Source organism: Nycticebus coucang, chromosome 6, assembly GCF_027406575.1.
Source record: "Nycticebus coucang isolate mNycCou1 chromosome 6, mNycCou1.pri, whole genome shotgun sequence".
NCBI lineage: Eukaryota > Metazoa > Chordata > Mammalia > Primates > Lorisidae > Nycticebus > Nycticebus coucang.
Window position 1 is genome coordinate 67,476,105 of NC_069785.1, and position 142,056 is coordinate 67,618,160.

General features: G+C 44.4%; 5 protein-coding genes, 1 non-coding gene and 1 pseudogene across 10 annotated transcripts in view; 3 read left to right on the forward strand and 4 right to left on the reverse strand.

Moving 5' to 3' along the window:
• The first annotated feature begins 221 nt into the window (after nucleotides 1-221).
• On the forward strand, nucleotides 222-50,359 carry ANKDD1A (ankyrin repeat and death domain containing 1A). 3 transcript variants are annotated; one of them, XM_053593216.1, is made up of 15 exons: nucleotides 222-300; nucleotides 5,680-5,783; nucleotides 7,065-7,163; nucleotides 15,479-15,577; nucleotides 22,973-23,077; nucleotides 23,793-23,891; nucleotides 28,360-28,458; nucleotides 28,976-29,074; nucleotides 32,068-32,166; nucleotides 36,542-36,640; nucleotides 38,753-38,851; nucleotides 40,012-40,107; nucleotides 42,399-42,594; nucleotides 45,518-45,649; nucleotides 47,221-50,359. In XM_053593216.1, exons 1-15 carry the CDS (start codon nucleotides 267-269, stop codon nucleotides 47,280-47,282), a joined length of 1,521 nt encoding a protein of 506 aa, XP_053449191.1. In that variant the 5' UTR covers nucleotides 222-266; the 3' UTR covers nucleotides 47,283-50,359. The 3 variants fall into 3 exon arrangements, with proteins under 3 accessions (XP_053449191.1, XP_053449192.1, XP_053449193.1); XM_053593217.1 differs by lacking the exons at nucleotides 38,753-38,851; nucleotides 40,012-40,107; XM_053593218.1 differs by lacking the exons at nucleotides 28,360-28,458; nucleotides 28,976-29,074.
• Nucleotides 20,763-21,555, reverse strand: LOC128587273 (charged multivesicular body protein 3-like; annotated as a pseudogene).
• A 5,821-nt stretch (nucleotides 50,360-56,180) lies between the features above and the next one.
• SPG21 (SPG21 abhydrolase domain containing, maspardin) lies at nucleotides 56,181-78,648 on the reverse strand. 2 transcript variants are annotated; one of them, XM_053593228.1, is made up of 9 exons: nucleotides 78,388-78,648; nucleotides 73,300-73,386; nucleotides 70,424-70,585; nucleotides 66,978-67,058; nucleotides 63,626-63,771; nucleotides 61,166-61,274; nucleotides 60,038-60,145; nucleotides 58,191-58,331; nucleotides 56,181-56,908 (listed from the first exon to the last, which is right to left on the reverse strand). In XM_053593228.1, the coding sequence occupies exons 2-9, from the start codon at nucleotides 73,360-73,362 to the stop codon at nucleotides 56,792-56,794; spliced, it is 927 nt and encodes a 308-aa protein (XP_053449203.1). In that variant the 5' UTR covers nucleotides 73,363-73,386; nucleotides 78,388-78,648; the 3' UTR covers nucleotides 56,181-56,791. The 2 variants fall into 2 exon arrangements, with proteins under 2 accessions (XP_053449203.1, XP_053449204.1); XM_053593229.1 differs by lacking the exon at nucleotides 78,388-78,648 and adding an exon at nucleotides 78,134-78,165.
• A 12,421-nt stretch (nucleotides 78,649-91,069) lies between these two features.
• On the reverse strand, nucleotides 91,070-116,570 carry MTFMT (mitochondrial methionyl-tRNA formyltransferase). Its single transcript, XM_053595555.1, has 11 exons — nucleotides 116,488-116,570; nucleotides 116,254-116,347; nucleotides 115,063-115,364; nucleotides 112,112-112,321; nucleotides 111,028-111,150; nucleotides 108,890-108,992; nucleotides 107,123-107,198; nucleotides 101,863-101,954; nucleotides 94,717-94,795; nucleotides 93,526-93,608; nucleotides 91,070-91,328 (listed from the first exon to the last, which is right to left on the reverse strand). The coding sequence occupies exons 1-11, from the start codon at nucleotides 116,568-116,570 to the stop codon at nucleotides 91,131-91,133; spliced, it is 1,443 nt and encodes a 480-aa protein (XP_053451530.1). The 3' UTR covers nucleotides 91,070-91,130.
• LOC128589451 (U7 small nuclear RNA) lies at nucleotides 104,130-104,191 on the forward strand. The gene has a single exon (XR_008381023.1). It is a non-coding gene; the product is annotated as a U7 small nuclear RNA (small nuclear RNA).
• An 11,176-nt stretch (nucleotides 116,571-127,746) lies between the features above and the next one.
• SLC51B (solute carrier family 51 subunit beta) lies at nucleotides 127,747-137,376 on the forward strand. The gene is made up of 4 exons (XM_053593238.1): nucleotides 127,747-128,126; nucleotides 134,617-134,800; nucleotides 135,814-135,904; nucleotides 137,005-137,376. Exons 2-4 carry the CDS (start codon nucleotides 134,704-134,706, stop codon nucleotides 137,210-137,212), a joined length of 396 nt encoding a protein of 131 aa, XP_053449213.1. The 5' UTR covers nucleotides 127,747-128,126; nucleotides 134,617-134,703; the 3' UTR covers nucleotides 137,213-137,376.
• Nucleotides 137,377-137,480: 104 nt separating this feature from the next.
• RASL12 (RAS like family 12) overlaps nucleotides 137,481-142,056 on the reverse strand; it is a 14,933-nt gene continuing 10,357 nt past the window's right edge. For both annotated transcript variants that reach the window (XM_053593231.1, XM_053593232.1), the window contains exon 5: nucleotides 137,481-139,770. In XM_053593231.1, the coding sequence (XP_053449206.1) occupies nucleotides 139,395-139,770 (376 nt within the window). In that variant the 3' untranslated portion in view covers nucleotides 137,481-139,394. The remainder of the gene's footprint in view (nucleotides 139,771-142,056) is intronic.

A 142,056-nucleotide genomic window follows, 5' to 3' on the forward strand; every position in this document is an offset into this window, starting at 1 on the left:
GCCCAGGGTCACCTGCAGAGCCAGGAGTGGCGCCGACCCAGGGAAGGTTGAGAGAGCAGGAGGACCCACCTGTAGCTGCTGGGGAGCGAGGCCTGGAGCGGCCGCTGCAGCTGCACTCCAGCCATGAGGGGGGCAAGGGGTCTAGAGTGCAGTCGCTCGCACTCTCCGGCTAAGCCATCCGCTTTCATTGGCTCCCCACCCGCGCCGGGGCGGCCGCGCGCCTCGTGCCCGGGCACCAGCGCGCGCGGGGGCAGCGCAGCGCCGGAATGGAGGAGGAGCAGGCGTTGGAGACGGATGGCTGTGAGTTCGCACCCTGCAGGGCCGGGGCTGGAGAGCGGGTGGAGGCCGAGAGGTCTCCCCCATCCGCGCGGGGGCAGCCAAGAGAGAGGATGGCGCGGTCCGCGGTCCGCATGGTCTTGGGCTCTTTTGTGGCTCCAAGGGAACGTGCACCGGGCGGAGGGGACTTTGACCACGCATCTGGGACTCGGGGGCGCCACTCGCCTGGCAAGCGGGAAGCTGCGACTGAGGAGACGGTAGCTAATATAGGTAGTAGCGACTCCTTTTTGAGCACTGTACTAGGCCTTGAAGCGGAAGAGGCAAGCCTGCAGACACATGTGTAGGACCTATTGGTATCCACGTTTTGCAGATGAGAAAGTTGAGGCACGGGTGGTTCAATGAGTTGTGCAAGGCCTCTCAGCCGTCAAGCGGTAGGATGCTGAAGAGCCCAGTTCCCCCAAAGTGTTGGGGTTGGGTAGGGAGTGCGCAGTGTATCAGATGGGGAAGCAAACCCACTGGAGAGGAGAACTGTGGCTGCTGCAGGTGGGACGGGCATCTCAGAGCCTCCCTCAAGGAGTGTGGGGGTCTCTAGGCCAAGCAGCAGCATGTGTGTGGGCTTCAGATGGGGAGGTGGGGTGGAGAGAGAGGGTCGTGGGGAGGAAGGATTGTTCCCACTGTGAGTCCTCAATTCTGCAGCCCTGGCTGAGCCCTGACAGCTGAAGCCAGGGGCTCTCCCCCAAATCCCCATGGTGCAGCCCACTGGGTTCCCATGAGACCTTATGATCTCCAAAATGCTAGGTATTGGATGTGGCCAGAAAGAGGGTGCATGGGGTAAGGCGAATGGAAGAGATGGGGTGAGGCGAATGGAAGAGATGGGGATAGGCTTGATTTCATCTTAACTCCTCGGCCTCTGGCCTGGCCCTGTGTGATAGAATCAAGTGTACCTGCCCAAATAAACTTGCCCCGCCCAGGCAGGGTCAGGTTCATGGCCCACCCAGGAAAGGTCAGACTCACATCCCTCCCAGGAAATAGGAATGCCACCAATTGCTGCCCTCCCTGACCCTTTAAATCCCCATCCACCATAACCCACGTGGTGATTCCTTTCTTGATTTCACCCCACCTGCATCCAGGTGGAAATAAAGACCACATGATTTCTATGGAATCTGCGTTCCTTTGTTTCGTGCCTTGGAATAATCTGTCTTCTTTGGTCCAGAACCTTTCACTGTGCAGCACCTGTGGGCTCCCCATTGAGACTCTTGGCTTTTTGCCAGCACAAAACAGCCCATTCCCTGTGAGCTTCAGCTGATAGAGGCCAGAGCAGAAGGGAACCATCCAGATCTTTTTCTTCATCTTCCCCCAATTTTACAACTGAAGAAACGGACCATCCCTGCACCCCCCAGTGTGACTAGTCTAGTCTAGGATCCCACTTGAGGATTAGCTTGAGCCACCGTTCCTGGCCTACCCATTTTCTTTTTCTTTCTTTCTTTTTTTTTGAGACAGAGCCTCAAGTTGTTGCCCTGGGTAGAATGCTGTGGCATCACAGCTCACAGCAACCTCCAATTCCTGGACTCAAGCGATTCTCTGCCTCTGCCTCCCAAGTAGCTGGGATTACAGGCATCCACCACAACACCCGGCTGTTTTTTGGTTGCAGCCATCATTATTGTTTGGCAGGCCTGGGCTGGATTTGAATCTGCCAGCTCAGGTGTATGTGGCTGGCACCTTAGCCGCTGAGCCACAGGCACCAAGCCAGCCCATTTTCTAAAAATAGAAAAACTAGTTGGGCATTGTGTGGGGCACTGTTATTCCCAGCTATTGGGGAGTCAAGAGCATGGCTTGAATCCAGGAATCTGAGGTTGCTGTGAGCTATGACACATCGGTACTCTACCCAGGACAACAGAGTGAGACTGTCTAAAAAAAAAACAAAGCCTGTTATGTTGAGAAGGGCCTCCTTTTCACCTGTGTGGGCTGTTGTTAGGGACCACACTCAGAAGGTGGTCTTTCTCCCAAGCTCCCTCTTCCTCTAAAGTACTGACATGAAGCTGCTTACCTCTTGGAGCCTCTTTCCTGCCATTTACCTGAGCTTCTATTTTGGTTTTCTAGGGGACTAATGACTCTTCATTTGGGCAGGATCTTAGAGTTCATAGGCTTCTGAAGAGATTTCATGAGCCGTGTATTACTCATGCATTCAACAAATACACACCAGGGCCTGAATTTGGGTATATAGTAGTTAACAAATCAAACAAAAATCCCCTGCCCTATGGGCCTACATTGGAATGGGATAAGTGGACAAGAAACCTAATAAATATGTAAATGTAGCATATTCAATAGCATATGGAAAAAAACAATGCAGGGAGGTGGGAAGGAAGTGTGTTTTCTTTTTCTTTTCTTTCTTTTTTTTGAGACAGAGTCTCACTACGTCACCCTTGGTAGAGTGCTGTGGCATCACAGCTCACAGCAACCTCAAACTCTTGGGCTTAAGTGATTCTCTTACCTCAGCCTCCCAAGTAGCTGGTACTTCAGGTGCCCACCACAACACCTGGCTATTTTTTTTGTTGTTGCAGTTGTCATTGTTGTTTTAGCTGGCCCAGACTGGGTTCGAACCCGCCAGCCTCAGTGTATGTGGCCGGCACCCTACCAACTGAGCTATGGGCGCCACCCAGAAGTGTGTTTTCCATGGCTGGGGCTTCACTGGCTCAGGGAACCCTAACGCAAAGGAAGGAGGTCCCACTATCTTCAGGTTTTTGGCCTCCAGAATTTATACTCTGACATTCTGCCTTGGAGGAATAATAGTGATGATGATGATAGTGGTGGTGGTGTGGGCACTGTGCTGGGGGCTTTTTCTATATTATTTCTCATAAGTATAATAGTACTGAGGGGCAACGCTCATCTCCATTTTGTAGATGAGGAAATAGAGGCACAGGATAATTGAGTAATCTAAGTAGCAAGGGGAAAGCCAGGAAGTAGTTCAGCCAGAGTTGAACCCAGGACCATGTGATTGCCCGAGGGCAGCAGATCTGAGGTCCCAAAAATCCTAAGACTCTCTTCCACATCTGGAAAGCTGTGTGGACTCTATCTAGAAAAACAAACTGCATGGCAAGCCTGTTACCTCAGTGCATCCCAGACTTCCCTGCTAAGACACAGGCCGTCTGTCCCTGGATGTCAAAAGGGATTGGGTCCAGACATTCACACTGGATCAAACATGCAGGATGTGGCTTTGGCAGCACTTGAGCTGTAAGATTACTTGCCCTCTCCTGGCTATGTAAAAGGCCAGGAAATACTTGTCCTCTGTGCTAGTATGTCTGAGCCCTTAATCCGGGGATATCCGTGTTACTCATAGAAGCAGAGGTTTGTGGATTCCTCCTTGTGTCCAGCCTGGGGCCTGCTGTGATCTGTGGGTAGATCAGGAAGGGTCAGGTGTGGCCAGGGCCCCAAAGGAGCGTGTAGTAAGTTAAGGAGATCAGACATGCTTACAGTCAAGAGCAGTCAGGGTGGTGGCAGCTCAGGGGTTTGGTGGGATGAACCTTATGTTGCTGGACCACAGAGTCTGTCCTCCTGTCAGCCAAGCCAATCAACAGAGAAGCAGATGAGAGATCAACAGTTCACTTTTATTTACAGAAAAGCCAGCAATTCCGGAAAGCGGCAGGGATACTTTCCCAAAGAACTGTTCTGCCCTCTTATTTCCCTTTGTTACTTTTTATTCTCCTAGTAAAAGTAAACATTAGCAATGTCGTTACTCATCACAGTATACTTTAAACAGATTCCTCCTCATAGGTTACAAACTTACACAATATCTTCCTAAGTAGTCATATTTTCAAAGCGTTTTGTTTTTTTTTTTTTTTTTTGAGATAAGAGTCTCACCCTGTCGCTCTGGGTAGAATGCCATCATAGCTCACAGTAACCTCAAACTCCTGGGCTCAGCGATCATTTTGCTTCAGCCTTCTGAGTAGCTGGGACTACAGGCGTCTGCCACGACACCTGGCTAGATTTTCCATTTTTAGTAGACATGGTCTCACTCTGGCTCAGGCTGGTCTCCAACTTTGGAGCTCAAGCAATCTACTAACCTCAGCCTCACAAAGTGCTAGGATTACAGGTATGAGCCACTACATCTGGCTTCATATCTTTTTTTTTTTTTGAGACAGAGCCTCAAGCTGTCACCCTGGGTAGAGTGCTGTAGCATCACAGCTCACAGCAACCTCCAACTCCTGGGCTCAAACGATTCTCCTCCCTTCGCCTCTCAAGTAGCTGGGACCACAGGTGCCCGCCATAACACCCGGCTACTTTTTTGGTTGCAGCTGTCATTGTTGTTTGGCGGGCCCAGGCTGGATTCAAACCCACCAGCTCAGGTGTATGTGGCTGGTGCCTTAGCTGCTTGAGCCACAGGCACCGAGCCCCTGGCTTTACATCTTAAAGGCACTTTTATTCTAGACTAAATTTATAGTCTAGATCTACACTTCACTGGATGCACAGAGTACCCTGGCTCTTTGACCATGGAGTCCAGCTCCCCAACTTATCTATGACACTAGGCCTTGGAAGTGAGTAAACAATGTCCAGATGTCGGCACATAGACTCATCCGGCCTCATTAGAGCCCGACCAGCAGTGCCCTGCATGAAATGGCCATGCAGGTTAACAGTGGCTGGTAACACTTAGACCATGTCCCCCACCCCCACCCCGCCCCGCCCAGGCCTGGGTCCTCCTGGCTCATACGCTAACCTGCAGGGAGATCCTAAGTCCACAGCTGCCCGTGGCGGGGGTTGGCAGGGGAGCTCTGAGGCTCCCTTTGGTCTAAGACTCTCTGAGATAAAGATGCAGCGATGGGGTGAGAGGAGCACAGAGAAGGCAAGTTGGGGCGGTCCTCAGAGTGGGGAGGTGAAAGGTGCTTAGGATAAGGAGAGGAGGAGGAAGAGGAGGGGCACAAGAAGGTGATGGAAGGGGCACAAGTGGAGTAAACATGCCTCTGGCCTTACCCGGGCCTGGTACAGAGTTGGTGGCTCTGTAAGTCCCGAACAGAGCTGTGGAGGAGGTAGTTGCTAACTCCACTGGGAATGAATCCTATTCCCTTCCCCAAGATCAGGTGCGTGAAAACTGGATGATGGGGGCCTGAGGGGCACACACCAGGGCTGCTATGGATGGTCTCACCCATGCTCTCCTATCCTCAGGGTTTCGCCACATCCTGACCCTGTGGATGTGGGGTGAGTTAGCAAGGAAGAGCAGCTGGGCTAGGGAGGCCCCTGACCTTGAGTGGGAGGAGAGCCATGCCCTCATCTCCACGTACCTAAGTGGAAGACCCCCGGCTGGGGAAGTGTGCAGGGGAAAAGAAGGGCTGTTCACGTCTCCCCTCTGCAGTGCCCTGTGATACAGTGTGGACACCCCCTTCTCATCCCACACTCCTTTCCTCCCCCCAGTGCTCCCTCTGGAGAGGCAGCTCCACGAGGCCGCCCGCCGGAACAACATCGGGAGGATGCAGGAGCTGATCGGGAGGAGGGTTAACATCAGGGCCAGAAGCCACGTGCGTAATGGGCTCCTCCAAATCGGGGCACCTGGAACAGTGCCATGGTAATGCCACTACACAGAGGGGACACTGCACCGAGCTGGAGACAGACACATTTGCATGTGTCAACTTGGAGGGAGGCCTAGCCTCTGTCCTCTTTGTCTGCATTGTCTGGAAGGCTCTGACGCTTAGAGTGGCTGGGGCATCACGCAAGATCAAGGTCAGGATTCCAAGCCAGGCTTGGGCAATTCCGGAGGTCACGCTTTTAACCTCTGTGACCCATCTGAAAGGTACACCCAAGGAACAGAGGTGAGAGCCAGAGGGCAGGGGGCAGAGGTCATCAGCCAGAGGCTGGCAGATGGGCAGAATTGGAGGACAGATAGTAAGCAGATCTTCTCACAAACAGTTCATTCCCCCGTGATAGGCTGTCCTAAGAGCTGTCGGGAGGGTCAGACAGGGCTTGAGGAAGCAGCATTTTCTTTTTTTTTGGCTGGGGCTGGGTTTGAACCCACCACCTCCAGCATATGGGACCGGCACCCTACTCCTTGAGCCACAGGCGCCGCCCAAGGAAGCAGCATTTTCAAGGAGTCAGGTGAAGAAGGGCAGTGACCTGGCAGAGGGAAGAGCATGGGTACAAGTCCAGAGGAAGGAAGCAAGAGCTGATCTCCAGAAAGGGGCTGTGGTTTGTCTGAGACCACATAGCAAATTAGCAAATTAGCGTCTCCTTTCCTTGTCCCCTTTACGCTGAAAATGGTGAAGGGAAGAAGTGGGCTCATGGGTCAGAGGCCAGGAGGAGCTGTCAGGGTGCTCCAAGGATGAGTCAGGTCCCTTCATCTGCTCTGAGAGAAACCAGGTACTCAGGTGTCCTTCTGGGACTAGAGAGTAATCCTAGGTCATATGTTGCTGGCTAGCAGGGAACAGCAGGAACAAAGGCTTGGAAGTGGGGAGCTGCTTGGCATTTCCGAGAAGCAGTGGTGGGCAGTGTCAGGCCATGCAGAGCCTCATAGACTCCGAGTTAGGAGTTTGTCCTAAGAACCATGGGAAGCCGTAAAAGAGTTTGAGGTGAGAGACAGATAGATCCAGTCACTCTGTTTCACTGCATTTGTTTTGGAGCTGCTGCTGTCTTGGGGAGGACCAGGGGGCCAGAGTGGGGCTGGGTCCTGAGCCAGCTGGTCACCAGAGCCAGCAAAGGCCCTTCCCATCTGCAAACCAGCTGTCCTGGCAGGGAGGGGGTGGATAATGAGCCAGGCAGCCAGGAGGCAGTGGCGCCTGACAGGTGTCCTCTCTCTCTCCCAGCAGGTAGGCAGGGTGGCCCTGCACTGGGCTGCAGGTGCAGGGCATGAGCAGGCAGTGCGGCTGCTCCTGGACCACGAGGCTGCTGTGGACGAAGAGGATATGGTAGGAAGCCCCTCACTGAGGCACATCTGTGTGTCGTGTCTGTCCGGGTCTGAGAGCCGGCTGCTGAGATTGCTGCTAGCACGTGGCTGCTCAGGTGCAGAGTAGGCAGGGAGTCACAGCCTTCAGAGAAGTGGCACTGATCCATTTTCCCTCGTGTTGTGAATAAAGAGCTCTCCACTTTTAAGGGCCTTTCAGTTCCTCAGAGAGCCTTTTTAGGTCCTCTTGACACCATATGGGCTGTGGAAAGGATAATCAGGGGGCTTGATAAAGGCCTGATTAACAAAGTCACCAGGAGGAAAGTCTCTCATGATATGCTGCAGGGCTCTGCCCTAGCTAACACTTTAACCAAAGACTAATAGTCTTTTTTTTTTTTTTTTTTTTTGAGACAGAGGTAGAGTGCTGTAGTGTCACAGCTCACAGCAACCTCAAACTCTTGGGCTTAAGCGATTCTCTTGCCTCAGCCTCCCTAGTATCTGAGAATACAGGTGTCCGCCACAACACCCAGATTTTTTTTTTTTTTTTTTTTTTTGAGACAGAGCCTCAAGCTGTCACCCTGGGTAGAGTGCTATGGCATCACAGCTCACAGCAACCTCCAACTCCTGGGCTCAAGCATTCTCCTGCCTCCACCTCCCAAATAGATGGGACTACAGGCACCTGCCACAATGCCCAGCTATTTTTTGGTTGCAGCCATCATTGTTTGGCAGGCCCAGGCTGGATTTGAACCCACCAGCTCAGGTGTATGTGGCTGGTGCCTTAGCTGCTTGAGCCACAGGTGCCAAGCCCACCCAGATTTTTTTGTTGTTGTTGCAGTTGTCATTGTTGTGTGGCTGGCCCTGGCTGGGTTCAAACCTGCTAGCCTCGGTGTATGTGGCCGGCGCCCTACCCACTGAGCTACGGGCGCTGCCCAAGATTAACTAACAGTCTTAACAAACTGGCAGGCAGCAGTTGTTAAGTGAGAACACTAGAGAATTCACAAAATTATCTCTACAGGCTTGGGAAAAGGGATGAACATGACAATGACATTTGATAGAGGGATACACTTAAGGATCTAAATTTCCTTTAATTTATTATTCATTTATTGATTTTTGAAACAGAATCTCACTTTGTTACCCTCAGTCTAGTGCTGTGGCATCATAGCTCACAGCAACCTCAAACTCTTAGGCTCAAGTGATCCCCTTGTCTCAGACTCCCGAATAGCTGGGACTACAGGCACCCACCACAATCCCTGGCCATTTTTTTTTTTTTTTTTTTAGAGATGGGGTCTTATGCTGGCTCAGACTAGTCTTAAACTCCTGAGCTCAAGCAATCTACCCGTCTCAGCCTCCCAGAGCGCTAGGATTACAGGTGTATTATTTATATTTTGAGATCAGAGTCTCACTCTGTTGCCCAGGCTATAATGCCATGGTGTCTTACTCTTGCTCAGGTTGGTTTCCAACTCCTGAGCTCAGTGGGTCCTCCCACTGTGGCCTCCCAGAGTACTAGGATTACAGGTGTGCACCACCATGCCCATGCTGGATCTAAATTTAAATTAAAAAAAAGCAAACTATCAACTTTCCTGCAGAGATTTAGTTGTCCATGAGTAGTTTGCTTTGTTCTTACTTTTTTTTTTTTCTTTTTGAGACAGAGTCTCAAGCTGTTGCTCTCTGTAGAGTGCTGTAGCATCACAGCTCACAGCAACCTCAAACTCTTGGGCTTAAGTGATTCTCTTGCCTCAGCCTCCCAAGTAGGTGGGACTACAGGTGCCCGCCACAATGCCTGGCTATTTTTTGGTTGTAGTTGTCATTGTTGCTTAGCAGGCCTGGGCTGGGTTCAAACCCACCACCCTAGGTGTATGTGGCTGCCGCCCTACCAACTGAGCCATGGGTGCCACCTGTTCTTACTTCTTTCTGCTCCCAGGCCCTTCTCCAAGTTGGGGTTGGAGTGGGACAGCAGAATCTTCTTCCCACTCCCCTGCCCCATCTCTTCCCTGTGCCTGCTTAGGCCTCATTTGGAGGTGGCTTAGTCTAGAAGAGGAACGTCTAGGATCGCTGATCTGCATTTCCTAGCGAAGCACTAGAGCCTCTTGCATCTACTCTTTGCCCAACGATACCCCCACTGTCCCTGCTGTGCTCTGTTATTTAGGGGCTGAGAAAAGAAGCTATGAGGGAGAACAGTAAGAGAGTCCTTTTGTTAATTCCATTTTTTTTTTTTGGTTAAATTTCAGATTAATTCGAGGGTACATATGATTGGGTTATGTCGTTTGCATTTGTTAGGTAAAGTTCAAGTTGTAGTTGAACCTTTCATGGTGTGTGTGTGTGTGTGTGTGTGTGTGTGCTGTATCCCCTTACACTATGCCCATTAGGTGACAGTGTAGCAATCTCCCTCCTTCCTCCCTTTCCCCTCTTGCTTCTCTCCCCACTGCTTGAATTTAATTTTGTTTTTCTCTTATGTGAGGGTGCAGTTGTTAATCTATTGGGTTCATATTAGTGTTATATACATTGGATACTTGCTTTTCCATTCTTGTGATACTTTACTAAAAAAGAATGTGCCTTAGCTCCATCTGGGTAAATGCAAAAGATATAAAGTCTCTCTCTCTTTTTTTTTTTTTTTGAGGTGGAATCTCATTATGTCACCCTTGGTAGAGTGCTGTTACGTCACAGCTCACAGCAACCTAAAACTCTTGGGCTTAACTCTTGCCTCAGCCTCCCAAGTAACTGGGACTACAGGCTCCTTCCACAACACTCAGCTATTTTTTTTGTTTGTTTGTTATTGTCGTCATTGTTGTTTAGCAAGGCCTGGACTGGGTTCCAACCCACCAGCCCCAGTGCATGTGGCCAGCTGAGCAATGGGAGCCGAGCCTAAAGTCTCTGTCTTTTTTCATGGCTGAATAAGTATTCCATGGCATACATATACCACAGTTTGTTAATCCATTTGTGAGGTGATGGGCACTTGGTGGTTGTGAATTGAGCTGCAATGAACATCCTAGTGCAAATGTCCTTATAGTAGAATTATTTCTTTTCTTCTGGGTAGATACCTAGTAATAAGATTGTGGGATCAAATGGAAGCTCTCATTTTAGTTCTTTGAGGACTCTCCATATTTCTTTCCAAAGAGGCTGTATTAGTTTGCAATCTCACCAGCGGTGTGAAAGTGTTCCTTTCTCTCCACATCCATGCCAGCATCTGTAGCTTTGGGATTTTGTGATGTGGGCTTTTCTTATTGGGGTTAGGTGATATTTCAGGGTGGTTTTGATTTGAATTTCTCTGATGATTAGGGATGATGAGCATTTTTTTTTTTTTTTTTTTTGAGACAGAGTCTCACTCTGTCACCCTGGGTAGAGTGCTATGGCATCATAGCTCAAAGCAACCTCAAACTCTTGGGCGTGAGTAATCCTCTTGCCTCAGCCTTCTACAGATGCCCTCCACTACTCCTGGCTAGTTTTTCTAGCTAGTTTTTAGTAGATAGGGTCTCTCTCTTGCTCAGGCTGGTCTTGAACTCCTGAGCTCAAGCAGTCTACCTGCCTTGGCCTCCTACAGCTAAAATTACAGGCATGAGCCACCACCATGAACATTTTTGCATGTTTGTTGTCCATTCATCTTTATTCTTCAGAGAAGGTTCTGTTCATGTCTCTTGCCTACTTATAAATGGGGTTGTTTGCTCTTGTTGATTAGTTTGAATTCTCTATAGATTTTAGTTATCAGACCTTTGTAAAATTCATAGCATGCAAATATCTTCTCCTATTCTGAAGTTGTTGGTATGGTTTAGTTGTGGTACCCTTAGCTGTACAGAAGCTTTTCAGTTTGATCATGTTCTAATCATTTATTTTTGGTGTTGTTGAAATTACTGAAGGGATCTTCTCTTAAAATCTTTTCCCAGGCCAGTAATCCTAGCACTCTGGGAGGCCAAGGAGGATGGATACCTTGAGCTCAAGCCAGTCTGAGCAATCAGACCCCCATCTCTACTAAAAATAGAAAAACTGAGGCAAGAGGATTACTTGAGCCCAAGAGTTGGAGTTTGCTGTGAGCTATGATGACATGGCACTCTACCCAGGACGACAGCTTGAGACTATTTCCAAAAGAAAAAAAAAATCTGTTCTCAGGCCAATGTTGTTAAGAGTTTTCCCTACATTTTCTTCTAGAATTTTTATTGTTTTCATGTCTTAAAGTTAAGACTCTTACTTGGCTAGAGTCAATTTTTGTAAATGGTGAGAGGTGTGGGTCCAGTTTCAGTCTTCTACATGTGGCTAACCTGTTCTCCCAGCACTACTTATTAAATAGGGATTTTTTTCTCCAGGGTATGCTTTTTTCATTTTCTTTTTTTTTTTTTTTAGAAACAGAGCTTCACTTTGTCACTCTTGGTAGAGTGTTGTGGCGTGACAGCTCACAGCAACCTCCAGCTCTTGGGCTTGCTTAGCAATTCTCTTGCCTCAGCCTCTTGAACAGCTGGGACGACAGGCGCCCGGCTATTTTTTGTTGCAGTTTGGCTGGGGCCAGGTTTGAACCCACCACCCTTGGTATATGGGGCTGGCGCCCTACCCACTGAGCCATAGGCACGGCCCTGCTTTTTCTTTGTTTTATCAAAGATTAGGTGGTGATATGTGGCTGGGTTCATCTCTAGATTATCTATTCTAATCAATGGATCTATATCTCTATTTTTGTGTAGTACCATGCTGTTTTTATCACTGTAGACTTACGGTATAATCTGAAGTCTGGTAATATGAGGCCTTCAGATTTTTTCTTCCTTTTTTTTTTTTTTAGAGACAGAGTCTCACTTTGTCGCCTTTGGTGAAGTGCCATGGCATCACAGCTCACAGAAACCTGCAGCTCTTGGACTTAGGTGATTCTCTTGCCTCAGCCTCCCGAGCTGGGACTACAGGCGCCCGCCACAATGCCCAGCTATTTTTTTGTTGTTTTTGCAGTTTGGCCCGGGGCCAGGTTTGAACCCCCCACCCTCAGTATATGGGGCCGGCACTCTGCTCACTGAGCCACAGGCACCGCCACAGATTTGTTTTTATTTCTTAGAATTGCATTGGCTATTTGGATTTTCTTTCTGGTTCTGTATGAAATGAAGTACTATTTTTTCAAAGTTCTTCAAAGTATGATATTGGTACTTTGGTGAGGATTGCATTAAATCTGTAGATCACTTTGGGTAGTATGGGCATTTTAACAATGTTGGTTTTTCCTAGCCGTGGACATGGAATGTCCTTCCATTTGTTAACATCCTCTCTTATTTCTTTTCTCAAGGTTTCTTAGTTCTCTCTCTAAAGATCCTTCATGTCCTTTGTTAGGTATATTCCCAGGTACTTCATTTTCACAGCTTGTCTGTTATTGGAGTATTGAAGGCTGCTGATTTGTGGACACTGATTTTGTATCCTGAGACAGAACTGTATTCCTTGATCACTTTTAGGAGCCTTGAGGTTGAGACCCTGGGGTTTTCTAAGTACAAGATTATATCATCAGCAAAGAGAGTTTGACCTCCTCTGTTGCCATTTGAATACCCTTGCCTGATTGCATTGATTAGAACTTCCGCTATGTGGAATAGAAGTGGTGATAGTGGACATTCTTGTTTGGTTCCAGTTCTAAGTTGAAGTGTCAAAGAAACAATTCTCTCTGTATTTTTTTTTTTTTTGTAGAGACAGAGTCTCACTGTACCTCCCTCGGGTAGAGTGCCGTGGCGTCACACGGCTCACAGCAACCTCTAACTCTTGGGCTTACGCGATTCTCTTGCCTCAGCCTCCCGAGCAGCTGGGACTACAGGCGCCCGCCACAACGCCCGGCTATTTTTTGGTTGCAGTTTGGCCGGGGCTGGGTTTGAACCCGCCACCCTCGGCATATGGGGCCGGCGCCCTACTCGCTGAGCCACAGGTGCCGCCCTCTCTCTGTATTTTTTTTTCAAACAACAATAAATAATTTTTGAAAAGTAGGATAGCCTGGGGCATGCCTACTTTAGTAACTGATGGGTAGGGAGCCATGTTGTTGGAAGGTCTCTAGTGATGTTCCACAGGGCTCTGGCCTGGACCGTTCCTAGGAACTATGCATGGGGCCCGGGGAAACTATGAAGTATACCTGGGGTCCCCAATGTCAGGAGGCTCTGGCTCCCAAAACTTTCCCTCCCGCAGTCCTGAGCCTTCACCCTTGTTATTTCCCACACTCCTGTGGACTCTCCCCTCTGGACACTGCCGATGCCCATCATTTCCTTCCTCGTCTAGCCAACCCACAGTTCTCTATAGTCTACCCGGGGCTGAGCTCTGGCCAGTGCTGGTCTCCTGGCCCCTTTGGCTCCAGGCGAGGCCAGCTCCAGACCCCATTTGAGGCTCCATTCTCAAGAGAAGCTCAAGATTTCTAGAGGAAGAACTTAAATTCTTATGGTCACTGCTGGCTGTTCCTTTCAGCTTTTTTTCAACTTTTGTCCTCTTGAAATTTTGCAGATAGTTCTTTTTTTTTTTGAGACAGAACCTCAAGCTCTCGCCCTGGGTAGAGTGCCGTGGCATCACAGCTCACAGCAACCTCCAAATCCTGGGCTCAAGCGATTCTCCTGCCTCCGCCTCCCAAGTAGCTGGGACTACAGGCACGGCCACAATGCCCAGCTATTTTTTGGTTGCAGCCGTCATTGTTGTTTGGCGGGCCTGGGCTGGATTCAAACCCACCAGCTCAGGTGTATGTGGCCGGCGCCTTTAGCTGCTTGAGCCACAGGCGCCGAGCCTCCAGATAGTTCTTTATCTTCACCCTGGTGTCAACCCTAACTGTGGTACTTCTCTGCAGTTTCCAGAGACTCCATTCATACAAGGCTTGTGGTGTGGAATGGCTTTCTAAAATGAGAAGTGGAGGGGACTTACATCACACACACAAACAACATAAAAATCATAACATTTTCTTTTTGACTTTCTGTTCTTTAAAGTCCCTTAGCCCTTTCCTTATGGTGGCCGTGGCCTCTGCTTCCCCTCCTCACGCCATGCTGTCCTTGCCTGCACCACCCTCCTCCCTGCCACTAAATCCCTGCCTCTTGCTAGAGCAGAGCAGCGAGACTCTGGGTGCTCAGAGTCTGCTGCTTAGTCAGTTCTCCTGGGGTTTCATCTTTTACCCCAAACACTCAGTTTCCTCCCTAGGAGGAATTTTGGTGCCAGCCTCTAAGACACCCTTTCTTGGTACCCCTCACAAAGACTTCTTATGGAGCTACACCCAAGGAGGGACAGCGAAAACCATCCCCAGGAGGGCTCTTGCCAGATAAATGATGCATGCCTCATTTCCATGCATCTGGGGCATGAGTTTGGAGGCCTGGGGGTGCTCTTCACAGGAAGAAAAGACTCAAGGGAGGTGGGGGCAGGGGCCACTCACGCACAGGAGCCCACCACAGCTGAGATCGGTGAAGGGGGCTCTGGTGACCCCAGAGCACCGTGCAGATGTCTTAGAGTAGGAGAGGCACTAGACATATTTTCAGTTGTTCCAGAGGACCATGGGATGGAAATTACAGGGGTGTGGATCTCAGTAGAGAGTAAGAAGCTGCTGTAGACGTAAGCTGTCTGCCTTGAAGACATTCTATTTAAATAGTCAATTCTCAAATGCCAGGCCAGGATGAGGTCCTCCCCAGTTATAGCAAATCAGGTGGCTCAAACCTGTTATTCCAGCACTTTGGGAGACTAAAGTGGGAGGATCACTTGAGGCCAGTACTTTGAGGCCAGCTTGAGCCAGAGTGACACCCCATCTCTACAAAAAATAAAAAAATTAGCCAGGCATGTCTTGACACCCATAGTGCAGTGGATGGCGGGGCCACATGTACTGAGGCTGGTGGATTCCAACTCGGCCTGGGCCAGCTAAACAATGACAACTGCAACAAAAAAATAACTGGGCATTGTGGTGGGCACCTGTAGTCCCAGCTACATGGGAGGCTGAGGCAAGAGAATCACTTAAGCCCAAGAGTTTGAGATTGCTGTGAGCTGTGATGCCACGGCACTCTACCGAGGGTGACATTGTCACAACTGCATAAATGATCAGTTTAATCCTCTATATGACATAGTGAGACTCTGTCTCAAAAGAAAAAAATTCCTCGCCTGTAGTCCCAGCTGCTTGGGAGGCTGAGGCAAGAGAATCGCGTAAGCCCAAGAGTTAGAGGTTGCCGTGAGCCGTGTGACGCCATGGCACTCTACCCGAGGGCGGTATAGTGAGACTCTGTCTCTACAAAAAAAAAAAAAAAAAAAAAATTCCTAAAGCTTGGTGCTCCAGCAACTGAGTGGCATTTACGGTCCCTTCCGGTCATATGGTTTTGCCACATGGGCATAGGGCCCAGGTGGCACAGCCATGCCTCCTCGCATCTTCTCACTCCCCTGCATCCTCTCCCCTAGTTTGGGATGAATGCGCTTCTCCTGTCTGCCTGGTTTGGCCACTTGCGGATCCTCCAGATTCTGGTCAGTTCCGGGGCCAAGATCCACTGTGAGAACAAGGTAAGGCCTCAGGGGCAGGGCAGCCTCCCACCCCCAGCCCTACCCCTCTGTTCCCCCTGCTTCAGGTGCGCAGTCTGCCCCTCTCTGCCCCGGCTTCTACTTGTCCTCTTTGCCAGCCCCCCACCTGTCCCTGATCACTTACTACACAGCTATGTTGGGACAGTCCCCAGCCCTCTGCCTGGCCCCCTTGCAAGAGAGGAATCAAAATGACTTCCTGAGAAGGTAATTGGGAAGATTAAGTGAGAGGGAGGTGGGGGCTCCTCTCCCTTCCTACTGGGCCCTGCCTCCCTTGTGGTCATTGTGGTGGGGAGGAAGGACCAAAGCACCGTTTACCAACCTTGGGACCTTGGACGAGTTACTTTATCACCCTGAGCCTCAGTTTTCCCATTTGGAAATGGGGATGCTGATACTTACCCTAGGAGCTGTAGGGGAACAAGGGCAGTGCTATGTACAGTGCCTGGCTTGGTGCCTGGTACACGTGGGAACCTGCCCCCTTTCCACTGGTGTGCAGTGTGGTTTGAGGGAAGAGAGCCCTAGTGAATCACCTGGAATCCCTCCCCCAGTGTCTCGCCCTTTAGGGTGTCTGTGGCCCTTAGGAAAATGCAAACATTTCTGGGCCAAATGCCATCAGCTAGGAGTTCCCACCAGGGTTCTTGGAGACAATTCAGGGCACCTATGAACTTGGATCAGAAAAAAGTGCATGTTTATTTTCACTAACTTCTATTTGAAAATTTAGAATTTCTTTTAATGATGATGAATATAGATAGCATTAATATCTGTAACTTTGTAACCAATAGAAAGTGTGGTTATTTTTATATCATATTAAGTCTTTGCAGTTATCTTATTAACAAAATACTCCTTACTTTCATACTTTGAAGTAATGGCAGTCATTAGACCCGTCGCCAGATCTTTTTGTTTAATGGATCAATACGGAAGCACATAATGTTACTAGATTGAAAACTAAGTTTTTAATATTTTGATAACTCTATTTTAATATAATGGGTTTCCTTTTATGGTAGATGGAATAATGGCCCCGCTAAAGATGTCTGTATCCTAATCCCTAGAACCAAAAGACATTTGGCAGATGGGATTAAGTTAAGACCTTGAGGTGGGGAGATTATTCTGGATTATTCACAAAGGCCCAGTGTAACCACGGAGTCCTTTTAGGGGACAAAGGGAGGCAGGAGGGACAGAGACGGAGGTGAGATAGAGGAAGTGGAGGTTGGAGTCACGCTGGCCGTGAGCCTCTAGAAGGCCGGCAAATGGATATGTTCCTAGAACTTCCAGAAGAAATGCAGCCCTGCCAACACATTTTAGGCTTTTGTCCTCCCGCATTGTAAGAGAATAAATTTGTGCTGTTTTAATTAAGTTCACCGTAGCTTGTTAAGAGCAGCACTAGGAAACTAATACACCATTGTAAGCCTATGTATTTGATTAAAATTTTTTCCCATATAATTTATTTTTGTATTTAAGTAAACATTGTTCTGAGAAGGGGTCCATAGGCTTTATTTATTTATTTATTATTATTATTTTTATTTAGAGACAGGGTCTCACTTTATCGCCCTCTTTAGAGTGCTGTAGCATCACAGCTCACAGCAACCTCCAACTCCTGGGCTTAGGCGATTCTCTTGCCTCATCCTCCCCAGTAGCTGGGACTACAGGCTCCCACCACAATGCCTGGCTATTTTTGTTGTTGTTGCTGCAGTTTGGCTGGGGCTGTGTTCGAACCCACCACCTTCCGTATATGGGACCAGCACCCTACCTGCTGAGCCACAGGTGTTGCCCTATTTATTTATCTTTTTGAGATAGAGCCTCAAGCTGTTGCCCTGAGTAGATCGCTGTGGCATCACAGCTCATAGCAACCTCCATCTCCTGGGCTTAAGCGATTCTCTTGCCTCAGCCTTCCAAGTAGCTGGGACTACAGGTGGCCTCCACAATGCCCGGCTATTTTTTGGTTGTAGTTGTTGTTGTTTGGCAGGCCCAGACTGGATTCGAACCTGCTAGCTCTGGTCTCTGTGGCTGGCGCCTTAGCTGCTTGAGCTACAGGTGCTGAGCCCACAGGCTTTACTAGATGTCAAAAAGGGCAGTGGCAAATAAGAATCTGCCTTGTGTCATATTAGGATTCTGCTGGCTGTGGTGATAATGCCTGACAGCTCCTAGAGAAGGCTGTCCCTACGTGATGGCTCCAAGCTGCAGTGAGGGGGTGAAGGGCCACCAGGAGGGTGCCCTGTGAAGATGCTCAGGTTCAAGCCCAGAGTCCTTCTGTCTGGTCCTACCTGCCTGGCCTGAGTGACTTTGGACCTCAGTGGCCCTGGGAAATACAGTGGCTATCTTGATGTAATTTGCTCTAAATGCAGAGCTGTGAGTGAGCTTCAGTGTTCTAGAATGAGGGAGGAGGGGTGTATACATATATATGGAGGGTGGGGGTCTGATAATGGACTCTTCTAGTTAAGCATATCCTTTCTGTATTAGCTTTCTGTTTTTGGCAACAAATCTCCTTAAAACTTAGTGATTTAGGGTGGCGCCTGTGGCTCAGTGAGTAGGGCGCCGGCCCCATATGCTGAGGGTGGCGGGTTCAATCCCAGCCCCGGCCAAGCTGCAACCAAAAAATAGCTGGGTGTTGTGGCGGGTGCCTGTAGTCCCAGCTGCTCCGGAGGCTGAGGCAAAAGAATTGCTTACGCCCAAGAGTTAGAGGTTGCTGTGAGCTGTGATGTCATAGCACTCTACCTGAGGGTGGTACAGTGAGACTCTGTCTCTACAAAAAAAAAACAAAAAAAAAACCTTAGTGATTTAAAGTAATGATGATTTATTATTTTTCACAAGTCTGTGGCAGGCTGGGCAGTTCCTCTGGCTTTGCTCGAGCTCCTCTGCCAGGCTGCAGTTGGCAGGTGGGTGGGCTAGGGCTGGCTGGCCCTGGAAGGTTTCACTCTGTAGGGAGTGTTGGAACATCTGGAATGGTGTGGCCAGTTTTTCCAGGGGGCCACTGATCTTCAGGCCAGCCTGGACTTAAGTGGCAGCAAAAGAACAAGAGGGGAACTGGCAAGGTTTCTAGAAGCCAAGGCTGGAAAGTCACCTGCTATCACTTTTGCACATTCTGTTAATTAAAGCTCATCACAGGATCAGCCTAGATTCAAGGGGAGGAGAATAATGGAGTCCTCCTCTGGATGAGAAGAGGGTAGTGCAGTCCTGTGCTATGCTTCGGGTGGGAGCAACAGTCGCAGCCATCTCTGCAAATGATAGAGTTCATTTTGGGGGGAGGTGTCAAATGGTTCTTAATTGAAATATTTTCCTTTGTACTTTTTAACTAGCTGGGCATTCCACTGCATCACTGTTGATGTCATTTATGATGTCATGAGGGTGGCAGCTGTCAACATTGTAGCCCATAGATTGGGCCATCCCCAGGATCTTTTTTTTTTTTTTTTTTTGAGACAGAGTCCCACTATGTCGCCCTTAGTAGAATGCTGTGGCATCACAGCTCACAGCAATCTCAAACTCTTGGGTTTAAGCGATTCTCTTCCCTCAGCCTCCCAAGTAGCTGGCGCCCGCCACAGTGCCTGGCTATTTTTATTGTTGTTGTTGTTGCACTGGTCATTGTTGGTTAGCTGGCCTGGGCTGGGCTTGAACGCGCCAGCCTTTGGTGCATGTGGCTAGCGCCATAACCACTGTGCTACGGGTGCCAAGCCCATCCCCAGGATTTTTTTTTTTAAATTTTTTTTATTGTTGCAGTTTGGCCAGGGTTGGGTTTGAACTCACCATCCTCAGTATATGGGGCTAGCACCCTATTCACCGAGCCACAGGCACTACACCCCCAGGATCTTTTTAATGGTTTCAGAGAATTCTCTGGTTATGGTCAGTGCTGCATCTTCCCGGCAATGTTGACAATCTCATCAAAAGTGATATTTTCGGCTGGGCACGGTGGCTCACACCTATAATCCTAGCACTCTGGAAGGCCAAGGCAGGCGGATTACTTGAGCTCAGGAGTTGGAGACCAGCCTGAGTTAAGAGCAAGACCTCATCTCTAAAAGTAGCCGGGCATTTTGGCAGGTACCTATAGTCCCAGATACTGTGAAGGCTGAGGCAGGAGAATCACTTGAGCCCAAGAGTTTGAGGTTGCTGTGGGCTATGACGCCACGGCACTCAAGCCCAGGGCAACTGAGTTAGACTTTGTCTCAAAAAAAAAAAAATTCTATTTCTGTTGTGTTTAATGTTTTTCTGTTTCTTTCTGTCTCTTGGTGGTTCCTTGAGGGCTTTGATGATGAGGGCAGAGGCAGAAGGCGCCACTCAGTCTGGGCTTGTCTGTTCTGGATGGTCAATTTCACTGTCATTCTCAGACCCTTACAGTCACCGGATGCCTTGGTGATATCATCACCAACCTTCTTCTTCTTTTTTTTTTTTTTTGAGACAAACCCAGGGGGCCAATCTTGGGGGCCAGGTCAGACGTGACACCAACTTTGCCAACAGTGCACCTCAGGTACACAACGTTGGTCAAACTTAGGTGCATGGTGGAGGTGTCAGATGAACCCGGATTCAGGTTGACTGAAGACAGTAGCACCTTGACCTCCTCCCACCCTTCCTTTCAATCTCTTATTCAAGGTATTCCTGAAGGGATTCCTTTCACCTTTAGATGCCACCGTTACAGTCTATTTCTGCTACTGCCCTGAAGCTTTCCCTTTACCCTGCTGTTTACCTATCTCTCCCTCCCCAAGCATTGGTGATATTTAAATTTTTACTGAACTATAGAGCATTTTTTTTTCAGACAGAGTCTCACTATGTCACCCTGGGTAGAGTGCTGTGGCGTCACAGCTCACAGCAACCTCAAACTCTTAGGCTTAAGCAATTCTCTTGCCTCAGCCTGCCAGGTAGCTGGGACTACAGGCGCCCGCCACAACGCCTGGCTATTTTCTTTTTTTTTTTTTTCTGTTAAAGCAGAAATTTATTAAAATCCATTTATATAGTGTTTTATAGACAAAAAAATGTAAAGTCCTCAACATTCAGGCAATTGTCTCTTTCCAGAAGTGCTTCATGAAATGATGGATTTCTTTACCCTCCCCCCAATAAGATACTTCTGTTTATGCTCCTGAAAATGATGCATATTTAATTATACCACCTTCCTAGGAAGAATCCCTTTGAGGTCCCAAAACTTCTGCAGATAATCAAGCGATACTAGCAGAGAACCTTCTCCAAAATGCAATGCCTCATGACAGAGCTGTAGTGCAAGAGGTACATGATGGTGGCTCTTCAGAGGAGTGTGTGCACACCTAGCATGTGAGCCACGAGGAAAGCTCAAGGGCCCAGCTGGCCCCCTAGCTGCAGAGCGTGGCCAGCCGGGACTGCATGGCCTCCAGAGCCTCTTCTTCCTCCTCATCCTCTGAGGCGGCCATTGCTCCTACAGGTACAGTCTCTGGAAGGGCATCAGTCACTTTATTGGGTGCCTTGCCCAACGCCTCTGCTGTACTTTCAAACAGAATTTTGTCACTTTCCATTTCTGCTGCTTCCTCCATTTCTCCTGATCATCCGTGCTTTCAAAAGTGTCCTCTAACATCTCCTGCATGATCCCAGCCTTCATCATGTCTTTGGGTAGTTCCCGCATGGTGGCCTGGATTTCTGGGATCTTCACAAGACTTCGTATAGTCTTCACCACTTCTGTGCTCTTCTGCAGGGAGCCAGCCACTCGCAGAACCGCAAGTGGATTCTTCATACCCATAAGCACCGAGTTCACGTGCGCTGTGGATGCATAGAGTTTGCTCACAGCCTTCCTTGACCTGATCATCTCCTTGGCCAAAACTACACAGACATCCTTCCGGCCCTTCTTGGCAGCATCTTTCACAGATCGTTTCACTTTTTCTTCTTCTCTTTGGCTATCTCTTATTTGCCTGTCAACAACTCTCATTTCCTTTCTTATCTTCAATGGCCATTCATTGACCAGCTCTTTGGGAGGCTTCTCCTGGGTTTTTCCAAACAGCCCCATGACGAACTAAACTCGTATGGCCCCTTCTGGCTTTCCATTCCCTGCCCTGGCTATTTTCTTGTTGCATTTGTCATTGATGTGTAGCTGGCCGGGGGCTGGGCTCGAACCTGCCAGCCTCAGTGCATGTGGCTGGCGCTGTAACCACTGTGCTATGGGCACTGAGCCTGTCTGCTGTTTTTCTCATGATTAGTTTGGGGTTATGGATTTGGGAAGAATTCCACAGAGGGAAGTGCCCATCTCATCCCTTATATCAGAGGGTATATAATAACAACACGAATGCACACATCTAAACTTTATGCTTCCTGAGATTGGGCCACTGGCAAGATACAAAACATTGTTCTATTGATTTTTTTTTTTTTTTGTAGAGACAGAGTCTCACTTTATGGCCCTCAGTAGAGTGCCGTGGCCTCACACAGCTCACAGCAACCTCCAACTCCTGGGCTTGAGCGATTCTCTTGCCTCAGCCTCCCGAGTAGCTGGGACTACAGGCGCCCGCCACAACGCCCGGCTATTTTTTGGTTGCAGTTTGGCCGGGGCCGGGTTTGAACCCGCCACCCTCGGTATATGGGGCCGGCGCCTTACCGACTGAGCCACAGGCGCCGCCCTGTTCTATTGATTTTTTTGTTGTAGTTGTATTGATTTTTGTGACCTATTGATGGGTTACAATCTGCTACTTGGAAAACAGTGCTTCATATAATCTGACCTTAATGCAAGGTGGAGGTACATACTCTGAGCTATAAACGTAGGCTTTGTAAGCCTCCCTCCTTTAGTCATTGCTTCTAAACTCAGGAAAGCTTCTTCCTGTTTACCCCACACCTCCAACCCAGGCCACCTCCCTCTAGTCCCTGCAGATCACCTCTGACCTCAGTCCTCTTTGGAAGGTTAGGAGGTTACCTCTTAGAGTATACATTGGGCACTTAGTCACCTGTGTTTATTAACCGCTGTATCAAGTGAGGCAGATAGATGCCCAAAACCTTCTGAATTTTTCTGTGGGTATGATCTAGGGACTGCTAGTGCTATATGACCTTACCTTACATGTTTGAATCTTTTTTCAGTTTATAAAATACTTTGGTTTATAAACTGGTCCTCTCAGTCACCAACTGAGATGGTCGATTGAGGATTATTATCCTAATGAGAAACATAAGTGAAAACGGAGGCTCAGCGAGGTGGAGGTGACTGGCCCACAACCATAAGCTGATGAGTGCCAGAGCTGGGATTTGAACTCTGGCATCCCGACTCCCATCAGCCCCTCTGAAGCAGAGTGTGCACCAAAGTCGGTTATCCTGGGGACCCATTCATCACTGACAGCGTTGTTTTTATGGCAAGCTGTTCTCTGGCTCCCAAACACTTGCCACCTGGAAGACAGGCAGTGTGTGAGAAGGGCTTCCCTTCACAGATTGCAGGAACCATCCTGGGCTTGTTTGCAGGATGGCCTGACCTTACTGCACTGTGCAGCCCAAAAAGGCCACGTGCCAGTGTTGGAGTTCATAATGGAGGACCTGGAGGATGTGAACCTGGACCACACAGACAAGGTGAGAGTGCCTCGGGGCTACTTGTCCTTCTCTGGGCCGGGGTCTCCTTGGGCCAGTCTGGCCCACTGGCTTGCCACGCTCCTTGAGAGCATCCTTTGATCTGTGGACAGAGAGTTCCTGCCTGGGTCCGCTGGTCTGGAAGAAGTGTGGGGCTACAGATGAGCAGAATGTAAGCGTAACTCCTTGCCTCAGAGAGGCCCTTAAATGGGTTAGAGAAGGGAGCCACTGCTTTTTGCTTCCTGGAGGGTGGCAGTTGGTGAATGAATTGGATTTGTGGGTAAGATTGGATATCAGGAGTGGGCGACCAAATGGAGCAGAGAGCCTTTCTAGAGCCTTTCTAGAGCTTTAGAAGTGGAGAAGGTCTCTAGTGTGAGTGCTGGTGGACCAGAATCTTGGGTGGGAAAGCCTGGAGGTTCCTGGGGGGCCATCTCAGGATCCTGAGCCCCAGCCTTGGGAATTTGTTTTTTAGTGGGCAGCAGGAAGGCACCTAAGGATCTGAGTGGGGAGGAACCTCCCAACAAATGACTCTTGTTGGAAAATTGGGTCTGGCCTTCCAGGCAGGTTGTATGGGGCAAGGGAAAGAGAGAAAAGAATCTCCGGGGAAGGAGGGGCCACTGCAATGCCAGAGTGGCAGGTGAAACAAAGGCAGGTGGACAGAGCGGGGGTGCCCACTGACTGGGGAAGGAAGGCTCACGCTCCTTCTCCTCCCTGCCAGCTGGGAAGGACTGCATTTCACAGGGCAGCTGAGCATGGGCAGCTGGATGCTCTGGACTTCCTCATGGGCTCTGGCTGTGACCACAGTGTCAAAGACAAGGTACTGTCCCCTGAGACCTGGGCTCCTGACCAGGGTACAACAAATCCCTACTACCTTCCAGGCTCTGGGTCCTCACCTGTGCCTACTTCTGACTCCCATGGTGCTGGAGGGGCAGAGGCCCAAAGATCAGAGTGTGTCTTACGTCCATCTGGTAGGCCTTTTACCAGCACATGTTATGGGCCTGCCCTGTGCTGTGTATGGGTTGGTGGCATAAAGATGCCCAAGACATAGTTTCTCACTACAGGAACTCAGCACCACAGTCCTAGTTGAGAGCTGTGATCCAGGATGGCAGATCTGGTTGGTTGGTGGTGCTGCCTGGTGTGGGTTGGACAGGACTGTGGTCCACTGGGGTCTTCTGTTGTTAGAGGAAGGTAGCCACATATCCACTGGTCATTTGCCTTCTTTGTGATTCAGTGATCCGCTGTGTATATGGTGAAAGTAGGATGGGAACACCGAGGAGGAAGCTGGCTATTCGGGGTGGAGAGCTTGTGAGCAGGATTTTGCCAATCTGAGAAAGAATGAGAGTTCAGAAGAGACCCTGCAAATGACTCTTATAAATAGACTGTTGTAAATGATCAGGCAAAATATGTTATAGCAAATTGTAAATGATGCTTCCAACAAAGGGATGAGCTCCATATTAATCTGTTGAGCAAGGTGCTTGGCCTGGGTAAGGGAGTTCTGTTTATATTGTTGACACAGAGAGCTCATGGACAAGGATCCTAGAAGGAGTCTTTATCAAAGTCCAGTTCAACCTTCTTATTTTGCAGCTATAGAAACTGAGGCCCAGAGAGGGGGATGCTGTAGCCAGGGTCACACAGCAAGACAAAGGTAGACCTGGGTTTGAAACCAGCATCCTGATGCGTAACCCTGTGCCTTCTCTCCTCAGCAGGTTGCCTCCCGGGGCACTGACCTCTGTGGGGTCTGGTTGAGTCTGTCCACACTCATCCTTTTGTGATGAAAAGGCTGTATCAGGGCCTAAGACTCAGGTCAGGTTGGGCTTCTTTCATTCAGGAAACATGGGCTGAGTAGGTCCTGCCCTGTGCCAGGCATTGGGTGTTCAGAGAGGGGAAAGGACAACCCCCCAGGACAGGCTTATGCAGGAGGCAAAAATGGCCTAAAGGCCAAGAGAGCAGGAGCACCAAAAGCAGAGAAGGAGAAAATCTGGCTTCGATGAATTTGTCCAGAACTTTGCAACTAGAAATTGTGCAGAGAAGATTTTAAAATGGCATTACCTGGCTGGGTGCAGTGGCTCACACCTGTAATCCTAGCACTCTGGGAGGCCGAGGCAGGAGGATCCCTTGAGCTCAGGAGTTCAAGACCAGCCTGAGCAAGAGCGAGGCTCCATCTCTACTAAAAATAGAAAAACTAGCCGGGCATTGTGGTGGGCACCTGTAGTTCTAGGTTCTGAGGAGGTTGAGGCAGGAGGATTGCTTGAGGCCAGGAATTTGAGGCTTCTGTGCTTTATGACACCATGGTACTCTACCTAGGGTGACAGAGTAAGACTCTGTCTCAGAAAAAAAAATTTTTATCCCTGTTAAGTTTTGTGTTTTGGGGTTAGCAGTGTTTTCTTTCTTTTTTTTTTTTTTTCTTTGGCCGGGGCTGGGCCTGAACCCACCACCTCCGGCATATGGGACCGGCGCCCTACTCCTTAAGCCACAGGCGCCGCCCTTTTTTTTTTTCTTTTCTTTTTTTTTATTAAATCATAGCTGTGTACATTAATGTGATCATGGGGCACCATACCCTGGTTTCATAGACCGTTTGACACATTTTCATCACACTGGTTAACATAGCCTTCCTGGCATTTTCTTAGTTACTGTGTTAAGACATTTACATTTCACATTTACTAAGTTTCACATACACCCTTGTAAGATGCACCGCAGGTTTAATCCCACCAATGCCCCTCCCTCTACTCCCCTCCCCCCTCCCTCCCCTTCCTTTCCCCCTTCCCCCTATTCTTAGGTTATAACTGGGTTATAGCTTTCATGTGAAAACCCTAAATTAGTTTCATAGTAGGGCTGAGTACATTGGGTACTTTTTCTTCCATTCTTGAGATACTTTACTAAGAAGAATATGTTCCAGCTCCATCCATGAGCAGTGTTTTCATTTTGAATTTCGTCTGGGCACAGTAAGTTTTCAAGGCCTGCTAGGGAAGACAGACCTGTCAGAGCCAATGACAAGATGGGTATCTCACGCGCGCTGTAATGAACCGAAGGGAGGTATTGAGAGCCCCGAGAAAGTCATTAATCCCACTTGGAAAGGTGACCGTTGCTGTCAAGGCCTCACAGAGGTAGAGATGTTGGGCATCCCCATGGGTAGAGGGGAGATGGCACCAGGTCCAAGACCAAGGCTGCTTTCTTCCCAGCTCTCCTGTCTCTGAGCCCCCTGCCCTGCCCCAGGAAAGTGTGTTAGGTGTCTCTGCTTGCCACCTGCAGCTTCAAATGGCAGGATGTGCATATTCATAACCCAGTAGAAGAAGAAAGCCCCACAGCTGGCTGGTCTTTATGCCTTGCTAACGGCGGGGGCACATGTCAGAAATCCTTCACACAATCCTCCCAGTTCACGCTCCCTTGTGTCTCTTTGAACACAAAGACTTCACACCATGGCTGCTTTTCCCACACTGAGCTTGCTGAGCCTTGCTAGGCTGCTGCCTGTCAGCAGAGAGGGTTGGGGAGGAGTAGAACAAACAAAACTGTATGTATTAATATACCAGTGTCATGCTCGTATAGGAAATTTAAGTGTTTCATCTCTGGTGCCTCGCGATAGTGCTAGCTGCTTTATTTATGTGTAGGTTGGTGATTGAGGGTGGGCGTGTTTCTAACTACTCTAAACATTGCTTTGGCTTTAACATGTGTTCACATCTTCACAGAACTCTAAAGATCTGTGCTCAATGTGATTGTCTTGATCCTCTCCTTTATTTTTTATTGTTTATTTATATTTAGAGACAGTCTCATTCTGTCACTCAGGCTGGAGTGCAGGGGCACGATCATAGCTCACTGCAGCCTTGAACTCCTAGGCTTGGGCCATCCTCCTGCCTCAGCCTCCCGAGTATCTGAGAGTACAGACACATACCACCGCTCCTGGCTATTTTAAAATTTTTTGTAGAGATATAGTCTCTCTGTGATGCTTTAAGCTGGTCTCAATCTCTTGGCCTCAGATGATCTTCCTGCCTTGGCCTCCCAAAGTGCTGGGATTACAGGTGGGAGCCACTGCACCTGGCCTGATCCTTACCTTAAGAAGGTATTGAGACAGGCCAGGGTGAAGGGAAGAGCTTGAATCATGCATCATTCAGCTGGACTATGTCCCAGGTGTCTTCTGGTGAGATGAATAGCCAAAGCTGGATCTTTCCTTCTGGATGCTTTTGTGGGTTCTGGAGGTGCTTGCCCTGGCCTCCATCTGTGCTGCTTCTTTAGGGACATACCTTTCTTTGGCCACTTCCAGCTGCCTTCCCTTTCCCTTCTAGGGACTGCCTTGACGCGGTCTGCAGTGAGACCCCTTTGAAGGAAAACCCCAAGCAGGCTCTCCTCAGCAGGGGCAAATTCTAATACAAAGAACAGGGTGCTCTCCCCAGTGCAGCCACTTCTCTTGGCCCTGTCACTGTCACCTTTAGACTTTCCAAGCATGAGGCACCTACCCGTCCTCTGGCTTCCAAGGGACACAGGTCAAGCTCTTCACACAATCCTTAGTTATTGTGTTAAGACATTCACATTTCATACTTGTCATATTATTGACTCCCTGGACCAGTATCTACTGAGTGTCTTCCATGTGCCCCAGACCCTATTCTAGGAACTTGGGGAGACTTCAGAGAACAGAATAGATGGACAGCTCTGCCCTGGTGGCACTTACACTCTAGCAAGAGGAGTCAGATACAAAAACCAGCACAGCGTACACTCAGGGGTGGAGAGTGTTAGCAGATGGCCAGTGGGGAAGGGAAGGAAAAGCAGGGCAGGAGAAAGGGCTCCAGAAGACAGGGATGTGCTCAGGGAAGGTCACCCCTTTTTATGAAAAGCCAGGAGACTTGAAGCTGGCAGGTGACTGAGGCAACTGCTGCCTGGAAACAGCCTGAGCTCCGAGGAGCCTCTGGAGCCCTGAGCAGCAAGTGGGGATCAGCCTGGGGGCCCCAGGCAGGGCTGGCTTTAGATGGGTGCATGTAAAATGGTTTTGTTTTATTTTTAAGCAATGTGTCTGCCTTGAAGTGTTGGGGAAAACAGACCAGGGTTTGCCCTTGAACGTGCCCCTGGGTGTTGCTGTGGCACAGGTCTCTGGGACAGGGTGACATTGACCCAGCATGCAGGGCTTCAGCTTGTCACAGACTTGCTCTGTGGCCTTGGACACGTCACTTTCCCTCTCTGGGCCTCAGCTTCTCTGTCTATAAAATAAAGGGCAGCTCCAATGGGCCTTCAGCGACTGTGAGGGTCTGATTCTGGGGCTCTGGGACCTGCTGGCCCTTCAGGAGACCTTCTCCCTGCAGGAGGGGAACACAGCTCTTCACCTGGCTGCTGGCCGGGGCCACGTGGCTGTGCTGCAGCAACTGGTGGACATCGGGCTGGAGCTGGAGGAGCAGAATGCAGTGAGTCGCCATCTGGGGAATGCAGAGATGAGCAACACTCTTGCCCCCTGCCTTCGAGGAAGCCTTAGCCCCCGGTACAAGGTGACGCCAGGAAACTATGCTCGGACTGACAGCCCACTGTCAGAAGGATGAGCAGTGGCACAGCACTACAGGCTTAGTGGGGCGCTAGGCACAATGGAGCAGCAAGAAGGGGGACCCGGAGTGTGTGTTCAAAGAGGGGAGGCGTTGCCACGGCCAGGGTAGTCAGGGAAGCATGCTGGCGTAGGAAGGAATAGACGGGGAGGGCCGAGATGGCCTGACAGAGACAGGGAGCAGGGAGTGACTGTACGTATATGCATACCACAAAGCAAGGACGTCAGGGGACCACAGCCAGGCAGGTTTCTTGTCCTCTGTAGCAGGGCAGTGGAGAGTTCAAGAAGCCCTGACGCCATGGCATACAGGGTGTCCTCTCACTGTGGGGCGGGGGTCACCTCACTCAGCCTCCCGCCATCCTCAGACCTCTCCCTGTGTGTTGCAGGAAGGCCTGACCGCCCTCCACGCGGCTGCTGAAGGGACCCACCTTGACTGTGTTCAGCTCCTCCTCAGGGCTGGGAGCGACGTGAATGCCCTCACCCAGGTAGCCAGGCCTCCCGGACTGCAGTCTACCCTAGGCTGCTTAGCCATGACTGTGCCAACAGCAACGGCCATAGTCATTCCTGACTTTGAGGCAGCAGGCCAGGTCCTGATCTTGGCTTCTCCGCTGCTGGTCTGTGACCTTAGGCAAGTTACTTAACCTCTCTGTGCCTTGTTTTCTGACTATAAAATGGGATGATAGGTGATTACTTCCTTATATTTCTGTGAGAATCAAATACCTAGCATAGTACTCTCCTATTGTTGGGCTCCTCATAATTCACAAAGCCCCTTTGTAACTATTACCTCAGAAAAATGTTGCCCATTTTATAGATTAGAAAACTGAAGCTGAGAGAGAGGATTTTCTCAGGGTCACAAGCTAGTAAGAAGCAAAGCTTGTGACTCAAAAGCCTATTCCCCTGACTCTAGAGCTCCTGCCCCACCATGGGCTTGTCCTCTGACCTGGAGGCCCAGCTTTGTGTGGCCACACAGCCTGCAGAGCGGGGGCCTGGGCGTGCTTTACTTCTGCCAGTGGAAATTCTTTTCCATGACCTAGAAAGGGGTGTGTGGCCTTTCTTTAGGTAAACAGATGGCATTTTTGTTTTGCTTTTTATTTTTAAATCAGTGACAAATAACTTTTTTTTTGGCTGGTTGAATGGTCTGGAATTCTCTCTTTTTTCCAAATGTTAATAATATAGCAAAAAAAATATTAATAATAAATAATGAAATATAAGTAATAATAGCAAAAATATATGTGTAGTTAATAAACAGAGGAATTACAATGGTGTGCTAAAACATACTTATTTTGCTTCAGCTGGGAATGTCTCAAAGGATCTAGTTCTCATGAATTCTCCCAGGAGCTGCTGCTCTTCCCCTTCCCAGAGTAGCCTGAGCCGATGTCTGAAAATGGTTTGCTATTCTCTTGATCAAGAAAATCCCACAAAATCATTTAGACCAAGAGGTCTAAATCTTTGTGCTTGCTTTAGGAACACTGTGAAACTGTGAAACTGGATATGCTATGCATATCCAAAAAGCCACCAAGTATCTGAAAGATGTCACTTTACCAAAGTGATGTGTGCCATTCTGTCCATATCGTGGTAGAGATGGTAGGTGTGCTCAGGCCAAACAGTGGGGCTGGACACGGGGTCAGTGGCCCAAAAAGAATACTGATTTTTTTATTAATATATAATAATTGTACATATTTATGGGGTCCATATAATATTTTATGTACACATACAATGTATTGATCAAATCAGAGTAATTAAGACATCATCACCTCAAACATTTATCATTTCTTCATGTTGGGAATATTCCAAGTCTTGTCTTCTGGCTACTTGGAAATACACACTGTAATCACCCTACTGTGCCATTGAACACTAGAACTTAGTCTTTCTACTTAACTGTGCTTTCGTACCTATAAATCAACCTCTCTTCGTCCCTCTCAACCCGCTCCACCAAGAGTGCTGAATTTTCACTACACATGCTTAGAAATGTAGGGAGTAATCCTGAATATAGGGTTTTGATGCAGATTATCAGGTCACTGAGCACATTGTGGTGAACAAGGCACCCCAGATGCCTCACACAGCTAGCTCATGGAGAGATGAACCCAGACATGAGCCCCCCACTCTCCATGGATGTGGTCCTTACTGAATAGGAATTGTACCTACACAGGAAAGGAGGTTGCACAGAAGAAAATGATACCCTGGAAGAGATAGAGGAAACAAAAACTGATGGTCCCAGAACAAACTCAGTTATAAAATAAATGCAGATAAAGGTAAAAATAATTATTTAATGTAAAAGAAGGTACTCAGTGAGAGACAGAAGACTAAAAAAGAGATGTACAGAAAATAAATAGCAAAATGGCAAATGTAAATTCAATAATAATATCAATGTTAAATGGGAATGATGCTTTATAACCACCAAAGACTTAATTTGTAGAACTCTCCTGAGGAGTATGGGAGCTACTACCCCTGGAGAGTGGAGGGACAGGGAGGTCCAGAGAGAGGGCCCAGCCAGTGTCCTACCATTGGCATGGTGTTGCACTTTGGTCACCAAGCCCTTTCTCTGTGCCCGGCACAGTGCTGCATTCTGAAAGGGAGGGCAAAAGAAGTAAGATGACATGGCCATCTCCCCCCCAGTAGCAGTTAGGAATCCAGAGACTGGGGAAGCTTAGTCCAGCTGGATGGCCACTGGGGGCATTGGCTTGAGGTTTCTGGAAGAGGCCACCTTCTGTTCCCATATTCCCACCCACCCCTCCCAGAATGTCAGGTGGCAGTTCTCTGAGGAGGGGACAAGCCCACAGTGATCACATTTCCCACAGGGAGGTGGACTGAGTCTCACTCCCCCCATGCCCTTGTTTAGTGGGGACTTTGGTAGAGTGGCCAGCTTGGCCTGGTCTGCTCCATACTGTCCTGACTTTGAAGCTAAAAATTCAAGGCCCCAGGGACACTTCAGTCCTGGGCAGACTAGGACAGCTGGTCACCCTCGTGGGGCCTGCCTGGGATACATCCTCTGTGCAGTGATGGTTGAGCCAGGCCAGGCTCTGAATAAGGAGTGCACTTTGCAGGCCACCCGAGATCAGCTCCATTCCTGCCCTGCCAGGCTCCTGCTTGGCAGTGCTGAGACCAGCCTGTGCCAGGCAGTGCATGCCAGGTGGGGTTTGTCCTGTATTGGCAAATCTTATTTGCCTTCCTCTTTGTAAACCATCTCCTCGGAGTCTGTAATCTGCATGTCTTTACCAGCCTAGGAATTTGGCAGGTTTTGGTCCACATTCTGGAGTTTGTGATGAAGGTGAGGAAGAGGCAGAGACCATACTGAGTTCCTTTCACTAATTACCAGGCTTGAGCAGGCTGTTGATTTCTCTAGCTTCAGCGTTTAATGGGGGATAATAATGGTCCCAGGGGGGTTGTGAAACTCAAATGGGAAAATGATCCCAAAGTGCTTTGTAAATGACACTAGGAGGGTCTTTGTGACCTCAAATTGCTGCCTGTTTCTCTCTAGAAAAAGCTGAGCTGTCTCCACTATGCGGTCCTCGGTGGCTCTGAGGACCTGTGTCGGGCCCTCATCCTCGCAGGCGGCTGCACCAACGTGGCGAATCATGTAAGTGTGGGGCCCTGATTGAAGGGCATCCCTACTGCAAAATCAAAGCACTTGGGGGTAGGGCAACAGGAACTTCCAGCCCTTCATGTCGGCTAGGGGCCAGGACCAGGGGAGCAGGCCAGGAGATGAGTGGATATTATCAATGTCCACATCGTGGTGCAATATTGTACTGTTGTTTTCGTTATGGAATCACCACTGGGAAAATTGGGTAAAGGATACAGTAGGTCTCTCTAGTGTAAATAAATAAAATTATTTTATTATTTATTTATTTATGACAGAGTCTTGCTCCGTTGCCCCAGCTAGTGTGCAATAGTGACATCATAGCTCATTGTAACTTCAAACTCCTAGACTCAAGTGATCTTCCTGCCTCAACCTCCTGAGTAGCTGGGACTGTATAGGTGGGCATCAACACACCCAGCTAGTTTTTGTCTTTTTTTTTTTTTTTTTCTGTAGAGACAGAGTCTCACTGTACCGCCCTCGGGTAGAGGGACATGATGTCACATGGCTCACAGCAACCTCTAACTCTTGGGCTTAAGCGATTCTCTTGTCTCAGCCTCCTGAGTAGCTGGGACTACAGGTGCCCATCACGCCTGTGGCTCAGTGAGTAGGGCGCTGGCCCCATATACTGAGGGTGGCGGGTTCAAACCCAGCCCCAGCCCAACTACAACAAAAAAAAATGTTTTTGTCTTTTTGGTCTCATCTTTGGCTCAGGCTGATCTGGAACTCCTGACCTCAAGCTATTCACCCACGTTGGCCTCATGGAGTGCTAGGATTACAGGTGTGAGCCACCGTGCCCAGCCTAGATCTCTCAATTATTTCTTAACTTCAGGTGAATCTATAATTATCTCAAAATAAAAATTTAAATTAAAAAAGGTCTTGCTGGTATATACATTACAAAACCTCTGGAAGGGCGCACATAGGCAGTAGCAGTGGCTGGGGAGTGGGGAGAAGAGAGCAGATGGGTGAGAGGAGAGAAGATGACGTTTCACTAGGTACCTTTGGTTTTCTTGGTTCCTTTGGTTTTTATACATAAAATTTAAAACACTTAAAAGCAATACTTGCTCTCTTACCATTTCCCTTTCCCACCACATTCTCCCAAACCTCTAGGAAGACTGAGGTCACATCCAGCATATTTGGCTATTATGTCTCCACAGCTGCTGCTTCCTGGAAAGCTGCCATTATTGCCCTTGGGGGTCTCAAGGGTCATCAGCCTGATGCACTGAGCCCGATTCCCCACCTCAGCCTAGTCACTGTCATAGCCAGCCTTCCCTTGGCCTGATGTTATTTATTTATTTATTTTTTGGCCGGGGCTGGGTCTGAACCCGCCACCTCCAGCACATGGGGCCGGCAGCCTACCCCTTTGAGCCACAGGTGCCACCTGAAGAGGGGTTCTTTTTCTTTCTTTCTTTTTTTTTTTTTTTTTGGCTGGGGCCAGGTTTGAACCTGCCACCTCCGATATATGGGGCCGGGGCTCCTTTGAGCCACAGGTGCTGCCCCCCTTGGCCTGATTTTGATCTCACATTTATCTGGCACTGATCTGAGGACACTGATAAAATTCTATGGCAGTTTTACCTGGGTTTTAAAGTTATTTCTAGAAATGTTTCCAAAAACTTTTGGGCATTTATTTGGCATTTCGTTTTGGGGTCTCATTAAGGATGTAAATAACAGAAAATGGTTATCTTTATACAGGGAGTCCCCAGGTTATGAATGAGATAGGCTCTGAAGGTTTGTTCTTTAAGTTGAATTTGTTTGTAAGTTGGAACAGGTGCACTTACCTATTACATGTAATAACCTCTGTTCATAAGTGCCGGTCATCTATTAGTCAGATGTTTATAACTTGGGAATTTACTATAATAGCCCCCATTCATAAATGTAAATTGTATGTTAAGTTGGATGCTTGTAACTTGGGGACTGCCTGTAATATTTGATCATTTCACTAGGAACATGATGTCTTGCCATTTCTTCATGTTTTTTTTTTTTTTTTTTTTTTTGAGACAGAGCCTCAAGCTGTCACCCTGGGTAGAGTGCTGTGGCATCATAACTCACAGCAACCTTGAACTCCTGGGCTCAAGCGATTCTCCTACCTCAGCCTTCCAAGTAGCTGGGACTACAGGCGCCCGCCACAATGCCCGGCTATTTTTTGGTTACAGCTGTCATTGTTTGGCGGGCCTGGGCTGGATTTGAACCCGCCAGCTCAGGTGTATGTGGCTGGTGCCTTAGTGGCTTGAGCCACAGGCGCCGAGCCATATGTGTTTTTTTATATCCCTCAGTGATGTTATACAGCTTTTGTTTTGCCTTTGATCCATTTCTAGTTATACTTTTTGGATATACTGTTTATTTTTTGGCTGTCATTGTGATTAGAATATATATTTAAAATTATATGTCATGGCTGGGCATGGTGGTATATGCCTGTAGTCTGACCTACTTGGGAGGCTGAGATAGGAGGATCACTTGAGCCTTGGAGTTTGAGGCTGCAGTGAGCTATGTCATGCCGCTACACTACAGCCTGGGTGACAGAATGAGACTCTGTCTCAAAAAAAAAAAAAATGGCTAGTCACAGTGGCTCACATTTGTAATCTCAGCACTTTGGGAAGCTGAGGTAAGAAGATGGCTTGAGGCCAGGAGTTCAAGACTAGCCTGGGCAAGAGTGAGACCCCCCGTCTCTACAAAAAATAGGAAAATTTGCCAGACTGTGATGATGCCACTCCACTCTAGCCCAGATAACAGAGCAAGACCCTGTCTCAAAAAAAAAAAAACAAAAAATTATGGGCAGCGCCTGTGGCTCAGTGAGTAGGGCGCCAGCCCTGTATACTGAGGGTGGCGGGTTCATACCTGGCGCTGGCTAAAACTGCAACAAAAAGCTAGCCAGGCGTTGTGGTGGGTGCCTGTAGTCCCAGCTACTTGGGAGGGTGAGGCAAGAGAATCGCCTAAGCCCAAGAGCTGGAGGTTGCTGTGAGCTGTGATGTCACAGCACTCTACTGAGTGCGACAAAGTGAGACTCTGTCTCTGAAAAAAAAAAATTAAATGTCATTTCTTGTAGGCATTCTATATAGGAATGCTACTTTTATCTTCTATATGACTTTCTTTTACTAGGGTTTTTTGTGGGGCAGGATGTCTTAGTCATTATGTGTTGCTATAACTTAATGCTACAGGTTGGGTAATTTATAAAGAATAGATATTTATTTATTCTGGAGGCTGTGAAGTCCAAGAGCATGGCACCAGCATCTGGTGAGGGCCTTCCTTTTATACCTCAATATGTGAGTGTGTTTTTCCACAATAAGCATTGAGCTCTCCCATTTCATTATTGGCTTGGTACTGATCCACAGATGATATATGTGTGTCACTATATCATCTAGAGAGGGGAATGCTGTGCCAGTATCTCCACTTTGTCATTTAGTCCAAGGGCCACAGAAGAACATTGGGGATAGTGTCTTCCATCCTTGAGAGGGAGTTAGACTGGGAGTGGGATCTCTTTTCTGATCTCATCTGGCTCTCTCATTCATTCATTTCCTATGTAGGTATCAGAGGTGGGAAGGTATAGAGTGAATAGTAAGTCTAAAAGGACACAGTTCCTATTAGTTATGTGTCCTTGGGCAGGTTGCTTTTCTGAACCTCAGTGTTTCTGTTGGTAAGATGAAGATACTAATCAGAATACCAGGGCCAGGTGTGGTGGCTCATGCCTTTAATCCTGGCACTCTGGGAGCCCAAGGTGGGTAGATTGCTTAAGCTCAGGAGTTGAAGACCAGCCTGAGCAAGAATGAGACCTCATCTTTACTAAAAAAAAAAAAAAAAAATTGTAAAAAACAAACAAACAAAAAACTAGCCAGGCACCTATAGTCCCAGCTACTCAGGAGATAAGGCAAAAGGATTACTTAAGCCCAAGAGTTGAGGTTGCTGTGAGCGATGACACCATGGCACTCTAGCCAGGGTGACAGTGAGACTCTATCCCCACCCCCACCCCCCAAAAAGAATACTAACCTATATACTTCCTAGGTTGAGGTATGTGGATTAAATGAGAAAGCAGGGAATCTAAGGTGTTGGTGCTAGAAGGGAACTTGGCAAACATCACTTGCTAAATGAAGAGTAGCGGAGGAAGGGAAATGACTTGCCCAAGGCCACACAGAGTGAGCTCCTGACATAGCAGGGTTTCACACTTGGGTCTTAAGACCTCCAGCCACTTTCAGGATCAGTTTTGGGCTCCAGGAATTCAGGCTTTGGGACTGTAAATGAACCAAACCCATCCATGTTGTCCAAGAAGCTAGAAAAGCCAAACCCAGAAGCACTCTACCCCTCCCTGGTCCCAGCCCCCAGCAGAGCCTGCAGTGGGGTAGTTCTGGGAGGGACCTATCAGTTGATCTTGTGTCTCCCCTCACAGCAGGGCACTTCTCCTCTGCACCTTGCTGTGAGGCACAACTTTCCTGCCTTGGTCCAGCTCTTCATCAATGCCCGCAGTGACTTGGATGCCACTGACAATGTAAGTGGCTGCAGAAATCTTCTGGGCCCCAGGGAGCCTCTGGGCACCCTCCCAGGCTGGCAGGGTTTGTCTGTGGTCCTCTCAGCATGGCCTAGAGTCAAGGAAAAGCTTTTTTAGCCTTAAAAAAAATTTTTTTTGAATATTTGTTGAAGGTAACATCCTTTTAATAGCTTTACTCAAATAAATTTTATTTTGAACTTTATTCAAAACAAATGTTCATTTTGAACTTTATCCAAAACATTTTGAACATTTTGGTTGTTCCCAAGGTTTTGCCGTGATATATATATATAACACTGCAGTGAACATTTTCCTATGTTCATCCTTTTCATTGCTTTTTTCCTTTAAGGAAAATTCCCAGGGCAAGAGTGACTGGGGCAGTCTTGTGTAATAGGAGTGCTCCGAGTCCTGAAACTGATCAATAAGGAGCTCTTTTAACACATTAACTGCTATGTGAGCTGTATATAACTAGCTGGTTTTGAGCCCAGGGCCTTGTGAAGCATATATAATTCACAAGTCTCTTGACCTATCTTAACCTAATAGAACACTGTGGCCCCAAGGAAAAAGACTTTTTTCTAGTGTAGTAGTCAGTTATTAAATTTCATTTCCATAATCTACCCCCAACCACGTAATACCCAGTGCTGGGTAAAGGCATGGCACGTTCAACTGCTGGAAGTGGAAAGCAATTTGGCAGATTCTATCGTATGCCTTCAAAATGGTCGGCGGTTGCGTGTCTGGGAACTAAGAAATGCATCAGGTAGGGCGGCGCCTGTGGCTCAGTCAGTAGGGTGCCAGCCCCATATTCCGAGGGTGGCAGGTTCAAACCAGGCCCCGGCCAAACCATAGCAAAAAGAAAAAATAGGGGGGCGTTGTGGCAGACGCCTGTGGTCCCAGCTACTTGGGAGCTGAGGCAAGAGAATAGCCTAAGCCCAGGAGCTGGAAGTTGCTGTGAGTTGTGATGCTACAGCACTCTACTGAGGGCGACAAAGTGAGGCTCTGTCTCAAAAAAAAAAAAAAAGAAAGAAAAAAGAAATACATCCGTCCAGGCTTGGTGGCTCACACCTCTAATCCCAGCACTTTGGGAGATTGAAGCCCGAAGATCACTTGAGGCCAGGAGTTTAAGAACAGCCTGGGCAATATAGTGAGACCTATACAAATACAAAATAAGGCTGGGCGTGGTGGCTCACACCTGTAATCCTAACACTCTGGGAGGCTGAGGTGGGTGGATTGCCTGAATTCAGGAGTTTGAGACCAGTCTAAACAAGAGTGAGACCCCATCTCTGTTAAAAAATAGAAAAATTAGCCAGGTGTAGTGGCACACACCTGTAGTCCCAGCTACTTGAGAGGCTGAGACAAGAGAATTGCTTGAGCCCACGAGTTTTGAGGTTGCTGTGAGCTATGACACCACAATACTGTACTGAGGGTGACAGAGTACGATTTTGTCTAAAAAAAAAGTAAACAAATAATAAAAAATAGCCGGGCATGGTGGCACATGCCTGTAGTCTCAGGTACTTGGGAGTCTGAGGTGGGAGGCTCACCAGAATCCAGGAGTTCAAGCTTTCAGTGAGCTGTCATCAGACCACTGAACCCAGCCTGGGCGACAGAGTGAGATAGTCTCTAAAATAAAACAAAAATAAAATAAAATAAAGGAAGGAAGAAAGAAATATAGTAAAAGCTCAGAGATATTCCTGATAGCATTGTTTATCAGTCCTCAATTTGATAATGACTCAAATACTCAATAATAGGGAGGGGTTAGGTAAATTATGGTCCAGACCCAAATAGGCTGTAAGGGATTTATTAAAAATGGTGTTTATCAGAGTTGATCATATGTGAAAAGTGTTTAGAAAAATAAGATGAAAAAGTCATGTGTCGGATGATCTAAAATATGTCAAGCCAACAAACTAAAAACATTCTCCATCAGAAGAAATATACTAGGATTGTAACGGGGGTTGATTTAGGGTGGCGGGCTAGTGAATTTTTTTTTTCTTCTTTCCATTTTTTGTTTTTACCAAGTTTTCTCTGGTGAGTACTGTATTTATGACTAAACCCTGGCTTTGAGCTGTGAGCCACCCCTACCTGCTTTTCTGCTCACTGTCCCCTTGGCTTCTTCCCCAGAGGCAGCAGACACCCCTTCACTTGGCCGCCGAGCATGCCTGGCAGGACATAGCAGAGATGCTGCTTGTGGCCGGGGTGGATTTAACCCTGAGGGATAAGGTACCTCTGCTAGCAACCAACCTCCCTTCATCCCTCCAGAGACCCTGCTATGAAAGTCTCCGCCCAGCCCCTTCTCAGGGTGTTCAAGGACTCTCATCCTTTATATAACAGTTCAAATGCAGCCTCCAGGAAGCCTCCTGGCCTTCTACCACCTCCCCCCACTCTACTGAGGACCCTCAGCGGTGGCCTGCCCCTCTCTTGGCTTAGGCCTGTGATTTGGTTTCTCTGTTTCACGGCCCTCATCAGACTGTGAGCTGCTTGAGTCTCCTAGTGGCAGTGAGGGGAAGTAGGAGAACTACTGTTGAACCACATGGTTGCCCAACAACCCCCCACACGTGGGACAAGGTTTGGGAAGCTTCTCAGCTGATTGTCCCTCTAGACCTTAGGTGCTAGAGATCTCAGAAGAGCCAAATGCTCAGTGTGAGGCTGGGAGGCCACAGGCTCACGAGGGGAGGAGAACTTGCACACAGTCCTCAGCAAGGCTGGCCTGGGATGGGGGTGGGGGGAGCTGGAGGCCAGAATCAGGCCCTGAGGCTGGATCATGGATGGGAGGGAGGCCCTGATTTGAGCTGGATCTCAGGCAGCTGGCCAGCCTTGAACAGGAGGTTCTCATCTCACTGTAGGTCCCTGGAGGTGACCATCTGGGAGGCCTGGAGCGAGCCAGGCAACTGGAACATGATGAGCCCAGGCCCCCTTCTCTGGGCTCTAGTTTCTTCTGAAAACTGGGGTGGAACCTCTATCTCATGGGTGATGTGGAAGAGTTAACAATGATGGCTGAGGGTGGTGCCTGTGGCTCAAGGAATAGGGCACTGGCCCTATATACTGGGAGTGGCAGGTTCAAGCACAGTCCCAGCCAAAACTACCAAAAAAACCAAAACCAAAAACAAAAAACCAATGAAGGCTGAGTTTCACAAGGTCCAAAGCTTTCTGAATTCTAAAGAAACACAAGAGGTAGTTGTTAGTATTAAGTATTATTTATTTTACCTATGACTTTTTCCATATCACCGGCATGCCCAGAAAACCAGAAGACCTTTCTGTTCTCCTGTGTAGACTGCTAGAAACTGCTTCCTTTGGGCAGGAGGGTTTATACTCAGTGCTAGAGGCCACCCTGCAGCCCTCCTGTAGAAACTCTGGCTTCATTTCTTGCCTCTTAATTGCAGCAAGGAAAAAGTGTCCTGGCAGTGGCCGCCCGCAGCAACCATGTCAGCCTGGTGGACATGATCATAAAAGCTGACCGTTTCTACAGGTGGGAGAAGGTATGGAGGCCCCATGCTTGGTCTGTCCATGTTAGAAGACTTGGCTTCAAGTGTGGCTGGGTTTGAACTCCAGCTCTGACCAATTCTGGGGCCTCTCAGTTTCTAGTGGGTGATAATCCTCACCTTGTCTACCACCAGGGTTGTTCTGTGAGGATTTGGAGGTGGATAAGCAGCCAGACACTCTGAAACAAGGCAGACTGAGGTCCATGCCAGTGTGGAGAGGCTATTGGACACTGCTGTAGCTCCCAGCATAGATGTGCGTGTACATGAATGCATGGATGCATACGTGAATAAAGAGATGGCATTTGGTCACATCTCACTGCCATCTCCGGGTGATTAGAACTGTTGCTTGGGGCGTTGTGTTCAGGCAACTTTCTGAACTCAGATAGGTGTGATGGGATTGATTAGCCATGTCTGCTGTGGACTTGGCGAGGGAAAGCAGCAGGCAGCATGTCAGGCATTTGCTTTTCTAGTCAGCAAATGGTGGTGGGGAGTTTTTTGGTGTCCTTGAGAGTTGTTTGTATATACAAAAAAGAATTTTTATACTTATTTCAATTTTCTTTTTTTTTTTTCTTTGAGACAGTCTTACTGTCACCTACGGTAAAGTACTGTGGCATCACAGCTCACAGCAACCTCCAGCTCTTGGGCTTACACGATTCTCCTGCCTCAGCCTCCCGAGTAGCTGGGACTACAGGTGCCCGCCACAATGCCCGGCTGTTTTTTTGTTGTTGTTGTTGCAGTTTGGCCGGGGCCGGGCCTGAAACCGCCACCCTCGGTATATGGGACCAGTGCCCTACTCACTGAGCCACAGGCGCCACCCAATATAATTTTATTTATTTATTTATTTTTTTGTAGACACAGAGTCTCACTTTATGGCCCTCGGTAGAGTGCGGTGGCCTCCCACAGCTCACAGCAACCTCCAACTCCTGGGCTTAAGCGATTCTCTTGCCTCAGCCTCCCAAGTAGCTGGGACTACAGGCGCCCGCCACAACGCCCGGCTATTTTTTTTTTTTTTTTTTTTTGTGGTTGCAGTTTTGGCCGGGGCCGGGTTTGAACCCGCCACCCTCGGTATATGGGGCCGGCGCCTTACCGACTGAGCCACAGGCGCCACCCTATAATTTTATTTTTTATTAAGGCAAAGTTTATTGAGGAAGAGAAAGGTTTGTGGAGTAAGAGCAAGATACAGTCACCATAGACAGTGAATGGGTCTCCATAGCTAGGGCAAGTAGGTAAAAAGACAAAGAGGCCATCCATTCCCCTTAGAGGGGCTTAGGCTTTTGTGGGTTGAATTTATACTGTTACATAATTCTTTTGTAACCTCTAATTTTAGCACCTGCCTCACATAGAAAGAATTCTGTCATCTCATCCTTTACTACTTGTTGGGACTCAGCAAACTTGATTCTGTCTGGTTTTGTCCAAAGCTCTGGAGTCATTCTGCTGATACCAGTGCTGTAAGAACACAGAGAAAGAGGCCGGGCATGGTGGCTCACACCTGTAATCCCAGCACTCTGGGAGGTTGAGGCCGGTGGATTGCTTTGAGCTCATGAGTTTGAGACCAGCCTGAGGCATAGCCAGAGTGAGACCTTGTCTCTAAAAAAAATAGCCAGGCGTGTGGTGGGTGCCTGTAGTCCCAGCTACTTGGGAGGCTGAGGCAAGAGGATCACTTGAGCCCAAGAGTTTGAGGTTGCTGTGAGCTATGATGCCCCAGTACTCTACCAAGTGTGACAGAATGAGACCCTGTCTCAAAAGAGCTAACGAACAAACAAAAAAGAACACAGAGAAAGGCAAAACGACCAGATAGATGAATTTGGAAAGGCTTCCTGGAAAACATGGCATATGTGTTATTATTCACATTTTGATTATGAAAATGAAGTTGGGGCGGTGCCTGTGGCTCAAGGAGTAGGGCGCCGGTCCCATATGCCGGAGGTGGCAGGTTCAAACCTAGCCCCGGCCAAAAAGAAAAAAAAAAATGCAGTTGAAGGGCTGGGAGGTGAGAAAAGCCATTCTAGGAGGAAGAACAGTGGGAGCAACCTGGGTTCCAGAGAGCAAGGCACAGCCTGGAGTCAGAAATCAGAACAGTGGCCCTTAGTTGTATACATAGTATACAATTACATATGTTTAATTGTAAACATAGGAAGTCCACAGGAATCAACCCAAGCCCGTGCTGACTCCAGTCCCCAGGCTCCCCAGAGGTGGGTGTAGGGTCACAGGGGCCTTGGCCCCCTCATTATCCTTGTCCAAGACCATGAACGTAAATGAGAGCACCTGTTCTTCTGGGATCTGCTCCACAGGACCACCTTTCATGCAGGGACCCCTCTGGGAAGAGCTTGACCTTTAAGCAGGACCATCGGCAGGAAACACAGCACCTCCGCTCTGTGCTGTGGCAACTGGCCTCCAACTATCTGCGGCCCCATGAATGGAAGAAGCTCGCGTATTACTGGGAGTTCACTGAGACCCATGTTTATGCCATTGAGCAACAGTGGACAGGTACTGACTTGTGTCTCCCCACTCCAGAGCAACCCAGAGGGCAGAGGAGTGGGGCACTTGGGGTGTATTCAGTTTTCTACGCTTCTGGGAAAGAGGCCATGTAACCCACAGGCCATGTAACCCACAGCCCCACCACACAGTTTCCCTGTGCTCTGTCACTCCACCAGGTCTTTGCACAGGCTGGATGCTCTGCCTCTCCTGCCCCCTTGCCCTGTGAATTTCATATTCTTCCATAAATCAGCCTGAATGAATCCAACATTTGCATAACTAAAGCTATTATGTAAATTAAAACCATTTCCAGTAAAAAGAACAGGGCCCACTGTCACCACTATTATTTAACATCTATTTGAACATTTGGGCTCTGGCACTAAGGCCAGAAATTGAAATGATGAGTGTGAAAAATAGGAAGAGAGAGAATTATTAATTTTATTAATTAATTAATTTATTTTTTGAGACAGAGCCTCAAGCTGTCTCCCTGGGTAGAGTGCCGTGGCATCACAGCTCACAGCAACCTCCAACTCCTGGGCTCAGGCGATTATCTTGCCTCAGCCTCCCAAATAGCTGGGACTACAGGCACCTGCCACAATGCCTGGCTATTTTTTGGTTGCAGCCATCGTCGTTTGGCGGGCCTGGGCTGGATTCGAACCTGACAGCTCAGGTGTATGTGGCTGGTGCCTTAGCCGCTTGAGCGGCTATTAATTTTAGATGCTATAAGTTTACACATAGGAAGTCCAGAGGAATCAACTGAAAAACTCTTAGGCTTAATAAAATAATTCAATGAAGTGGCTAGATATATGATAAAATATGACCCAGAGATAAATGGACAAAAAAATTTAGAATCTTTTAGAAGAGATTCCATTTACAACAGTGTATATATGTTTCATCTGGAAATCATTAAAGAGAAATATGAATAACACATATGAATAAAACAATAAATAGTTGAGTTATTAAAGCCAAATTGGATAAATGGAATGACATTGTTTATTTCTGGCAAAAAAAAGTATAGCTATCATTTTTTCCCAATTATAAACATTTCATCCAGGCTCAGAGCCCATAGCACAGTGGTTACGGCAGCAGCCACATACACCGAAGTTGGTGGGTTCAAACCCAGCTGAGGCCAGCCAAACAACAATGACAACTGCAACAACAACAACAACAACAAAAATAGCCGGGCGTTGTGGCGGGCACCTGTAGTCCCAGCTACTTGGGAGGCGGAGGCAAGAGAATCACTTGAGCTCAAGAGTTTGAGGTTGCTGTGAGCTGTGATGCCATGGCACTCTACCAAGGGCGACATAGTGAGACTCTGTATCAAAAACAAACAAAAAAAGCTTTGATCCAGTTTTAATCAAATCAAAATACATTTTTGATGACTGAAGGATCCTATAGTTTTTCTGAAAGAATAAATAGAAGATATATAAAGGAATATCCTGGGGGGAAAAAATAAAGAGGATCTAACTCAGCCAGACTCAAACTTTTATGAAGCTAAATTAGCATAGATATCTGACACAAAAATACACAAACTGATCAGTGGACTACAGCAGAGGGTCCAAAAGTAAACCATAACCAACAAGAACTCTCAAATATGATAAGGAGCTCTTGTATTTAATAAATGGCCTTATGGTGGTGCCTGTAGCTCAAGCAGCTAAGGCGCCAGCCACATACACCACAGCTGGCGGGTTTGAATCCAGCCCGGGCCTGCCAAACAACAATGACAACTGCAACCAAAAAATAGCCGAGTGTTGTGGCGGGCACCTGTAGTCCCAGCTACTTGGGAGGCTGAGGCAAGGGAATCGCTTAAACCCAGGAGTTGGAGGTTGCTATGAGCTGTGATGCCAGCTCTGTCTCTATTTTATTTAAAATAAAATAAAATAAATAAATGGTCTTACGTCAAATGAAACTGCCACTATGTGGCAGCACGATGAGGAAGTGCCTGCTGAGGGCCCAGAAAAGACACAGAAAGTCAGAGGCGGTGAGCACACTGACCTGGACCTGGTGGTTGTGGCAGAGCATCTATCTGTGTCCCCAGCAGGGAGAGCCAACCTATTCACGGGGTTTAATAACACCTTAACTCCCATTGCAGGGCACTGATTAGTGTGGGCCAGGCGTCCTCAAACTTTTTAAACAGGGGGCCAATTCACTGTCCCTCAGACCGTTGGAGGGCCAGACTATAGTTTAAAACAAAAAACTATGAACGAATTCCTATGCACACTGCACATATCTTATTTTGAAATAAAAAACAAAACGGGAACAAATACAATTCACACTGCTTCACGTGGCCCGCAGGCCGCAGTTTGAGGACACCTGGTGTGGGCAGTTATTTTCCAATCATGGTTGTATGTTGAAATCACCTAGAAAGCTTTAAAACTGTTAAATGCCTAGGCCACACTCAAACCCAAGTCCATCAGACTCTGTGGGGGTGGGGGGCTCCATGTGTCAGTATTTTCTAACACTTTCCAGGTATTTCCAATGAGCAGCAACGCTGAGAACCACTGGTGCTGGGAGAGAGCACGTGCAGCTCTGTCTCTGACTGAGCTGGGTTCTCATCTGTGATAGGGCCACTAGCACCCAGGTGTAGGCCATAGTGAGCAGCCCAAGAGATGAAGTGCACAGCGTGTGCATCCTGGAACTGCAACAACGGGTGTCAGTTCTTTCTCTCTGCAGAGTGTATGGGGGATGCTTAGGAGAAAGCGTGGGGCTGCGGAGGTGCCAGGGATGGAGATGCGGCCCCTCCCGTCTGGGAGCCTGCCTCTTTGCCCCCGCTCCTCACATCTGGGCTGAACTTCACTGGAGTACAGAAGACCTGAGATGCCCTGGGCCTCTTTTCCACCTGGATGTGTTCAGGAGGTGGACAGGTGGCATAGACATGTGTTCTGGTAAGGCGCCCCAGTTGGCTCTTTTCCCTCTCTCCCTTCATGGCTCTCAGGCACCCGGAGCTACCAGGAGCATGGCCACCGGATGCTACTCATTTGGCTGCACGGTGTGGCCACAGCTGGGGAGAACCCCAGCAAAGCGCTGTTCGAGGGCCTAGTGACCATTGGCAGAAGGGACCTGGCTGGTAAGAGCTCTGTGGGGCTCCTGCTCAGGAGCTACATGACCCTCTCTGGAATGCAGCAGGGCCCTCCTGGGCCAGTATCTCAGAACAGGCTGCTGGGACACTGGCCCAGGAACTACCAGATTCTTAGTCCTTGCCCTTCCTTCTTCATCCATGCAGAGACTTGGGCAAACCGTAATGCCTCAGTTTCCCCATCAGTACAATAAGGATTTGGGCCCAAGTGAACCCTATGACCTTCACAGCCCCCAACCCACTGAAGCTATCTATATTCTCTTCCATGCCAGCCCTCTATACCTTTATTTTCTTTTTTCTAGTTAATAGAAATATTAACTTAATATGAGTTGAAGGAGTCAGATCTGGCCAAATAAGCCATCACACCTATTTGAGTATGCCAGTCCCAAAAGCCTGGTTTAGGATGCAGGGCACCTTGGGGCAAGCAGGATAAAAGGGTCTAGCACTCATCCCTCATTAAAAACATAATCAACTCACAACAAAAAAACCCTAACCATGGTAATGTCCATTGACACGGCACATTATGGAGCAACCATGGAGGGATATTAGGCAGTCACAGACAGTTATGAAGCTTCGTTAGTGATGAGGCAATGAGGAAACTTGTTTCTAGTGCATTATGGAGGAAAAGGAAAGCCCAGCATGGCGGCCAGTCCACAGCAGCTGCAGGCAAGATGGGAAGGCAGAGAGTCGTTTGGGAGTGAAGGAACTAGTGATGCCTAAACTGTTTTTTTTTTTTATTTTAAAATCTCACTCTGTCACCCTGGGTAGAGTGCCATAGTGTCAGCTTAGCTCACCAGCAACCTCAAACTTGTGGGCTCAAGCAATCCTTACCTCTTCCTCCTGAGTAGCTGGGACTACAGGTGCTCACCATAATGCCTGAGTAATTTTTCTATTTTTAGTGGAATTGGGGCCTCACTCTTGTTCAGTCTGGACTTGAACTCCTGAGTTCAAGGGATCCTCCTGCCTTGATCTTCCAGAGTGCTAGGATTACAGGCATGAGCCACCGCACCTGGCCTGTTCTTAAATATATTTGTTACATCTTTTTTTTTTTTGTAGAGACAGAGTCTCACTTTACCGCCTTCAGTAGAGTGCCGTGACGTCACAGGACTCACAGCAACCTCTAGCTCTTGGGCTTCCGCCATTCTCCTGCCTCAGCCTCCTGAGCAGCTGGGACTACAGACGCCCGCCACAATGCCCAGCTATTTTTTGGTTGCAGTTCAGCCGGGGCTGGGTTTGAACCAGCCACCCTCAGTATATGGGGCCGGCGCCCTACTCACTGAGCCACAGGCGCCACCCTATTTGTTACATCTTTTAATACAAACTCTGGCAGGCAATTAAAACATAACCAGCCCTCTGCTAGGAGCAGTGAGTGGCACAGGCCTGTAGTCCCAGCGACTCAGGAGGCTGAGACAGGAGGATTATTTGAGCTCAGGAGTCCAGCCTGGGTAACATAATGAGATCTGCCTCTAAACAAACAAACAAAAAGAAGCCCCCCCAAAAAACTTAGCCCTGTGAGGCAGCAGTTACGCAACATGAAGCAATATTATTCCTGTCTTTTGCAGAGAGCATCAGGAAGAAAGTAAATGCGGAGCCAGCTGCCCCCAGGAGGTGCACAGCCATGTGACTGGAAAAGTCTAGACCTTCAGGCATATGGGACCTTGGAGTCAGGGACATCCTGGACAGAAGATGACCACCATTTAAGGGCTTTAAAAAAAAATCACTGTTAACTAACTAACTCTGCGTAGTCATGCAGAGACCAGTAGGCAAATATTTGCACAGTAATCTTCTCTACAAGGACTAGTCCAGGGCCTGTTGTGGGTTTTGTGGGTAACCTCACTTCACTTTCACCTCCATCATCTTGAGCCTCATAGCCATCCCTGGAAGCAAGGGGCATCTTTACAGGTAGGACACTCAGGCTCAGGGAGGAGAAGCAGCTTGTCCAGGTTGAACTGCTAATTGGGTGGCGGGGTCAGGTGCTATAGTCAGCATTCCTCCCACTATGATCTGAGGAGTGGGCTCTGTGCATCACTTACAAGGGGACTGCCCTTAACCCACCCACTGGATTTAAAGAATTCGATGCTTGGGGCGGCACCTGTGACTCAAAGGAGTAGGGCACTGGGCCCATATACCGGAGGTGGTGGGTTCAAACCCAGCCCCGGCCAAAAAAAAAAAAAAAAAACCTGCAAAAAAAAAAAATAATAATTCCATGCTTACTCCATAAACCTTTTATTTACAAGCTTATCTGTACACTTTGACAGTTCCAGGAGGTACACACTCTCATTTTTCCCTTGTTTTATAATTTTTAAGTTAAACTTTTTATTTTGAAATCATTTCAGACATACAAAAAAATTGCAGCAACATCACGAAGCATTTTCAAACATGTAGTACTCTTCACATAGCTTCCCTAAATATTAACATCTTATGTAACTAAAGTATAAGTTATTTATTTTTTTTGAGTCAGGGTCTTACTCTGTCATTCTGGGTAGAGTGCTATGACATCATAGCTCACAGCAACCTCAAACGCTTGGGCTCAAGTGATATTCTTGCCTCAGTCTCCCAAGTAGCTGAGACTATAGGTGCCCAGCACAACCCCCAGCCAGTTTTTTATTTTTAGTAAAGGTAGGGTCTCGATCTTGCTGAGGCTAGTCTTGAACTCCTGAGCTCAAGCAATCCACCCAGCTTGCCCTCCCAGAGTGCTAGGATTACAGGCCACCTAGCATATAATTATATGATCCTACATATAATTTTCAAACCCAGGAAATTGTCCTACTGATACCATTAACTAATCTTCAGATCTTATTCAAATTTTATCACTTGAGCTATCCATGTCCTTTTTTTAGAACCAGATCCAGTCCAAGATCAAAATTGCGTCTATTGTCATGTTTCTCTTTCTTGTTTTTTTTTGAGACAGAGTCTTACTGGATAGAGTACTGTGGCATCATTGTAGCTCACAGTATCCACAAACTCCTGGGCTTAAGCCATCCTTCTACCTCAGCCTCCCGAGTAGCTGAGATTATAGGCACCTAACACAACACCTGGTTAATTTTTCTACTTTTAGTAGAGACAGGGTCTTGCTATTGCTCAGTCTGGTTTTGAACTCCTGAGCTCAAGTGATTCACTGGCTCCAGCCTCTCAGAGTGCTAGGATAACAGGCATGAGCCACCGTGTGGGCCACTGTGTCCGGCCCATTTTTCTCATTTTCAAAAGCCCTGTACGAAGGGACACCTCTCTGGAGCAGCACCATCCCATAGAGCTCGCTGTACCAGTGGGAGCTTTCCATTTTCTGCACTGTCCAGTAGAGTAGCCATTAGCCACCTACAGCTAGTGAGCATTTGAAATGTGGCTAGAGGGACTGAGAAACTAAAATTTAATTTTATTAAATCTTATTTTAAATTTCAGTTGGCATCTGTGGCAAGTGGCAATTGCATTGGATGGCGCTTGGCTTTTAGTGCCAGGCAAGCACAGCTTATTGTGGGGCTCGTCCATATTAGCAGGAGGCTGTATTTCCAGGGAAATGTGACTCTGGAAGCTTCATGGTTTCCCAGAATGTGGGGAATGTACTGGAGATGCAGGATAGCCTAGAAGTTCTGTCTGGACACTTTCTAAATTGAGCTTTCCTGCATGTGGCCCATTTAGGAGCCCACATCTTAGAAAAGCTCCCCTCAAAGCTCTCCACTGGGCCTGAGACTAGAATTCCTGAGGTGGAATTAAAACTGTAAGAGAGGGCTGGGCATAGTGGCTCACACCTGTAATCCCAGCTCTAAAAAATAGCCAAGTGTTGTGGGTGCCTGTAGTCCCAGCTACTTGGGAGGCTGAGGCAAGAGGATCACTTGAGCCCAAGAGTTTGAGGTTGCTGTGAGCTATGACACCATAGCACTCTACCAAGGGCAAGAAAGTGAGACTTCCTTGGCAAAAAAAATACCAATCAAACCAATAAATTAAAAAAAAAAAAAAACTGTTAGAGCTCTATGGGGCTTTGGCTGTTGTACATGGCTGATGGGGTTCACAGTGGTACAGTCTTTGAAAGGCAGTCTGAAATTATCTATCCAAATTACAAATATCTTTACCATGGTCAATCAATCTCACTTTTAGAAATTTATCCTACAGATAAACCTGTGCATGTACAAAATGACAGATATGTGAGGTTATTATTATCACATTATTTGAAAAAACAAACGATAGGAAAAGATTATAAGTAAACAAAGTGACCATCTACAAAGGACTGGTGAGATATAGTCCATCCATACTGCAGTGAAAAAAAGAAGGAAGGTTCTTTCTACGTATCGTTATGGAAAGAGCTCCAGGATAAAATAAGTATCAAAAAAATCAAGATATTGATCAATATATGTGGTATGCTATTAATTGTGTAAGAAGAAAAGGAAATAAGATCTATATTTGCCTATATTTGTATAAATAAAGCTCGATAAAGGCCAAAAAGCTAAGTGGTTTCCCTGGGTAAGGAGGATAGTGGGGAGCAGTTGGACTGGATGGGGCAGGGAGAGAGTTCTTAGTAGGACGTTTTTTTTTTTGTTTTTTTTTAATTTTGGAGACAGTCTCACTTTTTCACTCTTAGTAGAGTGCCGTGGCCTCATAGCTCACAGCAACCTCAAACTTCTTAGGCTCAAGCAATCCTCTTGTCTCAGCCTCCTGAGTAGCTGGGACCACAGGCACTTGCTACAACGCTTGGCTATTTTTTCTATTTTTTTTTTTTTTTTTTTTTTTGTAGAGACAGAGTTTCACTTTATGGCCCTTGGTAGAGTGCCATGGCATCATACAGTTCACAGCAACCTCCAACTCCTAGGCCCAAGTGATTCTCCTGCCTCAGCCTCCCGAGTAGCTGGGACTACAGGCGCCCACCACAATGCCCGGCTATTTTTTGGCTGCAGTTCAGTCGGGGCCGGGTTTGAACCCGCCACCCTCGGTATATGGGGCCGGCACCTTACCGACTGAGCCACAGGCGCCACCCTAGTTTTTCTATTTTTAGTAGCGACAGGGTTTCCCTCTTGCTTAGGCTCAGGTCTCAACTCCTGTGCTCAAACCACTCCACCTGCCTTGGCCTCCCAGAGTGCTAGGATTACAGGTGTGAGCCACTGCACCTGGCCTTATGGGGTTTGATGTGTCAATATTGTTTCATCAGTTATCAAGTGTATCACACTGATGTAAGATATTAATAATAGTGGAAAGGGGTACATGGGAACTCTCTGCTCAATTTTCCCCTAAACCGAAAACTGTTCTAAAAAAATAAAGTATTTGGCCAGGTGTGGTGGCTCATGCCTGTAATCCTAGCACTCTGGGAGGCCGAGGCAGAAGGATCTCTTGAGTTCAGGAGTAGAGTCCAGCCTGAGCAAGAATGAGACCTTGTCTCTACTAAAAATATAAAAATTAGCCAGGCATTGTGGTGGATGCCTGTAGTCTCAGCTACTCAGGAGGCTGAAGCAAGAAGATTGCTTGAGCCCAATAATTTGAGGTTGCTATGAACTATGATGCCATGGCACCCTATCCAGGGTGATAGAGTCAGACTCTGTCTGAAAAAAAGAAAAAAAAATATATATATATATAAACTATTAGAAAACTAAAAGTAAAGTTAAAAAAGAAATTGAGGAAAAAACTTTAAAATAAACCCACCCATTCCATTTGGAAGAGATAATTTTCTACTACATGAAACTTAAATCACTTATTTGGATGAATTTTACAAAATAAATTTTGCATTATTTTTCCTGAGACGAAAAAGCAAGTCCTTAAATATAATAAAATTGAAATTTTGAAATATATCTCTCAAATTCAGCACAATTTCTTTTGAGAAATCTAGGGCAAAAAATGGTCAAGTTAGACATGTTGTGGATTGGTTCTGTGTAAACACAACTGCTCAGCTCACCAGTGAATATTTATTGTTCTGCGTTAGGTGGTCTGCTGAGAGTGGGCACAGATGAGAGCTCACAGTTCCTGCCTGTGGAAGCTGAGGGTCTAGTAGGGGACACGGGCTCTGACAACACCGTAACAAAGCACAGTCAGGGCAAAAAACTGTGGGAATCGTCCTTCCTTGGGGAAGGCAGGGGGAAGAAGGGTCCGAGAGGCTCACAGAAGTGGGGAAAGGACAGTCCAAGCAAAAAGCATAGTCTGTGTGAGGAGGTGGAGGGGTGGAGATCGGTCTTCTCAGGGAATGGTGGGGTTGGCACACAGGGAGAGTGAAAGGAAGGGACAGACAAGCTGTGAGGCAGGAAGGGTATGAGGGGTATAGAGGGGGGACTAGAAATCATTCCTCACCCTGTTACCAATTTTTTTTTTTTTTTTTTGGTGAGACAGGGTCTTGGCTCTGTCACTCAAGTTGCAGTGCAGTGGTGTCATTGTTACTCTCTGTAACCTCCACTCCCAAGGCTCAAGCAATCCTCCTCCCTCAGCCTCCCATGTAGCTGGGACTATAGGTACATGCCACCATGCCTGGCTAATTCTTCTTATTAAATACATACATACATATATTTTTTCTTTTTCTTTTTTTTTTGGTAGAGATAAGTCTCACCATGTAGGCCAGCGTGGTCTTGAACTCCTGGCCTTTAGTGATCCTCCCACCTTGGCTTCTCAAAATGCGGAGATTACAGGTGAGTGCCACCACATGTGGCCAAAAGTTGGATGTGTTGTAAGGTAAAAGCTGAACAGGATAGATTCCCTCTTTGGAGATGTACATCCACCTCTCCTTTCGGAGAGGACTTTGCCTTGCTAGTTATGGTTTTTCCCCCATTTTCTTTTCTTTTTTTTTTTTTTTTTGTAGAGACAGAGTCTCACTTTATGGCCCTTGGTAGAGTGCCGTGGCCTCACACAGCTCACAGCAACCTCCAACTCCTGGGCTTAAGCGATTCTCTTGCCTCAGCCGCCCGAGTAGCTGGGACTACAGGCGCCCGCCACAGCACCCAGCTATTTTTTGGTTGCAGTTCAGCCGAGGCCGGGTTTGAACCCGCCACCCTCGGTATATGGGGCCGGCGCCTTACCGACTGAGCCACAGGCGCCGCCCCATCCATTTTCTTAATTTTCTTTTTTTTTCATCCCCAAAGGTTGAAAATCCTCAATCCCCTTGTTTTTAAAATGTATATTTAAATCTCTTTTCCAACGTGTATTTGTTTACTGTTGCTCCCTTCCTTCAAGATATGTGAGGAAAATATATCTGAAAATCTTGAACTCATCCTAGAAAAAGTGCTATATACCTCATTGCAGAATATCACTATGGTCACCTTCAAAGTACTCCCCTTGGCCACCTGGTGACCATGGTGATATTCAGCAATGAGGTATGTAGCACTTTTTCTAGGGTAAGTGACAAACATAATAGTCTCACCTCATACTACACTTATTAAAACCTATTCAAACCATGGTATAGTTTATGTACTTATAAGGTCTTTTCTTGTGGATCCCAGGATGATTTGTTGAAGGGGGACAGAACCTAGGTCACATCACATTTCATAATGAACCCATGAAATTCATGTGTTAAGAACTGAGGTTAGAGGACCAGGCGCAATGGCTCAAACCTATAACCCTAGCACTCTGGGAGGCCAAGGTTGGTGGATTGCTCAAGGTCAGGAGTTCAAGACTAGCCTGAGCAAGAGTGAAACACCATCTCTAAAAATAGTTGAGTATTGTGGTGGGCATTTGTTGGCGGGTTCAAATCCAGCCAGGTCCTGCCAAACAACAATGATGATTACAACCCAAAAAATGGCCAGGCATTGTGGCGGGCGCCTGTGGTCCCAGCTACTTGGGAGGCTGAGGCAAGAGAATCGCTTAAGCCCGAGAGTATGAGGTTGCTGTGAGCAGTGATGCCACGGCACTCTACCCAGGGCGACAGCTTGAGACTGTCTCAAAACAAAACAAAAAACAAAAACTGGGGTGAAGGACTCACTGTTCCTCTGTCTAGAGTAGGGGTTCTCAACCTTCCTAATGCTGCAGCCCTATAATACAGTTCCTGTGGGTTGCAACCCACGGGTTGAGAACCGCTGGTCTAGAGGGTGTTCCCCTCATTTCTTCCTGTGCACAGATCTTTAGTGGTAAAAGCTTTATTTAAGACTTTCTGAGACTGTGGTCTCATTTCCACAGTGGAGGCTCCTAAGTGTTCATAACTGGCAAGTGACAAGATTACACCTACAAGTGGACAACATGGAGGCTGGATGGGCTAGGGTGGAGGTGGCTGGTGGAGCCAGTAAGGAGCCACTTCAATAGACTGGGCAGGAGACACCAAAGCCTGTGCAGGAAGGGTCAAGTTTGGAGGAAAGTTGCCTCACCTCTGAGAATCAGGTGACATAGGGTGTGCTGCTCAGACCCTTTTCTTGCTAGGCAGCTGCAGGAATGTAGAGTGGACAGCCTCCAGTTGTCAGCCTTTCCGGGTTTGTGCCTGCAGAAAGCTGCCTCACCAGCAGGCGGCCTTCCCCAGGGGAGCCTACATCTGGGTACAGAACAAGGGAGTGGAGCACAAAGGCAAAGCGATTTTGGCCCTCCCTGAGAATGTTCCAGAGGGGCACCACTAGCTCCAGTGCTCCCTGCCTGTTGGTGGGTGCAGTGGTAAGGCCTGCATTGCAGTTCAATTTCTCCCTCAGCCAATCCCTCTTCCCCTCACAGAAGCTGATCCTTAATAAACATCCTGCATCCAGGGTTTCATCTCAGGATCTACTTTGGCTAGAGACATGGGAGTGAGTGGGGGCCTAAGATGGCTGCGTTTCTCACTGGGAAATCTGAGGAACAGTGATGCCAGGAACTGAGATGTGTGCCTAGGAGAGGAGAGACAGATTTGGGCAGTAGGGCATGGCATGGTTTTTGCCAAGTAGTCTGAAGAGCTGGTAGAAGGCTGGCCTAGTAGCAAGGCCCGAGTAGGCATTCAAAGCCAGTACTCAAAATTGGCCAGGGCTGGAAATGGCAACTTGCAGTCATGAGGGTGTAGAGTCAGGGTGTAGTTATACCTGTTAAGAGGCTGGAGGGTCCCCCAGGGAGAATCTGACAAGCAGAGGGCAGTCCTATAGTTCATTCCTGTGGTGGGATGCAGAGGCTGCTGAAGATGTCCAGGGTGGCCATGCCCATGGGAGCTCCCTGTTTGGTTGGGAAGCCAAGATACACACAGCCTCAAGGAAGCCTCCAATGCTACCAATTAAAACATTTGAGCCCTGCCTTTATAGCTACCCAAGTGCTTCCATAACTTACAGTTGTCCAGGCACAAGAAGTGAGAGAAGATACCATGACCTTTGTGGAAAGGTGGAAAGATCACTGGCTTTAGGACAATCAGACTCAAGCTGGCATCCCAGCTCACCCTTGCTGTGTGACCTTGAGCGAGTCTCTTGATCTGACCTGTAAAGTCAAAATAACCAGGGCTATGGTGGCGATGAAATCGGAGCTTTTTGAAACCTGGCAAATAAAGAGAAGGAAGCACCTACGCTTATTTTTCTGTCTACATTTGTACCTCAGAGAAACCACCAAGTAGTTAAGGAAACAAAGTTTGTTTTTCTAAATTAGTATGTTCCAGCTAAAAAATACAAAAGAAATGATAAAAATTAGAGTAGCATTGTGGTCTTGCAACTCCTAATGAAATGAAACATTTAGGCAATGATGAGCAGTGGCAGCGAAACCAGATGGGGGAACTTTCTCTTGATTGGATCAGGCTGACAATGTCAGAAACCACTCAGCAATCCTAACACCCCAAGACACGACCAGATGTTATGAGGTGACACAACGGGAAGCACACAGCCTCTCCTCCCCCCCCCCCCACCCCGGTGAAGTATTCCTGCCAAAAAGATTGAACTTGACCTGATCAAGTCTATTAATGTAACCACAGGGAAGTAAGCTGAAGGCTGTAGTAAGCCAAATACAGACTGGAGCAACTACAGGGAAAATGAACCTATTTCTTCACAGAATACACATGGAAGAAAAAATAGAGGTAGGAGGAACTTGTAGTTTAAAAGTGATTTAGGATATTTCAATCAAATGCAGACTTTGTATGGAATCTAATTAGAACAAGTCAACTGTATAAAACATTTGTGAAATAATGGTGAATGCGAACATTGACTGGATATGAGATAATATGAAGGGATTAGTGGTAAATTTTTAAGTGTGATAATGGTATTAAGGCTATTTTATGTCTTGATGGTATACATAGAAATAATTTACAGACGAAATGATAAGACACGAGAAATAGCTTTAAAATAATCCAGCGATAGAAGTATATGTAGAAGAAGTGAGGGTGGGCTAAAAGATGAAACTAGATTCTGTGAGTTGATAATTTTTGATGTTGGGTGATAGGCACATATTTTCTTTACGTATGTGTGTTTAAAAATTTCCACTCAGGAGGAAAGTAAGAAGGTATGAAAAGTACCTGGCACCTAAGTAGCATCTCAGTAAATGATTGTTACTGTTATTTTATGATGAACAAACTGTACTTTAGGGAAATCAAGTAACTTCCCCAAAGTCACAGAGAATTGGCAGAAACCATGACCTGTTTCTTAGGAAGTCGAATGTGAAGCTCAACTGGGTAGCAACAATAATCACAAAAGCAACTTACTGAAATTGAATTTTTATTCCAAATAACTGTAATATCTAGAAACTAGACAAGCACTAACACTTAAAACAATCTGCTTAATTGGAAATTAAAAGTAGTTGATTTATGGGAGAGCAAACAGTGGGGTGCTAGCTGTGGCACTCTGATAATAGTTATGCCCAAGAAAGCATAAAAATAACCAGTGTCCTCGGTATATACAATCTGGATATGCAGCATTTACAGCAAATAACATACAAAGAAAGGAGGAAGAAAGGAAAAGGAAAGAAAAGAGGGGGAAAAAACCACCACAAAATCCCAAACCTCAGAAATTAATGTTCAATTGAGAACACAGCAGTGAAGACTTTTGGTAGCAAAAGTTGCACAGTTCTTAAAATGGGAGTCTTCAAAAGTACTTATTCAAATCCAAAAGCTAAAAAAAAAAACGGAAGAGAGAACAGTCATATTGGCTTACAGGGGCTGTCGCCTGTCATGAAGAGGACCAAAGTCCTGCTTCCAAAACACAGTGAGAACCGGTGAGCCTGACGAATCTGAAGGCAGAGGCCACTGGCAGGCACTGACATCACTGATTATATAAGAACGCACTGGGATCAACTCATCATGGACAGCGAAAACCACTACTGCTCCTCCTGGCTGACGCTGAGGGTGCCTTTCTGTACCTCAAGCTCCTCGGCACTGACCATTGATGGGTCAATAGCTGCGTATTTGGTTCCATGGAATTGCAGCAAATGTATCTGTTGAAATGCAGAATCATTATTTTAAATGGCTGTACCACAAAATAAAAGGAGCATTGCCTTATATAAAAAGCTTGGAAGGAAAACGCCACCATAAGTAGATAAATGTTTTGAACTTCTCCAAGTTCCGACAAAGTCTCTTCATGACATCTTTGGCAGCACACTGCCCGACAAGCAGATGCTTACCCTTCCTTTCTGTTGCTGTTAGGTCCTTCTAATCTTCTGCTACTAGGACTAATGCTGTGATGAGTATCTCCAAGCATCAAGTTTCTATGTTTAGGATCCTGTCTTTAGGATTTCTTTCTTTTTTTTTTTTTTATTTTTGGCCGGGGCTGGGCTTGAACCCGCCACCTCCGGCATATGGGACCGGCGCCCTACCCGTTGAGCCACAGGCGCCGCCCTTTAGGATTTATTTCTACAAGTGGGTGACCGGATCAAAGGATATGACTGTTTTTTTAAGGCTTTTGATACTTCTTGACAAACCACTAAGGCAGTCACTTCTCACTGCTGTCCTATTACCCACTTGGGTAAAGTATGAAAAGGTGGGGTGATAAGGAGTGTTTTGGGTTGGCTTTTTCTTTTTTTTTGAGTCTTACTCAGTTGCCCAGGCTATAATGCTGTAGTGTCAGCCTAGCTCATAGCAACCTCAAACTCCTGGATTCAAGCAATCTTCCTGCCTCAGCCTCCTAAGTAGCTGGGACTAAAGGCGCCTGCCACAATGCCTAGCTAATTTTTCTATTTTCAGTGGAGACAGGGTCTCACTCTTGTTCAGACTGGTCCGGAATTCCTGAACTCAAGCAATACTCCCACCTGGGCCTCCCAGACTGCTAGGATTACAGGTATGAGCCACTGCAGGTAGCCTGTTTTTTTTTTTTTTAATGCATTAAAATTAGATGGAGAAGTCACTTCATAAGACTCAAACTGAGCACATTTAGGCCTGGTGTCTTAGCTTTGGCTAAATTACTGTTTAGGAGGTAGATCACATGACACCAGCAGCTACCTCAGTGTGTGGGAATAGGCCTGCTCTTCTTGGAAAAGGGATGATGGACAGGGAGTCACCCTGGGATCTGCAACACATCTGTTCGAATTCTCCTACGAATATGGACACTCTGTACATGTAAAAAAATTATATATGTAGTCCAGTTGTATACTTTTGTCAAGCCAATGCCTCATTCCTACAATGAATTCTGTAGTTCCTTTATTTCCTTGCCCTACTTTAAAAATATTTTTAAAAGCTTTATGTTTAGGTTCCAAGTGCTCTGAGCTCCAAGCTGGGACTTACCTGAACATAAAGATTCACTTCCGCACTTCTGCACAGGTATGGGAAATTGCCTCCGGTTTTAAGGTGAGCTCTTCGGGCATTGGGATACAGCTTGTACATTTCTTCTTTAGCTTCAGTTGAAAGTGCACTCTGGTCAAACACCTTTTAAAATACCACAAAGCTGAAATTTCCTGATATTTAGTATGTTTTTATCACCTTATGGAAAGTGTTAGCCCAAGCATTTCTTTCTTATGAAAACACAATGCTGAGGCCTCAGCAGCCTAAGCCACCTCCTTGTGCTGATCCTTGGTGACGTCTAACTCCAACCTAAGACATAAGCTATAGATTTTGCGGCCAAGTGTCTCTTGCATTTTTTTTTTTGGGGGGGAGGAGTCAACCTTTTCCCTCAAATATAGCCAACTAAATGAGCAGAGTATTAATAGTAACAAACCATTGAAAATGCCAATTAATTTCAAAAAGATCATGAAACCCCAAAATAACTTTTTCCTTTACTATCAGTTACAAACAATTATGTTGTATATGCTCAGTGAAGTATTCTCTCCAAATTTAAAAAGTATAAGCTAAAAAGTCCATATCCTTTCTTGTGGGAGTCACAGTTGGCAGCTTAGAGAGGATGATTCTAGACATCTTTCAAGTCTCACACAAACACGTTTTTAAAACACATGCAAAATTTTTTTTCAAAAAGTAATTTAAAAGAAGCAAATATATAAAGATGCCCAAAAAAAGTATACACATTTATTTATTTATTTTGAGACAGTGTCTCACTGTGTCACCCTCAGTAGAGTGCCATGGTGTCAGAGCTCACAGCAACCTCAAACTCTTGGTCTTAAGTGATTCTCTTGCCTCAGCCTCCCAAGTAGCTGGGACTACAGGCACCCGCCACAACACCTGGCTATTTTTTTTGTTGTAGTTGTCATTGTTGTTTGGCTGGCCTGGGCTGGGTTCAAACCTGCCAGCTCCTATGTATGTGGCTGGTGCCCTAGCCTGTATATACATTTTAAGAAAAGAAAAAACTGTATTAAAATTGTAATACTTAATACATACTACTAATAAAAGATGAATACAAGTCACGTTGAGCACCTCTTGTAATTGCAGAAGTCAAACAGGACTTCAGTATTACAAATTTATGCTTAAATGCATTGCCAACTAAAACCTGTAGACAGTTTTCACTAAGAACTCAGGTGGTGAGCACAGCTTTGAAAGGGCAGGCAGAACAAATACCCTGGGAAGACCATTGAAAGGCTTGCTCTGTCATGGCAAATGTCAAAATGTAGCAATTACGTAATAAACGAGAATAATAAATTATTTACTTGATTGTGATGGATAATTCTCTGAAGAAAATCAATTCATAAAAATACCATATTATTTGAATTTAGGAACAAATCCATTTATGAGGCAAAATAGTCATATGATTAAAATAAAACCACAGTGAGATACCACTTTACATCCATTAGGATATTAACAAAAACAACAAAAAACCCAGAAAAAAACAAGTTTGTCCAGTATGTGGACCTTGTGAAATTCTTGATTCTCTGCCCTCACGAGGGAGCTTCTTTTTGCTGCCTAGATAAGTAATAGTTAAGGTGCAATATCTATTGATGGGAATAGCAAAAATATTCCAAAATGGGTAAAAATTCCAATGTCTGTTTAAATTTACTTTGACTCCAATGGTGTTATTCTCAACAGGAAACAAGTCCAAGATAAGCAATAAACAGACTTTTGGAATTGAGAAAGCTGGAGGGTAAAAACAAAAGTGAAGGCAACATTTGAAGAAGCACACTGAAAATTATAAAATAATTATAATATATAGAGGATGACATAAACATTTTACTAAAAAGGAAGCTTACATCCATAATGGTTACAGGGATGTCCCGGATTTTATGAGGTTCCACATAAGAATTTTGACAATTCAGGGTAAGTCTCGAAGCCAGTTCACTCTGACCCAAACTTTCCAACTGCAGGAAGAAATGCAAGTAATTTTGGGAATAATTTTTTTTCACATTTACATTAAATCCACAGAAAACATCTATGCCTTTACAGATGGTATCATGTGCAGTAGAGACAGAAAGTCACCAATGAGGAAACACAATTTATTTGAAAGACTGTGAACTATGCCTCTCAGGAAGGGGTGGCATTTTTCTATTCTGGGAACCCGGGTAAGGTTCCACAAATTAAACCCAGACTTGTGCAGCTCTCAACCTAAACTGCTTGTTTCAACCAGGTGCTTGTGGGCAGCAAGTCAATTCCTGTAGCTCAAGGGTGACAGATAAACCTTTAAGGGATATTAGAGCTGAAAGAGACTTCAGCAATCATCTAGCCCACCAGCAGTTACTAATACAAGCCTTGTTCATCAGACTTGGTTCATCAGATTTACCTGGGGGTGGGGGAGGAGGATACATTTTTTTTTTTTTTTGTAGAGACAGAGTCTCACTTTATAGCCCTTGGTAGAGTGCGATGGCATCACACAGCTCACAGCAAACTCCAACTCCTGGGCTTAGGCGATTCTCTTGCCTCAGCTTCCCGAGTAGCTGGGACTATAGGTGCCCACCACAACGCCCGGTTATTTTTTGTTGCAGTATGGCCAGGGCCGGGTTTGAACCCGCCACCCTCGGGATATGGGGCCGGTACCCTACCACTGAGCCACAGGTGCCGCCCATGGGAGGAAGATAAATTAAAAGTACAGATTCCCAGATCCTATACCTGGGGAAGGATTCTAGATGGATGGTCTGGTTGAGGCTTTGGAGATTATATTTTTGAAAACTCTCCCAAGTGATTTTGATGAATAGGTGGTGGGGAACACTAATATAGCAAGCCCTTACCAGCAATAGATCTGTTCAGATGTATTAGAGTTAGTATGGAAGACTGCCCAACAATACCTATAATACATATTCGACGAGACAGATGTATCTTCTGTACCAAGTAGATGTGAAAATTCCCACTACAATGTGTCCCCACCCCAGTGCCACAATCCTTACCCTGTCCACCATGAAATCAATGGCATCAGCCATTACAGGATCCACTGGGCCAGATGAGAAGTTTCCAAGAACTATTTTTTTGAGCATAAATGCTGGCATTAGCCAAAAGCTATAAAACAAAAGACAAACATCTGATAATTTAAACTTCCAAGACTGCATATAAATAGCAAATGTTCATTCAACATTGAAACTTTGCATTAGGTAGGTACTTGGGAACTAGAGATAAAAAGTCCATCACCTCCTTCAAAGAAGTGGCATCTAGTTTTTTTTTTTTTTTCTTACTATGTTGCTCTCGGTAGAGTGCCGTGGCATCACAGTTCACAGCAACCTCAAACTCTTGGGCTTAAGTGATTCTCTTGCATTAGCCTCCCAAGTAGCTGGGACTACAGGCGCCTGCCACAACACCTGGCTATTTTTTTGTTGTAGTTGTCATTGTGGTTTGGCTGTCCTGGGTCAGGTTCAAACCCACTAGCCTCAGTGTATATGGCTGGCACCGTAACCACTGTGCTATGGGCGCCCAGCCGGCATCTAGTTTTTTTACATACTTTTCCAAGATTTCAAAGAGTTATGGTTTACTATAATTAAACCCTTATTGGAGGATTTAGGATACTTATAAGTAATACTGCAAAATACCTTTACTGAAGCAGTCTGATGATTCTAAGATTTTATTTTTTTCTAATTGGCCTTATTTTCAATGATTAAACTATTTCCTTTAGAAAACATTAAGAGAAATACTCTTTCCTTCTAGTTGATACCACTTTTTAACTGACTGATATTTCTTTTTTTTTTGGTAGAGACAGAGTCTCACTGTACCGCCCTCGGGTAGAGTGCCGTGGCATCACACGGCTCACAGCAACCTCTAACTCTCGGGCTTACGTGATTCTCCTGCCTCAGCCTCCCGAGCAGCTGGGACTACAGGCGCCCGCCACAACGCCCGGCTATTTTTTTGTTGCCGTTTGGCCGGGGCTGGGCCTGAACCCGCCACCCTCGGCATATGGGGCCGGCGCCCTACTCACTGAGCCACAGGCACTGCCCAACTGACTGATATTTCAAAAGATTTCAAGATACCAATATGAAAATGATTGCTTCTCCCCAAATTTGATAGTTAGGGATTTTTATATGTGATTTGTAGTTAATATTTATTCCATTGACTTTAACTGCTGAGAGTCATCATGGAAGATAAACACTAGCGTCTCCAAACCTATGCTGAAAATTAGTCACGAAAGGTGAAGGCCACATTCTGATGCTGTCGTTGCAACAGCCTTGTTGGAAATGGAGCGTCCCTCAGAAGGACCACTCAGCCACCTTTCAGTTGACTGTCAAAGTTCTCTCCCACCCCCACCACTTCCTCATCTTTTAAAGGTAATGATGTCTAAGTATGCTCTGTTGGGGTAAACCTGTTGGCTTTCCATACTCCTATGTCCACAGTGTGTGGCATGTAGTGCTAACTCAGATATTGATAAAAAATAGTTGATAGGCAACAGCACAAACTGAACAGGGGAAATCTTGGCATTCTGGCCAAGATTAGAATAATTATTAAAAATCACCGGAAGTACTAAATGTGCTTTAGTGCATCATCTGGATGGGAAGTATTTGTTATGGAGCTAATGTATGCAAGAAATTATTACATGAATGCTGAGAAAACTATTGAGATAACATCAGGAAAAGTTCTAGAAAATAACAGTATAATCTTAAGATAATGTGAAAATCATGAAAACAATCTATAACATGGTTTAAAAACTAACCTGCTAATACAGATGTTTAGTAACCAGGCTGTTTTTTCTTTTAGGGTAGAGCCCACCCTTGCTAGCAATGAAAAAAGTGCATAGTAAACCAGCTAATTAATCTGATAAAACTAATTAAAATGATAAAATCAATAAAAGGATGGCTCTGAATAAATAGGTATCCCATTGGTTGCTCCCAAAGCATTTTCACCACTTCCATCTTTCTGAAAAGCAAAGTAATGTCAGGTGTCACGATGTTGATGGAATAAATGTTCTAGTCCTTCCACTTAGGGAACATATCTCAAAGAAATAAGCCAGAAAGGGAAAGAACTGTACGAAGACACACTGTAGAACATAACAAAGAATAAGAAAAAGGCAAATGCCCAATAAAACTGTCAGTCACTGCACAGAGGCATTCACACAAAATAATAAGTAGGACAAGCAGAACACAACATCAGTTACACAGACACACTGAAGAGAAACAGTCAAAGTGTATGAAAAAGTGTATGAATGCACATTAAACAAAATTAAGTAGTAATTTAGAGAAATGGAAACAGCCAAAACTTAGTTTATTCAATCCTTTCCATTTGCAAGGATAATTGTTTATAATTTTAACAGCCAAGGAAGTTGCCGAAGATAGTAGATATAAGCCTTCTCTCCTGCACCCAAAACCCCCAAAGCCAACATTTTCAAAACTTCAGTGAACAAAAACAAAATGAATGTTTTATGTTCTTACCTGTTTGCAGTCCAAGTTTGGTTAAAGATAGAAGTATCACTGAAGGAATTGCAGAGGATGAGGGAATGAACTCTAGGAGATTTGTGAGTGTATTCTGCAAATTTCTGGGCCAAAAAGCCTCCCAAAGAAGCCCCAAAAAGATGAACCTAATTATAAACAAACATAAGGCAGATCCTAAAACACTGATCTATCCCGAACATTAGTGTCTAAATGTTGCTTCAATGATCACTAATCATATAATGTCATCACAAGGCAATAGATGGAAATATCTATAGCACTTAGAAAGTACTGTATTTAAATGCAATGTATACTCTGTATCAAGAAAACAATATAACTGTTTGAATTCCAAATCATAGAAGTAAAAAAAAAAAAAAATCAGATTGAGGTGGGTAGGGAGTGGAGGAGATGGGTAAATTCACACCTAACAGGTACACCACACAATATCTGGGTGAAGGGTGCACTTGTAACCTTGACTTAAAATATACAAATGCAAACCATGAGGTATGACAATTAAGTCTGCAAACTAATCTAGAAAAAGTGCTATATACCTCATTGCTAAATATCACTATGATCACCTTTGAAGTACTCCCCTTAGGAAGCTGTGCATTGATGCCAGCGCCTAATCTACACTTCAAAGCAACTCTGGAACTCTTTACAGAATGACCATTAGAGATGTCACCATATGAGGCCCGACAATTAAGTTTGAAAACTTGTCATGTGTCCTTATGTTGGCAGGACTGTGCAAACACCTTGGTTATGAAAGGGCAGATCAGTGTCTTTGAAAGGTTATGAAAGGTATGTCAGTGTCTAACAGCTGTGTTTGTGTCAATGTGCGGCAGTGTCTTGCTGAGTATTGTTCATTATTGTTGTATGTTTTTGTGTGCCAGACAGGTCATTCCAGGAAAAGAGTTCCAAAATTGTTTTGAAGAGTGGAGCAGGGGCTGGCGTCAGTGCATAGCTTCCCAAGGGGAGTGCTTCAAAGGTGACCATAGTGATGTTCAGCAATGAGTTTTCTAGGATGAGTTTACAAACTTGTCAGACCTCATATACTACCAAAATATGTATACCCTCATAATAGTCTGATCAAAAATTAGATTGCATTATAAAATGAAATCATTTCTTTTTTTTTTGTAGAGACAGAGTCTCACTTCATGGCCCTCGGTAGAGTGCCGTGGCGTCACACAGCTCACAGCAACCTCCAACTCCTGGGCTTAAGCGATTCTCTTGCCTCAGCCTCCCGAGTAGCTGGGACTACAGGCGCCCGCCACAACACCTGGCTATTTTTTGGTTGCAGTTCAGCCGGGGCTGGGTTTGAACCCGCCACCCTCGGTATATGGGGCCGGAGCCTTACGACTGAGCCACAGGCGCCGCCCAAAATTAAATCATTTCTATAGTTTATGTTTAAGAAAACTGTGGGCCAGGTGTGGTGGTTCACCCCTGTAATTCTAGCACTCTGGGAATCCAAAGCAGGTGGATTGCTTGAGCTCATGAGTTTGAGAACAGCCTGAACAAAAGTGAGATCCCGTCTCTACTAAAATTAAAAAAAAAAAAAAAAATTTGAGGCAAGAGAATTGCTTGAGCCCAGGAGTTGGAGGTTGCTGTGAGCAAAGATGTTATGGCACTCTACCCAAGGCAATGGCTTGAGACTCTGTCTCAAAAAAAAAAAAGGAAAGAAAGAAAGAAAAGAAAACTATGATTCAGTAATTCCACTCCTATGTATATACCTAAGAGAACTGAAAATATATTTCAACACAAAAACTTATATACAAACATTCACAGCAGTGTTATTCATGATAGCCAAAAAGTAGAAATAACCCAAATATGCATCAACTCATGAATGGATAAACAGAATATGGTATATGCCTACAAATATTATTTAGCCATAAAGAGAAGTACCAACTCATGCCTCAACATGAATGAACCTTAACACAGTGCTAAGTGAAAAAAGGCAGTCACAGAAGAATACATATCACAAGATGCCATCTATGTGAAATACTCAGAGTAGGCAAACCCACAAAAAGTAGATTGAGTTGCAGGGGGAGATGGAGAGAAGATGGGGAATAAGTGAATGAAAATGGGGTTTTGAGGTTGAAGAAATGTCTTGGCTGGGCGTAGTGGCTCATGCCTGTAATCCTAGCACTCTGAGAGGCCAAGGCAGGAGGATCCCTTGATGTCAGGAGTTTAATACCAGCCTGAGCAAGAGCAAGATCCCGTCTCTACTAAAAATAGAAAAATTAGCTGGGTGTTGTGGTGTCTGTAGTCCCAGCTAATTGAGAGGCTGAGGCAGGATCACTTGAGCCCAAGAGTTTGAGGTTGCTGCTCAAGTGCCATCCCATCAGCCATGGCACTCGAGCCTGGGCAACAGAGCAAGACTCTGTCACAAAAAATAAAATAAAAATAAATAAAATGTCCTAAAATTGACTGTGGTCATGCTTGCATCTACCTGTGAATATTCTAAAAAGCACGGAATTGTATAGTTTAAAAGGGTAAATTACATGTAGGCCTTGTGAATTATACCACAATAAAGCTGTTAATAAAAAAATAAAAAATTTCTGTGTGCGTTGACTCATACCTATAATACTATCACTTCAGGAGGCCAATGCAGGAGGATAGCTTGAAGACAGGAATTTGAGACCAGCCTGAGCAACACAGCAAGATCCTGTCTCTCGGGCAGCGCCTGTGGCTCAAGGAATAGGGCTCCAGCCCCATATACCAGAGGTGGTGGGTTTAAACCTGGCCCCGGCCAAAAACTGCAAAAAAAAAAAAAAAAAAAAAAAAGATCCTGTCGCTATACAAAATATGAAAAATTAGGCGGCGCTTGTAGCACAGGGTTATGGTGCCGACCACATGTACCAAGGGTGGTGGGTTCAAAATCTGGCCCGGGCCAGCTAAACATCAATGACAACTCCAACAAAAAAATGGCTGAGTGTTGTGGCAGGGGCCTGTGATCCCAGCTAGTTGGGAGGCTGAGGCAAGAGAATCTCTTAAGCCCAAAAGAGTTTGAGGTTGCTGTGAGCTGTGATGCCACAGCACTCTACTGAGGGTGACATAGTAAGACTCTGTCTTAAAAAAAAAAAAAAGAAAGAAAAATTAGCCAGGCATGTGGGTACACACCTATACCCCCAGCTACTAAGGAGGCTGAGGCAGGAGGATTGTCGCGCCCAGGTGTGGAGGATGCAGTGCAGTCAGTTATGATTAGGCCCCTAGACTCCAGCCTAGGTGACAGAGCAAGATCCTGTCTCTAATAAAGAAGATAAATAAATAAAAATACATAAAAACCTGAGAATATCAGGCTTTATAATATAAATTGACATTAAAATCACATGATTGTAATTAGTTTCAGGATACTCACTTTATCCAATTGTAAATGATCTAAAAGTTTTCTGAATCCATCACAGAATTCAAGATGGTCCCAGTAAACTGGATACTGCAACTGAAATAATAGTAGTAAGTTTAAATTTATTTTAAAAATCATAAAGGTAAAAATGCAACTCATATATTTGAAAATTTAGGATTCACATAGCAGCATTTCTCATTTGCCCAAGCTCTATTCCTTCAAAATATGTGGAAATAAGCTCTTACTTTCTACTTAACCTTCTGAACAGACCAAAACCACACTGTAGTGATACGATGGTAATAAAAACTTCAATTCACATCAATTTCCTTTCAAAACAGCTGAAAAAGTCTGACCTTCCCTCTGTCCCTCCCTCTCTTCCTCTTTTTTCTCCCTTCCTTCCTTCCTCCCTTTCCTTTCTTTTTTCATTTAGACAGCATCTTGCTCTGTCATCCAGGCTGGAGTGCAGTGGCATCACCACAGCTCACTGCAACCTCTAACTCCTGGGACTCAAGCAATTCAGGTTTTCTTATACACTTAGGCTTAGTTTGCAAAACTCACCTGGTAGGCTTATTATTTAAGCACTTAGATTCATTTTGTCAATGACAAATCATTAGGATACTGCCATGTGAATTATGGGATAATTTTAGATTTTATATACATATACAACACTTTATTATTAAAATTCTATTTGTGGGTAAGACCTCCACCATTCTGAGAAAAAATGTAGAACATTCTCCTTAGTAGAAAATTTGAGAATTTGAGCCAGATGATAGCCTAAAAGAAAGGAAATGGTATTTTTATAAAGTCTTTTTTTTTTTTTTTTGGTTTTTGGCCAGGGCTAGGTTTGAACCCGCCACCTCCAGCATATGGGACCGGCACCCTACTCCTTGAGCCACAGGCACCACCCTTATAAAGTCTTTAATTTAAAAATATCCAGGCCCTACACAGGTGATAAAATTGCATACAACTTAATACACACAATTGATTACAAACAGAACTGGGGAATCTGAATAAGATTAGTGTGATATGGTACTACAGTTTTGCAAAAGGTTATTATTGGGAGAAACTGGGGTATAGGAGTAAAAGGAATATTTCTCTATATGATTTCTTACAATTGCATGTAAGTCTACAATTATCACAATAAAAATTTAAATTAAAAAGATCATGCAGGCTCGGTGCCTGTGGCTCAACGGCTATAAGGCACCAGCCACATACAACTGAGCTGGCGGGTTCAAATCTAGCCCGGGCCCGCCAAACAGCAATGACAGCTACAACCAAAAATAGCCAGGCGTTGTGGCCAGTGCCTGTAGTCCCAGCTACTTGGGAGGTGGAGGCAGGAGACTCGCTTGAGCCCAGGAGTTGGAGGTTGCTGTGAGTGGTGATGCCACAGTACTCTACCTAGGGGGACAGCTTGAGGCTGTCTCAAAAGAAAAAAAAAAAATCACGCATTTAACTGTCAGATATCTAATAAGTTCCAAAACCCCATGGTGTTGAGCATTCTGATCAAATCTTGAGGACAAAGTAATTGTGCAGACACTGTTGGCCTTTTCTTGACTCTTTATCTAGCTAATGAAGCAGAGAAGCCCACATCCAGAACACTGAGGGCAAAGAAGAAATATCCAGCTAGAAACCCAGGCTATCCTGATCTGCCAGTCTAGAGCGACAAATGCATACCCCGTATTTGACAGCTGTCCCAAATAGGACAGACACCTGAGGGCTGCTCAGTTAACCTCCTCTCTGGTGATAAACCGCAGCCACCAAAAATGGTATTGTCATGACTTAGGCTGCAGAGGACTAGGATGAGAGCAGTTACACCCAGTTACTCGAATGCTAGAGGGAGCACTGAAAACCCAGAACAAGGGAAGACTGTGTAGCAGAGATTCAAACCTGCCCGTCTGAGGAATGATTACAGAAACTGGAAAAACTGAGCCAGAGAAGACCAGGGAGGAAGGCAGCAGGGGTGCTGAGGATAACTCTGTTCTCAATTAAGAGAAGGGCTGTCAGAAGGAAGAGGAATTGATTTGTTTTGTGTGGCCCCAGAGGGTGGTAACCCCAGTAGAATTTTCAGTTAACTTCCGAGAGAAGAGACCCACTTTTTCATTTCTTTAAACAGTAAATAAAATGTGTAATAACAGCAGTACCCACAGGGTGTACTATTTACATGCTAATATCCTAGGTTCCAGAAACAACTGCGAGTTCCAAAGCTAGAGACTCCTCACTATAAGATCAAGCTCCCAACCATCTGTGTTACACAAGCAAGGCATGTGCCTTTACCAGAGAAGATTCTTTCACAGAAGATTCAAGAACGATCAGTGAGAAACCAGATTTAGTCCAAACTTGGCTATGAAATAATTAGAAAGAAAAATATCCTTAACCAAATGCTAAAAACGTGAGTTAATTAATGAACCCTGCCTCAAATGTCAAAGATTTACTTTAACACATTGCTGACCTGTTATGAGTTACCTGGTAACAGTTTCTGCGTAAAATTGCTGGTTAACAATGTAACAGCTGTTCCCTGATCATTTCTCCCAGTCTCAATTCCCAGTTGTCCCAAATTCAGCCTATTTTATTCTTTTTGCCCTCCTCAGCTCTCAGCTGCTTATAATATATAATCACTTAGCCCCTCTAACATTGTTGACCTGCAATTTTATACAGAAACTACCATGTTACCAGGTAACTCCTGACCAGTCAGCAGTGTGTTAAAAGCAGGCTTCTCAGTCACCTGCATGTTAGCAGGTCTGTCTGTTGTCTAATATCAATGCCTGGCTTCCCCTGGAAGCGTGTGTGAAACAGTTAAGTGGAAATGGAGGCTCGGCACCTGTAGCTCAGCAGCTAGGGCGCCAGCCACATATACCAGGGTCTGCCAAACAACCATGACAACTACAATAATAAAAATCAGCTGGGTGTTGTGGCGGGTGCCTGTAGTCCCAGTTACCTGGGAGGCTAAGGCAAGAAAATACTTAAGCCCGAGAGTTGGAGGTTGCTGTGAGCTGTGACGCCATGCACTCTACCGAGGGCAACATAGTGAGACTCTGCCTCAAATGAATAAACAAACAAACAAATAAGTGGAAATGGAGTTAGAAGACTGAGTTGGTTCCTCCCTCCACTGCTTACTGGTTGTGTGACCAGGGCAATCACTAAAGTGCCCTGCACTAGAACCTCAGTTTCCTTATCTATAAACGAAGACAAAGGTTCCTTCCACTGAGTTGTGAGAAGAGTGTCAGGAGAGAATGTGCATAAAAGCCAGGTAGAGAGGATGCCAACACAGACTCTACGGAGTCTCCACATGGTTGTGCACAAACGCCAGCTTCCTTCAAAAGGCTTCATCCTATAGTTTAAAACAGGAAGACAGTGTCTCACCTCAATTAAAGAATACTGTCCATTACTATAGTTGATCAGAAACAGATGCACAAAAAATAAAACGTGGACCTGATTTTAAATACTGAATCAATAATACTTACAGCTATAACACGGTAGCCCCATCCAGTCAAGGCCAAAATCTGCCGGAAAAATACATCTGCAGTTCCACTGACAGGGGGGAGAAATATGAGGGGACACCTGATGCTTCTGGGGCCCGCATCATACAGCGACCATATCTTACTGTCATCATCATCTACGATAATCTGGAGGGGAAGTCATAAGAAGAAAATGGAAAATCTCGTGAATGTGTTTTTTTATGTTGTTATTTCACACTATAATTTCACTACAAATTTAATCTGATTGCCTTGTTTGTTATGAGGTAAACTGGATATCACGCCAGATTAGCAGTGAGTCCCAAACTGCTCTGGTCTCCTTTGCTTTCTTCAGTGCTAACGTATTCCACAAAACTGCTTTATAATCTTCCAAAGAGCTGCTTTTTCTCTCAGTTTTTAATTTTCCTCTCCATCCACAACAATAGGAAGAAATCTATTTTGTCATTAAACAGTGACCTCTGTACAAACCATCTCATTTCTTCCCCACACTTCCAATTGTGTGTGTGTGTTGTGTGTGTGCATGCACACGTGTCTACAAGCAGGGCAGTCTGGCCCGGGGGCTGGCTGGGATCAGCAGGGTCAGAGTATGAACAGGAGTATGAACAGGGAGACATAAGACTTTGGGTCTAGAAGAAGCTTGGGGCAGTGCCTATGGCTCAGTGGGTAGGGTGCCAGCCCCATATACTGAGGGTGGCGGGTTCAAACCCAGCCCCGGCCAAACGGCAACAAAAAAATAGCCGGGCGTTGTGGCGGGCGCCTGTAGTCCCAGCTGCTCAGGAGGCTGAGGCAGGAGAATCACCTAAGCCCTGGAGTTGGAGGTTGCTGTGAGCTGTGTGACACCACAGCACTCTACCGTGGGCGATAAAGGGAAACACTGTCTCTACAAAAAAAAGCTTGGGTGAGGGTGGAGATGGCACCAGCTTAGGAGATGCTTCAAGAACCTGACCTAAGCCAAGCCTCTGCTACAGAGGAGTCATGAGGCAAGTGAGTGTGTTTCTGTTCTGGGAGAATGCTTCAAACCAGTCAGTAGGAGGTGGGAAGTGGACACAGGGAGAAACCAGCTTTCGGGGGAAACGTGGGCAGGGAGGAGGAAGTCATCAGAAACCTTCCTGATTTCGTAGTTCTTGACCCAACATGGGAAAAAGATGAGCATAAATGAGCTGAGGCAAGTCAAGGCTTAGCATACAGCTTGGCACATGTTAAGTATCCAGCAAATGTAAGCTATTATTACTATTCACTGCATGATAGTTTAATTTGTTTTCCTTGGTTGACTTTTGGTGGTTTTTAGAAATGTCCATAATGGAGAAGCATGAATCCTATGTACTCAATCTTGATATGAGGACAATTAATGACAATTAAGGTTATGGGGGGGGAAGCAGAAAGAGGGATGGAGGGAGGAGGGTGTGGCCTTAGTGTGTGTCACATTTTATGGGGGCAAGACACGATTGCAAGAGGGACTTTACCTAACAATTGCAATCAGTGTAACTGGCTTATTGTACCCTCAATGAATCCCCAACAATAAAAAAAAAAAAAAAAAAAAAAAAAAAAAAAAAAAAAGAAATGTCCATTAACTGTTTGAATGCTTGCCCATGCAAATCAATATACATTCTAATTTTATATTAAAAAACTCATAGCCTCCAGGTTCTTTCTTTTGAGAACTCCTTGCTGGCAGGGCTGTGGACTCCATAGTGTCCACTCTGTGGATGGCAGTGCACTAAACTAACTGTGGTCATTGGTGTCAGCAGGAACAGACACACATGGGGTGAGGCAAAATCTAAAGGGGCCTAACAATTTTCTTTGGATTTACCCAGGTCACAGATAGTGACGACATATCTCGCACTCATGTTTATGCCCTGTGTATTTTGTCACTCAAGTTTTTGCTTTTCATGTTTCTTTTGCCGTGATTGCGGTAAAAACAAACAAACAAAAAAAAAACCTCTTAATGACCTTTGACAGTATACACAACAAATCCCAATCTTACAGTAATGAGATAAGATCCTCAAATCTCTAATATTTTCTAGTAAAAATTATTTCAATGATCCAAATTGGAAGAAAATACAAAAAGAACGTTCTGAAAAGTAACACAGAAAAATGTTCTGACTGTAAGCCATAAATACTTAAATGTGTTTAAAACATGTTGTACAACAGTGCCAGGTATGCAACAGGTATCCCGTCTATGCCTAGAGAATTGTATCTTAAATTTCTATATGAATAATAATTTTGTGATTAGTTCAAAATTGCATGATACTCTCACAAAATGGAGACACAGAAGATTCAAGGCCCCAGTACTGTAGTACTTCTGCAGGGCAATCAGTAAAGATTTTACTCTCTGGTTTGAATAGCCTTTGTCTAGTGTGAACCCCAAACATTGGGATTAATTTGGGACACAGAGCCAATACTCAAATTCAATGTAAGTTTTCATGGTTTTCAAACATTCCAAGTAAATAAAGCTTCCAGAAGATGACTGTAACAGATATGTCATTGTGAACAGAGTCTCCATAATGTGGCCCATTGTAAATCTTAAATTTGAGAAACAGAAATAAAACATGACTGTACTTCCCGTCCATGCTGTTGCTGGAAGCTTTCCAACTAAACTACTCAGAGAACACACATACTGCTGCTTGCTTGAGTGTGTAAAAGGAATCACACAAGAGGAGCATGGTTATACCTGCCTTTTCTCTTCCATGAATCTCAAAAGTTGACTGTATGTGACAGAGATGGGGTGAATTTTATGATTTGCAACCCTGAATCATGATACTTGGCAATAATTTTACTCTCAAACACTACTAAGGCTTAGTATCTAAATCACACATAAAAACAATACAAGATTTTGCAAATAAGAGGTGTAGTAAAGCCATACATACCTTTTTAAGGGGAACTGTACTTCTAAACCAGTTATAATCAGGAGAGACTTTAATCTCTCCCATGATTAGCTGAAATGGAGGTTAACCCTGAAATAAAAGCATGTGATGTTTCATGTCAAGAAATCATGTTTACATCAGAACTAAATGTAGAGTCTGGTCTACCTATACCAAGAATACTTAAAAGTAAAAACGAAGGAATGGGCTATTTTACCTTCTCAGTATATACTTAAACTACAGAAAACAAGGCTTGGCACCTGTAGCTCAAGCGGCTAAGGTACCAGCCACATACACCAGAGCTAGTGGGTTCGAATCCAGCCTGGTCTATCAAACAACAATGACAACTACAACCAAAAAATAGCCGGGCGTTGTGGCGGGTGCCTGTAGTCCCAGCTACTTGGGAGGTTGAGGCAAGAGAATCGCTTAAACCCAGGAGTTGGGAAGCTGCTGTGAGCTGTGACGCCACGTCATTCTGCCCAGGGCAACAGCTTGAGGCTCTGTCTCAAAAACAAAACAAAACAAAAAAAAACTACAGAAAACAATTTGGTGAAATGCTACAATCATAGAGTCAGAAGGGCCCTTAGAGATAGTTATGCTAACCCCTTAGTTTCTCCAGAAGAATTTGGTCTAGAAAGCTTAAATGCCCTACCCAAGATCACATGTCTATTGCAGAGCTAGGACAAGATGCAGGACAGTCATCTCTGACACCATACTGCCTGTCATAGTTAAATGATCCCCACTGCAGTACCAGCACCCATCTTTTGTAAGTATCTTAAGAAACCTATTTTACATTCCTAGAATGTCATACATTTTAAACTTTAAAATTTTATTTATTTATTTTAAAGAAACTGGGTCTTGGCCAGGCATGGTGGCTCATGCCTGTAATCCTAGCACTCTGGGAGGCCAACGCAGGTGTATTGCTTGAGCTCAGGAGTTTGAGACCAGCCTGAGCAAGAGGGAGACCCCATCTCTACTAAAAATAGAAAAATTAGCTGGGCCTTGTGGCAGGCACCTGTAAATCCCAGTTATTCAGGAGGCTAAGGCAAGAGGATTGCATAAGCTTAGGAGTTTGAGGTTGCTGTGAGCTATGATGCCATGGCACTCTACCCAGGGCATAAGAGTGAGACTCTCTCTCAGAAAGAAAAGAAAGAAACAGGGTCTTGCTCTGTCACCTAGGCTAGAACGCAGTGGTGCAACCATAGTGTGCTATAGCCTTCAATTCCTGAACTTGAACAATCCTCTTGCCTCAGCTTCTCCAGTAGGTAGGACTACAGGCTCATGCCACAACACCTGGCTAAATTATTTATTTGTAGAGATAGGGTCTTGCTATGTTGCCCATACTAGTCTTAAACTCCTGGCCTCAAGTTATTCTCCCTTCTCAGTCTTCAAAGTGCTAGGATTACAGGTATGAACCACCATGCCCAGCCAAGAATCCATTTTAATAAAGATGTTCCTTTCTGATTATAGGGAATAGAATTATAAGGGAACAATCCATGCTAGAGAAGAAAGAAGTTTAAAGAAAGGCTGTTTCCTGATAAATTCATAATACATCATAAATCTAACTCTAAAGGAACATAACTTCAGAAATTCTTAATAGAAAATAAAGGCAAATTTGCCATTTATATTGATGTGAATAAAAGTTACACAATGCCCTCTGAAAGATCTATGATACAAACTTGAAGGCACCATAGAAATGAAACAAAATACTGGCCTATAGAAAAAAATGTGTGGCTTTTTGTTATAAGCTTAGTGACTTCCAGTTTTTATAGCTCTGTGACCTTAGATAAGACATGACCCTTTGGGGGTTTGTTTTCTCATCTCTGACTGCTTCACAACCACATCTCCAAAGTCTAGAGCAGTGGTTGGCACACAGCAGGCATTATCTGTTGACCTAAATGAACGACTACATCCTAAGGAGAATGAACTAGACCATTCTAGAGTCCCTTCTAACTCTAGCAGCTGTGAGCTTTGGACTGGCCAGCCATCTTTAATTTAAGGCTCTTTGCTTAAGGATTTGTGCTCTGTCAAAACAGGAAACTGCAATTATAGTTCCCTGTTGCAGATTCTTACTGAAGCAGGGAACTTCCATCCATCAGTTTGGAAGGATTCAAACACTTGCTTTGAACCATGCCATCTATCTCAAGAGCAAGCCTAGATTCCTAGTACAGCTAAGTTTGAGACTCTAGGACCTAACTCTTGGGCTGACTTTGAAGTGTCATTTTAGAGGATGTTCTTTAGACTAACAAGGAGCAGGGGATACTAAACTCTTCCTTGTTGGCCCCTGAGATCTGCTTCCACAGAGCCCTCAGCAGACTCACTTGTTACTTAGTCACTAAACTGAACCTCAAGGAAACAGTAAACTTAGTCATTGCAATATCAAACTTCATTCACAACCCTGACATTGTAATAATGGTCTCTTCTCTCAAAATTAAGATGATATTTTAAAAAAAATGATACTTTTATGAAAGATAATTAAAATTTAAAGTACCAAGAAAATCATCAGCTAGTTTTATGCTGAAAATCAGTATACACAGATGTATTTATACAGCCAGAAAGAAAATTATATTTTGCATATCCATTTTATCTTAAATATTAACATGTTAAAAAATCTAAGCTATCTTAACTTTAGCCCTTCTCTAAGCTGTTTATTGCTTTTAATTGAAAGCCACTGGAACATATAGTTAATTCTGGAATATTTTCTTTTTTTTGCAGTTTTCTGGCTGGGGCTGGGTTTGGACCCGCCACCTCTGGCATGTGGGGCCAGTGCCCTATCACTTTGAGCCACAGGCACCGCCCAATTCTGAAATATTTTCTACCTGAATAGACTTGAAATACTCCCATTTCATCTAAAATGATGAAAGTGCCTTCACTAGTGGAGGCACTTCCTAGTACTGCATTACTAGAAACAATTATGCTACAGGAAGATTATCAAAAACATGTTTAACAAATAAAGTCTACTTAACAGATTTATGAAATTAAATTACCTTAGCCAATTAAGATAGAGTCACCAGACTTGAGATAAAATAAATTATTCACAGTTTTGGAATCAGCTGTAATGCACAAACCAAACTACCATACAAATACACAGGCACAGAAATTCAATCAGTCATCCACTTATTTCCCATGGCAATAATAGAAAGGTGCTCCTTACCAAACAGTCCTCAGTATTAGTTCACGACCACCTCAGTATTATGCTATAACTAATCTTGCTTGATGGAAAGGTTCCACCCAGCTGTGTCTAAATTTTTGTAGAGACAAGTGATTTTAACACTTGTGCTAGTTTGGCAGTACATGAAAGATAAAATGGATACCAAATGTTGCATTTGACCAACTGACGTTTAAGTGAAGAAAAGCTCACTGCTGCAAAGGGAAAGCAGCTGTGAAAGTTATGAAAGGAAAGTTTGTTCTAGCTTTCTTTCACTCACTAAAGAGGTATACTTTTCCAAGTTACAAGAGGAACATGGCAAAGAAGGTTAACTGAGATTGTGACCAAACTGGTCAGTACTAAGTAAGAAAGAATGTGAACCATGAGCTCAATGCTGATTTGATCTCTCAAGATTTAGTACACAAAAACAAAAGAACCTGTTCATGCGGGTGGGAAAAGGGCCACAGAGATTAGTCTTAATCTTGCCTGAGGAAACCTCTTAGAGGGGACTGTGGTCCTCTATGGCTCCTGTGCTTCTGGACAATAAAAACTGCCAGTTGTGAGAGTGTGCCTATCTCTCAGGCACAGAATCTGCCGGTTTAAAGTCAATAAAACGATTTGTACAGTTGTTTTTTTTTTTTTTTTTTCAGACAAGAGTCACACTTTGTCAACCTTGGTGGAGAGCCGGGGCATCAAAGCACACAGCAACCTCAAACGCTTGGGCTCAAGTACTTCTCTTGCCTCAGCCTCTTCAGTAGCTCGGGCTACAGACCCCCCCCCACAACACTTGGCTATTTTTAGAGACCTGGTCTTGCTATGGCTTAGGCTGGTCTAGAACTCCAGTAGTCAAGCAATCCACCCACCTTGGCCTTCCATAGTGCTAGGATTAGAGGAGTGAGCCACTGTGCCTGGCCTGTACAAATGTTTTAAGTCACACAACCAGCTTAACTAGTCAGAAGTTTCTGTTTCTTTATCTCAATCTGTAATTGACCTAAATATAGTTGATCCATCATTATTATTAATACCAGCAATAACAAAATATTAGAACCTGTGAGACTCTAGGCAATTCAAGTGGCTTTTTAATGCACGTCTCTATCCCTCACTACACCTTGCACTACATATAGCTATCCTTTTTTAGATCTCCTATGCCACAGGACCTATGGGAAGAGTTATCTCTCTTTTCTTCAGTAACCTATTCCAATATTTCTAAATCTCATGAGAGGAAAAGATACCTACTTTGACATCTCTTCTGTGATAACTCTTCTCATAATCTTAGTATAAAAAGCTTTTAGAATTTGAACATAGCTATTAAGTTTCTTCCGAATCTGCTGAGTCTCAGTACCAACGGGAGCCGGACTATTGTAGGTGGAGACAAAGATGCAGCATAAATGTCTAACTTATAACCCTCCAGGCAAATGAGAAAAGGAAAAGTGAGATTCTGACCCTGCTACTTTCCTCATTCCCCATCCACATCTGGCCTATACTCAGCAATAACAAAGATATTTGTCGCTTTCAGGCTAAAGTGCGAAATAACTAGCCTCTGCTCCTAAAAGTTTACTGAAAAGAAAAAAAAAATGTTCCCGGGCTGCATTCTTGTGGCCCCAGAATGACCCCATTATCATTTGTGAAAGGATGCTCTGCTTAAGCCTTCTGCTGTGCTCCCCCTCCCCGTAGACCCACACAGCTTCTCACCGGCCCGACTGGTGACAGACACACAAAGGCAGAGTCACAGGCACACCGACCGCCCCCACGAGCCCAAGCTCAGCCTCAAGACACACTCACGGGTATGCTATCACGTGCACGGTCACATGGGCCAGCCCACTCAGAGCCACACTCATAAAGTCACACCGAGGCAGCCTCGCACGCTAAGTACACACCCACCTACACCCCCCCCCCAAACACACACACCCACACACCCGCTTCCCAGGGCCTCGCCCACCCCTCACCTGCAGTGGCCGCCCCCGCGTCCCTTTCCCTCCTCCCCCAGGCAGCTCTTCCCTCCAGCACAGACGAGGGCCGTAGTGGAGGCGGCTGGGCCGGGGTGGGGCGGCGGCCGGAGCGCTCGGGACCCGCCGGCACCGCCGGCAGAGGGTGGCGCGCCGGAGGCCGGCCTCTGAGGGGCGGGGCGCGCGGCGGAGCGAGCCGGGGACACCGCGCTCCCTCCTCCGGAACCGTCCGCTCAGCTGGAGCTAGCCTCCCGCTTCCGGGTTCGGAGGGGGCGGGGCCACGCCGCGGGAAGGGGCGGGGCTGCGTGGCTCCGGGTCACTATGACGACGGGGAGGTTGGGAGCCCCGGGGACCGTCGGCTTGGAGAGTAGGTCGGAGTTTCCTTAGGTTTACCTGTCTGACTGGGCACCCAGGAGGAAGTTGTGAGAGTGTTAGAAGAGGGTGCCTGGACCCTTGGGACCCGTTTCTGCCTTCAATTCGCTTCCTCTCCGTTGTGTAGAGCATAAAGAGACATCTTTGGGTTCCAGGCTTCGATGAACAGGGCTTGGTATACTCTTTTCTTGGCAAGATCGTTTTCCCTTTGGCACAACTAAAGCCCTCACCTCCCGTTCCAGCCTTGCTGACGTTCTGGGGATTTCTGGGAACTTACTCCCACCCAGCCTTCTCATTCCTTCATTGTTTCTCCCTTAAAGGCGTAGAGAATATTAATGCACTTATGATCATTATTCTTAAGCAAAATGTTGCAGACATCATGACTCCTTTTTTTCGGTAAAATAATTGCAGGTGTAGGCCAGGCGCGGTGGCTCACGCTTGTAATCCTAGCTCCCTAAGAGGCCAAGGTGGTGGATCGCCTGAGCTCACAGGTTTGAGACCAGCCTGAGCAAGAGCGAGACCCCATCTCTAAAAAAGCCCGGCATTGTGGCGGGCGCCTGTAGTCCAGCTACTTGGGAGGCTGAGGCAAGAGTATCTCTTAAGCCCAAGAGTATGAGGTTGCTGTGAGCTGTGATGCCATGGCACTCTGCCCAGGGCGACAAAGTGAGACAAAATGATAATTACAGGTGTGCACTGAAGTAACATAAAATTGAATAACATGTAAATCTCCTTGTTTGAAGGTTTTTTAGGGATCCTGTAACAAGATCCTGTCCAAAGTGCCTCTCTGTAATGTTTTAGGGAATGCTTGTACCTTGTTTATGGATCCGTGGACTTTGTCTTTGCCTAGGAAACTATTTATCGGATCAAGGTGAGGGCAGATTCCAATTAAATTGTATCTTTAGTCATGACTTCTGCCCTCTGGCTTAGTCTAGAGTATTTGGACGAATTCCAGACCCATTTCCCCAGAGTAACGTAACACACCTATTTTTTTTTTCCAAATCACCTCTTTTGGAGTCGCAATCAACCACAGGAAGTGACCTTTTATTGTAAGCACTACATAGGTGTACATGTTTTCACAGAAAATTTTCAACCTTGGAAGTCTATTCTCAAAAACTTAGAATTGTATAATGAGTGGAATAACTGGCAAACCCCTGGTTGTATGTAAAATCCATTATGGGCACTTATTACATTAGTTATCTCTTCTCCCAGGTAGACTGGGAGCTTCAATCTACAGCAAAGGGAACAGTAATTCAACCAGTGCCTCGGCACATGCTCTGGCCCATAAATAATATGTACAAAATATGGATTCCTAAAATTATATTCCTTAGACCCCACATCCATAGTGAGGTCATAATGTGACCTAATCTATGGATATATTTGTATATGTTAGAAGTTCTTGTTCTGTGAGTGTGGCAAATCTTTAACTTGACTGTTGATAACAAACATCACAATGGAGATATATTTTGTTACATATTTTTATTGCATTGTGAAAAATCAAACCAAAAATAATGAATGTTTTTACTGTTTCCCTTACAAAAGGACACCATGGTCATGTTTGTATCCTCAGTTGTTCCATAACACATGGCAATCAAATTGTCCATTTCCTAATCCCAACAAAGAACATTTAATATCTGTGAATTCCAGCTGAGCTGTAACACACAGCTGCAAGCAGCAAACTTTTGACCCAGGCAGGCCACAGTGCAGGCAGACCTGGTGGACATGGCTGTAAGGATTTGCAGCTGTTGTGGCTGGGGTCTGCCAGATGGTTCCCACAGCACCAATCCATCTGTGAGAATCTCACTGAAAAACTGGAATGTTCACAAAATATGCTATAAACACCAAGCAAAGTAAACAGATGGCCAGCTGGCTGTCAAACTGCCCAAACTCAAACTCTCTCCCTCCTGATCTTTTGATAGGATAACATTTGTTTTAAAATACATTAACAGAACAATCCTAGATATATCTGTGTGCATGTATAATGTACTTTTGTAAATGTTGAGGAGGACACAAATATATATGTCAAACAGTACAGTGGTATACTGAAGTTGGAGGGAGAAGTGAAAAAGAACTTTGATTTAGTATTTCAGGTTATATGAAAATGTACTCATATATTATTTATATGATCAAAATAACTGAAAGCAGCTATATTTGTGTGATTTCCCTGCTCTAAATCTTTCAGTAGCTCCCCATTTCCTTCAAGCTAAAGTTCAAAGTGTGGCTTGAATGTGTAGTTCCAGCTACTCAGGAGACTGAGGTGGGAGGATCACTTAGGCCAGGAATCCAAGACCAGCCTGGGCAAGGTAGCAAGATATTCTCCCTAATAAAGAAAAAAACAAAAAAGCTCAAGATGTGCAGACTAGAGCAGGTCTGGCTCTTTTTTTGTTTTGTTTTTTTGAGACAGAATCTCATTATGTTGCCCTTAGTAGAGTGCTGTACCATCACAGCTCACAGCAACCTCAAACTCTTGGGCTTAAGAGATTCTCTTGCCTCAGCCTCCCAAGTAGCTGGGACTATAGGCACCCACCACAACGCCTGGCTATTTTTTTGTTGCAGTTGTCATTGTTGTTTTTAACTTGCCCTGGTAGTGTTCAAACCAGCTAGCCTTGGTGTATGTGGCTGGCGCCCTACCCACTGAGCTTTGGGCACCACCTACGTCTGGCTCTTGACTCTTTGTGGGACTAACAAAGTGCTCCAGCTCTACCAACTGCTTGAAGGGCTCTAAATGCCCCATGATATCTCAGGCCTCTGGGCTTTTGTGTATGCTCCTCCCTCCTCTGGACCCATTAGAGTGAATACTGTTTTACCCCAAGAAACTATAGATGTGTAAAAAAGCAAAAGAGAAACAAAACACTTGATTTTTCAGACTAATAGCAATTCTTGGAATACTATCCCATTAAAGCTTTCCAGGGTACAACTGACTACAGCACTATGTACCAAATAATGCTGACACCTAAGATTGAGAATGAATGCTGTTTTCTCATTGCCAGACCATGTCTGTGTCAAATACACACTGCACTGGATTACAGGATTCAGGCAGACTGGGTATTCAGGAACTGCCTGAGAAAGATGCTGACATGACTATTTTATAGCTTGCTGCCTAAAGACCTTGTCAAACAGAAGTTACATACAGTTATTTGTAATTAATAATTTATTAGTTGTCATGTGGAGTTAAACCTGAGTCTTATCCTTGGGCAAAACATTTCCTCTTTCTGGGTCTGGTTTCTTTCTCTGTAAAATAAGCCAAGGTTGAACTAAATGATCTGTAAGTTCTTTCCAGTTCTAAGATTTTATTTATTTATTTATTTATTTTTAGACAGAATCTCACTTTGTTGCCCTCAGTAGAGTGCTGTGTCACAGCTCTCAGCAGCCTCAAACTCTTGGGCTTAAGAGATTCTCTTGCCTCAGCCTCCCAAGTAGCTGGGACTGCAGGCACCCACCATAACTCCCAGCTATTTTTTGGTTGTAGTTGTTGTTTGGCAGGCCTGGGCTGGATTCAAACCTGCCAGCTCCAGTGTAGGTGACTGGAGACCTAGCCGCTGAGCTATAGGCGCCAAGCCCAGTTCTAAGATTTTAGATTCTATAAATTTATAAGAGATATTTTAAAGAATCTTTACAGCAGCCTTTCCTTAAAGCTTCTCTTGTCTGATAATACTCTCCATTCTTCTTGCTTTCAACCACACTTGAAGTAGACTGCACACAAAAATGCCTGTTTAGTGAAAATGGCATTTTAATTTCTTGGAAAAGTTAATGTTTGTTCATTATTAACTTTTTTTTTGGAGACAGAGTCTCACTCTGCCCTGGGTACAGTGCTAAGATGTCACTGTAGCTCACAGCAACCTCAAACTCCTGGGCGCAAGCAATCCTCCAGTCTCAGTTTTTCTATTTTTAGTAAGGACAGGGTCTTGCTCTTGCTCAGGCTGGTCTCAAACTCCTGGACTCAGGTGATCCTCTTGCGTCAGTCTCCTAAGTAGCTGGGACTACAGTGCCTGCCACAACACCCAGCTAGTTTTTCTATTATTATTATTATTATTTTTTAAAGTGAGGTGGGTTTTGTTTGTTTGTTTTTTGCAGCTTTTGGGTGGGGCCGGGTTTGAACCCGCCACCTCTGGTATATGGGGCCAGGGCCCTACTCCTCTGAGTCACAGGCACCACCCAATTGTTCTATTTTTAGTAGAGACAAAATCTCACTCTTGCTCAGGCTGGTCTCGAACTCCTGAGCTCAAATAATCCACCCACCTCGGCCTCCCAGAGTGTTAGGATTATAGGGAACACTCAATTAACATGTGCTCCCATTTCTTCATTTCTGAGCACCACAACCTAACACATTAAATTCCCTAATCCAGCATAAAAACATCTGCAGATAGAGGCAGGGTAGTAGGCTGGTTAGGCCCATAGTCATATTATTGGAACATGAATTCCAGCTCCACCACTTACTACCTATTGAAAACTTTGGAAAAATGAGGGTCAATAACAGTGCCTGCTCTACAGGGTTATTGTGAAGATAAAATGAGACAGTTTAGGTCAAGTCCTTACACACTTGGCTGGGACTGAACACATTTTAGCTAATAATAATAGTATTGGGAACCTACTGTGTGTTCCAGGAACTGTGCTAGGTATGTTTTATATATTATTTCTATTCCTCATGACAACCCTTGCAAAGTAGGGAAATTTTTCTTTTCTTTTTTTGGTTTTTGGTCAGGGCTAGGTTTGAACCTACCACCTCTGGCATATGGGACCAGTGCCCTACTCCTTGAGCCACAGGCGCCATCCAAGTAGGTAAATTTTTCATTTCATGGATAGGGAAGCAGGTACAGAGAGACTAAGAAACCGGCGTAGGCTTACAGTCAGTAGCAGGGCCAGGGCTCATGCTCTGCCTCTCAAAATTGTATATTTTCACCTTGAAATTGTTTGATAAAGAAAGATGATAGAAATAGGTTGTACTGACTTTATTTTATTTTTTTATTTTTTTTTGTGGAGACAGAGTCTCACTTTATTGCCCTCGGTAGAATGCCGTGGCCTCACACAGCTCACAGCAACCTCCAACTCCTGGGCTTAAGCGATTCTCTTGCCTCAGCCTCCCGAGTAGCTGGGACTACAGGAGCCCGCCACAACGCCCAGCTATTTTTTGGTTGCAGTTCAGCCGGGGCCGGGTTTGAACCCACCACCCTCGGTATATGGGGCCAGTGCCTTACCGACTGAGCCACAGGCGCCGCCCAGGTTGTATTGACTTTAATACAAAGTATAAAAACATTCTTTAGGCAATTATCCTCAAGAATTCAATTTTATGTTTAGAATCATTTCTTATGTTTCCCAAACAAAAAGTAAAATCATTTTTTGTTCCCCAACAAAATCTAGTCTTCAGCTCCTGGCCACTAGCTAGCTGTTGCTGGACCCATTTTATCATTTCTTTTTTTTTTTTTTTTTTTTCAGTTTTTGGCTAGGGCTGGGTTTGAACCCTCCACCTCTGGTATGTGGGGCTGGTGCCCTACTCCTTTGAGCCACGGGCGCCTCCCCCATTTTATCATTTCTAAAATGAAATTTGGAGTTACCTAGATCCTTTCTTATTCTAAAATTCTTTTCTTCCTGTCGGTCTAAAGCATCTCCAACAGTATGGAGGGTTCTCAAGAAACAAAATATAGAACTATCATATGATCCAGCAATCCCACCCCTGGTCATTTATCCAAAGACAAGGAAATCAATATATCAAAGGGATATCTGTGCTCCCATGTTCCTTGCAGTATTAATCATAATAGCTAAGATATGAAATAAACCTGTGTCAAACAATAGATAAATTAGTAAAGAAAATGTGATATATCTACACAATGGAACACTGTTCAGCCATAGAAAGAATGATATCCCATCATTCGAAGAAACATGAATGAGGCCAGGTGTGGTGGCTCACGCCTGTAACGCTAGAACTCTGGGAGGCCAAGGTGGGTGGATTGCCTGAGCTCATGTATTCGTGACCAGCTTGAACAAGTGTGAACCCCATCTCTAAAATATAGCCAGGCATTGTGGTGGGCACCTGTAGTCCCAGCTACTTGGGAGACTGCGATGAGAATTGCAAGCCCAAGAGTTTGAGTTTGCTGTGAGCTATGACGCCATGGCACTTTACCAAGAGTGACAAAGTAAAACTGTCTCAAAAAAACAAAAAAAAAAGCAACATGACTGAGGCAAGAGAATCGCTTAAGCCCAGGAGTTGGAGGTTGCTGTGAGCTGTGTGAGGCCACGGCACTCTACCGAGGGCCATAAAGTGAGACTCTGTCTCTACAAAAAAAAAAAAAGCAACATGAACGGAAGACATTATGTTAAATGCAATAAGCCAGAAACAGAAAGTTAAATACCACATGTTCTCACTCATATGCAGAATAATGATTTCATAGAAGTAAAAAGCAGAATGGAGTTTACTAGAAGATGTAAGGACAGGGATAGGAGAGATTTGTTAAAAGTTACAAAATTACAGCTAGGTAGGAAGAACAAGTGCTAGTGTTTACAGCACTGAGGGATAATGATAGTTAACAATATATTTTTAAATAACTAGAATGTTCCCAATACAAAGAAATGATAAATGTTTGAGATAATAGATATGCTAATCACCCTAATTCGATCACTACACCTTATAAGTATTATATATAAGTATATAGTGCTTGTAAGTATTAAAGCATCACTATGTGCCCTGTAAATATGTACAATTTTATGTATCATTAAAAATTTTGAAAATAGGCCAGGCATGGTGGCTTACACCTATAATCCTAGCAGTCTGGGAGGCTAAGGTGAGTGGATTGCCTGAGCTCAGGAGTTCAAGACCAGCCTGAGCAAGTGCAAGACCCCATCTCTAAAAAATAGCCAGGCGCTGTGGCGGGTCCCTGTGGTCCCAGCTACTCAGGAGGCTGAGGCAAAAGAATTGCCTGAGCCTAAGAGATTGAGGTTGCTGTGAGCTGTGATGCTACAGCACTCTACCCAGGGCAACAAAGTGAGACTCTGTCTCAAAAAAATAATAAATTAATTAGTTAAAAAATAAAGACATCTGTATAATCTGTTGCTGCCATGCAGAGGAGAAAATATTGTTGCAGGCCCCAAGGAAGGATTATAGTGGTATTAGACTCTGGTGATATATTAGTCAGGGCTCTCCAGAGAAGCAGAACCATTAAGATGTATGTATACATAGAGAAATTATTATAAGGAATTAGCTCATGTGATTATGGAGGCTAAGTCCCAAAAATCTGCAGTTGGCAAGCTGGAGACCCAGGGGAGCTGATGGCATAGTTCTAGTCAAAGGCAGCAGGCTTGAGACTTGAGAAGTCAGGAAGAACACATGTTCCAGTTCAAGTCTGAAGGCAGAAATCAACAACCAAAAGCTGATGTCCCAGCCAGGAGGCATGAGGAGAGTTCCCTCTTACTCAGTCTTTTGTTCTATTTAGGTCTTCAGTTGACTAGATGAGGTTTACCTATCTTAGGAGAGCCATCTGTTTTACCAAGTCTACTAATTCAAATGTTAATCTCATCAGGAAACATCCTCCCACACATACCCAGAAGGTTTGACCAAATATCTGGGTACTATGGCCCAGTCTTTGACATATAATATAAACCACAGTTGACAATGATACACTACCATTTATCAAGTGTCTACTATGCACCAGGGACTTACCTGGGCATTTTTTTTTTTTTTTGAGACGGAGTTTCACTCTGTCGCCCTGGATAGAGTGCCATGGTGTCATCATAGCTCAAGCAATCCTCTTGTCTCAGCCTCCCAAGTAGCTGGGACTATAGGTACCTGCCTCAATGCCTGGCTAGTTCTTCTATTTTAGTAGAGATGGGGTCTCACTCATGCTCAGGGTGGTCTCAAACTCATGAGCTCAAGCAATCTACTCTCCTTGGCCTTCTAGAGTACCAGGATTATAAGTGTGAATCAACACACCCAGCCCCCTGAGCATTTTCTATATATAGTCCTATTCTTTTAGGCAGAGTTTACCCAGGTTTTTAAACAGAGAAATCAGAGTTTGAAAAATGTTCAGTTACTTGTCCTGACTCACTTAGCTAGTAACTAGCAACAGAATTTGGTTTTGAGTCTGACACAAAGCATTTTTTTTCCCAGCAAAAATAGAAGCATTTTGCAAAAGGAAGCAGTATGTTTGCAAATCCATCCTTTCAACCAGAGCATAGGGTAGGCTGTGTTCCACCTTCCTGGGAGGACTCTGGACTCTCAGCCAACATGTAGCTTTGATTCATAGGCATCTCTTTAGTAAAAACTATAAATGCATAAAGATTATTTTAGATGTGGTGGCTCAAGGCTGTAATCCCAGCACTTTGGGAGGCTGAAGCAGGAGGATCACTTGATGCCAGGAGTTTGAGACCAGGCTGGGCAACACAGCAGAAACCCTATCTACAAAAAAATTTTAAAACATAGCTAGGCATGGTGGCATGTGCCTGTAGACCCAGATACTCAGGAGGCTAAGGCTGGAGGATCTCTTGAGCCCAGGAATTTGAGGCTGCAGTGAGCTATGATCGTGCCATTGCAATCCAGTCTGGGTAACAAAGCCAGTCCCTAAAAAAAAAAAAAAAAAAAAAGTAGAGCTGTGCCTGTGGCTCAAAGGAGTAGGGCACCAGACCCATATACCAGAGGTGGTGGGTTCAAACCCAGCCCCGGCCAAAAACTGCAAAAAAAAAAACATTATTAGACATGTGTGATGAAAGGCAGCATCTCATATCCAGAGATTCTGATTCAATGTCTGGAATAGAGCCCCAGAATTGACTCCAGTGATTTGGTTTTGGATGAGAAACCCCATTCATTCACACTGGATTTCTTCAGGGGCCTGAAAAAACAGTGGGTCCTATGTTTTCTGAAGCCTGTGTGGGATATGCATCATTTACCTTCTCAAAGAATAGGCTGCCAACTTGAAGATGGCATTCCTATACCTGGTGTTTATCCTCCAGTCCCCAGGATAGGCCTGAGGCTCCCCAGATGGGAAACTGCATACCATTATGATGGGCCTTGCACTCTTTATCTCAAGATTTCATGTTTGAAAAGTATTTCACATAGTCCTAATTATACCAACCATGCCGATTATCATAGCCAACTCTACTCAGCACTGAAGTGTTTTTTTTATGCAGGCTGAAATTGCTGGACTGGTGTGGGCCTTGACTCACAGTCTGGCCAAGGACTAGAGGTCTGGCACAAAAGCTGGTCTAGCAAGGGCAGTAGTAATTGACTAAACAATCAGGCTCCACCTGGAATATGGGGTGGCAGACCTGAGTCCACTAACCAGTAGGTAGTAAGAGATCAACACTGCTAAGCAGACAGTGTGCACAGGCCATCAGGGAAACTATGGGGAACAAAAGGGTAGAGAGACCGGGTATCAAAGGCAAACCTCAGAGGGGTCTTGCTCCAAATGCTTTCCAGTACTTGCCTGCTCATAGTTCTACAATACACCACCCTTTCTTTCCTTTTTTTTTTGTAGAGACAGAGTCTCACTTTACTGCCCTCGGTAGAGTGCCATTATGTCACAGGACTCACAGCAACCTCCAGCTCTTGGGCTTCTGCGATTCTCCTGTCTCAGCCTCCCGAGCAGAGCAGCTGGGACTACAGGCGCCCACCACAACGCCCGCCTTTTTTGGTTGCAGTTCAACCAGGACTGGGTTTGAACCCACTACCCTCAATATATAAGGCCGGCGCCCTACTCACTAAACCACAGGCGCCGCCCTCCACCCCCCCTTTCTTAAAGGTGTTTCAAGTTATGTTCTTTGCAACCAAGAGCCTAATTTCACACATCAAGATTCTGGTTTCACCAAAGTAAAGGTCTAAAAGGATCTCCTTTGTGATTCCTTCTATTGTTCAAGAGACACTCCCCTTGCCCAGGCTGTTAACCTATTTGAGGGGATAGAAGGGACAGAAAGTTCCTTAGGTGTTGCAGCTTTTTCCTGGGTCACAACTCTGGCAGTGACCTGTGCCTGCTCACTAAGGTTTTCCCCACAACCTGTGGCAGGGTCTGAGTGGGCACTTCCTTAGATTCCCTGCAGAAAACAGCTCCCAAAGGACAATGACCTTTATTCTTTCTGAACTCGCTAACGTGAGCGTAGTCCCCAGAGGGGAGTAAGTGCTCAATTTGTACCAAATGAAAGACAACAAAGCACTTTCATATAGTCTCTCATTGATTCTCAAAACTATTCTCAAAACATTCCACATTTGAGGAAATAAAATTTCAGTGATATTAAGTGACTTGTCAGAGATAAAGACTGCTAGGCAGTGGCAGGGCCAAAATTCTCCATAAGGATACAATACACAAGTGATGACCCAAGTTCTCTCACTGCCATGTCAAAAACCTTTAAATCATTTTCTCCCATCCCAACAGCTCATGTAGTTCAGATTTTCACATTTCTAAGCTCCCAACAAATCTTCCTGCCTAGGTTTTATTACCTTCTATCTGCTACACCACTACCAAAGTTAACTTTCCCAATGGAATTCTAGTCATGTCACACACCAATTAAGTCATATAAGACCTAACTCTCATGATTTCCAAAGTCCTCCATGATCTGGCCTCAGCCTGCTCTTCCGGTCTCATCTCCATCAAAGTATTCCATTCATACTGATTCTTGCAGTTTCTTCAAAAAACTGTGCTCTTTTTTTCCATATTTAAATACCATTTGTTTCTCTTCTATGGTCCCAGCTTCATCCCAGCCAGCTATATATACATACATAATAAAACTAGCTCATACATACAAGAGTGTGCACAAAAAATTTATGGTTTAAATAATAATAAAAGAGCAATCACACACTCAGCTAAAGAATCACATTACCATATCCCCATGCATGATAATGTTCTTTTAGGCCTCCATACCCTCAGCAAGCTAGAGTGCCCTCCCAGGCCTTGGTCTGCATGGTGAAGACATCCTTGGAACCTCAGATTCAGTTTCCCTTTTCTGGGAAGCCTCCATTGATGCCCTGAGGGACACTTAATGGTACCATAATTCCTCCATTATGGCATTTATAACTGTATGATAACTTGTTTACATGTTTGCCTCCCTAGTAGACTGAATTTGCCAAATATTATTTAATCTCAGAATCTCTACCAACCAGCATAAAAGCGAGTTACACAGCCAAGCACTCAATAAATAGGATGGTCATACCACTCAGTTTGCGTAGGAGAGTCCTGGTTTATGTCTGCTGTCCTGGAATAATTATTATAAGTGCTTTCTGTTACTCATAGAAATGTTCTAATCTAGATGACCAATTATATGATGACTCTATCAATAAATGTTGTTGAATGAAGAGATTAATTAATGAAGATTTTAACATAAAATCTAGGCAGGAAAAGGCGATTTTGTAAAGATTCAACAGCTGGCCACTGCACCTCCTTCTCCAGAAGTGCTTGACTATCCTGAAACAGACAGGGTGAGTTTGCGCAGACCAGACGCTCAATGTTCCTTTCCTGCACAAGAAGAAAAATGTCAGCATATTCCTTCTTCAAGAAAATTTATATGTAAAATATGAATTTATAGTATAGATAGCTGGTAAAGAAATTTAAAGAATCGACTTCTTATTGAAAATTAGAAATCTAGATCAAATACTCCTAAGATAACAGTCAATAGGGACATGTGATTTTAAAAATTCAACATACATACTGTTTTTTTAAAAAAATGCTCTTCAAGGGCAGCGCCTGTGGCTCAATGGAGTAGGGTGCCGGCCCCATATGCTGGAGGTGGCGGGTTCAAACCCAGCCCCGGCCAAGAACTGCAAAAAAAAACAAAACAAAACAAAACAAAAAAACCAACCAAACAAAAAAAAAACCCCAAATGCTCTTCAGTATATACATGCATACCACTTAGTTGCCTTTGCTCTTAGGGAAAGATATAATCTCTTTAAGTTTGATATTATAAATACAAATCTTATTTTTTAAACTTCTTTTGTTATTTAAATAGAAAAAGCTCTGTTTAACTACTGTTACAAAAAAAATGGAAAATGAGACAATCCATCTTTTAGACAACAATCTTCTCTTTTTCCAACAGTGTCATCTTCTTTGAAAGTCAAGGTAGGGCGGCGCCTGTCGCTCAGTTGGTAAGGCGCCAGCCCCATATACCGAGGGTGGCGGGTTCAAGCCCGGCCCCGGCTGAACTGCAACCAAAAGATAGCTGGGCGTTGTGGCGGGCGCCTGTAGTCCCAGCTGCTCGGGAGGCTGAGGCAAGAGGATCGCTTAAGCCCGGGAGTTGGAGGTTGCTGTGAGCTGTGTGATGCCATGGCACTCTACCTGAGGGCCATAAAGTGAGAGTCTGTCTCTACAAAAAAAAAAAAAAAAAAAAAAGAAAGTCAAGGTAATTCCTTGTAAATAAGGCTTTTAATAAATTACAAATATGTAATAGGTCCTTCTGCTTCCTAACTACTTAATGCACTGTTGCATAGCAACAATTTTTTTTTCCTGCTTCTTCTTCGTTGGATGCCTGAGAGTCTGAAATCTCCATTGGCTTGGTTGAGCTGGGGAATTTTTTTGGAACCAGGGGTGCAAATATCCATTGTAGAAATCAGTAGCTGTCAGTGTTTTCTTAAGCATCACTGATCGAACACCAATCCAGCCATCCTTAAAGACAAAAGACAAACAGTAAATAAGAAGTGGTGGCAATACTGAAAAACCAACTAAATTTTAGTTTTCATAATAAAATTTTTATATGGAAACAAATAAACCAATAAACTTTTACTAAATGCCTCGCTGCAACTGGCACGGTACTAAGAAACATATGCAATTCCTTGACTCTTAAAGTTTATTATCAAGGAAAGATAACAAACACACAAGAGCTGCATACACCTATTTAATCATGAAGGGAGTGGAGTAAAAAGTTTTGTCTATATTTGCATGGTACTTTACAGTTTTCAGAGTATGTCTATATATCTTACTGTGATTGATCATCAGAACATAACAAATCTAAAAGGCAGGCAGATCCAAAATCATGTCCATTTAGTTTAGTTTTGAGATGAGGTCTTGCATTGGAACTCCTGGGCTTAAGGGACCTCCTGCCTCAGCCTCCTGAGTAACTGGGACTACAGGTCCCACATCCCACTATCATCCGCATTTTAGAAGATAAAATCACCCAGAGAGGGTGGGTGATTTGTTTGAAGTAACACAACTAATGAGACTCAAATTCACAAGAATTGAGTGAATTCTTCACTGCTTCTTTCTATGAGAGCAAACCGCAGACAAGCAACCCATATACATACAGACCCAGATAAGGACAGCAAGATGTGCAAACCCAACCCTGTTCCAGAATAAATCTGCAGGAGATGAAGAGAGGCTGATGGAGGAATTCTGTATTTACAGTCTGTGTAGGTCAGATCAGTTTATCACACATTATTTTATTTTTTTTCACCTCATTTCATCTCATTTTATTTTGATACAGCATCTCATGCTGTTGCTTAGGCTCGAGTGCTATGGCATCAGCCTAGCTCACAACAACCTCAAACTCCTGGGTTCAAGTGATCCTCCTGCCTCAGCCTCCCAAGTAGTTGAGACTATAGGTGTGCACCACCACACCCAGTTAACTTTTCTATTTTTAGTAGAGATGGGGTCTTGCTCTTACTCAGGCTGATCTTGAACTCCTGAGCTCAAGTAATCCAACCACCTCAGCCTGCTAGAGTGCTAGCATTACAGGCACGAGCCACCTCGCCCAGACTATCACACATTTTTCAGACAACACGTCTTGAGCATGAAGCATCTCACCTAAACACCATGTGATGGAAAATGCCAGGAAATAGAAGGAATGTGGAATACTTCTCAGAACACACTATGGTTTTTATGAAACAATAATAGTCCCAAAGTCATTTTAAACAGTTCAGAAATCTCTTAATTACTGTTGAGCAGTAAAAGAAAGTAGGGTACATGCCCTAAAGTAGTTCAGCCAAACACTTTGATATGACTAGTTTTACGTTACCACGCACAGGAGCTTGTTAATTAAATTGGATTACTGCAAATATACAAGTTTTCTTTTCTTTCTTTTTTTTTTTTTTGAGACAGAGCCTCAAGCTGTCGCCCTGGGTAGAGTGCTGTCGCATCACAGCTCACAGCAACCTCCAATTCCTGGGCTCAAGCGATTTTCCTGCCTCTGCCTCCCAAGTAGCTGGCATTACAGGCACCCACCACAACGCCCAGCTATTTTTTGGTTGCAGCCATCATCGTTGTTTGGCGGGCCTGGGCTGGATTCGAACCCACCAGCTCAGGTGTATGTGGCTGGCGCCGTAGCCACTTGAGCCACAAGCCCCGAGCCCACAAGTTTTCTTTTAAGAAGGCACTCAAGTTACTGAATCTTCTTTCACTAACAATAATGCCTTGGAAAAACTTCATCACTTTAAAAAAATGATGCTAAAGATCACACTATTTCTTTTTTTTTTTTGAGACAGAGTCTCACTATGTCGCCCTCAGTAGAGTACCATGGTGTCACAGCTCACAGCATCCTCCAACTCCTAGGCTTAAGTGATTCTCTTGCCTCAGCCTCCCAAGTAGTTGGGACTATAGGCGCCCGCCACGACTCCAATTTTTGTTGCAATCGTCATTGTTTAGCTGGCCCAGGTCAGGTTTGAACGCGCCAGCCTTGGTGCATGTGGCTGGTGCCGTAACCACTGTGCTACATGCGCTAAATCTACACTATTTCTTAAGAAAATTAAACTGCCTTTTGGCCCAATTTGATAGACACAAAGTTAAGTGAAGTGAACTCAAAATAATAAGTGATACAAACGAAAAATTCAGTAAAACAAGTGTGATAATTTGAAACTAAAGGAAAATGTACCTTGCAATAAACCAGCAGGATTTGTGATTGCTTGTGGTATATAACTGATCCTGGAATAATAGCCTCTCTTATTAATATCTGATCTGAAGAATGGAGAAAAAAAAGATATGAGAGAGAGAAATAAATTATGCAACTTTATGGTATTTCTGAAAAACCAAAAAAGCAGTACTGATACTGGAGAGGACACATCTTGCTGATGCTCTGAATTTATGATCCCAAACTTACAACGAAGACATGGTGCTCTGTGTACATCACTAATCCACAGGAAAGCTTTCCATACACAGAAGAAGCTACAATTCCTTTACCTAGTCTCCCAGGGATTACCTAAAATTCTAAACTGGAAGTTGTATGTTACTATTTTAGAAAAATAACTACTAACCAGTGGAGAAATATATAGGATGCTTAGGATTTAAGCTGGCCCTTTCATCTCTGCCCAAACAAGTCCCAATTTCTAGGTTCCTGGGAAGCTCCAACTACCTCTAGGATAGGTCAGCTCCCTCTGTGGCTCACATTTCCTTCTGTCGACCAAACTGGGAGGGCACTGACGAGCCTTAGAATGGACCTGTGGCATGAAATGCTGGGCTAGATTCTCACCGAGCTGCCCAGATATTTTCATTATATTACCATAATAAAATTAACCAAGTCACTTTTACACTCCCTGTCTCTTTGAGACAGAATCTCACTACGTTGCCCTCGGTAGAATGCTGTGGTGTCACAGCTTGCAGCAACCTCCAACTCTTGGGCTTAAGTGATTCTCTTGCCTCAGCCTCCCAAGTTGCTGGGACTACAGGCGCCCACAACATCGTGGCTATTTTTTTGTTGCAGTTGTTGTTTAGCAGGCCCAGACCAGGCTCAAACCTGCCAGCTTTGGTATATGTGGCCGGCGCCCTACCCACTGAACTATGGGTGCTGAGCCTGAAAATCTTAAAGTAGGAAATCAGTTTAAAATGGGATAGGAACACTGCTCTGTCTACTTCCCAGGTTCTTAGAATGATTAAATGAGAAAATAAATGTGAGCAGACACTGCAAGGAATAAGACAGTAAGTGAAAGTGAAGTATTATCATTATTGAACTGAAACAATCTAAAAGAATCCTTACTTTTAGTAAATGTTACCTATGGTAAAAAGAGATACAGTTTCATGTAGACTATACTGAAAACATCTTCCATTTCAACTATTCAAATGTTATTACCAGCAAGGACTGGGCTGTCAACTTCTACCAAATCCAGAAGTTTAATGGTATTCTCCATCCAGAGTGTCTGCAATGGAATCTGCAAATAAGATTAAGAAGGTATGATAAAGGGATACACTCAATCCTCAAATCCTTTTCTTTTCTTTTTTTTTATTGAGATAGAGTCTTACTACCTCACCATTGGTAGAGTACTGTGTCGTCACAGCTCACAGCAACCTCCAACTCTCGGGCTTAAGCGATTCTCTTGCCTCAGCCTCCCAAGTAGCTGGGACTACAGATGCTTGCCACAACAACTGGCTATTTTTTTTGTTTTTAGCAGGCCAGGGATGGGTTTGAACCCACCAACCCTGGTGCATGTGGCTGGTGCTCTACCCACTGAGCTACAGGTACCACCCCTTCAAACCCCTTTCAACTACTATTTTGTGTTAATCTGGTCTTTTTTCCTAATTAGAGGAATTAGGAACTCACTCACTAAATTTTATGGAACAGAACATGTGACCCTCTATATCAGTCTTTACGGGATTTGTAAGATCCTAAACATTAAAAAATCAATATATATATATTTTTTAATATTTCTTTTTTTTTTTTTTTTTTGTAGAGACAGAGTCTCACTGTACCGCCCTCGGGTAGAGTGCCGTGGCGTCACACGGCTCACAGCAACCTCTAACTCTTGGGCTTACGCGATTCTCTTGCCTCAGCCTCCCGAGCAGCTGGGACTACAGGCGCCCGCCACAACGCCCAGCTATTTATTTTTTAATATTTCTAATTAAAATTTTATACCCATTATAAAAATCCAAATATTACAGCATTTATGTAAGAAAAAAATGTTAGAAAGAGATAGCATTTTGTAGCTCTGTTCCTAGAGGTAGCCAGTAATAGTTTGATGTATATTTTCTCCCACAAATATTATTATAAAAATCTAAAACATATTGTTTTATAAGAAACTTTTGTTACTTAACCAGAAGCCATGGACAACTTTTCATCAGTACACACTTTCCTACTTTACTCTTATCTGTTGCACAGTATCCTATTTTATGAATGTATCATAATTTATGCAACTAATACCTTCATGATGGATATTTCAATTACTTTCAATTTCTTACTATTCTAAAATGTGGTAGCAAACAGATTTGTAGATATATTTTGAGCACTTATATATTTCTGGAAAATAGGTTTTTTTGTTTTTTTTTTTTAAAGTGGAATGCCTAGGTTAAAGAGCATCATTTTATTGTTAAACTGCCTTGATAAGAGAGAAAAAATGGCAATATATTGCTGTTTTTTATGATTGAGGCTGAGGAACTTTCCATGTATTTACTTGTACTTTTTATTTCTCTATAAGCTGCCTATTTATGCCCTTGGCCCATATTTTTAAAAACTGAGATGTTCATCTCAATGTACAAAAATATTTTCTATATTTAAGAAATCAGCCTTTTTTAGGACAGGCGTGGTGGCTCATGCCTGTAATCTTAGCACTCTGGGAGGCTGAGGCCGGTGGATTGCTTGAGCTCAGGAGTTTAAGACCAACCTGAGCAAGAATGAGACCCCATCTCTAAAAAATCAGGCACTGTGGTGGGTGCCTACAGTCCCAGCTACTTGGGAGGCTGAGGCAAGAGAATTGCTTGAGCCCAAGAGTTTGAGGTTGCTGTGAGCTGTGATGCCACAGTACTCTACTGGGGGCAACAAAGTGAGACTCTGTCAAAAAAAAAAAAAATAAAAGATCCTAGAACTTGATTTAAATAGACTAATAAAAATTAATACAAGAAATAAATTCTCTCAAATTTATGAATTAAATACATTTATTTTCAGATTATAGCTCATTCCTTTATTTCATAGATGGAGAAAGTGAGGCTCAGAGAAATGCAGCTATTTTCTCAAGGCTGACACAGCTAGTTAGTGGTAGAGCCAGGGTTGGACTGTTTTCTGATTCTTAGCTTGGTGATCTTTTTATGACATCCTTTAAAGAGCAGGTTTAACTTTCAGAAGAATTAGTAATAACTTGAACATTAAATCAAAGAATTAAACAAATTTGAAGAAAAACTTCATAGGTATTCATAATCTTACATACAGTATGTCATTATTTTAGTATAGTATCTTCTTCTATATCCTGATGGCTCATTTTTCTTTTATCTGCTCTTAAAAGTTATGAAAAATTTTCATGTGTGATTTTTTTCTTCTAAGAACTCAAAATATATATATATATTTTTTGTAGAGACAGAGTCTCACTTTATGGCCCTCGGTAGAGTGCCATGGCATCACACAGCTCACATCAACCTCTAACTCCTGGCTTAAGCGATTCTCTTGCCTCAGCCTCCCGAGTAGCTGGGACTACAGGCGCCCGCCACAACGCCCGGCTATTTTTTTTGTTGTTGCAGTTCGGCCAGGGCTGGGTTTGAACCTGCCACCCTTGGCATATGGGGCCGGCGCCCTACCTGCTGAGCCACAGGCGCCGCCCAGAACTCAAAATATTTTTGAAACAAGCTTACTGACTAAAGATTTATATTTACCAAGGGTGATAAACTTGCTGGGTATACACTCAGAATACACAATTTTGTTCTTGAGGAGGAAAGCTCACCTACCATTAGAACATAACAGAAAGTAAAGGGATGGTAAGGATATAATCACTTCAGTGTCCACCATCATTACTGTCAAAATCACATATTTTCATAGATTTAGATACACATAGTTTTTTTCCCCTTTGATCTTGACAGTTGTGTACATTGTCGTTAACCACATTTTAAGGGTAAAAAGCAGACACTCAGAGAACGGGCAGGTCTTGCTTTGGGTTAGTAAAGGGCTGCTCTAGGAATCAAACCTCACCTTCTGGCTCCAAGATAGCACAAAGCTTTTCTCCATGGAGGAAAGGTTGGATTTGCAGAAGATAAAGATTGTCGTGTAGTAAGTCAGAGATGTTAAGAGATTTCAAGTTACTGGCCTAAATTTCATCTTAGGAAGTTGTCTACTTGGCTCAACTTCTCAAACTTAACATGGCTATAAAAGAACTATTTATTTCCTCCTTAAATTTGCTCCTCCCTAGACATCCTTACCTCAATTAAATTGTACCACCATTCACCTAGCTGCTGAAGGCAAAACTCTATGAATGATGCTAATTTCTTTCTCTTTAGTTTCCCATATTCCACCAGCAAATTCCACTGACTCCACCTCCAAAGCATAGACTGGACATTCTCTTCTTTTGCTTTTTAGAGACAGGCTCTTCCCATGCTGCCCAGGCTGGCCTTGAACTCCTGATCCCACCTCAGCCTCCTGAGTAGGGGGGACTTCAGGGTTATGCTTTGACCTCCTGCATGGATGTCCACTTCTTTCCACTCACTATCACCATTGTCCAAATTGCCATCATCTATCACCTGGGCTACAGTCCAGCTTCTTGACTGACCTCCGGTCCATTTTCCAGCAGCAGCCAGAGTGACCTTCTAACAGCATGCACTTAAACCCATTACTCCCTGCTCAGGCCCTCCAGGGACTTCCCACTACACATCAGTCCTATTCAAGCTTGCCTCTGACCTCCTCTTATGCTACTCTCCACCTTGCTGGTTACATTCCAGCCACATCAGCCTCATTTCTGTCTCTCAAACATGTCCAGTTCTTTCCCACCTTGGATCTTTTATTTGTTTTGACAGTTTATTGAGATATAACTCACATACCATAAAATTCACCCTTTTAAAGCATACAAATCAGTATTTTTTAGATTTACAGAGCAGTTCAACCAATACCATTATTTTTCTTCTTGCCGAATTTTAGAACATTTTCATCACCCTCCTCCCTGCAAAAGCCTCACACCTATTACCAGAAAGTCCCCATTACCTTTTCTCCCCAGCCTATGGATTTGCTTCTTCTGGACATTTCATATAAATGTAATTATATAACACGTGGCCGTGACTGCCTTCCTTCACTTAGGATAGTGTTTTCAAGGTTCACAGTGTCGTAGCATGTGATTATGATTATGGCTGCGGCATAGTCTATTTATGGATATACCACATTTTATTTATCCACTATTAGCTGATGGACATTTGGGTTGTTCTACTTTTTGACTATTTTGAATAATGCTGCTATAAACATTCAGGTACAAATTTTGTGTGTGAATATTTTAAATTCCCTTGAGTATAAACCTGGGAGTGGAAAAGCTGGGTCATATAGTAATTCTGTGTTTAACTTTTTGAAGAACTGCCAAACTGTTTATCACACTGGTTGCACCATTTTACATTCCTGTTAGCAATGTATGAGGATTCCAAATTTCTCCACATTCTTGTCAACACTATTGGTTTTTTTTTGTAGAGACAGAGCCTCACTGTACTGCCCTTGGGTAGAGTGCCATGACGTCACACGGCTCACAGCAACCTCTAACTCTTGGGCTTAAGCGATTCTCTTGCCTCAGCCTCCTGAGCAGCTGGGACTACAGGCGCCTGCCACAACGCCCGGCTATTTTTTTGTTGCAGTTTGGTGGGGGCTGGGTTTGAACCCGCCACCCTCGGCATATGGGGCTGGCGGCCCTACTCACTGAGCCACAGGCGCCGCCCAACACTATTGTTTTTTAATGATAGCCATCCTAATGAACGTGAAATTATATCTCATAATGGTTCTGATTTGCATATCCCTAAACGCTAATGAAATGAATCATCTTTTCATGTGCTTATTTGCCATCTGTAGATCTTCTGAGGAGAAATGTCTAATCAGATTCTTTGGCCATTTTCCATTTGGGTTATTTGTCTTTTTACTGCAGAGTTATAAAGTTCTTTATATGTTCTGGATACTATACCCTTATCAGATATATAAATTTGCAAGTATTTTCTCCCTTTTTTTTTTTTAAGGCAGAGTCTTAAGCTGTCGCCCTGGGTAGAGTGCCATGGCTTCACAGCTCACAGCAACCTCAAAATCTTGGGCTTGAGCGATTCTCTTGCCTCAGCCTCCCAAGTAGCTGGGACTACAGGTGCCCGCCACAATGCCCAGCTATTTTTTTTGTTGTTGCAGTTATCATTGTTGTTTTAGCTGGTCCGGGCCAGGTTCAAACCCGCCAGCCTTGGTGTATGTGCTGATGCCCTACCCACTGAGCTACAGGCGCCATCGTCTCCCATTCTTTTAATTTTTTTATTTTCTTGATAATGTCCTCTGAAGCACCAAAGGTTTTAATTTTGATGCAGTCCAATTTCTCTATTTCCAGTTTGGCTGCTTATGCTTTATGGCATCATAAAGCCACAGACTCTTAATTCTACTGTATTGTGTTATAGCCAGTACCACACTATTTTGATTATTATAGCTTCGCAGTAAGTTTTGAAATTGGGATATGCAAGTCTTCCAATTTTGCTATTTTTCAAGATTGTTTTGGCTTTTCTGGGCCCTTTGCAATTCCACATCAATTTTAGGGGCAGCTTGTCTATTTCTGTAATACCAACTTTTTTTTTTTTCCGAGACAAGAGTCTTTCTCTTGTTTTGTACTTTCCCAGGTTAGAGTGCCATGGCATCAGCCTAGCTCGCAGCAACCTTAAACTCCTGGGTTAAGCAATCCTCCTGCCTCAACCTCCTAAGTAGCTGTAACTAGAGATACTTGCTATAATACCTGGCTAATTTTTCTATTTTTTAGTAGAGATGGGTCTCACTCTTGCTCAGGCTGGACTTGGACCCCAAAGCTCAAGCAATCCACCTGTCTACACCTCCCAGAGTCCTAGAATTACAGAAGTGAGCCACCATACCAGGCCCCAGACCTCAGTTTAAATGTCAGCTCAGAGAGGTCTTCCCTATCTACCCAATCTAAAATAACCCCCAGTTATTCTATCACATGATCCTATTTTAACTTTCATCAAGGAACTTATCAGGGAACTATTTGCTTATTTGTTGTCTATCCTCCCACACTATTACCTTGCACACTGCTTGACACACTTGACATATAATAAGCCTTCAATAAATAGTTTGTTTAACGAATGAATAATAGCAGCTGTTATTTAATGAGTACCTAGTATATGTCAGATACTGTAAAATAAAAGACACACACACATACACACACACAAATATCAGCCCCGGGTAGCACCTGTGGCTCAAGGAGTAGGGCGCCAGCCCCATATACCAGGAGTGGTGGGTTCAAACCCAGCCCCAGCCAAAAACTGCAAAAAAAAAAAGAAAAAAGAAAAAAATCAGCCCTAATCTTCTGATGAACAAACTAAAGCTCAGAGGTTAAATAACTTTCCCAAGTCTACGAGTTAAGAAGTAGCAGCCATAAGATGGAACTCAGATCTAACTGGCTCTAAAGTCCACGTTCACACAGGTGCCATTCTAAGGCAGAAGAAAAAGTATAGGATTGAAGTTAGACAGATTTCACTCAAAACCTGACTTTGACTCTCATTAACCAGCAATATGACATTGGAAACACTCAATAATAATTTATTGGGCATCTACTTTAAGCCTCTATTCAACTTTAAAATGGCATGCTACAGACATCCAGTGGTAGTTCCCCATTTTACTCATCATTAGTAACAGAGGTGGTCCATTAAAAACTACATACTTGGTAGGCCCAGAGTTCGAATAACATAAGTAACTATCAAAATGAAGAAACCCCCCCACAAATTTATCAAGGAATTGAAATTTAACTCAGATATTTTAACAAGCTATAACATTACAACTTCATTTTATATACAATATAAAGAAATCAATGATTTAAGAATTTATAAAAATTTGATCAGAGACAGATATAGGAAAAAGCACTGGATTAGAGGTTAGAAGATTTAGGTCCTTTATTTAGTCACTGGGCTCCCCTAAGTTAGTCATTTCATTTTCTTTCTTTTTTTTGCAGTTTTTGGCGGGGGCTGGGTTTGAACCCGCCATTTCCGGTATATGGGGCCAGTGCCCTACTCCTTTGAGCCACAGGCACTGCCCTAGTCATCTCATTTTCATTCCTCTCACCTATGAAATGAAGTAATAAAAACTTGGTTATGATAAACTACAAAATACACGTATTTGAAAATGCTTTGTTAATTCTAAGGCCTCTACAGAAACTTAAAGTTTAAAGAATACCTTAAAAACAAATTTTCAGATTTCCTAAGTATAGTTTATGAGATCCATTCCTAAATAAAAATATTGAGAAAGCAAATTACACACAAAAATACCAATTAGGTAAAATTGCACCCTAACTTCCCAACTTACTATATCTCCAATGGCACGATGAAGTCTGAATATTTGCTCTGAAGTTTGTTCCTCCCACTTTATACAGCTGGTACCAGCAGAAATCTTAGGGGCTACAAGATAAAGCCAAGAGCAAAAATGAATGTCAGGTTCTATATTCATGAATTGATAAATTATTAATGCTGAGTTACAGATACAAAATAATTCATTATAATAGTCTCTCAACTGGCTTGGCGCCTGTAGCTCAGTGAGTAGGGTGCCAACCACATACACCGGGGAGAGTTAGAGCCCACCCCGGACCTGCTAAAACGACAATGACAACTCCAACCAAAAAAAAGCTGGGCATTGTGGCAGGAGCCTGTAGTCCCAGCTACTTGGGAGGCTGAGGCAAGAGAATCGCTTAAGCCCAAGAGTTTGAGGTTGTTATGAGCTGTGACGCCACGGCACTCTACCAAGGGCAACATAGTGAGACTCTGCCTCAAAAAAAAAGTCTCAATTTTTCTGTATGTTCAAAAATACTAACAGAAAACATGGGTGAACTTCTTTATAACGTGGGAGTAGAAAACGCCCTTCTAATTATCACTCAAAGTCCAGAAGCAATTAAAAATGGATAAATGAGACTACATAAAAATAAACTTTTTTTTTTTTTTTAAATAAGAGACAGGGTCATGTTCTGTTTCCTGATTGGAGCACAATGTTACAATCATAGCTCACTGCAGGCTCAAACTCCTGGGCTCAAGTGATCCTCCTGCCTTAGCCTCTCAAATGGCTAAGACCACAGACATACACACCATCATGCTATGATAATTTTTTTTTGGTAGAAATAAGAGTGTCTCTATGTTGCCCAGGCTGGTCTCGAAACTCCTGACCTTAAGCAATACCCCTGCCTTGGCCTCCCAAAGTACTGGGATTACATAGGCATGAACCACTGTGCCTGGCCAAAAATAAACATCTTTTATATGCCCCAAGTTAAAACAAACAAACAAAAAAAATGAAAAACTAAAACAATTTGCCATTTATATCACAGAGGACTAATTTCTTTATTATATAAAGTATTCCTGAAATAAGAGAAGAAAAAGACATGATAGAGGCCAAGGAGGGAAGATCCCTTGAATTCAGAAGTTCAAGACCATCCTGAGCAAGAATGAGACTCCATCTCTACTAGAAATAGAAAAAGTAGCTGAGTGTCATGGTGGGTACCTGTAGTCTCACCTACTTGGGAGGCTAAGGCAGGAGGATCACTGAAACCCAGGAGTTTGAGGTTACTGTGAGCTAGGCTGATGACACCATGGCAGTATAGCCTGGGGAACAGAGTGGGACTCTGTTTTCACAAAAAAGAAAAGAAAAGAAAAAAAAAAAAGACCTGATACAAAAATGGGCAAAAGATATGACACTTCTCAGCAAAAGAAATACAAATAGTCCTTAAATATATGAAAAGATCATCAACATCACTCACAGGAATAATTTGCATTAAAACTACTCCAAGATACTATATATATATATATATATATATATATATTTTTTTTTTTTTTTTTTTTTTTTTTTTTTTTTTGTAGAGACAGAGTCTCACTTTATCACCCTTGGTGCTGTGGCGTCACACAGCTCACAGCAACCTCCAACTCCTGGGCTTAGGCGATTCTCTTGCCTCAGCCTCCTGAGTAGCTGGGACTACAGGCGCCTGCCACATCACCTGGCTATTTTTTTTGTTGCAGTTTGGCCAGGGATGGGTTTGACCCCGCCACCCTAGGTATATGGGGCTGGTGCCCTACTCACTGAGCCACAGGTACTGCCCAAGATACAATTTCTTATATATTATATTAGGAAGTAACATGTGCTTAAAGTTATTCACAGCAGTATTACTTGAAATAGCAAAAGACTGGAAACAACCCAAATGCCTATCAATAAAGGGATCTGTTGTATAAATTATGATATATACACGCAATGAGAACTAAGCCACCACAAAAAAGGAGGAAAATCTCTTCTTCCTAATAGGAAGTGGTCTCCAAGATATACTGCTAAGTGAAAAAAGAGCAGTGTAGAAGAGTGTATATTTTATGCTACCTTTTGTGAAAGAAAAAAGGAAAAATAATATGTGTGAAAAAACCCCAATATATCTGTGTTTGCTTATTTTTGGCAAAATAACTAGAAGGCTAAATCAGAAGCTAATAAAGTTAGCTATAGAAGGAGGAACATAGAATTGGATGAGATAGGGATAGAAGAAGGACTTCTGTGAGTATACTTTTTAAAATTATTTTAACTTTCACCACATATTTTGTGTTAAAAAAAATAGGTGTTATAGCTCTTTTAGAAGTTGTCTAGCAGGTTTTCTAGTCCTCACTGGAAGACCCCTTCCCTCACCAAAAAATAAATTAATAAATTTAATCGTAAAGGAAAATAAAGCGACCCTTAAAATCAAAAATAAACGGAAACAAATCTAACTATAAATCAAAATAGGTAACAAAACTACAAGAAAAATATTATCTCCAGTAACTTTTGGATATACTAATCTGACTATATACCTTTAGTAGAACATATTTTTTTTTTTTTTTTTTTTGTAGAGACAGAGTCTCACTTTATGGCCCTTGGTAGAGTGCCGTGGCCTCACACAGCTCACAGCAACCTCCAACTCCTGGGCTTAAGCGATTCTCTTGCCTCAGCCTCCCGAGTAGCTGGGACTACAGGCGCCCGCCACGACGCCCGGCTATTTTTTGGTTGCAGTTTGGCCGGGGCCGGGTTTGAACCCGTCACCCTCGGTATATGGGGCCGGCGCCCTACCGACTGAGCCACAGGCGCCGCCCAGTAGAACATATTTTAAAGAGAAAAAAAAAAAACACTGGAAAGAAATCTTAACTCTTATTTAATAGTTCTCTTAGTAGTAATATTGGTATAATATTGCAACTATTTTATGCATAGCAAATAAATAGGTTGAAATGAATAAAAAAGAAGATAGTATAAGATAAAATATAAAGAAAACCCCATAATGTTAAATTTGAATCATAAAACAATATGAACTTGAGTATTTTTAAAAAACGTAATTCCTAGTTTTCTCCATCATCAACACCCTATTTTGGGACACACTGTTGTATCAGAAGGTTTCTAAATACCAACCCCATGAAAATGATCAGTGCCTCCTTGGAGAAACGGCTGATTCCAACACATACCAGAGAATTTACAAGGGGACCTGGGACATACTGCAGTAGAAACCAAGTGAGCACGCAAAACTGGGAGCGTCAAAAAGGATGCAGGAGCCCCAACTTTATGGGGTCCACTGGGCAAATTTGGGAAATCTGAGCAGCACAAAGTATTATATTACACTGTAAAAGCCAATAATGAAAATCTATGAGTCAGATGATATTAAAAAGAATTCATATCAGTGTAACTGGCTTATTGTACCCTCAATGAATCCCCAACAATAAAAAAAAAAAAAGAATTCATTTGCCACTATAATTGAAGGTGATTACAGTACCAAGTCCTAAAAACTAGGTGATTACAGTACCAAGGTGATTACAGTACCAAGTCTAAAAACTGACAAGGAAGTGAAAAAAATTAAGCTTTTATCCCCATTTTAGGATGAACTAAAATTCATCCCCAATTATTGGGAAAAACTCTTATTTCTAGAACAATACCAACTATTAAATGTAAAAGGAATTGAAAAATTTCCATTTCATAATCCCTAACTAAGTAATTTATTCATGTAAGGAATACCAATCTGTGCTAAAACCATTACGTGAAAGGCTGTTAGGGAGCAGGGTATTCACACAGTGCTGAAGTATTATCCTATAGATTAATTGGTAATTGCAAGAGAGAAAACACATCTTTACACTGGAAAGATCTGGTGGTCACTATTTCAACCAAGTGACCAAACTTGGCTTCACTAGCTTTGGTGCAACCTGATAGCCTGGCTAACTGAAGTGTTACCTAAGACTGGAGGGGACAAAATTAAGACTGTATCTTTTATTTTATTTTATTTTTTTGTAGAGACAGAGTCTCACTTTACTGCCCTCGGTAGAGTGCTGTGGCGTCACACAGCTCACAGCAACCTCCAGCTCTTGGGCTTATGTGATTCTCTTGCCTCAGCCCCCCGAGCTGCTGGGACTACAGGCGCCTTTTTTTTTATTTTTGAGACAGACCCTCAAGCTGTCGCCCTGGTAGAGTGCTGTGGCATCACAGCTGACAGCAACCTCCAACTCCTGGGCTTAAGCGATTCTCTTGCCTCGGCCTCCCAAGTGTCTGGGACTATAGGCGCCCACCACAATGCCTGGCTATTTTTTGGTTGTAGTTGTCGTTTGGCAGGCACAGGCTGGATTCTAACCCACAAGCTCTGGTGTATGTGGCTGGTGCCTTAGCTGCTTGAGCTACAGGTGCCGAGCCATCCAGTATATTTTTTAAAATAGTTTTAACTTTTGACTCAAGTATATGCTTTACACATTCAAAAAACAGAATTAAATCATATAAAACTCTCTAAAATTAAAAACAAATGGAAATAAATTTTACTAAAACATAGTATCATGTATGAAATACTCTTCCTACAAACTTTTAGCCTGAATCTAGTCAAACCTTTAGAACTTCTAATTTATAGGAAATACAGGAAGAGAAGACAAGTTAAACAACAGTGGAATGAAACAAACAAATCAGGTAACTGCCCTGGTCTCTTCAAAAAGTCAATGACAGAGAGAGGGTAAAATAGTGGAGGAATTCTTTTAGACTACAGAGACTAAAGAGTTATAATAATGAATTACAACTAGATCCTAGTTTGACAAGTATAATAGCTATAAAATACATTTTAGATGATTAGGATCATTAAATACATGGATGGATACTGGATGTTATTAAGGAATTATTCATTTTTCTTAGGAAATGCATGCAAAAGTACTCGGAGATGAAAGGTCATAATTCATTCTTCCAAATGAATAAGTGTAATTTAAAATATACCTGTATATATACTAAACACACAGAAAGAAAATATGGCCAAACATTAATAATTGTTGACTCTGGAGTAAACTGGTGTTCATTATACTGTTTTTCGATTTACGTGTTTAAAACTTCCAAAATAAGAAGGTGGGGTGTGGGGTGCGGGGTGTGGGCGTCTAATCCTTCATAAGGCTACACGTTAAGAGGTAGAGAGCTTACCAACCATTTTTTCAGAAAAGGACATACAAGTTGACACTCAATATTTAGTCAAAATTAAGGGAAAAGTTCAGTGAAGAAGTCAGAGTGCTCGGATGCCATCATGACAACAAAGCCTCTTGAAGACATGAGAGGGTCTGCAGGCTTCACTCACCATATGTCACCCCCTCTGTTGGCTGCTGCCTTCCACTGTTCAGGCTCTCAGGCAAATTTTTCAAAACTGAAATAAGCTACAGAAAAAAAAGAGAGTGATATATTAACAGAAACATACTACCAATTAAGTACCATGAAATGATCTGTAACTTTAAAAGAGCTGTGTAGCAGGGTAAGGCAACAAATTGGAGCAAGTTATGAGGTTATATGTCCACTTGATGGACTCAAAGTAAAGATGTCACTCTCTGGAGAGCACAGGTCATCGATTCACTTCTAGAGAAGGCTGGGCTTTGCCTGGTTGGGTAAGCTTTTAGTCTCAGAACAGCCTGTGCCTGGCTATCCACTCTCACCTCCCAGGAAGGTGGAGCCTCACAGAAAGAGAATGTACTCTGGACTCAAAGATTCTGGGTTTAAACCCCAGTTCCACTGCCTACTAGCTGTCTCACTGTGGAAAAGTTATTTGTCTATGTCCTTCAGTGTTGTCATTATCTGTGAAATGACTGACAACAACAACCTCAAAGTTTTCCTGGTTAAAAAAATTCCATTATCAGGGGGGCGCCTGTGGCTCAGAGGAGTAGGGTGCAGGCCTCATATGCTGGAGGTGGGTTCAAACCCAGCCCCGGCCAAAAACTGCTAAAAAAAAAAAAATTCCATAGCACATCTAGAACTTGGCACACAAGCCAATGCTGGCAGCCACTATTTTAAGATCATTTTGGAGGTAAGTGCCTAGAAAAGACAGTGCCATCAATACAGCTGTGAAAAAATTTCCTCTTTATAAAATTATTATTTTTTCTCTGTGTAAATTAACTATTTAATATGAAAACACAAATTTAATCATTAAACATTTACCCAACTCCTCCTACAGGCAGATTCAATGAGCTCAAGGAGCAATACAAAGCCACAGAGAGGAAAGATCATCTGTGGTAGGGTGGTCTGCAAAAATCCCAGTGTATGTGGATGCAAATGACTGGCACCCAGGCACAGAAGTGGGAGGAAAGAGAAGAATCACTTAGGAAATTGCTGTTAGTTTAGTCTGACAGATATGCAAGGTATATTATATACATGAGAGTAAAAGTGGGAAGAATAGGCCACACTGTGAAATGTAGTGGACCATATAAGATCATCTGTTTCTGTGTGTGTCACACTTTATGGGGGCAAGACATGATTGCAAGAGGGACTTTACCTAACAATTGCAATCAGTGTAACCTGGTTTATTGTACCCTCAATGAATCCCCAACAATAAAAATAAATAAATAAAAAAAAAAGATCATCTGTTTCACTTGAAAGATTTTATAAAGTATCCAATCTGTGTAAATTCTCAAAGATTTATATGAGATCACAAACCCCATGCTAACGTTTAGAAAGCAAGAGGCAGGGGCGGCGCCTGTGGCTCAGTGAGTAGGGCGCTGGCCCCATATACCAAGTGTGGTGGGTTCAAACCCGGCCCTGGCCAAACTGCAACAAAAAATAGCCAGATGTTGTGGTGGGTACCTGTGGTCCCAGCTATTTGGAAGGCTGAGGCAAGAGAATCACCTAAGCTCAAGAGCTGGAGGTTGCTGTGAGCTATGTCGCTACGGCACTCTACTGAGGGCAACAAAGTGAGACTCTGTCTCTAAAAAAATAAAATAAAATAAAGTAAGAGGCAGAAATCACTCCTTAAAAAAAAAAAAAAGCTTAAAATTACATGTCATAACGTTGTTCTTTTCATCATAATTACTTAGGAAACCACTAAATCAGTCAAAAGCAGTAAGATATTGGAGAACTGTACCATGTTAGCGCCCAGTCTTGACAACACTGCTTCTAATTCCTTTGTAGTACTCTTGGGTGGCACTGGAATGGTTTCTTGTTTGAGAATTGGGCCTACATCAAATCTAGCAAAAAGTCAAAAGCAAAGAGTATCATTATTTTTTAAGATCAATATGTTTATCTACATATCAAAAAGATAATTTATTGTTGGCTACTAATTTGGCTGTTAGCCATTAGCAAGGGACATATGTCAGTTTGGAAAGAAGGGAGAGGAAAATCTGGACTATATTTTTTTCTGAAGGAAAAAAAGTAGCCAGGAGCAGTGGTGCATGACTGTAGTCCCAGCTACTCAGGAGGCTGAGGCAGCAAGATTATTTGAGCCTAGAAGTTCAAGGCCAGCCCAGGCAACATAGCAAGACTCTGTCTCTCAAAAAAAAAGTATACAGTTTCATATCAGGAATTTCATCTCAATAACAAATAATTCTATCATCAGTAATAAATAGTACAAAAAAATCTATTGGCACATAAAAAGCATAAGGCAAAGAATTTATTTTCCAAGGAAGCACAATTAGGAAATTCATTATTATTTCTTTTTTTTTTTTTTTTTGGTTCTTGGCCGGGGCTGGGTTTGAACCTGCCACCTCTGGCATATGGGACCGACGCCCTACTCCTTAAGCCACAGGCGCCGCCCTCATTATTATTTCTTTATTTCCTTCCTCAAAGGAGTTGAGTTTTGCCTGGATTATCATCATTGGTGATTATAAATAAATGCAAACACATTTGCATTCCCATAGTCTTACATTTTACATCAAGCTCTGTAAACACTGGCCATGGGCTTTCATTAGACATATGCTTTATTGGCTCGGCGCCTGTGGCTCAAGCAGCTAAGGCGCCAGCCACATACACCTGAGCTGGCAGGTTGGAATCCAGCCCAGGCCCGCCAAACAACAATGACAGGTACAACCAAAAAATAGCTGGGCCTTGTGGCAGGCGCCTGTAGTCCCAGCTACTTGGGAGGCGGAAGCAGGAGAATTGCTTGAGCCCAGGAGTTAGAGGTTGCCATGAGCTGTGATGCCAGAGTACTCTAGCCAGGCGACAGCTTGAGGCTCTGTCTCAAAAAAAAAAAAAAAAGAAATATGCTTTATCTAAAACTTTTAACTTTGTGCTTCTGTTAATGATATTCCTAACCTAGGAACTACAATAAAATGTTTATTATGGAAAATTACAAATATGCACAAAAATAGGCTGGGTGCCTGTAGCTCAGTGGTTAGGACACCAGTCACATTCTCCAGAGCTGGTGGGGGCTGGTGGGTTTGAACCCAGCCTGGGCCTGCTAAACAAACAAATAAAAATAGCTGGACCTTGTGAAGGGCGCCTGTAGTCCCAGCTTCTAGGGAGGCTGAAGCTAGAGAACTGCTTGAGCTTGAGAGTTGGAGGTTGCTGTGAGCTATGATGCCACGGCATTCTACCGAGGGTGACGAAATGAGACTCTGTCTCAATTAAAAAAAAAAATGCACAAAAATAGAATGAATAGTCAAATGAATCATCATATATATCACCCAAATTTTAGAATTATCAAAGTTTTGCTACTCTTGTTTCATGTCCTCTCTCCCTTTTCTTCTGCAGTAAGTCAAAGCAAATCCCAGATACCACGTTGTTCCTGTGCATTTATAAATTTTTTTTTCCTATGAGGAAGTTAGGTGGTAACAGGCTGCAGCTTAATAAATACCTTAAGTAATTTTTAAATACTTTTTTCTAAAGTGTAGGTACCGTAGAAAAAAATGTTTAAGACAATTATATTACATGTTGAAATACAACATATTCTTACTTTAGGTTTCAAAAGTTTTTTGACCATAGGTCAGGAACCAAGATTCAAAATAATTAACATACAAAAATCCATCTCATTTACATAATTTCTTTTACAGAAATCCAGGTATTAATAATACATTTCAATTAACAAATTAAAAATTTCATAAGTACTTTAAAGAGACAATGCATAAATACCAAAAGATACACGACTTTTATGCTAAAAACCAGAAAAAGCAGAAAGGATATAATACAGAAATCAGTCAACACCATCCATTTATCTTACTCCCTCTTCCCAAACTCATATTAACATTTAAAATCACAAAAATCTGAAGCAAAGTGAATATATTCTACCTTTTAGGTCTAATTTGCATAATTGTTACTCCAGCAACAGAATCTCCGTGAAGCACTGTGTGGATTATAGGGGCTGGACCACGCCACCTCGGGAGGCAACTGGGATGGACATTCAATATGCCACTGAATTAGAAAATGCCAAAATTAGTATGTCATCAGGCTTTACCATTTAGTTATTACTACCTAAACTAGTATGCTATTTTCATTATTAAACTTTCCCAGAAATATTGACAGTTAAATCTAGTCTGTATCACTTCAAAGGAAATAGTCAAAGGTAAATTCATATGAAACTTCATTAAAAAACAGAGACTTTATTCCAAAGATGTTCTGTAACAGCTCATGATGTCTGGGAGTTTTTAAGTAAAATTTTAAATGTATTTATTATTATATGAGAAGAACCATTCAAACCCTATTATGCACCTCATGAACAATTTGAATTATATTTCTAGTTTAGTCATATAACGACTCTCACTTTGTTTACTTATAGAATACCTAAAATCATCCTCTTGATCCCCACCAGATGATCCATTCACCTTTCCTGTTTATCCCAATATACCCTCTCATCCACCAATGAGAAATTTAAATACTTCATTCATCTGTAAAATATTTCAATATATATATTTAAATGAGGGTGAAAAAAAGCTCATAGGGAGTAATACGGAGTTAAATGCGTTTTGACAGTTCATGCCACAAATAAAAGTTCTTAAAAATACTAAAGAAGGGCGGTGCCTGTGGCTTAGTGAGCAGGGCATCGGCCCCATATACCGAGGGTGGTGGGTTCAAACCCAGCGCCGGCCAAACTGCAACAAAAAAATAGCCAGGCGTTGTGGCGGGCGCCTGTACTCCCAGCTACTCGGGAGGCTGAGGCAGGAGAATCACCTAAGCCCAGGAGTTGGAGGTTGCTGTGAGCTGTGTGACGCCACGGCACTCTACCGAGGGCAATAAAATGAAACTCTGTCTCTACAAAAAAAAAAAAAAAATACTAAAGAAGGCATTAAGTAGCATTCACGTTACATTTTAGATACCAGGTCCATCAATAAAGACCAAGGTTTCTATATTGTATTTCCTTATAAATAAAACTTACTAGGGAAATTTAACAATAAGAGCCTCACTCAAAAGACGGCCAAATGAAGCCACTACTCCAACATCATATTCTCCAGATCCCATGTCTGGCCACTCGTACACTGGAAGCTGAGACTGCACAGCATATTGCTTCACTGGCAATCCTTTTGGTGATGGGGAAGGCACTGTGACCACCTCCAATTTGTCGATTAACTCTTCTTCTTTGTTTTCCCTAAGTTAGAAAGATTGGAGGAAAAATGTGACAGTGTTAAGATAATGACTCAAAGCTAAACTACTTCATATACCACTAAGGTATTTCGATGATTAAACTCACGAAGTATTTAAGGCTATGTGATTAAAACTAATGTGATTGAGACACTGAGGGGTTGTTTATATTTAACTTTAATTATTTTAAATTTAAAGACCCATATGTAGCTAATGGCCACTGTTTGGACAGTATCATTCCAGAGATTCCATGTGCATACAGAAACATAAACAGCAAAGATATTTTACTCAATTGGGATCTTACCTGTACTGTTTTGCATTTTGTTTTTTTTCTCTTAACAATGCTATATGTACTATTGAGTGCTTTTAAAAAATTGGTTAAATATACATACGCTTGTATATGCACTTAACATTTCTTTTTTAAAATTGTTTCTGGAGACAGAGACTCACTCTGTTATCCACACTAGAGTGCCATGTTTGACATTCTAGTGTTCAGCCTAGGTCATGTTAACCTCAAACTCCTGGGTTTAAGCAGGAGTTTGAACTCCTGGGTTTAAGCAGGAGTTTGAACTCCTCCTGCCTCAACCTCCCAGAAGCTGGGACTACAGGTGCCCACCAGAAGGCCAGGCTAACTTTTCTATTTTTAGTAGAGACAGAGTCTTGATCAAGTTGGTCTGAACTATTCCCCACCTTGGCCTCCCAGAGTGCTAGGATTACAGGCATGAGCCACGGCAACCAGCAGACCCTTAACATTTCAAGAAAAAATAGGACAGTGCCTGTCTCTGGACAGAGGAACTGGGAAACAGGTGGAAGGAAATGACTTTTCACTGTATATCCTTCGAATCTGTGATATTTTGTACCATAACTACGTTATCATTCAAACAATAGTTTAAGAAAAAAACAAACAAAAATATATGCCTTGGGCATCATTCCATGGCAGTACAGGTAGGACTACCTCATTCTTTTTATCTGCTGCATGTTATTCCCGTGCCCAGGGGTGGTACGTTCTTTTTTTTTTTTTTGAGACAGAGCCTCAAGCTGTTGCCCTAGGTAGAGAGCTGTGGCATCATAGCTCAGAGCAACCTCCAACTCCTGGGCTCAAGTGATTCTCCTGCCTCCCCCTCCCAAGTAGCTGGGACTACAGGTGCTCTCCACAAGCCCAGCTATTTTTTTGGTTGCAGCCGTCATTGTTGTTTTAGGGGCCTGGGCTGGATTCGAACCCACCAGCTCAGGTGTATGTGACTGGGGCCTTAGCCACTTGAGCCACAGGCGCAAGTTGGTACATTCACTTTTTAAGAGGTATTGCATGCACATGTTGAGGAGTCCATGTCAAGAAAAGGGACTATGTACCAGGGCAGTAAAAAGAAAGCATAGGAGTAATGGAGCTGCTAAGTGAAGCATCATTAGAAGTGTTGGGGTGCATGCAGTGAGAGATGCATGTAGCAATATAAGAAATAACAGTGTTTGGAGGGCATGCAAATGGAACATGGAGTAAAGGGCATTTCTTCCAGATATGTGTACAGAAGAGTGTCCCGGGGGAGGAATGCTGTATATGGGATTGATGAAAGATTTTATATATGAGGGACTGCTGTGAAATATCTGTAGGGCTGTGGCTCAGTGAGTAGGGCGCCAGCCCCATATGCTGAGGGTGGCAGGTTCAAACCCAGCCCCGGCCAAACTGCAACAAAAAAAAAAATAGCCGGGCGTTGTGGCGGGCGCCTGTAGTCCCAGCTGCTCGGGAGGCTGAGGCAAGAGAATCGCCTAAGCCCAAGAGTTAGAGGTTGCTGTGAGCCGTGTGATGCCATGGCACTCTACCCGAGGGCGGTACAGTGAGACTCTGTCTCTACAAAAAAAAAAAAAGAAGTATCTGTAGGGAAGAGGAGGTGGAGATGACAAAAATGAGTGGAGGGAGAGAATACATCAGAAAAAAAAAAAAAGGAATGGGGAAATAACCTAAGTTGAGGGAAAGGGGGAAAGAAACACAACAGGTATTGCCACCACATTCCTGGATTTTTAAGGCAGGCTAGATTTTAAACAATTTTTTTCCCCAGTAAATAACATTTGATAAATTTTATAAATAGCAAACGTATACATATACCTAAGAGTTCTGATCTGTAAGTTTTTTCTTTTGAAATCAATGTCCTCTTTTCAGCCCACCCCCATCAACTGGGCCCCTAAATATACCAGGAGAGCAAGGGGAGCAAAGCAGCGAGACGTGGGTGTGCAGAAGGGTGATGAGCCTGATAAGAACCAGCTAAAAGTCTGGAGGGTACACATTAGATGGATGGGAGGCTGCAGGAGGGAGTGGAAAGAAGCGAACTTTAAAGCCAGACCCGGTTTTAGTCCCAACCAGCTCAGCTGATGACTTTGGGCAATCGCATAACCTCTCTGAGCTTCGGTTTCCTCACACGCAAAATGGGCAGGAGGCGGTGGGACCAGACGTAGGTGATGTAGGCAGTGCCCGGCACCGGTTTAGTACCCCGGGGGCTCCATGGAGGCCCTGTGGAGCTTGGAGAACCGACAGACAGGGCCGGGAGTGGAAGGCACAGAATGGACGGGATGGACGCCCAAAGGCTGACCGGCGGTGTTGAGCACCTTCCGGGCGCCAGGAGAAGCGGAGATCTGGGCCCACACCTCTCCAGAGCCGCTGCTTTCCGAGACCAGGAGTCCAAAACCCTCGGGGGAGGCCCCACAGGCGCGGCACCGGCGCCTTCAGCAGCCGAGCCCCACAACCCCTGGCCTGGGTACCTGGCGGCGTGCAGAGCCCGCAGAGTCTCTTGGGCGAAACGGTCCGTGCCGAAGAAGAGAACCCTCCAGGGCGGCTTCTCGCGCACTCGGACGTCTGAGCCGTCCTCCCAGCCTACAGACCCGCCGAGGCCGGCCAGCGCTCGCCACTGGGGGCTCTGCCTCCTGCCCAACGAGCCACGGACCAGACCGGGGCCCCAATACCGCGGTACCAACATCCTAATGGCCTCGGCGGCCCGCGGCCCACTTTGCGCAGGCGCGCGCGGCGGAGGGCGCAGGCAAAGGGATGATCGGCCCGGACAAACCTGAGGGGCGGGGCCGCAAGAGATTGGGCGGGGCTTTCCTGGCTGGAGGCGTGGCACGCTGTAGCTGAGGCGAAGGTCGTATTTGCCCGGTCAAGCGTCACTTGGTTAGGTTTATTTTCACTCTTTAGGCAAACCTCCAGAAGAACTCTTTTGGTAACAAATCGTGTTTTTTTCAGACAATGAAACCTCATTTATGTAGTGCGGTGTCATTTTCTCAGCCATTGTTACTGAGTACTTATGTACCACGCGCTGTTTAAGCATTTTATATAAATTATTCAAGTTAACCCTCACATCAACTATATGAGGTCAGCATTATTACAGCCATGTTACCGAAGGGAACCTGAAATCAGTGACCGTAAGGGCTTATCAGAGCATAAGTCCACATCTAGTAAATAGGAAAGTGGTAGTGGGACTCTTGTCCATATAATTCCAAGGCCTGGGATCCTAACCACTGGGCCTTTGCAGAAATCCCATTTATGAGGTTAGTGAGAGGTCAAGGACTGAAAATGAAAGATCATTCCGAAACGTGAACAAAAGGAAATCGAAGTCCAGGTTCTGTGTGGGTAACATGGCCTTTATTTCCACTCAGGTGAGCTGAGTCTGAGAAAGAAGTCAGCGCATGGGTTAAGGTGGATGGAATTTAAAGGGTTGGAGGAGTTGAGATTGTGGGACATTCATGCACTCATTTCTTCTTGGGCTGGATGGTTCTGTGTGGGCAGGTCCCTACATTTGACTCTATCAGTAAGTTAATTGGCCCCATTTTGCTCCTGAGGAAACTGAGGCTCAGTTACTTGCCTGTAGTCACCTTCATGAATTGAAGGCTTCATTCTTGCCCGTATCCTGTGCTTTTCTACCATTGTGGAGATTTCTAGGGAAAATAGGCACAGACCCCTGGCAGAGGTGCAGCAGCGGCATGAGGAGGAAGATCGTCAAAGCACTGGTTGGTAAGGTGGCCAGTGCCCATATCCACTCCTGCTGGTGGCCTAGGAGGCAATGCCACATGTGGCCAGGGGAAGGTCTGCTACACACAGGTATGGGCCCAGTAATGGGGGAAGGAACTAAACTCAGGGGTGCAGCCCGTTGAAGCCTTTTGGGATCAGTTCCTTGGTCTGCTGCTCTGTACACTGCCATCTCCTCCCTGTGGTTGCACCCGAAGTCCACGAGGAGGTGCTGCTCACTAGCCTTTCTCTTGTGGTGGCAGGTCATGTGCTCCAGCGGATCTGAAGCTGCCAATTCTGCTCTCCCTGTAGCTGTCTTGTGTGGTTTCAGTAAATGTCATTCCCTATCTGTTATGGAAAACACAGGGAGGTTTCAGTTTAGGTCTACCTGCTCATCGCACAAAGATCCAATTGTTGGGTGTCTTGCTTGTTGGGAGAACAGGGGAAACTGCCTCAAATTCATCTGTTCAACTAAGAGAGATCGTAGACTTTTTTAAGGAGAGGCCACGTGCCTTGGGGCAGGTTGTGGTGCAATTAACAAGGGACTTAGTGCTTTGGCAGCAGGTTGGGGGAGGAAGGTTGGTCTTGGCCTCAGGAGGTTGGCCCAGGAGCCTTCAGAATCTCAACTCCTTTGTCTTGCAGAAAAGTCACCATTTCTGGGGAACAAGTCAAAAGGTCAAGAAGTAGTTCAGAGAGAAGTTGATAAAACATATATAGGGGTATTTGAAATTTGTTCAGATTCAGTTACAAGTCCAGCTGCTCTATAAATCAGGGCTGGAGGTAGAAAGCCACACTCAGCAGGTTACATTACATCTAAGGCAGCAGTCCCCAACTTTTTGACACCAGGGACCGGTTTCATGGAAGACAATTTTTCCATGGACTGAGGTAGGGGTGGGAGTGATGATTTCGGGGTGATTTAAGCACATTATGTTTATTGTGCGCTTTATTTCTATTTTTAGTACATTGTAATACATAATGAAATAATTATATAATTCCCCAGAATGCAGAATCAGTGGGAGCCTAGAGGTTCTTTTCCTGAAGCTAGATGGTCCCATTTTGGGGTGATGGGAAGTAATGATGCCTGAATGTTGCTTAATCCTCAGCTCCACCTCAGATCATCAGGCACTGGATTCTTATAACTAGCACGCAGATCCCTCACCTGCACAGTTTAAGGTAGGGCTAACACTCCTATGAGAATCTAATGCCCCTGCCCCAATCTGACAGGTGGCGGAGCTCAGGCAGTGAAGTGAGCAATGGGAAGTGACTGTAAATACAGATAAAGGTTTGCTGGCTTGCTGCACACCTCCTGCTGTATGGCCTGGTTCCTAACAGGCCATGGACCATGCAGCCCTTGTATTGGGAACCATGGATTTAAGGGACATTAGGAGACCCAGGGAGAGAAGTCACAGGTAAGAGAAATAGCCTAAGGAAATGGAATTTTCCCTGTTGCTGATGCAAGTCTACCCAGTAAACTCAGGGAATATCTCAAAATAGTCTTAAAGAGATCAAATCTTCAAATCTTTAGTTTGTTCCCCAATGCCCCCCAAGTAAAAATGCTGCACAATGTTAACAAAGCTGTATGTTGTCAATGAAGGGGAAGAGTAGTTAATAAAATAGCTAAAGTTGCAGTCATTTCTTTTTTTTTTTTTCTTTTTTTGAGACAGAGCCTCACTATGTCACCCTTGGTAGAGCGCTGTGGCATCACAGCTCACAGCAACCTCCAGCTCCTAGGCTTAGGCAATTCTCTTGCCTCAGCCTCCCAAGTAGCTGGGACTACAGGCACCCACCACAACACTTAGCTATTTTTTTTGTTGTAGTTGTCATAATTGTTTTGGCAGGCACGGGCTGAGTTTGAACCCGCCAGCCCAGATGTACATGGCTAGCGCCCTAACCAAGGAGCTATAGGCACCAAGCCCGCAGTCATTTCTTTATTCTCAGACACATGCGTTCTTACCTAAAAACATTTTGTTTGTTTGTTTTAGGATAGAGGCTCCCTCTGTCTCCCTGTATAGAATGCCATGGCATAACTGTAGTTCACAGCAACCTCAAATTCTCAAATTCCTGGGCTAAAGCAATCCTCTCACCTTAGCCTCCTGAGTAGCTGGGACTACAAGTGCCCACCATACCTGGTTAACTTTTTTCTGTTTTTTTTTTTTTTTTTTTATTTCGTCACCCTCAGTAGAGTGCTATGGCACCATAGTTCACAGCAACATCAAACGCTTGGGCTCAAGTGATCCTCTTGCTTCAGCTTCCCAAGTAGTTGGGACTACAGGTGCCCACCACAACGCCTGGCTATGTTTTTTTTTTTAGAACAGAGGTCTTGCTCTTGCTCAGGTGGTTGCCAGCTCCCGAGCTCAGGTGATCCACCTCGGCCTCCCAGATTACAGGCATGAGCCACTGTGCCTGACCCACCTTTTTCTATTTTTAGTTAAAACAGGGTGTTACTCTTGCTCAGGCTGCTCTCAAACTCCAGAACTCAAGAGATCCTCCTGCCTTACCTCCCAGAGTGCCAGGAATATAGGCGTGAGCATGTGACCTGAAAGCACTTCTTGATGCTGAAATCAGGTTTGCACATACGGAGTGATAAAGTAGATACATATCTTTTTATACTCAAACCACCTAGCTACTTCCTAGGCAGCCACTAGCTAGCACTACAGCTTTGTTCTCTCACCTTTTACCCTCACATGGCATTCACACAGAAGAGGCGTGCTAGAAATGACTGCATGTAACTGATGTATTCCATAGTTTTTAACCAGCTGCTCAATAGGAAGCTTCCTTATTCATCAGCCCGAGAATTTGGGAAAAGCTGGTGAATCAAAAAGAGAAATTTGAGCTACCCTAAGTTAGTGTTATGTAAGCAAAGTGCTACTGTGAATCTAATATTATATACCCTCTGTAGTATATTTTTGCCCATATCTAAGGACTGTCAATAAAATTACTTCTAGGGAGGCACCTGTGGCTCAAAGGAGTAGGGCGCCGGCCACATATGCCGGAGGTGGAGGGTTCAAACCTAGCCCCGGCCAAAAACTGCAAAAAAATAAGTAAATAAATAATAAATTAAATAAAAGTTGATATTAAAAATAAATAAATAATTTTAAAAATTACTTCTAAGAAGATTTTCCCTAGAATTATAATAATTTTTTTTTATTGTTGAGAATTATAATAATTTTGTTAGTTGGAGGTGTCTGGGGTATCCACCTTATATTTTACCAGGCAGATTATAAAACCCCAGAGATTCCTTCCCTCTGTGGATAATGATCATCTAAGTCTGTGTGTAAGAGCTTTGGAAAGGCTCGTTTGCTTATGTTCTACTCTCCTTCGGGGAATGCCAATTGCCTCCACTCTGATATAGTTGACTCCGTAATAAATTAAAGCAGAGCTACCCAGTCTTGTCATCAACACGTGATTTCTGCTCTCTCCTCACATTTGTTCAGAGGTCCTTGTATATAAATCAGATATTATGGCTTCGGGAAAAAATATCAAAAGAAAACTTTACAGCCTTGATGGTAAGGATTGTACCAGGTACTCTTTTTTTAAAAACAGTTTTATTGAGATATAATTCTCGTACCATATGATCCACCCATTTAAAGTATACTAGTCAATGGATTTTAGTATATTCACGGACCTGTGCATCAATCACCACAATTTTAGGACATTTGCATTACTCCCCAAATAAATAAATCCCACCCCTCTTTGGCACTCCCCCCCACTCCCCCATTCCCCTTAGCCCTAGGCAACCACTAATTTACATTCTGTTTCTAATCTACAATTACACTTGCTTATTCTGGACATTTCATATAAATAGAACTATACCATATGCGGTCTTTTGTCACTGGCTTCTTTCATTTATATAATAGGATTTTTTTAAATTTTTTTTTTTTTGACAGGATTCTGCTCCATGATCTAGGCTGGAGTGCAGTTATGAAATCCATCATAGCTCACTGTAGCCTCATCTTCCCAAGCTCAAGGGATCCTCTCCATCCTCTCACTTCAGCCTCCTGAGTAGCTGGAACTACGGGAGTGTGCCACCACACCCAGCTAATTTTCTTTATTATTTTGTGGAGATAGGGGTGGGTGGGTTGAGGAGGTCTCACTATTTTCCCCAGGCTGGTCTCAAACTCCTGGCCTCAAGTGATCCTCCTACCTCAACCTCTCAAGGTGCTGAGATGACAGGTGTGAACCACCCACGTCCAGCCTCTAATTACCTTTTTTTTTTTTGTACAGAGTTTCACTTTATTGCCCTCAGTAGAGTGCTGTGGCGTCACACGGCTCACAGCAACCTCCAACTCCTGGGCTTAGGCAATTCTCCTGCCTCAGCCTCCCGAGTAGCTGGGACTACAGGCGACCGCCACAGCGCCCGGCTATTTTTTCGTTGCAGTTCAGCTTGGGCTGGGTTTGAACCCGCCACCCTAGGTATATGGGGCCGGCGCCCTGCTCACTGAGCCACAGGCGCCGCCCAACCATTTATCAAATATTCTTAATTAAAAAAATCTCTTCTAACAAGGATTGACCATTCATCAAAAGTGAATTTCTAACTGAAACTACTGTAAAGTCTTTCCCCTTACAGCAAGGCTGTAATAAAACTTTGATTGAATAATGATAACTAAACTTTCTGAAATGTTTTGATCAACACTGGGGCCAACCATATCCCACTTAAGTACCCCAGAAGAATGCTCACTTGCCTGTGAAAGGTGAGAGCAAGGCAATGGAGACAAATTAACACCCGGTGGCTACTTGCCATTCTGACTTTCCTCAAACACATTATTGAGTGATTCATCTTCAAAATGAAACTACTCAGACTGCTGTATATGAGAACCATTAAACTTTAAGTACCTCACATAGTGAAAAGGAAAGCCTGATAGACTTTGATTTTTATTCTACTCTTGGACTCAGATTTGACAGGGGACTGAAGGGGAGCTTTGGTTGTACTATAACCAGAGGGAAGAGGTCAAAGATGTAGAAAGAATTAAAGATTATAAATAAAGGTCAACAACCTAGAAAGTCTAAAATGCTATAGATAAGACTAAAGGGAGGAAGGTGGTGGTTGCAAATTGTTTTTACTTGGAGACACTATATAGTGTACTTTGTTTCATTGTTTCATACTGGTTTCTGCCTGAATGTCCTATACTTTGCAAATATTCTGAAATGCTTCCAGCAAAATTTGTGTCTATCGAAAAAGCATTTGAGGGCGGAGCCTGTGGTTCAAGGAGTAGGGCGCCGGTCCCATATGCTGGAGGTGGCGAGTTCAAACCCAGCCCCAGCCAAAAACCACAAAAAAAAAAAAAAAAAAGAAAAGAAAAGAAAAAGCATTTGATCACTGAGATTATCTTTCTTCAGCATAAATATGGCTTCCCTTTGGACACCCAAAGCTCGTCTCAGCCTCCCTGTTACAGATGAAAGCATCAAGTCAGTGCTTAAACAGCAAAAATTCTGAACTCAATTGCTCTTACTAATTTCACTATTGGTTTTTCCTTCTTTGGGTTTAACATAAAAATTAGCCCCTAGAGGCCCAGCGTGGTGGCTCATACCTATCATTCTGGCACTCTGGGAGGATGAGGCAGGTGGATCGCCTGAGCTCAGGAGCTCAAGACCAACCTAAGCAAGAGTGACACCCCGTCTCTATTAAAAATACAAAAACTTGGCAGGCGTGGTGGTGCACACCTGTAGTCCCAACTACTTGGGAGACTGAGGCAAGGGGATTATTGCTAGAGCCCAGGAGTTCGAGGTTGCTATGAGCTATGATACCATGGGACTCTACCCAGGGTGACAGATGGGAAGCTGAGGCAAAAGGATTGGTTGAGCCCAACAGTTTGAGGTTGCTGTGAGCTCTGATGATGCTACAGCAGTCTACCCAGGGCTACAGAGTTAGACTCTGTCTCAGACAAACCAATAAACAAAAAATTAGCCCCTAGAAGAAATGTGTAGCTCTGTTAGTACTGTCATTTAACCATTCCTCTGATCCTTGATATTTAGAGTTTTTAAAAAAAAACTATTTTAAGACCTACTATGAAACTAATTTAGGGTTTGCACATGAAAGCTATAACCCAGTTACAACCTAAGAATAGGGGGAAAGGGAGGGGAGGGAGGGGGGAGGTGGGTAGAGGGAAGAGGATTGGTGGGATTAAACCAGTGGTGCATCTTACAAGGGTATATGTGAAACTTGGTAAACGGTCTGTAAAGCTAGTGAATGATGCCCCATGATCATATCAATGTACACAGCTATGATTTAATAAAAAAAAAAAAAGAACAAAAAAACTATTTTAAACAATGTTGTTGTGAACATTCTTATACCTACATCTCTGCTCCTGTATGTCATCATTTCCTTACATCATCACATTCAGGTTTCATTTTATTTACCATGAAGTTTTCTCTACTGAGAAGACAATGTGTTGCTATTGGAGACTTGGAAGGACAATTATTCAAACTGAATAATATTAAACTGGCTTCTAAGTGGCAGTGATGCTTGTGAGAATGAGGTTAAGAACAGACTGCTAGCCAAGGGCCTGTCCACCTGGCGTCAGCTGACAAGGGATGGCCACTCCAAAGAGCAGAAGGGCCTGCCTGGAAATACAAAGCAATTTCTACTACCTCGACGCCTTTGCTGACTGTCATCTTCAGAGTGTGGAGGCAAGAGGCTCAGAAGCAGGAAGATGCTTGCTGCCCTTAGGCCCTGGAGCCCAGAGGCAAGACCCTACTTCCTGCATCTTAATCCTGGGCTGAGAGTCAAGTCTCCCTGACCCTCCACCTGTGGGGTCAGATCCCCGGACAGCTCAGCAGGTATTCTCTACTCTCCCCTGTCCATCATTCTTTACAAAAAGTGTTCTCCTTCATTCTGGTGTTTTATCCTACCTAATAGAAGCTAACTTATTGGCTCCAGGGAAAAGTCTCACAAGTTCAAAGGAATTGGGCTTTGTAATTCATTACACAGCTGGTCTCTCCTGACAATTTTTCTTTCTTCCTCTCTCTCTCTTTCTCTTTTTCGCTTTCTCTCTCTCTTTGTTTCCTTCTTTCTTTTTTTTCTTTCTTTCATGGGGTCTCACTCTTTCACCTTAGCTAGAGTGCCGTGTTCATAGCTCACTATAACTGCTAACTTCTGGGTTCAAGCAATCTGCATCTCAGCCTCCCAAGTACTTGAGACTAAGGCATGTGCCATCATGTTTAGCTAATTTTTTTTGAGATAGAGTCTCACTTTGTTGCCCCTGGTAGAGTGCTGTGGTGTCACAGCTCACAGCAACCTCTAACTCTTGGGCTTAAGCAATTCTCTTGTTGGGCAGTGCCTGTGGCTCAAGGAGTAGGGTGCCGGTCCCATATGCCGGAGGTGGTGGGTTCAAACCCAGCCCCGGCCAAAAACCACAAAAAAAACACAAAAAAAACCCAAAAAGCAATTCTCTTGCCTCAGCCTCCCAAGTAGCTGGAACTACAGGCGCCCGCCACAACACCCTACTATTTTTAGAGACACGGTCCCCCTCTTGCTCAGGCAGGTCTCGAACTCCTGAGCTCAAGCAATGCACCCCTCCCAGAGTGCTAAGATTACAGGCGTGAGCACTGTGAGCCACTGTGCCTGGTCTGAGGATTCCCCTTTCAAAAGGAAGAAGAGAAGAGTGTATTCTGGAAAGAAATTAGGAGGCTGTGCTACAGTCTAGCCACAGCCACCAGTCTACGACAGTTACCCAATCCTGTGGGTCATGACCTGTGAAGATCGCCAGCTTGGCAATAGAGTAAGTTGTCTGGTTAGCCCACCTGGCTGCTCCCGCTATGGCTCTGTGAGAATAATTCCCTTGTCCATAATTGTCCAAGTTGTCTAGATTTACTCTCTGGCAGGCTCTTTGTCCATTATACTGCATGGCCATATATTTTAGGCTTTTTTCCCTTTTTCCTTTTTTCAGTCTGGAACTTATACACAGTGGCAGGAGCAGCCACCAGCCATCTTGGGACCATGAAGGAATCTCAGACACCTCAGCCCTGATTTCCTCGATCTTATGACATCAATGACTGGCTACTTCTGAAATTCTTGAGAAAATAAACTGTTATGTGTTTAAACCACTGGGATTGGGTCTTTGTTACCCAAAGCCAAACACAATTTTTTTTTTTGAGACAGTCTCAAGCTGTCGCCCTGGGTAGAGTACCGTGATGTCATAGCTCACAGCAACTTTTATCTCTGGCTCAAGCGATCCTCTTGCCTCAGTTTTCTATTTTTAGTAGAGACAAGGGTCTCGATTTTTGCTCAGGCTGGTCTTGAACTCAAGCAATCCACCTGCCTTGGCTCTCAGATTGCAGACATGAGCCACTGCACCTGGCCCCAAAACACAATTCTTAATGACACAGAAAGCTTCCCTGAGAAGATGATGTTCAAGCTGGGACTAGAAGGATTATGAAGTGGTAGATATTAGAATAGCTGGAGAAAGCCAAAAGCCCTTTCCACTCCACTTCCCTGCGGATGGCCTCCCATCTTCAAAGCAAGGAGATAAGGGACAGGAGAAGTCAGGAAGGGAGATTTCAAGGGAGGATTGATTAGTCCAGAAGTGACATTTGTTTGTTTGATTTTTAGAGGCAGAGTTCTCTGTTACTCAGCCTGGAATACAGTGGTGTGAAGCTCACTGCAGCCTCAACCTCCTAGGCTCATGCAATCTTCCTGTCTCAGTCCCCCAAGCAGCTTAGACTACAGACACGAGACATGATACCTGACTAATTTTTTAAATTTTCTGTAGAGAGGAGTTGTGCTATGTTGTCCAGGTTGGTCTTGAACTCCTGGCCTCAAGAAATTCTCCCGCCTTGTCCTCCCTGGGATTATAGGTGTAAGCTACTGCACCTGACCCAGAAGCGATATTTGAAGCTATAAGGAAGGGAGGACTTGGCGATGTGCTCTCATCTCTATGTGTATATTTCCTTCATGGTACTTGTCACCCAGAAGTTGTAATGACATGATCCTTGGTATGAAAACCTGTCTGTTTCCCCACCAGACTGCAATCTAGCATAATGCCTGGTACAGAGCAACCATGGAATAATAGTTACTAGATAGGCTATTGCAGAGAGAGAGAGAGTAGGAGGAAAAGCAAAGAAACAGAGGCAGAAGAATGGAAAACGTGGAGTAGGGCAGGCTCCTTCCTTATAAAGGGGACACAATCCCACTTGAGCCCCACAATACTTCTCTAAGGCAGACAAGGAGGACTATGATCAAGTGGTAGCTTCAGAGACACCCTTTAGAGTGGCTGTCCAGTTCACAGCCTTTCTTTCTTGGCTGCCCAGTGGACATGAGATTTCATTTGGCCAACCATGGTATCTTCCTCCCAACCCCCAGCCATGACAATTGATCCAAAACTTGGGTATAGCATCCAGGTTAGGACAATTAAAGTCCTTTCTCCAGGAATTTTCAAACCTGAGGCAAGAAAAGAAACTCCTTCCCTTCCAGCTGTAAGAGTGTGAGCCTGAGTTTCCTACAGCCTGATCCAGCTTCCTGGAGATGGCCAGCTTGGGTGATGAGCCTGCTACCCAGAGAGAAGCAATGAGAGAAACAGAAAGCACCATGGATCTTCAAATCCCTGGTTCCAGCCATCCCTAAGGTCAGCTCCACCCTGCCCTTCCTAGTTATATGAGCCAATAAATTCCTTTCATGTAGAAGAGAGTTAGTGTTGAGTTCCGCCCCCCAATGGATCAGCTACCTTCCTCTCCAACATTCACCCTGAACTGAGCACTTCTCACTATCTCCACTGCCACAGCCTGGCACAAACCACTAGTATCTCTTGCCTGGATGAATGTAACAGCTTCCCCACGGTCTCCTGCCTCTCTCCACCCCCAGTCCAAGTGATCTTAAACAAATGTCAATGAGATCACGTCACTTCCCTGCCTAAAATCTTCCAGCGGCTTCTCATCACGTTTAGGGGAAAATACAAAGTACTCATTCTGTTTTACAAGGCCCTCCATGGCCTGCTCCTGCCTACTTTCCAATTGCATCCCACACCACTTCCCCTCTTCCCAATGCTTCAGTGGCCTCGGCCTCATCTGTGTTCCCAAACACACGGAGCTTCTTGTTTCTTCAGTGACTTTGCACCTGACGCTCCAAGTCTTTGCATGGTCAACCCCTCATTACTCAGTTGTTAGCATAGTGACATAGAAATCATGGCTCCACAGCCCCTCCTTTTCTGTATCATTATGTTGTTTAAATTATTCATAGAAATTATTACTAGTTGTAATTATCTGAACTATGTTTTTGTTTACTGTTTTGTTGGCTGTCTATCTTCCTTGGAGTTTGAGCTTCAGGAGTAGGGTACTCAGCTAGCTTTTTTTTTTTTTTTGACACAGGGTCTCACTCTGTCACCCTGGTTAGAACGCCATGGCGTAATAGCTCACAGCAACCTCAAACTCTTGCCTCAGCCTCCTGAGTAGCTAAGACTACCGGCACCTTCAACAACTGGCTAGTTTTGGTTAGTTTTTCTATTTTTGGTAGAGATGGGGGTTTCACTCTTGCTTAGGCTGATCTCAAACTCCTGAGCTCAGGCAATCTACCTGCTTTGGCCTTTCAGAGTGCAAGGATTACAGGTGTGAGCCATTATTTTTGGTCCCCTCAGCTGTCTTGTTTACTATGAATGAATGAATGCATTACAAAATGAGAAAGGGCTTGAGTTACAGGCAGTCCCTCGATTCCCTATTGCTCTCCTCTCCTCTGCACCACACTGTTGACCCGTGCTTAACTCGCAGAGGAACTTGGACTTGACATGCAACCTTACTTAGCCTGTCTCTTCATTTGTGAAATGGAAACATCAGGCCAGGTACAGTGGTTCATGCCTGTAATCCTAGCACTCTTGGAGACCCAGGCAGGTGGATTGCTTGAGCTCATGAGTTCAAGACCATTTTGAGCAAGAGTGAGACCCGTCTCTACAAAAGTAGAAAAACTAGGCATTGTGGCGAGTAGTCACCTACTTGTAAAACTGAGGCAACAGGATCTCTTGAGCCCAAGAGCTTGAGCTTGCTGTGAGCTGTGACACCATAGTACTCTACTGAGGGTGACAAAGTGAGACTCTGTCTCAAACAACTACAAAAATGAGAACACCATTCTTTACTGAGCCAAGAGCGACAGTTTGAGATGTAAGGAGGGAGGGAGTGGAAAAGTCCACAGACTATCAGAATTGAATGGGGCTGGCCTGGTTGGGGAAGCACCTCGATCTGGCCTGCTTCCTTCTCTCTGGGTCACTGGTGCTCATGCTCACACAGTGTCCCTACCCCCACTTTCACAGGCCTTATTTTATAGCTCCTGTGAAAACCTTGCATGACGCCATGACCTTCACTATAAGAAAGCATGGGCTATAAAAGGCCATCCTTGGCTCCCTACTCTGTAGTTAAATATTGATAATATTGTGAAATAGAGGTCTGGAGTCACACCATACATCCCTCCTGCCCCCACAGTGGTGGGACTCTCAGACCTCTCCAAGCACATCTCCCTGTCCATCCAAAGGATCTGACTTTTCTCTCTCCTTGATACCAGCACATAAGAAGGAAACCACTGGGCTCCTGGTTCTTGCAGTTTGTGAAAGTCAGGTGGAACCTATTTGCCCTCTGAGGCCACTCATTCAAGAGGTCAGTCACCTGGGAGAGGCAGAGAAGGCTCCGGGCCTGGGCGTGTGCTAAGACAGAGCTGCGGGATGGGCTGAGCTGCCACCGGCTCAGCAGGCACTGCCCCCTCACTGATGCTGATAGCTGTGCCAGCTGAGGACAGCTCAGGTGCAAAGACCATCCTGTGTGGCTGTGAGGAAGAGGAAGAGGAAGACACAGAAATCAGTGCTGCTCCCAACAGCAGATCAAGGCAGCCCCTGGGAACCCCAGATCCAGGGTGAGTGTCCTAAACCTGCCAAGGGGATGAGTGGCCCAGAGTAGCCCATGGCAGATGGTTAAGCCCTGTTTAAAATGCAGGGATTTCCCAAAGGGGCTTAAGGAGACAAGCCAACTAAATGCAATATGAAGTCTTAAGTGGGAACAGGAAAAGGACACTAACAGAAAAACAAATGAAAGCCAAATAAAGCATAAAATTTAATAATAAAATGGGGCTGGGTGCAGTGGCTTATACCTGTAATCTGAGCACTCTAGAAGGCTGAGAAGGAAGGATCACTGGAACTCAGGAGTTCAAGACCAGCCTGAGCAAGAGTGAGACCCTGTCTCTACTAAAATATAGTAAAGTCTAGCCAGGCATTGTGGTGGGTGCCTGTAATTCCAGCTACTTGGGAAGCTGAGGCAAGAGGCTCCCTTGAGCCCAAGAGTTTGAGGTTTCTATGAGCTGTGACATTACATCATGCTAGCCAGGGTAACAGAGTGAGACTCTGTCTCAAAAAATATTCTGATAATAAAATAAAAATGCCAATATGATGTTCACTCCACAAGCAAACTCAATAAGTACTTTGATAAAGTGTGTTCTTTGTTTCTGTGGTCGCTAACACAGTTGGGGAGAGCTGATCTCAGTTCTGGATTTGTATCTGTCTTGTGATTTTGGGTTTTTGTTGGTTGGTGTATGCTTATTATAACAATATTATACATATTAAAACACATTCCACTGTATACACATATCTGATTAGTTCCATTAATTAAATATCCAGAATTAGAATTGTATTATTTACTGATTTTGAGAAAAGGTATAATTAAAATTAATACATATATTTTTAAATGCACATAAATATACAAAATATACATTTAAAACAAATGTAAGATATACATGTATTAAATAACGTAATTACATGTAGCATTTTCAGGAAGGTAGTGTGTATTCACAAGAAACTGTACAATGGGGCAGTGCCTGTGGCCCCATACTCCAGAGGTGGCGATTCAAACCCAGCCCTGGCCAAAAACCGCAAAAAAAAAAGAAACTGTACAATGCAGAAGTGTTCAAGGTGAATGCTCCAGCGCACTCCCCAGAGGCAGACAGAATTAGGTGTCTTGACCTCCACACTCTCTCCTCTGTAGGTACAGGGGAGCCTATCTAGGGAACAGGTGACTCTTACATTTGAGATTAGACAGAATGTCACAATCCTTCTTAGCACAGTGCTCCAGAGAGTCAAATGGAGCTGGAACACAAGATCATGTCTGTTAGTCATTCCTGTAACTCTGTCTTTTCATTGTTTTGTAGACAGATATAGATAGAAAGCTCCTTCAAATGAGGAAGTAGGTAGTGTGCATCTGAGTCCGTAAAAGTCTTAAAAGGGGTCTTTCTTTCTCCTGATTTCCATCTTGATGTATGAAAAGATTAAGTCAGTATTCTATTTATATCAAAATATTTTCCCTTAAAATCTAGCAGTGTTTTTTCAGAGCATTTAGTGCTGGAAAAAACTCTGATGTCAATCTAGTTATTTTGCTAATACTCTGGTTTTCTGTTTGGTATTTTGCCATTCGGTTTTGTTTTGTTTTTTGCAGTTTTTGGCCGGGGCAGGATTTGAACCCACCACCTCTGGCATATGGGGCCAGCACCCTACTCCTTTGAGCCACAGGCGCTGTCCTGTTTGCTTTTTTTTAGGCAGAGTCTTATTTTGTCGCCCTCGGCAGAGTGCCGTGGCATCGCAGCTCACAGCAACCTCCAACTTTTGGGCTTAAGCGATTCTCTTGCCTGAGCCTCCTGAGTAGCTGGGACTACAGGTGCCCACCACAACGCCCAGCTTTTGTTGTTGTTGTTGTTATTGTTGCAGTTGTCATTGCTGTTTTAGCTGGCCGGGGCCAGGTTTGAATGCACCATCCTCAGTATATGGGGCCAGAGCTCTACGAGCAATCAATATTAGGGAGCTTTCAGAATGCCAGGCTAATAAATGTCAAGTTTTACTTTTCATTTTTCTGATTACCAAGGAGTTTGAGCATTCCTTCATATGCTTGCTAATCGTTTGGGTTTCCTACTTTGTAAACTGCCCATTTATATCCTTTTGTCTATTTATCTACTAGGGTTCCTGCCTTTTTCTTGTTGTTTTGCAAGAATTCTTTGTATATTCTAGATATGATTCCCATCTTGGTTTTAAGCTTTGCAAACATCTTATCTCAATCAGAAATGTGTTTGCTATTTTATTCATGAATAGCTATCCTTAGTTTTAACGTATTCAAATTCTTAATTCTTTGTTGTTTTTGAATGGACTTTTATGACTTTAAGAAGTCCTACCCTGCATCTATTAACTTCATTTTTTTTTTTATTCACTTTGTATTTTTCTTCTTACATAAGACCTTTAATCCATGTGGTGTCTGTTTTTGCATGTGCCCTTCAGTAGCTCTGCTTCGGGTCTTTTCTCCATATGGTGAGCCAGTTTTCTCTACACCACCTACGAAACAATTCCTCCTTCCCCTATTAGTCAGTAGAGCTACCTTTATTGTATATCAAGTTTCCTTGTGTACATAGGTCTCTCTCAAATCTCCATTCTGATCCTTTTGTCTACTGGTTTAGTCTTGTGTCCAAATCACATTTTTTAATTCCTGTGTCTCGACATCTGGTAGGCAGGGCCGACCTCTCCTCTTTATCTTCCTCCACTCTCCCTAAGGTTGACTGAGCTATTTGAGGATTTTTTTTTTCTATATAAATGTTAGCATAAGTTCATCAAGGTCCTCCAGAAACGCATTTCAGTTAGGATTGCAGTGGATTTATAGATTGATTTGAGGATAATTGACATCTTAATTTATTCAAATCACTTTTTTCTTGTCTTAGAGTTTTGTTTTTTGTGTGTGTGTCTTAGAGTTTTAAATTTTTCTCCACAGAAGTGTGTTTTTATTCTTGGTTAAATTTAATCTAGATGCTATTGTGAATTTTGTGAATCATATCTAGTTTTTATTTTTATTTTTTTTATTTGAATCATATCTAGTTTTTATTTAATTTCCAGCCCACTAATAATATGAGATATGTTACTGATCTTGTTTATAGCAATTTCAATGCTTTTATTAATTTCAATAGTTTTTCTGGGTAAATGATCATCTGCAAATTATGAATTTTATCTTTTAAGAAAGAAGCTTTCTTCTTTTTCTTTCTCTATAGCACTTGCCAGGACCTCTAGGACATTTTTTTTTTTTTTTTTTTTTGAGACAGAGTCTTACTCTGTTGCCTTGCTATGGTTTTATAGCTCACAGCAGCCTCAAACTCTGGGGCTCAAGTGATCTTCTTGCCTCAGCCTCCCAAGTAGCTGGAACTACAGGTGCCCATCACAAGGCCCAAATAGTTTTTTCCACTTTTAGTAGAGACAGGGTCTCTGCTTTTGGTCAGACTGGTCTCAAACTCCCGACCTCAAGCAATCCACCTACCTCAGCTTCACAGAGTGCTAGGATTTTAGGCATGAGCCACCACACCCAGCCCCAATTGTTGTCTTGTTACTTAGCTTAAAGGAAATGTATCTATAGTTTCTCCATTTGACGTAGGATTTCTTTTTATTGCACATAAAAAATGTATCATCTTTGCCATTTTTTTTTTTTGTAGAGACAGAGTCTCACTGTACCGCCCTCGGGCAGAGGCCGTGGCGTCACACGGCTCACAGCAACCTCTAACTCTTGGGCTTACGCGATTCTCTTGCCTCAGCCTCCAGAGCAGCTGGGACTACAGGCGCCCGCCACAATGCCCGGCTATTTTTTTTTTTTTGTAGCAGTTTGGCCGGGGCTGGGTTTGAACCCGCCACCCTCGGCATATGGGGCCGGCGCCCTACTCACTGAGCCACAGGTGCCACCCATCTTTGCCATTTTTAAGCATATGTCTTAGCATTAAGTACATCCACATTGTTGTACAACCATAGCCACCATCCATTTATAGAACTCTTTCCATCTTATAAAATTCAACTGTATACCTATTAATCAACATGATGATGATTAATCATCATCATCCCCTCTCCCTGCTGCAAGATATGTTTACTTTTCATTTCTTTTTTAAATTTTCTTTTTGAGGCAGGCTCTGTCACCCAGGCTGGAGTACAGTGATCTGATCATAGCTCATTGTAACCTTGAACTCCTGGACTGAAGGGATCCTCCTGGCTCAACTTCCTTAGTATACCACACCTATCTATCTATTTATTTGTGATAAGGTCATTACTTCTTGGCCTTTATGATATCAATATAATTCACATGTAGTATTTGTGACAGGGTCTCACACTGTTGTCCCAGTTAGAGTGAAATAGCATCATTATAGCTCAATACAACCTCAAATTCTTGGGATCAAGCAGTCCTCCTATCTCAGCCCTCCAAGTATCAAGAACTACAGGCATGTGCCAGTATGCCAAGCTAATTTTTAAAATTTTCTATGGAGACAGGGTCTTGCTGTGTTGCCCAGGCTGGTCTTGAACTTCTGGTCAAGAACTTCAAATAATCCTTCCACCTCTATCTCCAAAAATGTTGGGGTTACAGCCATCGGCTACCACATCCAGACTCTCATCAGATTTTTATATATTACCTTTATCATATATTAACAAGTTCCTTCTCTTCCTAGTTTACTGAGTTTTTATCATGCTTATTAATCATATGATTTTTCTCCTTTTGCCTGGGACTGTGGTGAATTATATTGATATAGTTTCTAATGTTAAACTGTCCTTTCATTCCTGGCATGAAACTTACTTCATAATGATGTATTATTTTCTTAATATATTGGTGAATATAATTAGCTAAATTTTTTTTTAGGACTTTTGTGCCTATTTGCATAAGTGAATGGGCCTGTTTTCTTTCCTTGTTTTGTTGTCATCTAGTTTCGAGATCAATGTTAAATGCTCTTTATCTGTTTTGGCAGATAACTTGTTTAAAGTAAGAATTAATAACTTTCAAATTAATAACTTTCATAATTAAAGCCGTTCAGACCTGGGTTTTACTTTTGGAGAGGAGGTCTTGAACCATGATTTCAATTTCTTTATTATTTATTAGTCTCCAAGTTTATTGTTTCTTCCTTGTACAATTTTGGTATTTTATGTTTTTCTGGGAATTTATCCACTTCATCTAGTTTGCCAAGTTCATTAGCACATAACTCAAAATATACTCCTTTCTAAAATCTCTGGTATCATTTTGTTTCTGTAATTTTTTTTTTGGCATCTTCCCTTTGTCTGGATAAATCTCATCAGAAATTCATTGTATTAATATATTTTTTAAGATGGCTTTTGGTGTTGTTCATCTTATACACTTTTCCCCTCTACTTCATTGCTTTCTGCCTCTGTGGTTACTTCCCCTTGTGTTCATCAGAGGAGGCAGTGATCCAGAGGGGAGAAGTTTGCCTAAACACATTTACCCAGAGGCAGAACCAGCTCCTTGGCTCTCAGCCTAAGGCCCAACCTCTCATGTCTACAGACTTCATAGGAAGAGCCCAAAGCAGTAAGGAGCACCAGGTGCCGTGCCTTGGCCCTGGGCTTAGGCATAGACCTGTGCTTTGCAGTATAATAACCATTAGACATGGGGCTGAGATATACAACATGTGTGAAATTTATACCCAATTTCAAAATCTTGATACAAAAACTATGAAATACCTCAATAATTTTTATATTGAATACACGTTAACATGATAAAATTTTGGATAAAGTGGCTTGTGTTGTCAAAATTAATTTCACCTGTATCTTTTTGTTTTTTAAAATATGGATACAAGACATTTTTCTAAGTAGTAATAGTACAGGTAGTACAAGAATGTGTCACACTACGCGGATGTTTTGAGGTTGACTGAGATTTGGCTTATTTGTAGGGGTGGAAACAGCCTCAAATTAAGGAGAGGATTTAGCCAGGGACCATCAGTTCATATTCTTCCTTTGCAAACAACAAAAACCAACTCTGATAACTTGTCCAGAAAAAGTTCTCAGGTGGCTGCTGAATAGGACAGCACTGACCACCAGGGCCTGGGGAAAGAAAGGGACTGGCTCCACCAGGGGCGAACTGCTGCCTTTCTCTGGCCATTTGCCTCCTTTTACGGCTCAGAGTCGCAAGCGTGTCAATCCCCAGGAAAGAGAAGTGATAGGCTCAGCCTTTGGCACGTGCGGGAGACAGAGGCCTGTGATTGGCTATCGCATGAGCCTCAAAGGCGTTGGGTGGGACAGTTGCTAAGGAAACCAACCAAGCTAAGGGCAGAGCAGGGTGGGCACTGGACACAGGTGCAAATCTGAGTTGACCTCTGCAAGGGTCCCCCAGCCCGCCACTGCCTCAGTCTTCCTCACTCCTAGATCAGTGCTCTTCCATGCACGTGATGGATTTTAATAAAGATTTAAGTCACTCTTGCTTCTATAGTCTCTGCCCCTCCTCAGCCCACCTGCTCCTGCATTGGGGCTATTTTGGTCCTACCAGCCAGAGGAGATCCGGGTTTGGGCATTGAAAGGAGGTCAGCTGGGGTGGGCTATATCTAGTCATGCTCTTTGCTTTGTTGGCAGGGGTCTTTTAGGAGGTCAGGAAGGCTGCTGGAGCTAAGGGCTCTGAGGACGTCGTGTCCAGAACATACCCCAACCAGGAGTCGGGACATGCAGCATCGCGAGGGGGCTACTGGAGCTCCAGCAGGGACTGTGGTATCCCAGGAGCTGCTGGAAGAGATGCTTTGGTTTTATCGTGTAGAAGATGGTAAATGGTGGGAGACTGATGGTGAGGGTGGGAGTGCTTCTCAACACAGAGCAGTTTGTCTGAAGCCCCCAAACTGTCATCTCTTCCATTCAGGCATCACATTTCCTCCAAGATGGGAACTGAGGCTGAGCACCTCAGCTCCCAGAGGGGTGTGGCCACTCATTTAATCGTCACAATTACTTACTAAGCTCCTACTGTGTGCCAGGCCTATTCTCAGCACTGGGTTGACAGTAAACACAATAAAACACAAACTCTCTCTCCGTGTGGAGCATGCATTCTAGTGGAAGAGATAGGAAATAAACAAGATAAACAGCTAAATGGGTGTTGATAAGTAATAATAAAAAAAGATAAGTAACAAGAGAATAGGAAGTGTGCAGCAAGGGTAGGGAATGTGGTCAAGGAAAGCCTCACTAAGGTGACATGTTAGGAAGTGAAGGAATTAGTCATGCAGATTATGTGGGGGAAGGACATTCCTAGCAGAGGGAAGAGCAAATGCAGAAGCCTTGGAGCTGCATCCTGCTTAATCTCAGAAGTGTGGACAAATCACAGATATCCAAATTCAGATCAGCCACTTTATGCATCATCTGTGGGCAGTTGCTAAATCCAGTTTAACTGCCGCTCTTTCCTGCTCCCTCCCTTCCTCCTTCCCTCTTCCTTCCTGCTTTTCCTCATACTGCACAGGCCCAACCCCTGGCAGAAGTGAAGCTGATAAACTTGATCTTGGCTCACCTTGCCCCCCGCCCCTCCCCTCCCCCTCCTTTCCCACTGTTATTTAACTGCAGTCCTGTCTCCAGCATTAGCTTAAGGCTTCTCTAGAGCACAGATTGTGTCTCCCTACGTCCACCTGTTAGACTGGGTATCCCCAGAGGCAAGGGGCTTATCTTTGATATGGGCCTACATAGTGAGGGATAACTGATACTGTTAGCTGGGGCTGAGCCCAAGACCGAACTATTAGTGGCCCTAAAAGGCACCTTGCCCCTCCTCAAGGCTCTGTCCTGTGTGTCTCTCTCCAGCATCTCCTTGGAATTATTCCATGCTTGCCCTGGCAGCTGTGGTGTTTGTAATAAGCATTGCCCTCTTGAGAAGGAGCATCCAGGCAAACAGGTGAGGAGCTGGTCTGGGGCTCTGCCTGCTCAAAGGAAAATCTAGGGAGGGGTCATTTAGGGGCTATCCACCCTTTGTGACAGCAAAATGTAGACTTCAGGGTCCTTTGAGAACCTAAGGGTGTTAAAAAAAAAAATAAAACCCAGCAACTATCCCTGATTATCATCCCTGGCTCTGGCCGGTAAGCAGGCATGACCTGGAAGGGACCTTGCGGGTGGCACCTGTGGTCAAGTGGGTAGGGCGCCGGCCCCATATGCTGGAGGTGGTGGGTTCAAACCCAGCCCCGGCCAAAAAAAAAAAAAGAAGGGACCTTGCCTCTCTCACCTGGTCAGGAAGCATCCCACTCAGCAAGGTCAACTCAGAGACCAAGTAGCTGCCAGCAAGAGCAGACCTGCTCCTCTATGGCCCACACAGATTCTCTGGACAATCAGCTTACTGTGGCTGTGTCCCTCTACTGTGACCAGGAAGTCTAGAGATACTCTGAGTAACACCAACTTGGAGAGTGGATAGATTTGCAGAAGTTAACGGCAGGAATCCGAGGTTGCAGAAATGGGCGATGGGAGCCAGTGAAGGTGGGGGGTGGTGATGCATACGTGATGGGTTTTAGAAACATGACTGGTGCCATGTGTAGGCTGGTTTAGAGAAGGAGGCACCTAGAGACAGGGAGAATAGTTAGAGATTTCCTGAAGTCCTGTGAAGGACAGGTGTGGAGTGACAAGGACTTATACCAGGTAGGATGAGCATCCTGAAGCCATAGATGGTGTGGTTTGGTGAAAAGACATGGGACTCAGAGGCAAGAGACTTAAGTGCACGTCCCAGGTATGTGCTGCTTTAGCATCTGACCCATATTTCCTCACCTGTAAGGGGAGGCGCTAGTAATAGCTGAGCTCACAGTGGCAGTAAGGATTCCTTACTGAGGTGACACCCATACAAGTGTGAGCCGTTTTCCGCCAAAGGAATATCCAACCATTGCTGCTTGTCCCCCAGCAGCTCCCAAGCTGTGGGTAGGATTTTCCTTTCCAACTCTAAGCCATCTGGGAGATTCAGTCCTGCCCCAGCCACTCAGGCCTTCTGATCAACACTGTTCCTTCTCTTCCCAGAAAGCAAAAGATGCAGCCACCAGAAAAAGAAACTCCAGAAGTCCTATATTTGGATGAAGCCAGAATCAAGGATCACAATAGACTAACCAACCTTAGTGAGAGTTTGCTTTCAGAAAAATCAAACTTGGCTAAGGTGGAAAATGAGTTAAAAGACAGAGAAGTCCCATTGGCTCTCCTTCCACATGCATCAGAGTCTGAGATCTATTGAGAGTTCAGAGCACCATTCCCCCCAAGCCAGGTACATGATCTGAGCTCAGCTTAGTAGCCTGAAACCTTAGGTTTTACAGCCTGTTTTTTTTTTTTAATTAGCAGATACAATAAATCAATTGTAAGCAAACTAAAATTCTATTATTTTTTTCTTGTACTTTTTTTTTTTTTTTAATTTGGCCGGGGCTGGGTTTGAACCCGCCACCTCCGGCACATGGGACCGGCGCCCTACCCGCTGAGCCACAGGCACTGCCCTACTTTTTTTTTTTTTTATTAAATCATAGCTGTGTACATTGATATGATCATGGGGCATCATTCACTAGCTTCACAGACCATTTTAAAATTCTATTATTTAAAAAAATTTTATTAAAATGCTTCTGGAAGTATCCTGTTGGAATTGCATAGTTTGTTCAAATGGTCGTGGTCCACACACAAACACACCCAAGTGTTGGAGCTTGGAGCAAAAGCGCAAAACCCATCACCAGCTTGTGGGCCAGGACTCTTAGCATGTGGTCTTGAGTAGCTCACGGCTCCCCTCTGCCCTCAGCTTCTCCATTTGGGGAATGAGGCTGAAAACTGAGTTAGAGAGATGCTGTTTTCTTTTTGTCTTTCTTTCTTCCTTTCTTGTTTTTAGAGACAGGCTCTCTCTCTGTTGCCCAGGCTGGAGTGCATTGGCCTGATCACAGTTCACTGTAACCTTTAATTCCTGGGCTCAAGTGGTCCTCCTATCTCAGCGTCCCAAGTACCTGGGACTACCTGTGTGTATCACCACTCCCAGCAGGCAGCAGAGACAGAGTCTTGCTGTGTTGTTTAAGCTGGTCTTGAACTCCTGGCCTCAAGCAATCTTCCTCCCTTGGCCTCCTAAAGCACTGGGATTACAGGTGTGAGCCACCATACCCAGCCAGAGGCACTGTTTTTAGTCCAAGCTTCTGAGACTGCTAAGAGGGGAAGGAAGAGGATTCTGGGCTCAGTTTCCCCTTTACAAGCCCTCACCTCTAAGAGGCCTCTCCTGCTTCTCTGCTAAGGGTCTTGGAAAACGATGTTGGAAAATGATTGTGCTGCCTACCTCTGAGAGCCCTTTCTTGGTGTCCTGATCCCATGTCTCAGCCATCGTGTTCTGATATATAAGCTGTGATAATATCACCAACTAATTTACGAAAAAAAAATGCTTTATTAGCTCAAAATTCTTTAGTTCCTATCTCACATAAGTGAGCTTTGAACACTCAGACCCATTGCTGAAGTACTGGGTCCTGCCAAAGCCAAGTACAAACAGGTGTTTCTCCCTGTGAGTGGGCAGGTTCGAGTGCCACTGTATGCGTCTGATACTGCCAGGAGCCCTGGATAATTGCCACTGGAGAGAACAACTCTGGTCTGTAGTCTTTCTCGTTAAACTTGAGGAGTCTGGTTCCGAGGGTCTCTGTAGAGTCCTTAATGGTAGGAAAACAAGGGGACCCTGCCTGCTGGTGAAAAAATGCTACAGGTTTTCTACACCGGAAAACCACAACCCACAGCCCTTATCTATCCTTCTGCCCTCAGTCAGAGGCAAACTTACAGAAATACACTTTCCTGGGACTTCTTTGTCCCACCGAGGTTGTCCCATTGGGTTACTTTAACTAGATTTTCATGGGTAAACCGTGGGGTTTGCTGCCTGGGGCTCAGAGGGCCAGGCTTCAGCCTCTGAAAGGCTGCCCTGCCTTTCCTGTCCACCAGGTGGCGCAAAGACCTCAGGGCTGTTTTTCCTGCCGGTGTTCTCAGGCCCACACATTGACAGGGCCTCTGGGAGCTCTCCACCCAGACCACCCATTAAGTGCCACAGCTGGCCCAGCTGTAACTGGGGCAGGAAAGGTGATGGCAGCAGGATGCACATTGCAATTTCTTCCTGCCTAAGGCTGTCCCCAGGTCTCTGAGTTGTTGCAGGGCCTGTTTTCCTTCCAGGGTCGCAGATGCAGGTGGCTACCATGGAGAACAAGGCCTGGGGAGGAGGAGTAGCATCCCTGCTTGTCCCTCTAGCTCACACAGGGCATTAAGTATAGGGACATTGCTTGATGCTGGAGGTGGGGTCAGCTGTCCTCCAGAGGGTGAGGACAATCAGTGCATTAGAGGGAAAGGCTGGTGGTGACAACCTAGCCCTTGTTCTGCAGCCCTGCCCAGCTATTGAGCCTGGGATTCCTGAAAAGGGGCCCTCAGAAGATCTTGAAGCCCTTCAGTAGGGTCAAGGTAGGTGCCTTGCGCTTGCTCTGGGCCCGGGATGACTTCACAGTGACCAGCTTAGCCTGGGCTACGGGGGGCATCTCCTTCAGGCTGACTGTGGAAAGTGTGTTGAAGGTGCAGCTGGCCAGCCCATGCCGGGTGGTGAGTGGGGCCTGGTGGGGCACGGCCCTCTCCTCGGAGATGAAAAGGGGTCGGGCCAGTGGGCTCTTCTCCAGCTCCCGTCGCGCCTCTCGCACTGCCTCATGGAAGACGTGCTGCACGTGCTCAAAGTCCAAGCAGGCAGAGACCTCGAAAAACAGGCACCCGAATCTGCCTGCCAAAGCTGCACCCTCTGCTTTGGTGACTTGCCTGGCAGGGAAGCAGGGCAGGGCAGAGAGTTAGGCACATGTTGTTCCAAGTCAGGCAGACCTGCTTCTGCACCCAGCCCCTCACGTACTGATGGGTGATCCGGGGCCGTCTTCATCTCCCTGAGTCTGTTATCTCATCAGTACAACAGGATGATGACATTTGCCTTTCAGGGTTGTTAAGATTCAGACAGATAATTTGTGTCAAGTGCTTGGCACAGTACCTGGCACAGATTTAGTGCTCAATAAATGGTGGTCAATGTTACAAAAGAATTAAGGGATGAGGATGACGGTAAGAGAGAAGCTGGTCCTGCATGTGAAACCCTGTCTGTGGCCAGAGAAAGAAAGCCATTCCCAGCCCCACTTCTCCTCTCAACGTGGGTTCCTGGGGCAGGAAATGGACCACTCACGGCCCTGCCTTGTGGGATCAGCTCTAGAGAGAAGCAGTTGTTTGGGCTGAAGGGTGTTAGACCTCAGAGGTGACTCTGGAAGCCTGTGGTTGGCAGAGCTTCAGGGCTCGTGGGGAGTTTTGTCTGCCTGCCCAGGAGCTGACAACATATCATGGTGAGGAGGGAGAAAAGGAAAGGAGGAGCAACACCTACGCTAGCTTGGTCCTATGCCACTCCTGTGATGGAAGGATAGAAGATCTAAAACTGCAAAGGTCCTGGAAACTTCTGACCTGAGAGTCATAGGAATTGAGGTGGGAGAAAGAGAAGATTGGTCTTGAGTAGGTCAGATGTCTAGATGGGGCCCCTGAGGTTTGGGGGCCAAGTCTGCTGCCTGAATCCTCCTGACCTACTGCTAGACTGCCCCATCCACCATATGGGGGGATGATGGCACAGACCATGAGATGAGAGGTGAAACTAGAGTGGGCAGTGGTGGGAAAAGGTTTCTGAGCCAAGGTCAGTGTGGCAGGAGCAGGGCCTGGGAGTGGGCTGGCTGCCCGGGGTATTGCTCCAAAAAGGGGGTGGGTATCAGAGGGAGAGGGTGACTAGGACAAAAAAGGCCAGTGGCCAGCATCTAGGCCTCTCCCCACCTAGTACTGCCATCTGTCTATAAGTTCACTGATTCCCAGGAAAGCACTTTTGAAAGAATACTTGGTTTTATGAATATTTGCTTTTATGATGGGCTTGAATCTGCAACTTTGTTATTGTGGGGCTTGAATAATGAATTTTCAGAAACAAGAATCTGACACGTGCCTGCAGGTGTGTGACATGCAGGTGGTGACACAGACATATAACATTGTTTCCCCCCCACCCTTTTTTTGAGACAGAGTCTCACTCTGTCGCCCAGCAAGAGTGCCATGGCATCAGCCTAGCTCACAGCAACCTCAAACTCCTGGGCTCAAGCAATCCTCCTGCCTCAGCCTTCCAAGTAGCTGGGACTACAGGCATGCACCATCACACCTAATTAGTTTTGTTATTTTTAAAAGAGATGGGGTCTGGCTCTTGTTCAGGCTGGCTTTGTCTCATTTTGTTGCATTCTAATAAAGTTTTTTTTCTTTTGAGACATGGTCTCACTCTCACTCTGTTGCCCAGGGTAGAGTGCGGTGGTGTCATCCTAGGTCATGGCAGCCTCAAACTCCTGTGCTGCAGGAATCCTCCTTCCTCAGTCTCCTAAATACCAAGAACTACAAGCCCACCACTATACCCAGCTAATTTTTTAAATTTTTTGTAGAGGCAACGTTGCTCAGGCTGGTCTCAAACTTCCAGTAAAAGTTTTATCCATAGTTCGGGAAGCACAGCCCTAATCCACATTTTATCCTTTTAGCCGTAAAGACAGTCATGGGAGACAACGACAACAGTTAGACAATCTAACTTTCAGTGCTCAGCTAAAAGTTAGATTTACTGTGCTTACCAAATCCTAATCTACTAAACTTGGGACTTGACCAAAGAATGAAAAGGGGATAAATGTTTTTAGGGAACTGATGCTACTTCATTTCAGTCACGTATTCTTTGTCATTTGCGGATAACCCCTATGGGGGCCAAAACAGTGGCCTCATGTTTTTTTTCCCATACTGAAAACCAGCCTGTTCACAATCCAGTCTTTTTTTTTTTGAGACGAGTCTTGCTCTGACATCTGGGCCAGAGTGCAGTGCTGGGATCATAGTTCTCTGCAACCTCAAACTCCCACAATCCAGTCTTCTGACCCTCTCAGCCCTCTTCCAGGGTCTGTTATTCCTGAAAGACTACCTTTAGTGGTTTTACAATTATATGACTTCTCTCATCCCCTGACATGGAATTTGCCTGGGTTTGAGGGCTGGGGAGGCCCCTTACTGTGGTCCGTCTTC

Excerpts from the sequence above, each read along its gene's own strand:
- ANKDD1A (XM_053593216.1), top strand. The coding sequence starts at position 267 with ATGGAGGAGGAGCAGGCGTTGGAGACGGATGGCT. Across the intron at positions 7,164-15,478 it reads CTGTGGACGAAGAGGATATG|TTTGGGATGAATGCGCTTCT; the intron begins GTAGGAAGCCCC and ends CCTCTCCCCTAG. Across the intron at positions 40,108-42,398 it reads GTTTCTACAGGTGGGAGAAG|GACCACCTTTCATGCAGGGA; the intron begins GTATGGAGGCCC and ends TCTGCTCCACAG.
- SPG21 (XM_053593228.1), bottom strand. The coding sequence starts at position 73,362 with ATGGGAGAGATTAAAGTCTCTCCTGATTATAACTGGTTTAGAAGTACA. Across the intron at positions 67,059-70,423 it reads GGGGCTACCGTGTTATAGCT|TTGCAGTATCCAGTTTACTG; the intron begins GTAAGTATTATT and ends CTATTATTTCAG. Across the intron at positions 61,275-63,625 it reads CAAACTTGGACTGCAAACAG|CTTTTGGCTAATGCCAGCAT; the intron begins GTAAGAACATAA and ends TTTGTTTTATAG.
- MTFMT (XM_053595555.1), bottom strand. The coding sequence starts at position 116,570 with ATGACCTGCCACCACAAGAGAAAGGCTAGTGAGCAGCACCTCCTCGTG. Across the intron at positions 94,796-101,862 it reads ATCGTGCCATTGGAGATATA|ATTCCATTGCAGACACTCTG; the intron begins GTAAGTTGGGAA and ends TCTTATTTGCAG. Across the intron at positions 91,329-93,525 it reads TCCTGCTGGTTTATTGCAAG|GATGGCTGGATTGGTGTTCG; the intron begins GTACATTTTCCT and ends TTTGTCTTTAAG.
- SLC51B (XM_053593238.1), top strand. The coding sequence starts at position 134,704 with ATGCAGCATCGCGAGGGGGCTACTGGAGCTCCAGCAGGGACTGTGGTA. Across the intron at positions 134,801-135,813 it reads GTTTTATCGTGTAGAAGATG|CATCTCCTTGGAATTATTCC; the intron begins GTAAATGGTGGG and ends GTCTCTCTCCAG. Across the intron at positions 135,905-137,004 it reads AGGAGCATCCAGGCAAACAG|AAAGCAAAAGATGCAGCCAC; the intron begins GTGAGGAGCTGG and ends TTCTCTTCCCAG.